The sequence below is a fragment of the Elgaria multicarinata genome, chromosome 2 (genome assembly GCF_023053635.1).
Source record: "Elgaria multicarinata webbii isolate HBS135686 ecotype San Diego chromosome 2, rElgMul1.1.pri, whole genome shotgun sequence".
Lineage (NCBI taxonomy): Eukaryota > Metazoa > Chordata > Lepidosauria > Squamata > Anguidae > Elgaria > Elgaria multicarinata.
Genome location: NC_086172.1, coordinates 37,921,912 through 38,066,090, shown reverse-complemented (window position 1 = coordinate 38,066,090; position 144,179 = coordinate 37,921,912). Strand labels below are relative to the sequence as shown.

The 144,179-nt window shown below is 43.3% G+C and overlaps 1 protein-coding gene across 1 annotated transcript; it reads right to left on the bottom strand.

Annotated features, from left to right (window-relative positions):
• Positions 1 to 80,558: 80,558 nt before the first annotated feature.
• On the bottom strand, positions 80,559 to 142,397 carry LOC134393271 (gastrula zinc finger protein XlCGF8.2DB-like). Its single transcript, XM_063118301.1, has 2 exons — positions 142,311 to 142,397; positions 80,559 to 80,954 (listed from the first exon to the last, which is right to left on the bottom strand). Exons 1-2 carry the CDS (start codon positions 142,395 to 142,397, stop codon positions 80,559 to 80,561), a joined length of 483 nt encoding a protein of 160 aa, XP_062974371.1.
• Between the last annotated feature and the right edge of the window lie 1,782 nt (positions 142,398 to 144,179).

The following is a 144,179-nucleotide window of genomic DNA, read 5'->3' as shown; positions in this document are numbered from 1 at the left end:
AACAGGTAGAAGCACAGGAAACAGAATGGGGCTATTTTCAGTGATGTCCGTCTGCTGACAAAGGGCTGTTTGATCTAGTGGAACCTTCTGTCAGGAGAACAGGAAAAGGGGATTTTAGCTCATTCTCCTGACTCCTGAAACACCATGTGCCACCTCCCATGCTGTTCCAAGAACCCTCTGGAGCAGGTTGGGGGAGGTGCAGGTGGGAGGGAGGGGGGAATCTGTGACAATCATTTTCCTCCCAAATTCCACTGATGGAGGCCTCTGTTGGATCAAAGAGCCTATTTAGGAGTAAGAACATAGAGTTAAATGGGACCTCTCTCCCTCCCCCTTCATGGTTGAGCGGAGAACAGCCCCGCCCTCCTCTTTTGTTAGTGAGACCACCCTTAGAATGGGATGGTCGGATACAACACAATGACAGCAATACATGGGAGGGAGAAGCACATTTATTTCGCAGGGAAGGAAAATAATCCAGACTTTCCCCGCTCCAAAAAGAAATGAAACGTAGAGGGGAAGAGGCAAAATGAGTGCAGAACATGGACAATGTCATGTGAGTACCAGGCTGCAAAACCGCATACCAGGTATGTCGAGTGTGTGCTAAATCCCTGGTGTGATGGAGCTCCTAGTGTTTCTTTCTCAGTGTTGAACTGCACTGATAACTGTTGGGGCATATTACGAATTCCATATAATGCTTTTCCAGCATTATTTCCCACTTTTTATTCTGTATTATCCAAAATACCTCAAAAGATGTCGCTGTGTGCTACAAGGTATAAATGTGCAAAAGGGATATGATGTCACCATGATGGGATTGTATTGATATGACACAAGGTGTACATCTAGGCCTATATGTTTTTGTTTTAATTATACACCCATGAACATATCAAATGCCCCTAAATAGTTTCATACTAGGGGGAGAGGAAATTAATTAAGAGAGGTGGTAGTAGTAGAGCCTCCTATCTCCTGGGAGGGATACCTATTCTCTGCCTTCCCAGAAGGGAAGGGAGATGTTTATCATTCTTTTGTTTATCATGGTTCATCATTCTTTTTCAATGTGGAAGAAAGAAGAATTAGGTGCAGTGCTTCTCACAGCCTGAGCATACCACGTTAAGTCCATAGTAGTACCAAACTCATCTTGAAGAAGTTCTTCTGTGGCGGTGGGGTTGTGGATGCACTCTGGATTTCAGTCAGAACCAGCCAGAACTATGAAGGAGCTATCCAAGGTTCTGAACCTATTTCGGGCTCCTTTAGGTAGGGTGACCATGTGAAAAGGAGGACAGGGCTCCTCTAACTTTAACAGTTGCATAGAAAAGGGAATTTCAGCAGGCGTCATTTGTATATATGGAGAACCTGGTGAAATTCCTTCTTCATCACCACAGTTAAAGCTGCAGGTGCCCTGCCCTCTTTTAAATCTGGTCACTCTAGTATAGCTCCTTCGCCTTTAAGTGTTGTGATGAAGGGGGAATTTCACCAGGTTCTCCATATATACAAATGACATCTGCTGAAATTCCCTTTTCTATGCAGCTGTTAAAGATACAGGAGCCCTGTCCTCCTTTTCATATGGTCACCCTACTTTAGAATTCTGGCTGGTTTTGCCTGAAACCTAAAATGGATTCACAGCCCCACCAAAATTGGAGCCACCAGCCTCCACTGCCCATGGCTTCATTTCATTTCATTTTTTTGGTCACTGTTAGAAGGAATTTGCTGACAGAATCCTTTGCTAGACAGTTGCTGCTACAGCAGTCGAAATCATTAAAAAAATCCTAAAGGGTAGGTAAAATATGCTACTACCTTGCATTATGCTATGAGACGGATACGCTTTAAACAATGCAAGAGCTATGCTGACCAAGGCTGTGCTTTAATGTAAGCCATTATTGATCTGTGTTTTGTTGGCAATTGCCTTGGCGATGAAGGCCATTGAGAATGTGTCAAAGTGACATATACCCTCTGTCACGCATTTGTTCCGTGACCATGTACAATGCTCTCATATCATGTGAAACTTCTTTGAGGCCTGCAGTGCCCAGACAACTCCCAAACTTTCTTCCAAGATTTCCTCTAAAGAATTCAAGAAGGTATTTGCCAATATGACAAATGAAATAAACATGTGCATACCTTCTCAATGTATATGCATATCTGGAGAAACCCAAAGGACTTCCAAAGTTATGTGAAGCTGCTGAGCCTGCACACTGAATTTCTCTCGGCTATGTTCTCTTTCCCCTACACTAAAGAATGCTGTATTCAGAAGGCTCTTTCAAAATAAATAATGTTGGGAAGAGAGTTAATGTATTAATGTCAGGAAGGGGGGGCATAGCATTGCTCTCCCAATGATCTTGTTATATTGCTATGTGTATTTCCTTTTTGTTGCCTGTATTTTAGCTTTATTTCAAAATAAAATTCTATTTTAAAGAAAGTTCTTTTTGTCTTCCAGAGGGTAATAAGGGTTGTATAATGGAAGTTGCATAATGGAAGCAACAAAAATATGTCCAACTTATTTTTCTTTCATTCTTTTTAGCAGGTTGGTGAAGGACACTACCATTAAGATTCTGGAAGACTTCCAAGTGTGGGAATTTAGCTTGTTTAATCATATTCCTAGGAAGCCATAGCAAAGACACTCTTTCTGTGTGTTCTGCAAGTGCATATTTGGCTTTCCTCACTGCTGTTCATATAGATTTTCTTTCTTCCCCCTTTTTGGTTGTCACTGTGTTAGGTTTTGGCTTAGTAGTTTAACTGGAGTATGGTCTTCCGTGCCCCATTATTTACTCCTTCTCTCTCGACCAGCTGTTTCTACAGCTTGGTCTGTTCAGTGATGCAATTTAAATATTTTATTTCTTCCCCAACCTCCGTTCGCTTCCATATTTGTCAACAGCTTTCAGCTGTTATGTCTTCAAAAGCCTTTAAAAGGGCAGGAATTGTGAATCTTAAAATACAAGGCCAGCCTCCAGGGGTAGCATGAACACATCAGCACATCTCCTCGGGCTTTCTACATCTTCATGGAAAGAGGGTAGAGTACACCAATACACTTCTTTCCCATAGCATAGTGTACTTTCTCAATGTCCAAGGCCTTTGTCCAGAGTTACCACAGTCACCCTAATACATCCTCTGACATTTTCTGCATTTGGGCACGGTGTCATCTAGTCTCGGTTATTTGTTCTTCAGTAAATTCCTTGTAGAAATACTGCAATGTGCTCATTGTGTGGGGCTACCTTTGAAGATAGACCAGGATACCTGAGAGAGCACCTTTGCAGATGGAGCTGTAAAGAAATGTTTAAAATAAATAAAATAAAAATGGTATGGACATTATGAGCTTACTTTTGTAGCATTTACTTCAGTTTTTCTAAAACAACATCAGCCTTTATTTATTTATTTGATGTTTGTTATTTCAGAACCCACTCTTCAATTCAGTAGGATTTTCAGAGCAGCTTACAGAATAATTAAAATCACTTAGCAGTAAAACACCACAAACTATTTTAAAAATGCAGTTTGGTGGCCCAGCATTCAAATAGCATAAAATGGAAATAAAATCACAGTCTGAAAGGCTTGTGAAAATTAATAGGGGTTTTATCAGATCCTGAAAAGGTGGCAAACCTTCCTAGGGACATAATTATTTATTTAATTGTTTTGTTCATTCAGGCATTTGTCACCATATTACCGGGAAAAGCACAATGATCATGTCTCAATAAAAGCATCTGGCCTGAGGGGAATGACAAGCCCTATGATGTGGTTTCACACTGGACAGATGCTTGACTGGCCACCAGTGACTGGGATCTGTGAGCTAATAGCACCTGCAATTGTTAATTCTGAATTGTAATTGTGTTGTACCCTTTCTCCCTGTGTGTAATAATACCTGAGGTCTTGGGTCACAAGAACTTTCAAAGGTAGCTGCCTGTAGACTGTCAGGGATGCTTTAGGGTGGATTCCTGCATTGAGCAGGGGGTTGGACTCGATGGCCTTGTAGGCCCCTTCCAACTCTGCTATTCTATGATTCTATGATTCTATGACCTGTGGTCCCCACAAAATTAAAATGAAAGTTGTTTGTTGCTCTATGGAGCACAAAACAGGTCCTATTTAGCTTGCCAACAAAATAATTTTTCCCTTCTGGCACGTCGTAAACTACAGACGCCATTGTTATTATTTATTTATTTAGCACCTCACAGGGTGTGACCCATGGTGGTGGGGGATCCATGGGGGACAAAATGGCCAGCAGTTGCACACTCATGATGTAGATGCTATGAAGCATGGGAGATAAGATGGAATCCTGAAGAACTCCTTAATACAAGGGACATAGGGCTAGACAGTAGTCCCCTGACATCATCTGCCTGAATTGGCCCTCCGGGGAGCAACAGAACCACTGGAGTAAGTGCTTCCAATTTCCAACCCAGAGGACCATGGTTGATGGTACTGAAAACCTCTAAGAGGTCCACGAAGTTCAGCAGGTCTAAGAGAATCACATCCAAAACCCAGAGTACCACCAAAGGCCCTCAATCTAGTTACCAACTGCCTCATCTCTGCTGATGGTGGGGGCTGGAGTTTAAATAAAATGTGCAAGTTTGTGTGGAACCTCTCCAGAGCTTTGTACCGACAGAAAAACATGTATGGATTTTGATACATGTCAGAAATGCTCTCCTCCAAGCTGCATAGGTGATTCATTTTTAATCACGTCCACTAGTATAGCTGAACAGATCTACATCTGGTTAACTGGAAGAAAAACAAGAGTAGAAAAATAAACCTTGATCTGCTACCTTGATTTTTCTCTTCTGGAAGCAAGCAAGCAAAATACTGACATGTGCATGTTATGCTGCGTTTAGCAATACATTTTTTTTGATGGATAGCCTGCCCAGAGAGTTCTGCCCACATCAACTTGTTATGCACCTCAAAAAAAGAGTTTACCTGGCATACAAGGGGTCTTTATAAAGCAGACATATTGACAGCACAGTCCTATGCATGTTTACTCAAAAATAAATCAAACTGTGGTAATGGAGCTTACTTTTAGATAAGTGTACACAGGACTGTAGACATGACGCAGCCGCCATTGCGAAGCCATCGGGGGGGAAACCCCAGAAACTCCACTGAAAAAAAGTCAGGCACTTACCCCAACTTTTTTGTCTGCAGAGGCGTGTCACATCCGATGGCGCCCCCGATTGGTTGCCATCAGCTGGACAGGGAAGGGGGCAGACCTCCAGGAGCTCAGGAGAGCCCCGTGCCCCCTGGTAAATAATAATAATAAAAAGGGGGGGAGGAGGGGAACAGGGCCCATTCCACCACTACCCGATTCCACCCCCATTTTCAAAATCTGTATCTGCACAGTTTCGCAGATACAGATAAAGAAAATGGGTGCGGGGAGGAACGGGCAGCCAGAAAGAGGTCAGAGGAAGGAGAGGTGGTTCAGGCACCCTGCGTCCCTCTTCTCACCCTTCTCTGGCTGCCTCATTTCTCCCCCATTCCTCCTGATGCTCAGCGCAATGGCAGCCCTCTGCTTTGAAAGGTGACATCTATTACCTTTCTGCTAACGCTAGACAGGCGTCCAGCCTCTGGCTGTGCACAGACTTAGTGGCCCATCAGGCCTGGCTTGAGGACTCTAGTCACTGTGGGTCCTCAGTGAGGAGTCCCAGGTTTGGAAAGTCCCTCGTTGCTGGATTCAGGCTCAATGGTGTGGATTCAGATCCAGCAAATCTGTAGGAGTGCTACTTTCCCCTTCTGATTCCTCTCTCTCTCTGAGTCAGTGTCCCAGTCGCTGCTGGAACTGCTATTCCAGCATCCGAGTTGCTGCTGGAATTGAGGGCCTCTTAAGAAAACATCCCTAGCTCTTAGTGAAACAAATGGCCAAGAGGCGAGGTCATCTCCTCACTTGACACTACACAGCAGCATCCTGGTTACGCTATTTACACTTCCACAAGCTGCTTGCATCTCTTGGACCGCTGAGACTGACACAACTTGGAAATGGCTTTGAAGACCTTTTCACCATTCTGTTTCAGATCTCACAGCAAATAAGATACACGAGACAAATTAAAATGACAGGCAATAGATTTTAAAGAGAAAAATCAATTGAATTCTTCCGGAATCCTTTCTCTCTCTCTCTCTCTCTCTCTCTCTCTCTCTCTCTCTCTCTCTCTCTCTCTCTCTCTCCCCCAACCCAGTCCCACAGGAACCACCCTCCCCAGTCATTTCATATGTCATCCATTCCATTATGTGTCTGTCACATTAAATATTTTTTTGTAACAATTAAATGAGTGGTGTTTTTCCACTGACGGGGTTGTTGTTTGAAGACTTGGCTGCTTGGCATTTCTTCTTCTACAGCTGATCTCATTTAGCATCTCCAGCTGTACATTTGTGTTCTAACCAATCCAGCTGGCTGTATAATTTATCCCATGTATATACATGGAAAATGCACATGGATAACTGTTTTCGGTTTAATTAAAGGGATGGGCTGATGTTGGTACTCTGGGAAGGAAGGAAGGAACACACAATTTGCCATGAGGAATGTACACACAGGATTTTCCTTACTTTTTCTTTAAAGAAACAAAAATTGATTTAAGTTTCAAATTGATATGTCACCATTTCTACTTTTCAGTTAAAAATGACTGGTATTAGTTTGCATTGCCCTGTTTCTTTATGCGTAGAATTACAATAGTAATGGGAAAATATGTTTGCTTTAATTTTTAATAATGGAAAACACCAATTGCCACACTTCCATCAATGCTGAGATGTACTGGAATAAGTTAGGTAGGCATGTATGCATTTTTGTATATTATGGAGATTACATCTACAGTAGCTTTTGGCATCAGCATGACTTGTAAGATCAGAGTTTGGCTTTTTGAGCCAATATTTTTATTGGCTTTCATCAAATGTTTATAGCAGGGGTGGGCAATTTATGGTCCCCCAGGTGGCTTGGCCTACAACTCCTATCATCCCTCACTATTGACTATGCTGGCCAGGGTTGATCAGAGTTGTTGGCCAAAACAACTGCAGGGACATAGATGTTTTATTGAGTTGCCTTATGAAGCTGCACTTTAGCTGCTGCCTATGAGCCAATACAGATTACCAAATTAGGAAGGAGGACGAAAGTCCTCCTTACCACTTGAAGGACAATCCAGATGACCAAGCTCCCCCAAGATGAGAGAGGTCATTCCGAAGTATCGTGGTCACCTGTAGTATCTTGCCAAGTGGTAAGGAGGGGGCTTTACCACTCAGTCTGGTAGAATGAGTGTTAAAATGCTGTTCTCTCTTCAGCCAGGATCCAGAACTGAACTTATATATTATAACTGAACATATATGTTATAAGCGAGCGCCTAACATTTTGTGAATGTTGATATTCACATGTAAACATTGACCATCCCAAGCAAATTTTGTTTGTCCAGAATTTGTAATATAATGGTGAATGGTGATAGTCACACTAAAGCAGCTTCCAGCATTTACTTGTATATGTCCAAGAAGAGTGTGCACCTCCACATCTCCCTCTCTCCCTCTCTCTCATTACATTAAGCTTGAATTATGAGCATTAGTGCCAGCATTCACCAAATTTTGGACATTTAAGATGTGCTGTATATAGTTTTGTTATGTTCCTCAGAGAAAGACAACAATAGGACCTGGGGAAGATGAAAAATATACAGTAAAATTCAATTAATACATGATCATCTACACTTAAATTGCATTTAACTCTGTCGGGCCTCAGTGTGACCAGCTTTGGTGGGGGCTCTAATGAATATACAGTGAAACTCATGTCAACCTTTCTGTGTGGATTCTAATCATATGTCAACACATCATTGGGAGCAACACATCTCTGCCAAAAGGAGCCATTTAACCATTCACTCTGCAGCACAGTTTTGATCCATACAGTAGGAAGGCCAAGGAAATAATGACAACATAATAATATGCCTATAAGGAGAGAAAATATGATAACACAAGCCGTCACTCTCCTCCTTCTCCTTGGCTCACAGACACCCTATTTACAGTACAATTAAGAACTCAGCCTCGATGTCAACTAAAGTTCAGTAACCCTCTTTATAAATAGAACTGTCTGCCTATAAAACCAAGCACACCAGCAGACATGTCATCTGCCTGGAGATTGGATCCATGATATTATGCTTAACTTGCCAGAGCTCACTGAACATGCTGCATCTTATTACTTGTACAACCTCAGAAATACCAGTAAAACCTATGGAAATAGATTTGCTGACCAGAGCAAAGCTTCTCTCCACATTCAGATGTAACAACAAACGGTGGTGTAATTTTACATTAGCAACCTCTGGGCAACCCCTTCTTTCCTCCACCGGTGGGGCTGTGAGGAAGAGCTTGGAAGCAGTGCTGAGTTCAGGTTTTAGAGGACCCTTGGGCAAAACACCTTAAGCAGCTCTCCTTCCTCAGTGAACCTACCTTCTCACTACCACTGTCACCAGCTGCTATTGCTCTGCATCCTTTTTCCTATCATTGCTACTGCTTGCTTGACAGAGTTAGTGAGCAAGCAGGCAGGGGCACCTAATCCTACTCACCATCACCTTGTCTGGGTCAAAGTGAGAGGAGGAAGGTGCAACTCCAGGAGGCTCTTCTTCATGGGCCCCTGTTGAGGTGTGGGGCCTTGGCATGTACCCAACCATGACTATCCTCGATACCAGCCCTGACTGGAAGCTTCCACTTCCATTTTTAAGTAATTGCCGTTTAGCGTTATGTCCAAACCTAGACAAAAGTGTGGTTAGTGTTGACGATGGTTTTATGAAACAAGCCAATGCTAGACTGTAAAATACTGAGAGAATAAAAAGGTCTTCACCTGGCATCTGAAAGAATATAGTGTAGGTTAGAGTGACCCTATGAAAAGGAGGACAGGGCTCCTGTATCTTTAACTGTTGCAGAGAAAAGGGAATTTCAGCAGGTGTCATTTGTATATATGGAGAACCTGGGGAAATTCCCTCTTCGTCACAGCAGTTAAAGCTGCAGGAGCTATACTAGAGTGATCAGATTTGAAAGAGGGCAGGGCACCTGCAGCTTTAACTGGTGTGATGAAGAGGGAATTTCAGCAGGTTCTCCATATATACAAATGACATCTGCTGAAATTCCCTTGTCTATACAACTGTTAAAGATACAGGAGCCCTGTCCTCCTTTTCATATGGTCACCCTAGTGTAGGTGCCAGGCAAACCTCCCTAGGGAGCTCATTCCACAGCCGGGGTGCCACAGCAGAGAAGGCCCTCCTCCTAGAAGCCACCTGCCTCACTTCCTTTGGCAAGAAGTTTGGGCTGTTTTACTGGAGCTGTTCCACAAGCATATCGGTGATAGACTAAGGGTTATAATGAATGAGTTTCTTCAGTGATCTTGTAGTATTATTATGTATGACCTTCCTTATGTTGACTTTTGTATTTTTTTTAAAAAAACTTCATTTTAAAATAAAATGAAACTTCATGATTAAAAAAAGAAAAGAAAAAAGAACATCAATCAATGGTGTGTGCGTGTATAAACAGAAAAGTTCATGATGTAGCGGCTGAATGCCACAAGGGGGCAGAACAATCCCCTGACAAAGAACTCACTGTCCTTTAGCAATCTTATTTATAGGAAGTGTTCCGTGGAGGGGGGAGGGGAAGGCAAGGCATGATGCATCCCCTCCCCCCCCCCCCCCCCAGTAATCCTTTGCAATATGGCTTAGCAAAGCAGCGGGTGAAGGAGTTCAACCTCCTTTGAAACTGCATAGAAATTGTGAAAAAAAGAAAAGAAAAAAAGAGCCAGGAGCATGGAAAAAGAATTTCTAGGAAAATAAAATGTTTGAGGAGTCCTAAACAGGCTTGCTACTGCCCATGCCAAATGAGGTTTAAACATTCATCACTGTCTTATACTGAGTCAGACCCCTGGTCCACCCAATCTAGTAGTGTGTCTGCTTTGAGTAGTAGTAGCAAATCCCCAAGGTTCCAGAGAGGGCATTTTCCCAACTCTGCTAGCTGAAATCCTTGAGTGGAAGATGCTGAAGATTGAATCCGAGGCCTTCTGCATGCAAAGGACGTGCTCTGATACTGGGTTAGGGCCATATATCATGTATAGGCTCAGATGCAGTTCATTTTAACGCTTCTTTTCATGGACGCTTCCAAATTTCATACAGGATCTTGTTTAGGAATTAACAGTAAAGCTTTCTTGTAATGCTTTTCAACCCTAGCAAGACCCCACCCCCACACCCCAAAGTAGCTCATATAACAGAACCAAACACCATCAAATAACACATAATCCAAGGCCTTAAAGTCAAAAGCAGCAGAGTTAAAACCATCAGTCATATATTAAAATCCATTAAAATCCAGGCAGACTGAGAATGTTTTCGCTGCCCACCGAAACACCATCAGGGATCGGACTAATCTTGCCTCCTTTGGGAAGGAACTGGGTCCTGCTCCTGAAAAGGCCCTGTCTTGTATTCCCGCTAATTGAACCTCTTTAGGGCCTCCAAAGATGATCTTAGCCTATATGCAGCTTCAGATGGGAGGAGGTGGCTTTTCAGATATCCTGGCTTTACACCATTTGGGGCTTTACAGGGAAGGACCAGCACCTTGAATTGGGTCTGGAAATGAATTGGAAACCAGGGCACTAGAAATATGACTAGTGTCATGTGGTCTAAAAAATGTACATAACATCTGGCTGCCACTTTCTGCACTGGCTGCAGTTCCTGAACACTTTTTAAGGGAAGCTCCATGTAAAAGACATTGTAGTAATCTAATCAGGAGGAGACCATGTATACATATAGCCAGATCCCCCTTTTGACAATCCTATATTTGGGACAATCCCTTCTGCTTCTGACACTTAGAGAAACTGTGACTGGCCGCAGTTCCCATCAGTGTTGATTTTCTCAAGAATTAATGTTTTTAGGATGTTTTTGACTGTTTTATGATGTTTTAACAATGTAGATTATGTTCTTAATTCAGTTTTATGTATTTTGTATTTACTGTTGTTCCCCGCCTCGATCAAAATGGAGAGGCGGGTATGAAATTATTATTATTATTAATTATTATTATTATTGTATAAAATCCAATAATATGCTCCCCCTCCCAATCAGTTCATAGTAAATTGAGATATTGATTTCTTTAGATGTCCTCATGGTCTTGTTGAATTAATGGCTGGCATACTAAGCTTGTCTTGTTGTGTTTATCAAGGACTTGATTAATCAGATCTTTAAGATATTTACAAGTGGTTATTAGTCTTAGAAAGCTTGATGCTTGGAATGACTGGGTATATTATATCAAAAGACATTTGATCGAGGACATTTTGTAGAGAGACAGCACAATATGTAGTTGCTTTTAAAAGGGATTTCTTGGAACTCAACGAATATCAATATCGAAACTGGCATTCAAGAAATTCAGATGCTCAGCCTGTGTTTAAATAATAATTGGAGGCAATATAGCACCTGACCTGGAGCAAATCAATATCACCAAATAAAGATTACGTTTCAATGAGTGAAACACAGTTAAAACTAGGAAATGTAATCAAGTTGAGGGCATGACATTGTTCCAGTTTAAGCATTAAGAGTATCACTGTAAAGCAAGGCCGTAAAGTGCCGGGATACTTAATGAATGACCTGAGGTACTAAGCCAATATACTCTAGAAAGGAAATAGCTTCTATGACCTAATTAATGTTCTCCATTCATACCTCAAGATACAGGTGGAAACCATTCAATTACTGCAAGCAGGCTCAAGCTAGCAATCACTAGAGTGGCTTTTGCCCCTGAAACAAATGTGAATATCGTGGCTGCTCTTACAAAATGGCAGGAAGCAGCACATCTTTTTAGTTAATGCATGAAGGTCCATTTCCTAGGGTGACCATATTTTGGAAACCAAAAAGGAGGACAACATGGCTGCCCTATGGGGGTGTGCCCACCAACATGTCCAGCCTCCAAGGGGGCGTGCTCACCTGCATGTCCAGCCCCCCCAAAAGGGTGTGCCCACCCAAACATGCCCTTGGTCACAGGTCTGATTTCACAGCACACAATTAAGACAAACCTGTTCTACATAATATCTTAATGTTAAAATCTCTGGAATAAAGTATAAGTGAGACATTCAATGTATCTGAAATTAACTTCACTCATTCCTACTTCTGTAGCTTTTGCTGTACGTTGAAGCTTTTGCTATACTGTGTGCTCAGCTACACCAAGCAGGGTATTCCACTATGAAAGCGGTATATAAAAGGCAGGAGCCACACTATTACTTTATAGAGGTATTCAACTGCACTGCAGGAGCTACACTACTGCTTTATAGTGGTACTGAGGTGCACTGACAACTGTTGGGGCCCATGACACATCTACACCAAGCAGGATAAAACACTATGAAAGTGGTATGAAAGGGGTATATGGTATGTGTCATGGGCCCCAACAGTTGTCAGTACACTTCAATACTGCTATAAAGCAGTAGTGTGGCTCCTGGCTTTTCTATACCACTTTCAAAGTGGAATATCCTGCTTGGTGTAGATGAGCCCTGTGTGTGATACAGTCTTCCCTTCCCTCAAATATCTTTTCTGACTGCAAATCCTTCACTGGATGACCATAGTCTAACCTTTCCTAACATTTAACACTGTTTCCCCATCACCTTACTGCATACTGCTATCACTGAACAAATCAAGCAGTTGACAAGTATACAACAACCAAACAACCAAGCATTCAGAAAGAGTATAAACTACTATCAGCCTGCAAACGTTAGCCATGGGACAAAATGGATTAAAGCTTGTCTTAGCTTGTTTCAACTTCAACCAGACATTAACAGTCAAAAACAACCGAGAAAAACACACCTACATTGAAATTGCAATACCTATTGACAAAAATGTTGCAGAAAAGAAAAATATACACGACTGGATATGGAAGTTAAAGAACTATGGCAACAGGAAAAACTTACGATTATTTGTTAGTCACATCAGTCACCAGCATGACATCGTGGTTGTTTTTACAGAAAACCTTCAAAAATTAGGCCTACCAAAATACATGCACGCCAACATCCAGAAAGCAGTCATATTTAAAACATGTTCAATAGTCAGGACATTTCTGAATCAGTAAAAGACAACATGACTTGGCAAAGCCCATCATGTTCATCTAGAAAAACCACCACAAGCAAGAAAAGAGAGTTAGATGATGATGATGATGATGACGATGATAGCAACCCTGTTAATTTTTTAAAAGTTTCTTTAAGAAGGATGAACAATTGTCAGCCACTGTTACAAAATATACGTCATGCCAATTATAGCTTGTTTATACATATATATTAGGATGTGAAAATGTTATACAATTTTGCCTCTATGGGGCAGAGCCCCAGATCTTTTTTTTTAAAAAACCCTAGCAATATCGCTACTTCTGAGAGCTTACTGACACTAGTTTAGTTTTATATCAATTTGGTCGTCATTGTTTCCTCTATAAAAGCTCAGTTAAAATTTAGTCTGGGTCAGTTTGGGAGCCTCAGCCTCCCCCTAGAAGTTCTCTTTCTATTCACAATTACTTCTCTTGGCATCCCTGCAGGAACTAAGATACCGGCACTCGGAGTGGGGGGGGAATAGTGACCAAGCTTTGCTCCTGGATGCTTTGGTGGCATCTGCAGCCAAATGTTCTTTTGTACAGCTTGGGCTGGTGCGCCAACTGCAGCCCTTCCTAGAGAATCATAGACTCATAGAATAGTAGAGCTGGAAGGGGCCTATGAGGCCATCAAGTCGAACCTCCTGCTCAATGCAGGAATCCACCTTAAAGCATCCCTGACAACTGGCTGTCCGGCTGCCTCTTGAATGCCTTGAGTGTTGGAGATTTCCCCCGGCAATGTAATGCACAGTGTTATGGGGTGGCTGAGCCTTGAATGGGCCATTAAGACCCATTAGCTTTACCAGCAGAGGTGAACACTAAGGCTGTGCACGGTCCCCCTGATTCGCCTTGGAGGCCATTTTGGAAAGCAGTGAAAGAAGAAGGAGCTCTCTTGTCTTTTAAAGTTTGTAGCTATTTGAAATTGGGCTGGGGGTGGGCTGGGATGGAGCAGGTAGGTAGGTACACAATGCTCAGACACCCCCCCTTTTTCTCAATGTTCATATTTTACTTTGAGCAAGGCAATGATGAGTGACTGATCACATTGATCCCTGGGGGATTATTCTGAAATAAAGCAGCCCACCCTATGCAACTGTCTCACTCACCAGTGCGCCACTTAATTTATCAGTAGTTGAAGCATGAACGCCTGGCATCCCACTTAAGCCCTCCGTTGTTGCTTGTCCCTGGCTGGAACAGCAGCTTCTTCCCTTGTTGGAGCTACCCTAGTTTAGCAGAGGAGGAAAAGGAAGAGGAAGAGGAAGAGGAGGAAGAAGAAGAAGAAGAAGAAGAAGAAGAAGAAGAAGAAGAAGAAGAATGCTGTCCAAGGTGCTAGAAGTCTCTGCCTTGTTGTGCCCTTGTTCACTGGGCTGAAGTACTGACCGAACATAACCTTTGCCTTCCTAGCTGTAGCTTCCTTCTACCAGAGCCTCTTGCAGCACCTAACTGACCAGCAGGCCGCTTCCCCCAAGGCTACCCAGGTCAGTGGGGAGGGTACTTCTTGTTCACCCATTGCCAGGTGCTCCTGCTCTTTGAGTGGCAGTGCTGCTCCCACTAATTTTTTGAGTTGTTTTATTTAAAATACTCAGGGCAGAAACCCTCCCAAAGTGTCTTACAGCAATAGAATGCATAAAATAAATACAGTTAAACTATTAGTAGTGACAAAAACATAAACACAATAAAATAGCAGTAAAACAACAATAACAGCCAACAATAACAGCCAACAATAAAACCAGAAACAACAACGATAGCAATAATGCGTTCCCAAGGCCTTCTTAAAAGCCTGAAGTGATGGAGCATGGAGGACCTCCAATGGGAGCCTGTTCCAGAGGTGTGGGGCCACGGCAGAGAAGGCCCTCTCACATTTATTTATTTATTTAGAATATTTATATACTGCTCCCCATTGAAAAATTTCGGAGCGGTGTACAAGATAAAATGAAAATAAAAACAGAATAAAACAGTTAAAACAGAATTTAAAAGAAGCAAAAACAGAGATTCAAGGCTGCATATTAAGGAAAGGCTTCTTGGAATAAAGATGTTTTCAGGAGGTGCCGAAAGGAGTACAAGGATGGAGCCTGCCTGACCTCCGGAGGCAGGGAATTCCACAGGAGGGGAGCCACCATGCTGAAGGCTCTTCCCCTGGTGGATTCCAATCGGAGGATGGATCTAGGTGGAACCCCCAGGAACAGGCCCTCGGATGACCTCAGTGACCGGGCAGGTTGGTAAGGGAGAAGGCGCACTCTCAGGTTGTGATCACTCACCTAATTACTCTCATGGGTGAGCAAATGAGAAGGGCCTCTCTTTCTGATCTTAAAGTGCAGGCAGCCTGATACGGGTGCAAGTTGGTCCTTCAAGTAACTTGGTCCCAAACCTGTAGGGAGGGAGAACTAAAGAGCATCTTATGCCATCAGTTCTTATTGAAAAAGAAGGACATGTTTTCAAAAATATAATTTTAAGTTTCTATTACTTCTGCAAGACCCCCGAAATCCAACATTTAAGTAACATCATTTTACTGCTACTACTTACTAAGGCATAGCCCCCCCGCCCCCCGCCCCCCGCCCCCATTTCACAGATGAACACAGGGTCATGCTTGTGATATGGGAGGAATCAGCACCACTTCTGAATCCCAGGAACAAGAGGAAACTTAAAAATACTGAATAAATGGTAAGATTTATTCCAGGAAACAGAGAGGTTTTCCCCTGACTGCAAATATGACGTACCAACTCTCCCCACCACAACCTGTGATTCCGCATATTTTGAGAGCTCAAACTCAATTTGGGGTATCGGAAGCATCTGGGAAGTAGAGCACATGTGTGGCAATCGTGGACAGCACCCTGCTGGCTCCTTTCCAATGATGGGTAACTTATAGTAGGGCATTTTTATTTCGTAAAGTGAATCACTTTCTATACAAAACCCCTTTCCTCAATTCCAGCTGGGATGAAATCGACCTGTTAAATTCTGCCATTGTTTAACATGAAATTATTGGCCTCCCTCTTGGCACTGCTGCCTGCTGAGAGCTGACTCAGGAGGTGTTGTTCCCCTTCTGGTTGTTGAAAAGGACTTTGAACAGCAATAAAATTGGCTCCAGGGCCCAGTCCTCACATTTTCCAACCAGAAGAGGAAAAACAAGGAAGAGAGAAAAAGCCACTCTGTGGTCTGTGCTCTTGGGCTTTGATCTCTGGATGCTACCTGTGGACCATGGACTATAACACACGATACGGAGCTCAGAGAACCACGGTGAGATGTCACTTTGTTGGCTTCGAGAATTTATGAAGCTGTTATTTACTGCATTAGGATTCGAAATGTACGTTGAAGCCAGCCTCGTGCTCACTGACATCCTCCAAATTCCACAATAAGGCAACAAAAAGAGCAAAAAGAACCAACAAAAGAAACAGCAATAATAATAATAATAATAATAATAATAATAATAATAATAATAATAATAATAATCAGCCACAATCATCATATCAGGCAAAGGCTAGAGCAAAGGCATCAGTTTCCAAAGACTTCTTAAAAGCCTGTGATGATGGAACATGGAGCACTGCAGATGGCAACTCATTCCAGAGATGTGGGGCCACTGCAGAGATGGCCCTCTCACATGTGGTCACCCAACTAAGTCCTCTTCCAGGTGGGCAAAGGAGAAGGCCTCTCTTGCTGATCATAACATGTGAGCAGCTTGATAAGAATGAAGGCAGTGTTTTAAGTAATCTCATAAGCATGACATGGGCACCAGCCCTAGAGACAACAGGAACTATGAAGCAAGTTAATTCACTAAAGAAAAATTATGTACGGAACGGAATAGTGATATTTATTTTCGGCTTTTCAAAAGTGCTTGATGATAGTTTGGAAGGACTGAAAGAAACTAGGAGGCAGGAGTACAAAGACAGAGTCTTGTTGCAGCTTATAATATTAAGAGGTCCTGAATGTAAAACCTCTAAGGAAGCAGTTATACATTTAATCCCATAATAGTCAGGTTAGTGCCATCAGCCACATGGCCATCTCCCCTGCAAGGAAAGCACCCAGGCTGCTCCTTGGCTGGCTGGACGGTTTCACTTGGTGAAGCTCCCTCAGAGCCCACGCATTCAGCAGTCTGCAGGGCAACCCATCTTCTTGGAAGAGAGGGACAGGACTTGGGTGGCCACAAAACAGACCTGGCTAAGGAGGCTGACCAAATATGGGGCACCCTTGTGAAATCACAGGCCATACCCCCAAAAAACCCAGTACTGAGAGGACCAATGCCCATGGCTGAGCAAGGTTGCTAAGTAACCATGGCATGTCTTCCATTGTGACACGTCCCCCAGCTGGGAGGCCTTCAGGAGGCCTCTGGGGGAAGCGGTCTTTGTGGGTTGTGAGGAGAGAGAGAGAGAGAGAGAGAGAGAGTTAGCGAGTTAGAGACAGTTGGAGAATTGGAGAGTTATCGATCAGTGGAGAGTTTTGTTATTATTTTCATTATTTATTTATTTATATTTATTTACATTATTATATTTATTTATATTTATTTATTTATATTATTTATTTATATTATTTATTTATATTATATATATATATATATATATATATTATTTATTATCTATTTTATTTATATTATTAGAGTTAGTTAGTGGGAGGGACTGTGAGGGCACCTAAAGAATCCTTTATTTATATTTATTTATTTATATTATTATATTTAATATTATATTTAATATTATATTTATTCATATTTATTTATTCATTCATATTTATTATTTAATTATTTATTTATATTATTAGAATTAGTTAGTGGGAGGGACAGTGAGGGCATCTAAAGAAACACTGAATCCTTAAAAATGTGAGTAACATTTTTTATATGTTTTATATTCTGCTTCTCACACTAAATGTGATGGTTCAGAAACCTAGGGGGACTCTCACTTTTCTTTCATGGCCAGGTTAAGATTATAGAGATAGATAGAAGAGAGAGAGAGAGAGAGAGAGAAAGAAAGAGAGAGATATATAGATAGATGATTGTAAGTGTTTGAGGTAAAGGGGCTTTCCTTGGCTCTGTTTCAGAACTCCTGCGGCTGATGCAGGATGGTGCTGGGATCCTATTTATGAATAACCAGTATGTTGTAATGATTGGAGTGTTGGACTGGGTTCGAGTCCCCACTCAGATATGAAACACACTGGGTGACTTTGGCCAGTCACTGACTCAAAACCAATCATGTTAAAGGAATCTTTATTTCCAGGCAGCAATAGAGATTGCTTCTTACATGGTCATAGAATCATAGAATAGTAGAGTTGGAAGGGGCCTATAAGGCTATCGAGTCCAACCCCCTGCTCAGTGCAGGAATCCTCCCTAAAGCATCCCTGAGAGATTACTGTCCAGCTGCCTCTTGAAAGCCTCTAGGGTGGGAGAGGCCACGACCTCCCTAGGTAACTGGTTCCATTGTCGTACTGCTCTAACAGTCAGGAAGTTTTTCCTGATGTCCAGCTGGAATCTGACTTCCTGTACATTGAGCCCATTAGTCTGTGTCCTGCACTCTGGGGTGATTGAGAAGAGATCCTAGCCCTCCTCTGTGTGATAATCTTTCAGGTATTCGAAGAGTGCTCCTAACCCCCCTAAAAAGCCCAGGCAAGGAGCTTGGAAGAGGCAGAAACGAGCTGCAAGGCTCAGGGGGCATGCCCTCAAGGGACCTCTGCCCCCTCCATACTGTAGACTGAAACCAAAAAGCTATTTGAAAAGGTTTTTAAGTCAGATGGTGGCCAGATGTCAGAAACCTCCTTCCCCAAACACACACAGAGCTGTTTGCTCAGGTTTTTGCACGCTACTTGCCCGCTGTTTAAGCTTGCAGTCAATACTGGCCCAAAGTCACCCAGTGCATTTCTTGGCTGAGTGGTGACTCGAACCGAGATCTCCTGAGACCCAGTCCAACACTCTAACCATTACATCACACTGATTTGTCATAACTAATCAAATTGATTTCAATGGGTATACACTAAGTATGACAGAGTCTGGCTCCAGCCAATAAGGAACCTCAAATAAAACTTTTTTTAAAAAAGTCTTAGAAACCTCATGAAAGAGAGAAAATATAATGGAAAATTCTTTCTGAAGTAGTTATACAAATGCAGCATGAGGGGAAAGATTAGCAAGCTTTCTTTGTTTAAATAAAAAGCACACTCTGCACATGCTCAGTGAAGAACACGCACACACTTTGCCCATTCTTCAACAGATCCTCATCAAGTCAACAATAAACCTCCCTGCCGCAGACAATTTCTTATGTAAGCACAATCCCCCCCACTATGAACGTGGAACGAAGTTCTCCCCCCTACACACACACACACACGAAAATGGGGAAAAACAGAGCTGCCTCTTTCACAGGAGGCAAAAAGTTTCATGGAAGTGTGTGTTTTGGGGGTGGGGTATTTTCAGAGCAGCACTAAAAACACAACCATAAACAATGCAAGCCCCTTTCATGGACCTAGAAGCAGATGCCATGGGGGACGCGGTGCGTGGGTGTCTTTCTGATACTTCTTTCCTGTTGTGTCTCTGTTCCTGACAGTGGGGAATTCTCCGACAATTTCTGAGTAGGTGTCACCACTGGCAAGGATTGCAGAACAGCTTCTTTCTCTTCCCCCCCCCCCATGGTTTTGTTTGTTTTGTGTTTCTGCCCTGCTGCTGCAAGTGGCAAGAGCATCAACTGTGTTGGCAGCCTGGCCCCATTTTGCATCCTCCACAATGCCCCACATTCTGACAGGGGCTTCCGTTTTTCTGCCTCATTCTCAGGGCATGTTATAATTCATTTTGAATGTGTGTCGGTGTTGTCTTTGACTCTGAGGTGGCTGAGGGCACTGCCCGTATTTTCCTTTCTCCCCATAGCAGGAGCTGGGAAGCAGCAGTGGGAGGGGGCTGTGGGACCCATGTCCACTGTAGGAATAGACTGCTTGCCTCTGGTCTGATCCTAGTGCTGCGTGGACCATTTCTCCCATGAAGATTTCAAACATTCCCATTCAATTTGATAGAAAGGAAATTGCTTTTGGGGAGGGGGAAATTCAAGAAGACATTTCAGTGAGATTCGCATGGATTTGGTAAAGAGTTCTTGTGCTTCCCTTACTTATGAGATGGCCGAGGAGTGTGTGTTTGGGAATGTCATGTTTTTCATTTCCCAGTCACCTCTCTGACAGCCTGTAGCCTCCTTGGCTTCCCACACTTCCTGCCCTGGGGAAAGCATCATGAATTGATTCCTCCCACAAGGCGTTTTCAGATCAGGAAGTGCAGGCAGCCTGGGGAACTGCAGAGCAATGCTGAGATGTGCAAAAGAAAGAAAAATACAGGCAGTAAGACGACACCAACACACATTCAAAATGAATTATAAAATGTCTTGAGAATGAAGCAGAAAACTGGAAGCCACTGTAAGAATAATGTTAGGTGTGTGGCGTCTTGTGGAGGATGCAAGATGGGGGCCAGGCAGCCAACACAATTGACGCTGTTGCCACTCGCAGTAGTAGTGCAGAAAAAGCAAAACAAAACAAAAATAGGAAAAAAAGAATGAAGCTGTTCTACAACTCTTGGTAATGCTCAACTGTGAGCAATTGTTGGAGAATTTCTCCTCCCCCTGGAGAAATTAGGTGAAATTGTCCCAGTTTCTCTGCCCACAAATATCTGGTCTCCCTGGCCCCGCACAGCTCTTCTTACATTCTTATATGCCCCCCTGAGTGGGGTGTGTGTCATTGTTTAAAACAAAGATCTGCATCTATGAATGCATTTATGAATAAAAATGGTAAAGGAACTTCCCCACTGGCAAGAACAGAGGCACAAAAGGGGGCAAGTATTAGAAAGATACTCCCCACCCACCCTGCATGCAAGTGGCATCTGCTTCTAGGCCAATGAAAGAGGCCTGATTGTTACCCCATTCATACTGACATAGGATTAGCGTCTGATGAATGGAATCTTGGACAGACCTTTTACTCCCAGGATTTTCATTCAGAAGCATCAATTCCATGTTGAGCACAGAGTTGAGCCAACAGTTCTTTTCAAACCAATTCCGCTTGACCAGGGCGTGTGCAGCCTTAAGGAGGGGGTTCCTTTTATGTCTCCCCTCCTGTATTCATGGCCCTTGGTGGGCTAACTTGGCTGTGGTGGTAGCAGTGGGCACCTGAGTCTATCCACCCTTTCAATGTCCCACAATTCCTCAGAGGAACATGAGCTCGGATAGGATTTGGATTAGGGATTTGAGGCAGGGGTAGGAAAAAAGAACTCCAGATATTTGGGACTTCAACTCAAAGCATTCTTGACCATTAGCTGTGCTGGAAGGGGCTTCTGGGAGTTGAAGTTCAAAATACCCGGACTTCTGCCTTCTGTCTGGGCCACTTGTCTTACAATGAAGCTGCATGGGGAATACGGTCTGCAGGAGAGGCCCTTTCGGAGGGTGGCATTAACCACGGAGGCCCATTTGCCGGCCACACGTGGAAATGTTTTCTCCTGCGCTGTTCCCGCATCAAGGAATGGGTTCTCTCAAGAACTCTATTGGCCCCTGCTCCCTGGGCCTTGGTAAGGGCAAAAACACTGGCATACTTCTAAGAATCAACAGCCTGGAAACAGGACAAAAGATGAACAAAAGACACCCAACACATGAAAGAGAATGAGCAGCATTACTTGCAGGACAAGAGCTGGGAAGAATAAATGTTTAGTTATGGGACTAGAAACCTACACCAAGCAGGACATAACAATTTGATAACGTTTTGAAAACAGTATATGTAGTCGGTCCTGGGCCTGAACAGTTGTCAAAACCATTATAAACTGTTTTAAAGCTGTAGTGTAGATCCTGCTCCGGTTTAGTGTTTTGTGAGTCAAGCTGGGTGGGAGGAAGAACTTCCCCTTGGAGAGAGAGAGTCCTAGATGCAAAACGGCCATCATTCTAAACGGTCAAAAACTCTCTCCCCAAGATGCTTGTGCCACCAAATGCAGGTCAGTCATGGAGATTTTCGGTGGCCGCAGCTGACTGCATTGTATGGCGCGAGAAGGAACTGCATGCCCCCTCCCTCACTTTCCCCCTTCTCTCTGCGGAAGCTGCGAACTGCCTTCTGGCCTGCCAAGGTCCAGCCAGCCAAGGCAGAGAGGAGCAGGTCCGCCAGGAGGTGTGCATCACCTGTAGCACCCCCAAGGCCCTTCTGGTGGCCCTGCTGCCGGAAGTCCAGAGTCCATCCGCTGGGGCTGAAACCTCTGAAGCAGAGGAAGGCCCTGGACCCGAGCTCCCTGCTCCGGAGGCTGGAGGCCCTGGCGGAGGACCGGAAGGCCGCATCAGAGGGTTCAGGTGAGGTGACGCCCACAGCTCAGGGGAAGGGCTGGTGGAAGGAGGAGGCAGGTCTGTGGTCCAAGGCCTGAGAGGGAGGCAGCAGCCTGCCTTTGGAAGAGGGAAGGACTTACTCATTCCTCCTGCCATCTGCCCTGACTTTTCCCTCTTTACATCCACAGTCACAATGGCTTCAAGCACCTGCTTGCCTCCTGCCTTGACAGAGGAAGAACTGGCCAAACGGCATGAAATAGTGAAATGTTTCGTAGAAGATGTTCAGGCTGGAGAAAAGGTACAGCTACCCCCTTCCTCGCCACCCTTAACACAAAACCCTGGATTTCCAGATCCCCCTGCACAGGTGCCGCCCACCTTGAGCCTCGGACCAGGCCCACTGCTCTTTGCTCCAGGGGGAATCCAGGAAGGCAGTTCCTGGGTTCTTTGAGAGCTTCTCCTACACATGGCAGCATGGAGGAGCTGATTTTCCCCATGGAAAAGCAGCCCATAGCCTTTAGAAGGGACGCCCTGACATGAAGGCCCAGAAGTGTCTTTCCATGATTAACAGCCTGATTCTTCCAATTTTCTAGGATTTTGAGAGCCTGGAGAAGCTCACTTTTCTCCAGGCCTTCATCTCCACTGCATCGGCCACCCGGAGGAGCAGGGGGTGGGCGCTGGAGCTCCCCTGCTCCAAAGACGACTTAATGAAGGCAATAGCGGTGAGTGAGATGTAGCCCCTGCAATCCAGTGGGAAGGGTGGGTGAGGAGCCCTGAAGCTCCAACCTGGGGCTTGAGAGGGCTTTGACTGTAATCTTTTCCCTTTTCCCTGTTGCCCTCTCCCAGGTGGCCATGGAGACCCAGCCCGGGGCATCTCTCCCGTCCGGCATTCTGGTTTGCGCCCTGAAGGCGATCTACTGTCTGAGGTATTACAGTGGCTTACAGGACCTGTCCTGGCTGGGGAATGGTGGGAGGTTTAGGCCTTTTCTCTTCCCCACCATCCCCATTCTCTTTCGAGGTTGCTCTTGCTTACAAACTGGAGCCAAGGCAGAGATTTCCAGGTTGGATCACTGGAGGTGGCTGGGAAAGTCCCGTGATCCGATCTCCTCCTTCCAGAGGAGGAAATCCACATTGCGTGGTGACCAGATACAGCCCTTGGCCCAGCCTGGACACCTGCCCTTCCCTCTCTACCTAGAACTGATTACTTTCCCTTTTCTCCTACCAGCCGAACCGGACCTGCTTTTCCCCAGGACCTGGAGTCCGAGGTCTTACGGTTGGCTCTCCATGAGATCTTCAGGAACTCCAGGAGTGGAGCAGTCCCTCAGCATCAGGTAAATCCTGGCCAGATGCACTGGTCTTGGAGCAAAGACCATGTTCTGGGCCTGTGGTGCATGATCCCTTCTCGAACTGCAGTTGCAGCGATCAGCTTTGTGATCTGGGGGGCAGAGGTCTGTGCCTCAGGGAAGGAGGGAAAGGGCTGAGTCCATGGAACCATTTCCCGAAGGAGGGTTCCTTGGAGAAGCGGAGGTACATGGCTTTCTTTGGCCTCGGGGACAGAGGGAAGCAAAGCTTCCAGGCCTGCAGGCACATCTGACACTCTCATCTCTCTTTCCCCCCTTGCCCCTTCTTTGACCGAAATAAAGAGGGGGAGAGGGGTGGATGGCCAAAACATGGTTGGCCTGGAGGGAGACGACCTTCTTGCTCCAGGGATCTTTTGTGTGGTCTGAGCTTATTCAAGCCATTTTGCAGCAAGGTGCACTTTCCCCCACCTATTATTATTATTATTATTATTTATTTATATAGCACCATCGATGTACATGGTGCTGTACAGATAACACAGTAAATAGCAAGACCCTGCCGCATAGGCTTACAATCTAAGCCTCTGTTAAAGACACAGTGTTGCTCCATTGACTTTGTTGGGGGGGATGAGTAACTCATGGGCACACTGCGGGGTCTCGGTGGGCCCCTGTGCATCCATGGGTGCCACATTGCTGACTCCTGCCAGAGCCTAATTTGCTACCTTGGCAGGGGAGATCCTTCAGTCACTACGCCCTGGTCTAATGCTCTCTTTCTCTCTTTCCTTTCAGCACCTCTGCAAGCCATATGGGTACGAAATGGTAGAATTCATGCTGAGGGGTTTGCTCAGTGGAGAGCCAACCATGGGCCATGTGGTATTTTTATTAGAGGTGAGTGGGGATGCAGGGGAATTTTGGTTTTGCTCACAAGACATGTGAGGACACCCAGTCGGGAGCCCCAAGTGTGAGTGGGAAGATCCTGCATGGATTCTGAGCTGCTGCTTCCCTCCACAGCACATGCACTACTGGATAAGGTCCAGGGATGTTTTGGAGAGGTGGAGGGCCCTTGTTGCAGCAACGGACCTCCTCGGGTTTGCCCTCCACCTCCGTGAATTAGCCGTGAGTATCCCCACCTGCTGGCATGGCAGCAGCCCTGAACTGGGACTGTAGGAGACGCCACAGAAGTGGACCCGAGCTGCTCTTGGAGGGAAAGGGAGCTCTTTTCTCCATATAATGAGCAGGGGTGGGGAGGAACCTAATCAGGGCCACTGTCAGGGGGGCAAAGGGTTACAGCCCTTCTATCCCAGTGCCAGGGTCCCATGGGAGTCCCCCTGAGGGCCTGTCGTACATGCAGTTTTCCAGGATGGAGGCCCATTGAGGGATGAGAGAGAGATCTATCTTGTTTTCTTTTCCTCTAGATGCCTGGAGAGGACCCGGTCCTTCTCCGGCTTTTGGGGGAAGTGAAGGAGCTCCTCCTTGATGGCAGGGAGGAGCTCCGGAAGCAAGCTGAAGAAGCCCTTCCCCTGTACGAGGAGCTGCTCCGTCTCCAGAGGGGTAAGTTGGCTGGAAAGAGTGAAGATGGGGAAGAATGCAGAGGAAGCACAGCCTTCCCTGCCCCAAGAGAATTCAGGAATGTCTGCCCCAGCACCCTGAATCCTTCAGTTTTGGGGTCAGAGATTCCCCAATAAGACCAAACGACCTCTTTCACTAATCCCACTACTACGTCAGTACTAAAAACACTCCAAATTAGTGGAGCTTTTAAATGTGACCTCTACAGTGGCCCCTGCCTTCATGTTTTAAAGCTACTCTCACTTTTCTGCTTTTCCATCCAGATGCCGTCATAATTGAGGACCTGGACTAAGATCTCTTTCCAGGTCCTCAATTATATTATCAGCATTAAGAAAGCCAACACTACGGCCAGGCAAGACAGCCAGGAGATTCAAAGGGTCTTCCAGATAAAGGAAAGTGCAGAAGGTGAAGTGGAACGCTACAAGGCGAAAGTAGTGGCCAAAGGTTTTCTGCAGAAGTTTGGAGAAGACTTCGATGGAACCTTTGCCCATGTTGTGAAGTACAGAACCATCAGGACATTCCACCAGGCAAGACAGCCAGAAGATACAAATGGGTCCTCAAGATTAAAAATAAATGCAGAAGATGAAGTGGAGCGTTTTCTGCAGACATATGGAGAAGTATGGAATTAGAGCACCGGCAGAATATCCCCAAGTCTAGGAGCATCCAGAAAGATGTAAGCAAGGAACAGAGACATAAAGACGGCCTTTCTGTGTGGAGATGTAACAGAAGAACTGTTTATGGAACAACCTCCAGATTTTACAAAGCGCAAGCAAGCAGATCTTGGGTGCAAATTCAAGAAAGGACTTCATGGACAGAAACAGGTGGCAAGATCATTTTACAGGTCCTCAATTATGCTACCACCATCAAGAAAGCCAATACTACCGCCAGGCAAGACAGCCAGAAGATACAAATGGGTCCTGAAGATTAAAAAAAAATGCAGACCAGACATGACAAGCAGCTCACCCAGAGAAGGAGATTTCTGCCTTTGAAAAGAGTGGCTGGATACTGAAAGGGTCTGTGGACGTTAAACAAAGATCGCCAGCTAGTAGCAGCAATCCAGAACTGGTAGGCTACATGGATGCAGCTTGGGCTGGCAACAGCTCCGACCACAAATCCACACCTGGAAACTTGTTCATGGATGGGGACTGGCCGGTCTCTGGGGCCAGCCAAAAACAGACGGCAGTAGCTCTTTCATCTGCAGAATCCAAATACATAGCAGCAGCAGAAGCATGCAGAGAATGAATGCGGCTGAAAGAGCTGCTGATACACCTTGGACTTGATGAACAAAAACGAATTCAGATTAGTGAAGAAAAACAGAGCTGTATCAAACTTTCTCAAACTGAGAAAATTGGAGTAAATTTCCATTTAGTGTACAATTTCGAAGAACACGGGATTACTGAGATGTATTACAGTCGAACTGCAGAGATGAGAGCGGGCATCTTAACTCAGCCACTACCAAGAGAACGCTTTGAGAGTTTGTCGCTCGAGATGAGGCTTCATGGCTTTTGTAGTCGACGTTCAGAAGGGAATATTTGCAACCTCGCCTGCAAGTTACAGGAAGGGGAGAGTTTGCCATTTAGCTAGTTAATGCATGGGCATCGCTAGCCACAGGAACTCTATAGCCTATGCTTAGCTTCCTGTTTCCTCCTTTTCGTTCCTCACCTCCCCACCCCCCCTGCCTTCCCCCATTGGTATAGGCACATGCTTCCTCCATCTCCTGCCAGTGTTGTAGAAAAGGACTGAACAAACTCTGCTTTGAACCCCTAAACGTTTCCTGCATATTGTAAATGCAAGAATACTCATAAGTAAAATATTTTCTAACTTTACCAAAAGAAGAGTCTTTTGTTTGTTTTTCTACAATAGATTTGTGTGTGCCTGTGGGCTGGTAAAACTCTCTGCTTCGCTTTTGTTTTATCTCTGGTAGATGCCTCTAAATGGGAGTGGCAGCGCTATAGAAAACCCATCCTTTTCCTTCTGCTCCTGGGGGAGAGATGAGGGAGGCAGCTGTGAACCATGGGGAGAAAAACAGCCACCTCTGAACTGTGTTTCAGCCAGGCTGCTGTGGCCCCTTGGAGTGCAGCAAGACTAGAACTCACAGCATGGATTAGCTAGATTACTCTTTCTCTCTTGTTTCTGCTTTCTGTCATTTTAGTTTTTGGCTGCCTACTTGCTATGTATCAAGTCCAAATTATTTGATTGCCGTACAGAATTTATCCCATCTATTCTGAATTGCTAATTTTTGTTTTATTTGGTTTAATTGATACATTTTGAAACTATTTTTTCCCCAAGTGTTACGTATTTCGTAAATGCGTTATGGCCTGGGTCCATCTCTTGGCACAAACAAATCCTGGCAAGTGAACACAAAATGCCAGAATCTGTGCAAACTCTTATGATTAGCAAATCAAGGTGCACAGAAGAGCTTTTTCGCTCTCGTGGCAAGAACTGAATGGGTGCTGTTGGTAATTAGCTCTGGTCTCAATATGTAGTTCCATGATCAGTCCAAGCTAATAACTACGACCATGTCAGAGGTCTGAACAGCTGGGTTCCCCTCGTGCAATCCCTAGGGTTCAGAAGAGTGGGCAAAGGGCGTGAACGGTTCCTGGCATGAGCCATCCTAGGCTATCAAAGACCGGCACTCCAGAAACAGACCTAAATACAGAGATGCAGAGATTAAGCCCCACCTTTAAATCTTCCTTGCTACGTTGGCACCACATGGTTCAAGGCCTATGAAATCCAAGATTCAGGCTTTAGGTTCCAGAGTAAGAAGAGGCAGAGAGATTTTGATGGTCACAGCTTCCATTTCATGATCTCTAACCCAGAGGTGGATGAGAGCCATCAGCGGGGAGTGAAGGCACAGCCCTCCACAGAAGAGGAGGGTTTGGTTGACAAGGGTCTGGTTGTAAGAAAATGCACTGTCTAGTGAAAGCTTGTGCACTCAGTGTGGCAAAAACCTTCATCAGCAGTCAGGGCCTGCATGGGTAGGGTGACCATATTTTGGAAACCAAAAAGGAGGACAACATGGTCGCCATGTTAAAACTATTTAAAAAAAATAATTTTAAAACCTCAAACTTTTTCAAAAATCCTAAAACTCAATAGATGGACAGATCTGTTTCAAATTTGGCATAGCTAAAGTCCTTGTTAAGAGCAATCATGGTGCCAAGTTTCATCTCCTTATCTTTAAAAATAACATATATATTTTTTTAAAAAAATTAAATCCTCAAATTTTAAAAAATTCCTAAAAAATCAATGGATGAACGGATCTGTTTCAAATTTGGTTTGACTAAAGCCCTTCCTAAGAGCTACCATCGTGCCAAATTTCATGTCTTTATCTTAAAAAATGACGGAGTTATAAGCATTTTTGTTAATTCCCATTAGAGCTGCTCTTTGGGGGAAAATCTGGATTTCCCCTCCCCCTCCCGGATTTGTCATCAAAAACCCGGGCAAATCTGGGCAAATCCGGTCATATGGTCACCCTACATTTCCATTCAACTAGTTGCTTGGGGTTCCTTCATTAGTTTGTTATGTTCTGTATCTTCGTGCTGCTTCTAAGAAAACTATTTCAACATCAATCCCCACTCCCCCATCAATTGCAATATTTCCATAACACATTACATGGGATGTGGAAGCTGAAATAATAGATTTCAGATACTGTAAGCATCCAATATCTCGGACAGCAATACAGTCATAAGGAACATAGGAAGCTGGCCTATATGAGTCGTCAATTAGCCCGTCTAGCTTAGCATTATGTAAATGAACCAGGAATGAGGGAGAAATTTGTTTGGTTCACACTTTAATGCGAACTTATCTAATTTCACACTTTTGAACCAATCCATGAACTGAAATTCAGCTATCCTTTGAAATTTGCACTTGGCCAGGTCTGAGGGCTATTTTCACTCAATACAATAAATATATACAAATAAAATGGCATCCAGAGCTGCTATGAAGCACCAAAAGGGTCAAAACTAGCTTGCAAATTTTAATCCTTTGGGCACTCCATAGCAACTCTGAATGCATTTTTGAGTGCAATTCTGGAACATAAAATTTGGTCCCTAAAGAGGGATATCCCTTGAGAGGGATATCCCTTGAGAGGGATATCGCCTTGGAGGACGAGAGCCAGTTAATTATGCTGCAGCCAGAACTAGGTAGAGAGCTGGAAGATTCCTGGGACAACATCAAACAGTTATAGGAGCCAGAAGAGCAGCCTGGCACCTCGGGCATTTCTGGAATTCCACAGCTGCCAGAGGCAGAGCAGGATGTAATAAATCCTGTGCAGCAAAGGCTGGAGCAGAAGAAAGGGAGAACTCACCCAGAGCATGCAGGGTGTTTAAATACTCCACCTGGCACTAATGGGCAGCTGAGCCTGATTAACAGCCAGCTATAAAACAGCCTTGCTCCAGTTATGCAGTGCTGAAGACAAACCATCACCTCCTTGACATTCTCCATTGGCAACGCCCTGACTACCAGACCTTTAGCTCAGCCCTGGACGACCCTCTCTTGAACAACCTTGACTAGCTTGGTGTTTGGCTCCATGACTTTCTGGCTCCTGACTTTTGGATTGGACTTTGATGATGCCTCTGTTCCTCATCCTGCTGGTGGAGCTCTCTGATACGAACTTGGACTGGATTGACTGGGTTTTGGTCTCTGACTAGACCCTTAAGCCCTAGGAAACAGGACAGGTGGCCTGTTGATAACATGTTGCATATCCCTGCTCTAGGATTTCAGACAGGTTTTTTCACCAGCCCCATCTGGAGATGCTGAGGATTAAATCTGGGACTTTCTGCATTCAAACCATGTGCTCACTCACTGAGCTCCAGCTTCCTATTGTGTGAAGAAGCCAATCAATTAATAGTGTATACGTCTGCATTTGTGTGTAGTGGGGCAGAGGAGGGATTAGTTTTCTCTGAATAGAAAACCTGTGAAGAAAGTATATCATTTCCCTGATAATTTAATCGGTTTGATGATTTGTGACCCGGTGAGATGGTAACCATCTGAAAAAGATCTCCCCTTCTCCAAGTTGCAGAAGCAATGAAGAAAAATATGCCTCACCAGCTCTATTAAGGGGACTTAATGGCAAATATGTACAGATAAAATAAAAGAATCTAGTTTAAGAGGAAATTGAAAACAAATAGCAAAAAACTAAATGTGCAAGTAAAACTGTTCTATTTATACCTAACAGGTAGTTTGAAAGTAACAGATGTTATGGTGATAGAAACAGCATAATCAGGACCCTCTTCGCAACTGATGTGTCTGCACAGGGCTGAATAGATCCAGTTGAAAGAAATTGTTATTTTGTGTTTGCTCATTTTTATACACACAGTTGAAGTGAGGTATATTGATCTTGTGCTTACAATCCTTTCAAGATCAGTTTGCATCTTGTTATATGAAGTATAAAGCTTCTTCTCATATTAAGGCTGTGTTGTCATGGGCATTTCTTGCAAGTAGTTCCACGGAACTCAGTGGGACTTCTGAGTAAACATGTGTAAGTTTGCAGTGTAAGTGTACAATCCAGCCAAAGTTAAACAACTGTTCAGTCCTCCCATTTCAAAGGCACTGCTCACCTATAAACAACAAATGGGTTTTAAAAGTGCTAAAAGGTAAACCCCTCCAGCATCAAACAATATGGGCCTGTTCAGACCACAAACTAAACCACTGTGGATTGCTCAAAAACTTGATCCTCAGTAGGTTAGTGTGTCATGTGGTGGGTGTCCACACACCTCCTACCATGCTGGGTGAGAACTACCCACCTGTTGCAAGAGGGTTAGTGGGCATCCATGGTGGTTCCCATGTCATCTGATGGGAACTCCGTGGGGTTTTGGCCTCATTCTGATGATTTTTTTTAAAAATGGTGGCAACTATAGAGTCTGGCAGCAAGAGTGATTGGCACTTCTGATGACGCTCTTGCCAACTATCTCCATGGTTGGTGGCCATTTTTTTTAAAGAAAATGGAGTCACTGCCAGGTGCCTGTAAATGGTGGCAACTACAGAGTCTGCCAGTAAGAGCGACCGCCACTTCTGCTGACACTCTTGCCAACTATCTCTGTGGTCAGCAGCACATTTTGTTTTGTTTTTGAATGGAGCTGCTGTTGGGTGCCTGTTCGGGGCGCAGAGGATGTGCGCTTACATCACACAGAGGTATGTTATAGAACTACAGAGGGTGGATAGCCTTACCACAGGGTGTGGCATGCTTCTGCGATTGTGTAATGGGCCCACTTGTTGTGGTTCTGTAACCCACCCACCCCATAGTTCCCCAATCTACCCACTCCATCCATCTGAACAGGGCCTAAAGAGTGCATGAAGCCATGCGGCTAGATAATTGTAATGGCCTTACAGTGGGGGAGGACTTTCATTGCCCATATGTGTTACTTCATGAAACACACAGCTAACATTTATTTCCCCCCCCCACCATTCCATGCTTTACAAGTTCTGAAATGTTACAAGAACGAACACACGGAACACAATTTGCCCGCCTTAATTAAGAAATGAATTCTCTGATTATGTACAGTTTTGTATTTTAAACTTACTAAAATAACTGCACAGGAATAAAATGTTTAAAAAAATCAGAAAGGAAGGATGCTACAGCAAGTAGCGTCAGTACCAGTGGGCCCCAGAGTGCTGATGCTGAGCCTGTTCCCCAGTTTCTGCATCACCTGCCATTCTCTGGTGGTGGCCTTTTGGTCCCTCCCCCTCAACTGCAGGGCTCGAGATTTCAGCCCTACTAGCACCACTGGCTGCATTGTGTAAACTCACAGCTCTTCACAGAAACGTTTTAAGGAAACTCCATGCACAACCTCTGAAGTTCAAAACCTACCCTGAATTTCTTGTGAATATTGATGAGATTATTTAGTTGTGCTGCCTCCTGTTAGAAAGGCAATTAGAAGAGAAAAACAAAAATGGCAAACAGAATGAGCATTTACCATGCACACAGGCTATCTTAGAACAATAACGGGAGACTACACCTTTCTTTAGGGAAGGAAAGAAAACAGTTTCACTCACAAATCTTCTTGTATATACAATGCAGATACAGCACAGAGTTTCAAAAGAAGTTTGTTCAGTCCATTTTGTGTTATATTGCACTAGCAAGAGAGCAAACACATGTGTACCCCCAGCAATGCTGGAAATCTGGGGGAGGGGGGAAAGGGGAGGAGCAAAAGGATGAAATCACAGGAAACCACATTGTAGGCGATAAAGATCCTAAGGCTAGCTGTTGTCAAAATTCCCATGAGCTAACTAACTACAACACTGTCCCCTTCCAGTAAGTTGCAGATGAGGCTGCAATATTCCCAACAAATATAGACCTCTTCATAAACTTGGAGAAATTTTGCTGCACTATGCATACAGACAGACAAACAAACACATACACACACTGGCCTGTAGTGGTTTAGTTAAGGAGACTCTGAGGAGTTCAAGGAGCACACAGGCAAGAGTAATCATCAGAAATGTAAATGAGCCTGCAATACCTGTAGGAAGCTAATTACAGGTCCAAAAAAAATTCTATGTAGTAATTAATTAATTCCATTAGATCTCTGGAACAAGATGTAGAAAATACTTTTTTCATTCATGTGAGAAGAAAGATGCCAGGTGAGTCAGACCGATATTTGAATTTCAAAAAGTATATGACAAAAGGTACCAATTATAACCTAAATATAGCTCTGTGTGTGTGTGTGTGTATGCATGCGTGCACACAATGGAAATGCAAGCACGTGTAGCTGTAGCTTACACAGGTTGAAAGAACACAGCCTTGGTGGAACTAAGAAGATAGTTTACTTAATATTTATTTTAGGCACAAATGTATATTCATCGCATCAACTGTGCGCGCGCACGCACACACACACACGCGCACGGGTCATTCTTTAACCATGCTACACATTGAGGCCAGTCTAATTTTGAGAGAATCAAAGGATAATTTTGTGTCCTTTTCTCTCAAACTATGATATATTCTTGGCCCCTGTTCTGAGAGCCCATTATAAGTAGGACCTGCATGATGCTGCTAAGCCTGTAACTTAATTTAGGGTGACCATATGGAAAGGAGGACAGAGCTCCTGTATCTTTAACAGTTGTACAGAAAAGGGAATTTCTGCAGGTGTCATTTGTAGGCATGCAACACCTGGTGAAATTCCCTCTTCATCACAGCAGTTAATGCTGCAGGAGCCCTGCCATCTTTTGTATCTGATCACTCTAGTATAGCTCCTGCAGCTTTAACTGTTTTGATGGAGGAGGAATTCTACCAGGCTGCATGCATACCAAGGGCACCTGCTGAAATTCCCATTTCTATACAAGTGTTAAAGATACAGGAGCCCTGTCCTCCTTTCCATATGGTCACCCTACTTAACTATTCTGTCCACCATCGCTGCCTATTATGTGACCAGATACAAAAGAGGGCAGAGCTCCTGCAGCTTTAACTGTTGTGATGATGAGGGAATTTCACCAGGTGCATGCATACAAAAGACACTTGCTGAAGTTCCCTTTTCAGTGCAACTGTTTATTTTATTTTATTTTATTTATTACATACAGGAGCCCTGTCCTCCTTTTCGTATGGCCACCCTAACTGTGATTCTATATCAAACGTACTTGGGAGTAAGCCCTATTGAATTCAATGGGACTTAGTTCTCTCAAGTGTCTCATAGCATCTAGGGTGACTGATCCCACCACATTGCGTCTACTACTCTGCTTGCTGGAGTTGATAGGAGCAGCAGTCCAAAACATCTGGAGGGCATCAGGTTGGGGAAGGCTCTCATCACCTGTATTGTTGATTTGCCTGCTTGTTACCAGCACAGCTTGGATTCTCATACTTTTGAATCAACTCCAAAGATAAAATTACTGTCATTTACTGTGCAAATGGTTTTAATCAGGATTTTTATTACTTTCTCCTGTTAGCTAATCAAAGTACCGATTGAAAGTGCCTCTTCTTATAGAAGTTATTGTTATATGCTAATCACAGACATATAAAGGTATTCCACAGCAAAAGTTTTAGGCTCGAGTCTCATGCGCACTTACCAGAATAGGTATAAGCCCAACTAAACATTAATGGGGTTTACTTTGGAGTTAACTACGAGGTGCAAAACTTACTTGGGAGTAAATCTCATTGAACTCAGTGAAATTGTATTGGATTGTACCGTAAGAATAAACCAGGATTGAGGAACATCCAGTTGTTGTTGGTTGGACTCCAGCTCCATCAGCCCCAGCTAGCATAGCCAATAGACAAGGATGATGAGATTTGTAGTCAGTGAAGACTGAGGGAGGAAACCTCCAAGTGCCTGAACAAAAAGTACTGCGAATTGGATTATTGTGAAGACATTTATTCCAAGCCTGGCACATTTCGGGTTATAAAATCCCTTTTCAGGGGCACTCTACAATAAAAACAAATATAAACTGTGAATAACACTTAATAAAACCATCAAAACTCATTAAAAAAACACCTTTTGTACATAGCTTCCATCTTCAGTAAAAGTAGCGCAACAAAACACAATGGAAAGATAATAAACAGTATTTGCATTAATCAAAACTTACGCAGAAGTCTTTTGAATACATAACCTTCTTAATGATAAACACACACACACACTGTAATGCAATAAAACATGCTAAAGAGCCAGAAAAAAATTAGAAGAATTTGAAAAGAAATTATTGGGAAACAAAAACAAACACACTTTAAAAATCCCCTGAAATCTACAAAGACTTTCTTAACAAGGAAACAATTAAGAAACACAAAGAATACAAAAACAACCAAAAACATTTGTAGTTAGTCACAGGTTCCCTTCCCCTGGAACATGCATCTAAAACCTAACGGGTGTGTGGAACAACATTTTCCCCCCTTTTCAAAGGGGTCTGATCACAAAAAACAAAATTTATTATGTAGATGAGAAAAAGGAGACAAAGGAAAAAATGAACGAAGGGACAAGTCACTTGAATAGATCAACAGGCCTAAGGGAGTGCTTCACTTCTGATCGCCACCACCAACACACCATCAAAATCCATGTGAGTGTTCCCTGGATTGTGGCTGATATCTTCATTAATAAGAAAAAGAAACTGCCTAAAAGCTCTAAATTCACAAAATGGCAACCAGATACTATCAAGCTGATTTTGCTCTTTTCCAAGTCAATCCGTTTATGTGCTGATTGCTATGACTCACTACATTTCATTTCTTCAGGCTGCTACTGTTTCTAATCATCCTTTACCTCATACTTAACCATGGGGTAATTTTGAGAAGGGACATTGGTACTGCAATAATACAATCAGGCTGCAATCCTATATACACACTTACCTGGGAGTAAGTCCCATTGAAGTCTGTAGGGCATATTTCTGAGTCAACATGTAAAGGATTGCACTGTAAAGCCAAGATGCTCCATGTTATTTATCATACTTGGGGCTCAACACAGAGAAAATAAATCAAACTTCATTTATTCACTCAGTCAGCCTGTCAATTTTATTGCACATAATAAAATATTATGTCCTTCTCCGTGAGCTCCTGCCAAAGGAAGTAAGGCAGGTGGCTACCAGGAGGGGAGCCTTCTTTGCTGTGGCACCCCGCCTGTGGAATGAGCTCCTTAAGGAGTTTCGCCTGGCATCTACACTATATTCTTTCAGATGCCCGGTAAAAACCTTTTTATTCTCTGAGTATTTTAACAGTATAAATTTAATTTTAAATTTGCTGTTTTAAATTTGTATTTCTGCACTGCTGGTGATTTTATCCTGGTTGTGCTTTTATATTGTATTTTATATCATGTTTTTATACTGTTTGTTTAATACTTTGAATGGTTTTAATGTTTGTGAACCGCCCAGACAGCTTAGGATATTGGGCGATATAAAAATGCAATAAAAATAAATAAATAAATAAATATAATATTTTATTATGTGACCAGATACAAAAAAGGTCAGGGCTCCTGCAGCTTTAACTGTTGTGATGAAGAGGGAATTTCAACAAGGTGCTGCATGTGTACAAAGGACACCTGCTGAAATTCCCTTTTCAATGCAACGCTTAAAGATACAGGAGCCCTGTCCTCCTTTCCATCTGGTCACCCTAACTGTGGTTCTATATCAAACTTACTTGGGAGCAAGCCCTATTGAATTCAATGGGACTTAGTTCTTAGGAGAAATGGATAGGGTTGCGCTTTAAAATTTGTTGCTTATGGAACTAATGAGCCATTGAAGGAAATGCTTCACATTCCTAGGGATGAATTGCTGTATATATTTCTAGGTTCTGTCAGTTGTACATATCTGTTCATAAGTATTCAGGGAAGGTGTAGATGCTCAGTGGCAGAGCACCTGCCTTGCATGCAGAAGGTCCCAGATTCAATTTCTGGCTTCTCCAGGTAGGACTGGAAAAAACCCTGCATGAAACCTTGGAAAGCTGCTGCCAGTCAGTGTTGACAGTACTGAGCTAGATGGGCCAAAGGTTTGACTCCATATAGGAGAGCTTCCTATGTTCCTATTCTATTTCTTCATTGATCTGGGATTTTAAAAAACCCACACACAAAATTCCATTTAACTACGTATTTCTGAATCTATTTTCTCACAAAATGCATAGTCCTAAATGTGTTTTATTTTAAAATATGCATTTTAGTACAAGAACTGCATTGCAAAATTGGGGCAAGCATGAAATCCATAGGATGATTACGGCCTGATCTGCATGTTAGTTTGGGTGGTGCAGATCCGGTCAGTTTGTGTCAGGATTTGCAAAGACTGAATTCTCCAAGCATCCCTACATATTCCAGGATTTATTGGCAGATTTTTTTTTCTCAAAGAACACACATACATACACAAATCCTATTACCCTGAAATGCAGCCCATAGTATCTTCTTTCTTTTTAGGCTGGGGGCATTTCTGCTTTCCACTTCAGTGATGTACTAATCTCCCCTAATGTCTCCCAAAGACCTTTGCTTCCAGCTGTAATAGGTTTTATATCTGAGTTTTAACTCTGAGGTGTGGTGGGCATGTAGACAGGGTGCAATGAATAAACAAAGAGTTAGCAGCCTTTTGTCAGTCTAAAATACCCCCTCACATTTGCGGGTGATAAAATAACAATAATTACAGTGAAGGCTGAAGCTTGCCACTGAAAACCAGCAATTTTAAAAAGATGGGGCTCCCAACTTTGTCAGCTACTAAGACCTACTTCCTTTTATTTCCTACTCTTCTCCAATTTTCTTTTCCCATGTGAGGTAGGTGGACCAAGTTGATCTTGATAGCAAATCCATAGGATTTAATATTTCACTTTTCAAAAAATAGTTGCTTGTAGGTTTCGGGAAGCACTTCTCCTTATGCACGGCTGGTGCCAGACTATTTTGCGCTCTAGGCAAGGTGAGCTACTTTCACCCCCGCCCCCCCTCAAAAAATGCCAACTTTGATTTTTAAGAACATATGTTTCCTGGAAAAAAATAAGCACAAAACTTGAAACTGCTAAATTTATTTTAAAGTGCAAGAAATACGTCACACCAATTATAGCAAACAAATTGGAAAGGAATGTCTATGGGTCTAAAATGCATTATTTAATAGGAATATCACCTCCAAATTATCCCCCCAACTCACACACGCACACGCGCACACACACACACACTCAGCATCATTCACTCCAAACAAACACACGCATGAACACATGCATTCACTCAAAGATCCCATGCACCCCATTCACCCATACATTCTCTCTCTCTCTCTCTTCCGGGTGCGTTCCGGAAGTGCGAACATGGAGCTGCCCCACCCCAGCGTCCCTGGCTTCGCTTCGACTGGGCAGGCACGGGGCACCATCTCGCCCGTCCAGGCCCAGCTGAATCCTTGGGCCGGGATGGCTCACAGCCTACGCACATGAGTGCTGCGCTGTGCCCGGCGCCCCTCTTAGCTTGGCGCTCTAGGTGGCCGCCTGAGTGGCCTCTATGGTAGCACCGGCCCTGTCCTTATGATGTAAAGCAAGCCTTTATGGTTGTAACAGCTATTTATATGGACACCAAATTACTCGTTTTCAGTTGCATCGCAAAAATAAACACAGCACAGAACACCACAACTGGGAGATCTAAGCGTTCCACAATACAGGGCCTTTGCATTGCATTGGATTAAAACCTCCGTATTCTTTTTATTTGCTTTTGTATCCCTGTCCTGCCTTTTATGTGAGATGTTTTACTAGAATGCCAGAAATACAATGAAGATAATCCCCTAGTTTGCGTCTAGAACTCTGTTTGCATCTGTATTCTCCCATACAAGATAATGCATGCAAATCATTGGATATTGTACTACAACCATCAGCAAAACAAAGATGTGAGGAAGAATAATGAAATGAAAATGAACCAGCGTTAACTCCACACTTTCCAAATATCCTGCAGGGAACAGCTTAATCTTAAAATTGTAACGTCAACAAAACGCTGTCCCCTTGTGGTCAATCATTTTTTCCCATTTCTCTTGAGTATTCCAGAAGGTCAGATAGAGAACTTTGTCCTTTGTTCATCCAAACACTCATTTTCCATTTTTAAAAAGATGCCATCTGACTAAGCTAGAGGAGTTATAGGTTGGTAGCTGAGGGTTTGAAAAAAATACTAAAGCCATAGTTTACTCAATCTTTTGTGTTGAGGGGAAGAATTGAGGGGATAAAAACCTTAAATTAACCATATGCTTTTGCATTGGCTGCATGAAGGGGCTTGCTCATTTCTCAAAAGTATTTAATGTCAGACAGTATTGAGAACAGGGCTGTGAGACAAGGTTATCATTCCTTCTAATGGTGAATTCAGGTGGTGAGGGCCAACAACAATATAGCCAAAATGGAGCCACTAGTGGAAGGTATCAGTAGGCTCAGGGGGCGGAGGGTGGACGAAGTTTGCAGAAGTACTCAAAATCTTTTTAAAAACCCCAAAGGGAGCACCCTATACACTGAAACAGCCCACCCAGTGAAGACTGAACATGAGCGGGGGGTTGGACTTGATGGCCTTATAGGCCCCTTCCAACTCTACTATTCTATGATTCTTGGTTCAGGAACCACAGAATGTAGAGTGACAGCCGGAAAGAAAAACAGAGCATTGAGGGTGGGAGTGGAATACTTTGCTTGGTGGGATTGGCTGGAACCCTGGATAGGAGAACTCCTTTTAGGAGGAAGGATACATGGCACCATTTTGTTGTAGGTCCTGCTTGCAACTTTGAGAATGCATTTTTGGTCAAACCTTCGTTGAATGTAACCTTATCTAGGAAATTAATATATAAACATAGTTATAAGGAACCTGATTTTTGGGGGGGCGGGGGGGAGGAGAGAAACATACTCTTTTTTGAATTATTCAAAATATATGAAGTATCAAAATATTTGAAATGTATAAGGATGGGTATTTTTTTTTAGCCATCTCTTACTTGAGTTATATGTGGAAATACATGTTTTCCATTAAATATATAAACTAAGAGTGCAATCCTCTGGTACCTAGGATTTGTCTGTGGGGTCAAAGGATACTGGGAATCCCCCCTCTCTGAAGTTTTAGACAGTACTCCAAACTCGAAAGGAGGAGTCAAAGATCTGCCCCCTCGCAACTAGAGGGAAAGGAACTGTTCTTGCTGCCTCCAAGGTCAGAAAACAACATTGGAGAGGGAAAAGGAGGCATTTTGGTAGGTGTGGAGGGGAGGAGACCGGACAGGCCAGGATAGGAGTTATCCTGAGACCTCTCCGGCCTCCTTTCCTTTCTCTCCGAGTTGTTGCCTAGCAAAATATACAAGGTGGGAGAATGGGAAGGCGAAGCTCACCACCACTCCTCCTGTCCTGCATAGGCTGATTGGAAGCCTCTGAGTTTGGGGGCGTGATTGATAGGCTTGCACCTAAAACTGTAATCCTAAATGCACTTTCTTGGGAGTAAGTCACACTGAACTCAGTAGAGCCTATTTCTGAGTAGTTAGAATGTATAGGATTGTGTGATGGTCTGCCTTCACCTGTGTCATCTTGGCTTCACCTGAGGTGCCCACAAGCTACCTGACAGGACTATCTATGCTACTAGCACCCAGGACCTACTTCAATCCCCCCTGTGCTGATGACGTGTGTGAGGATTTAGGCCTACTGTTGCTGCTGCTCCTGTCTCACCTTTATTTTTCAGGCTCTAGAGCTCCCCGGCCCAGCAACCTAGTCCTCAGTTTCCATTCTGCTGCCACCATTAATTATTTTCTCCACAGTCACTCCTCCACAGACCACACCAGTCATTTTCAGTAATTGGAATTTATTAACATAAGTGCGTGTACATAATAAACTTATTGGTTTCCTCAGTTCAAATGCATATGGTTACAAGGTTCTAAGCACATTGGTTTCTGTCAGTTTTTTCTTACAAGGTTCCACTACAGAATACTACTATCATCCACTTCCCTCATATAATCCTACACTTCTCTCTGCCCCACGTCTACCCTTCACTTCACAGGATCATACCCCACACTGTATCTCATTCACTTAACTGCCTTGCCATCAGCTCAGACTCTATATAAAGCACTACATTTCTCCAGCTCCTCCCACTCTCACACAGCCAATCCAAGCACTTCCCCTTCACCATCCAATCAGCACTCAGGCATTCAACTCCCCCCCCCACCCCACCCCGGTCTTCTATTTTCATACTCAACCTGTGCATAGAAATTGTAAGTACATTGAGGCTTACTCACTTCCAGGAACTTTATGCCTAATATAAACCATTAACCTTGCATATATTTACATTTACTGAACAATAGGCACCTGAACACCACAGATTGCACTATAAGAAGGGTACTGCATAGACACATAACTGAAGCTTAATTGAAGCATTAGCTAATCAACAAATCTGAGTACAACTATTAGGAACCAACTTGAAGATTACCGGCTTAAAAAACACAAAAGCCTTAGGGCACAATCCTATCATGACTCCTGTCAGGTTCCAAACTTGGAGGCGGACTAGAATTCTGTGGAGAGCGGGAGGAGCACTCAAAGGCAATCTCTGCTTGCCAGCCTCTCTGCATTTCTGTTAGACACGCGATAATGCACATAGATTCCTAGCGAGGATTAACCCTGTTGGATGTAACAAGAAATTCAGGTTAGTTTTAAAACAGAAGTAGACCCATCTGTTCTTGTGACTGCAGCAGAAGAAGAAAAGGAGAGAGAGCATGTGAGCTCAGGATGTACAGATTTTGTTAAACCCATTCTGTTTCTATGTTGCTGATTGTCAGGCATTATTCATTCCATCACTCACTCATTGACGGAATTGGATTTTTTTAATGAGAATGTTGTTCTACTTTTACTAATTCACATTACCCGTAATGCTCACTTGTGCTAATGCATTAATTAGTTAATGCAGATTAGTTAACTATGACCAATAGTTCATGCGAATTAGTGCTAATTCCCCACAAAAAGTGAAAAATGGTTCCACAAGTCCATGGAATCTGCATAACTCGGAAAAAGCTGGTCTGCTGTGGAATCCACTGGTTGGATTTATAGAAATCCTGATTCATTTGAATCCAATTTGGGTTTCTTGGACATCCCTAGTGTGAGTTCAAAGGTGTAACAGTAAACCATAGTTTAGCATCATATCTAGGGTGATCATATGGAAAGGAAGACAGGGCTCCTGTATCTTTAACAGACGTATTGAAAAAGGAATTTCAACAGGTGTTATTTTTATGCATGCATAACCTGGTGGAATTCCCTCTTCATCACTATTTATTTATTTATTTATTTATATTTATTACATTTATATACCGCCCCACAGCCGAAGCTCTCTGGGTGGTTCACAACAACCAAAAATGGCAAACATTAAAAAGTATAAAAAATTTAACAAAAACATCAGAAACATAAAAACAACAGTATCCATTTAAAAACAACAATTCTGGGGGCCATTAAAAACAAACTTAATGTTTGTTAAAGCTGCAGGAGTCCAGCCCTCTTTCGTATCTGGTCACACTAGGCAGGGCTCCTGCAGCTTTAACTGTTGTGATGAAGAGGAAATTTCACCAGGTTCTCCATATATACAAATGACACCCGCTGAAATTCCCCTTTCAATACAGCTGTTAAAGACACAGGAGCCCTGTCCTCCTTTCCTTATGGTCACCCTAATCATACCCAAACCAGGCCTTACAATTTAGGCTTGTTAATCTACCAACCTGTGGCCCTTTGGATGTTGTTGGACCACACCATTGCATAGCCAGTGTTGGGAGATGATGGGAGTTGTAGTCCAATGACATCTGGGGATCATAGGTTACCCGCCCCTGATCTACACCAACAGACAGAAGCTTTGCAGGGTTTCAGACACGGGGTTAATTCCAGCCCTACATGGAGCTGCCACAGATCGAACCTTGGAGCCTTCTTCATGCAACGCATGTGCTCTAACGCTGAGTTATGTCCCTTCCGCAAGCACAAAGAGCACTGCTATTGTGCTTAGCATGTACATCCTGTCAAGCCTGTCCAGCTAAGCAAAGATTCCTCTGAGTTTCACTTTAGGATTTAGTGCAGGGGTGTTGGACCTCAGCCGTATGGGCCACATCCAACCTTCTGGAGTTCCCCAGATGGCCACACACACCCTGGCACACCCTTTCCCCATACTCCTGATTGTCTGGTGGTTTCCTGGCTTTTGTGTAGCCCCGCCCTCTTCTAAAATGTCTCTTCCAAGGCTTAGTACTGGCAGCAAGAGCTTTGTGCTTAAATAGGCTGTTATTTTTGGTGTATTGGCCTTTCCCCTTGGGTCTTACACACCACTGGAATGCAACCTCCAAGAGCTTCTCTGAAACAGAATTTGGCTCAGACTGAAAAAAAGTTTGAACATCCAACAGCCCCATCTTGCCCAGGCCTTCATGCATGGTTCTTCAGTCCTCTTTCTCCTGGAAAGGGATATGCACTGGAGGTTTGGGAGATTTGTGGCCTATCTACACCAAGCAGGATATTGCACTATGAAAGCGGTATATAAAAGACAGGAGCCACACCAAGCAGGATAAAGCGGTATATGGTATGTGTCAATGGGCCCCACAGTTGTCAGTGCACTTCAATACACTATAAATCAGTAGTGTGGCTCCTGCCTCTTATATACCACTTTCATAGTGCAATATCCTGCTTGGTGTAGATTAGGCCCAGGTCATCTTTTGCCTGTGAAGTCCACAATGCCTTTCCATTCTTAACATGAGTTTTGACATGCATCCTGTGACCATGGCAATCAGCTCAATGCTTCTTTGTCTGCTTAATTCTGAGTCCATCTCCACCATTTATTTCTGCAGTTATGAGATTTAACGCTTAAATGAGTGTGTGCGTGGGGAAACCACGAGACCACCAGGATTGTACTAAGATCCCCCAGGCTATAAAATAGCATTGCCCATAGCTTGCAGGCTGTCTGGTCCACTTCCTTCTATTCTCTGTTCTACCACACAGAAAAGTGGGAAGAGATTTAACAGCATTAGAATGACGGAAATCAGTTTTCAGCCATGCATAACAGCTTGCTGCTAAGCACAGGGGAAAATCCCCCCCAGACTGAACTTTTATTTGTGTGGGGTGTGTGTTGTAATTCTTCAATTCATTCCCTAAGTAGCACTTAGCAATATATATCGAGTCATTTGTGGCTTGCATGTCACATCTGGTTTTCATGTTTGTATATAAATCCATTTTCTAAACACTGATACTGGGATTGTCCATTTTTTAAAAAAAGAAGAAATAAATAAATAAAGATCTGAGAATGGCCTTTTAAAAATTGAGTACATGTGCCTTCAGCACGTTATTTCAGATTGTCAGTGAATGCAGGGCGATGTCCAAGGTTCAATCAACAAGTTCTCAGTCATACTGACTGACAGAATAATTCAGTATCGTGACAAGGAGCTAGCGATGGGCTATGTATAATCACTGTTTCTGGAATGGTTTTATGGACTTCCTTCTAGAATGCATTTTTGAAGCATCTGTGCATATCTGCAAGGAACAAATTTACTTTGCCGGGATTATGCATATTTACTTTTAGAACAAACAGTCTGAGCCAGAAACTTTCATTTTCAGATAGTATGATACATTGCCCGGTTCTATGGAAATATACTTAGCAGTAAGTCCCACTGATTGCAATGGGACTTCCTCCCTAGTAACTATGCATAAGATTGCAGCCTTGAGCTACAATCCTGTGCACACTTACCTTGGTGGAAGGGCCATTCAGCTCAGTGAAACTTACTTCTGAGTAGACATGCACTGAATTGGGCTGCAGTTCTCTTTGGAGTTCAGTTCAAGTAACTTGCAAACCTAGAGGCATGGGGAAGAGGAACAAGTCCTACAAATAGCCTACACTGAAGGCTGGAGTGGTCAAAGTTGACACAGATGGACCATGCCTTAACTTCTTGCCACTGGTTCCAGCCCTCCTATGACCCCTTTCCAGCTGGAGGGCTGAATTCAGTTTTGGAGAAGTTCTTGGAGGGCTGCAGTCCAGTGGTAGGTGGGGCTGAAGCCAAAAAGGGGTGGAACCAAGGGGAGGACCAGAAACATGCACAAGATATTATTATTATTATTATTATTATTATTATTATTATTATTATTATTACTATTATTGTTAGTATCCTGCCTTTTGCCCAATACTGGACCTCAAGGCGGTCTTATCAAAGTTTAAAATATACATTGTAAAACCTAGGAAAAGAAACGTTTTTAAAAAAACACCATTTAAAATACACAACAAAATTATAAATTATTAACATAGATGGAGGACCAAATTACTCTCCAAAGGCCTGCTGGAACAAACAAGTTTTAGCCTGCTTCCGAAAGCCCATCAAGGAGGGAGCCAGTCTAGCTTCCCCGGGAAGAGAGTTCCAAAGCACTGGAGCAGCCACTGAGAAGGCCCTGTCCCATGTTCTCACCAAGCGCACCTGTGAAGAAGGTGGGACTGAAAGAAGGGCTTCTCCAAAAGATCTTAAAGCACAGGCAGGCTCATAAGGGAGAATACGGTCTTTTGGATAACCTGGACAAAAAAAGATACAAAAGTATCAGGATAGTGTAGCAGCATATAGCAATCACTGCCAGTAACTAAGGCCTTAGCTAGACCTAAGGTTTATCCCAGGATCGTCCCAGTTCATGTAAATGAGACACAGGATATCCCGGGAGCAGGCAGGGACGACCCTGGGATAAACCTTAGGTCTAGCTAAGGCCTAAGCCTTAGGCCTCTAGCTAAGCCTCTAGCTAAGGCTTAAGCCTGAGGCATCTTAGAGGGAGGGGGGAACTGCAGGAAAGCCAGAAAACTACCAAAGAGTGGATGGGGAAAGGGATGTGGCCATTTGAGGAACTCTGGAGGGTTAGAGTAGGACCCAAGGAAGACCACATTTGGCCCCTGGGCCTGACATTTCCCACTCCTGCCCAACCCTATGAAAAAGATGTCTTGACTCTAACTAGCACTGTGTGAATGTTCTCAGATAAAATACGCAAAAGCCAAATTTGATGTGTATAACACACAGCAAACCAGTGACAGCTTTGGGTAGCTGCTGGTAGCAAAGAACAGGTCTGGCTCCAGGCTTGAGAAGGCCCTGGGCAAAGTGACCTCTTGGGGCATGTAAGGGTAGCAGCACTGGGCAGCGCAGTGCTCTGAGGAGGGTTCAAGCAGTGCTGGGACGCTGGCTCTAGGCACCATTTAAATTTTCCCAAATGGCCCTGGAAGAGCAGACCAGATGCCAGATCGAGGGATGTATGGGGCATTTGTTTCAGTTCGTTTTTGATCAGGATTTACCCAGTTCACACTTCCTGAGCCGAACATGGACTCGAACACAATGTGAAGTTGAATTCTGTACATTTCCAAGCTTGCAGGGTGATTTGTGGACCTCCAAACTGTATTCTCTGTACATTTGAAAAATGTGCATGAAAACATGCATACTTTTGAAAAAATATGCATAAACACATTTTAATCAGTGGGAGAAGAATGTGTACATTTCTGAGGGCTCATCTACACCAAGCAGGATATTCCACTATGAAAGCGGTATATAAAAGGCAGGAGCCACACTTCTGTTTTATAGAGGTATTGAAGTGCACTGACAACTGTTGGGGCCCATTGACACAGACCATATACTGCTTTCATAACACTTTCATACTGTCATATCCTGCTTGGTGGAGAATGTGTCATGGTCCCCAACAGTTGTTAATGCACTTCAGTTCCACTATAAAGCAGTAGTGTGGCTCCTGCCTTTTATATACCGCTTTCATCGTGGAATATCCTGCTTGGTGTAGATGAGCCCTGAGATACCCACAATTGATGCGTAGGTTTGGAAAATTATGCAAACGTTTTTCTGCTAAAAGGAAACAATAACAAAGATGGCAATCTGACATAGAGATGTTGGAGGAATTTGTCCAGGGGGTGAAGTTCGCGAGCTTTCAGTGGCATGGCTCCTAGGGCCTTGCTAGACCTATCTGATAATCTGGTGGGGAATCGGGGTGAGGCCGTGCTGCAGCTAGCGCGGGCCGTTGCCCCTAGCTAGACGTTAGACACAATGGGGAAAGGAAAGTCCTGTCGCATCGGCCATTTTTTTAAAAAAATAAAGGGGCCATGTGCGCAGGAGCGTACCAACGAAAAGGTAAGTTTTTTAAAAAAGAGTTCCCTGCTCCCCCCTGCCCCTGATTCCCCCCCACAATGTCTGATGCCCCCCCGCTTGCCCGCCCGCTCGCCCCCTCTCTTGCTCGCCTGCCTGCCCCCTCACCCCCTCGCTCGCCCCCTCGCTCGCCCACTCACCCACCATGTCCACCCCCCGCTCACCATGTCCACTCCCTCGCTCACCATGTCCACCCCCCCGCTCACCATGTCCGATGCCCCCTCCGCCCCCCCAGCCCGATGGGCACAGTGGCTTCTCCCGGCTACTTGCGAGTAAGCAAGCAGCCGGGAAAAGCCACGGAACTAGCTAGACCTTCCGCAGCCCCAGGCTCAGCCTGGGGCTGCAGAAAAACCGGGCCACAAGCGGATCCGGTTATCCTGGGTCAAGGGAGGGTTTAGCCCGGCCTGACCCTGGGATCCCCTGTGCGTTGTCTGCATGCACAGCAGGGAGCCCAGGCCTCGCACCGGGCTAAACCCTCGTCTAGCAACGACCCTAGACTCCAGCTGGCATATCTGCATCCTGGCTGAAGTCAATCTGTATTGCATCAGGCCACTACACAGTTTTTCAGGTTGTTCCCCTCCCCTCAAATCACCACTTACACATATTGCTGCCATAACGTGCTTAATTTGCACAAGTTGTAGTCGTAATTTTCTTAATGTTAGTAAATTGCATCCTTAATTTGCGAAAAACGCTGCCTTAATTTGTACAAATTTCAGCTGCAATCTGCTTAATTTCTCTAACTTGTCATTTACTTAATTGGCACAAATTGCAGCTATAATATGCTTTATTTGTGCAAAATGTGACTGCAAATTGCACAACTTAAGCATATTAAGTCTCGAATTTGTGCAAATTAAGCAAACTGCAGCTTAAACAAATGGTAATTTTAAAAAAGAGAAAGTTCCTGGATTTTGGGAAAAAGACAGCGGCTTGGCTCATAAATGGAAGTCCCCAAAGAGCTGGATTTCTCCACGACGGCCATCCCTAATCTGACATGGACACGAGATCTAAAAAGCTTCAGGATTGAATTTGGACAACTTCATCCAGCTCAAGTTTTGCTTGTTCTCATCTGCCTAGGCAGATTTTCATGCCCGCCCGGCAAAAAAGATGGGATGGGTGGGTTCATATCAGCAAAGTTCTGACCCGGAGACAAGAGAACGTATTTTTGCCTTCTATTTAAAGGCCTTAGCTAGACCGGGCTTTATCACAGGGCAAACCCCGGGATCATCCCTGTGTATCCACATGACGTACAGGGGATCCCGGGATCAGGGAGGGATGATCCCTTCCTTGCCCCGGGATCTCACCCTCCCCTTTGGGGCTGCTTTTTCCACAGTCCTGGGCTGAGCCTGAGACCGCAGAACATGTGGCCCGTTGCCACGGTTTGACCCGGCTCCGTGCGATTACTCACACGGAGCCGGTAGCTGCGCATAGGATGCAGCGCTCCTCAGGAGCGCTGCGCCCATCGGGGTTAGTGTGCGGGTGGCGGCGGGAAAAGTAGTTTAAATTAAAAAAAAACCTTAGCTTTAGCGCATGACTGTTCGTGTGCTCTTTACTCTTTAAAAATTAAAAAATGGCGAGCGTGATGCCTCTCTTCCTGAGGTCGTCATGCCTCACATGTAAACGGAGGAGGGATCTCGCATCAATCACAACACGAGATCTTCCCTCCTCCGTCGTGGACTATAAGGTAGCTCTAGCTAAGGCCAAAGTAAATGCCTTGTTGTTTTTAAAAACCCGCTTCACCTCTGTTTGATGGAATGCTGTATTTTTTCACCCAATCTGAAGCTACCTTTGAGAGGGACATGATCGAGACCTGCAGCGCAGTTACAAATTATATATTAGATACAAAATAATAATAATAATAATAATAATAATAATAATAATAATAATAATAATAATAGATTTCTTACCTGCCTCTCCACTTGGATCGAGGCGGGGAACAACAGCGAATAAAACACGGATGTCTCTTGCCTTTCAATGTTTGGTGATCCCAAATTACAGTTCATGTCACAGGTTGATAAAGTCCTTTGAAGTCAGAGACAATACCCAAGAATAAAGTCTCCCTCTCCTTTAATTGAAATGCATTTGCATATATTTCTAGCAATACACTCCTCACTTTGATACCTTCAGCGCAGTTCACTGATCTTCTCCCAGCTGGGAAAGCTAAACATCTTGCATATATTGGAAATAACTATCATTTAATATTGTGGTGATTTTTTTCTTTTTTCTTTCTTTTTTTTTAAAATTGCTTTCATAAAAGCATGGTACAATTTAAATGAGAAGTTCACACTCTGGGGTTCTTCATATCGTACAGCAATCAAGTGCGAAAGGATTTTAGATCATGTGAATCATAATCGCCCCAGGGAAGACTGAAAGGGACATATCTTTGTCTTGCCATCTTTGAATGTAGGCCCACAATACAGTGCAACCACATTTCTTCATTCTTGTACCTGGGTGATAAAAGTGGCTTATTTGATACAATTTTGTAAATCAGGGCTGTTGAATTGTATTTCAAGGGTTGAATTGCATTTCATAGAAGCTCTCGGGGCCAGATGCAAAAGGGGTGGATGTGGCGTTACCCCACAATTGAGTGTCTTGTATATATCTAGTTTAGTTTGTCTGTTGAGTATGGAGGGATGGGTGAGTGGGTATGGTTTGTGATGTAATAGATAGAGTGGGGGAAGGAGTATATAAAGAGTGACTGAGGTGAGGAGAGATAGGTTGTTGTTGGGAGTGGAGATTGGAATTGTTTGTGGAGTGAGAGGAGATTAATTGCTAGGGATTTTGGATTGGTGAGGAGAGAGAGAGAGAGGTGGTTGGTGTGTGGGGAGTTTGGATTAGGCAGGATTGGAAGCATTATAGTTCCATTTAAAGCTTTTAACATGACAATAAAATTATTATTTTGTTATCTACCAATTACCACGTGTCAGTTTGGTATTATTTATCTGCCTCACAGTTATCAAACACCCTCACCAGAATATACCCACAGTACATTTAAAAACAGATCCTACATTTAACCTGTTTCCCTCATAGCTAGGGGGAAGTTTTTATTTAACCCTCCCTCAGGTTTTCAAGTGGTGATGCTTGGCTGAGAAGAGTTCATGTGGCAGGCCTAGTATAGGTGTAACGTTGCAGTGGAGCCAAAAAACAATAACCCCTAGCATATTGTAGAATAAAGCTTTTATTGCCAGTAACTAAGCTTTAGACACTGGATGGCTTCTTCATTGCTACACAAGAAAACTTTTTTTGTTTTCAAACAAATATGACAACAAAGAAATAAGAAAGCCAACAGATATTGTGTTATGTGTGACTGATGCACACTTTTTTTTTGAGCGTTCAGAATCCTTGTCGTACAGCCAGGAAGCCATATTGGCTTGGTTTCCCCCGCGCACACACATATTGACCAAAATTCAGGCTCCACTATGTTGATGTGACTTCTTCGGCCTAAAGGTTGTCAAAACCTATCAGAAGCGCTTGTGTCTTGCGTCCGTCTTCCTTTGCCGGTTTTCTTGTTTTTCACATTTGATATTTACTGCCATCGTAACATCTATTGAGTTGTTGTTCCTGCTGCCAGTGACAGCGCCACTATAATTAGCCCTGCTATTCTTCTTGATTTTGCGATGTTTGAAAGGGAAGCAAAGATAAGGGGGCAGTGAGGCTTTGTGATTTCAGTCCGGAGCGCCAGAATAATCAGCATGTAAACGAATGTGTTCTTCTCAGTGATCGCAGTTATGAGTACCCATGTGTTAACCAATGGGAAAATAACACACGCATTGCAGCCAGGCTATAATAATCCCTGTATGATGAATTTCAGTAGTAAATTTGCCAAGACGGGTAGATTCTAAGCATGATGCTCAGGCCAACTTCATTGGCCACAAATGGTGGGCAGTACATGATTGTGCTTAGTGATGACTTTGTGAACAGCAACATATCTGAGAGTAGCGGTTTAACCAAATTGGCAGGCGTTTGCTCGAGTCCACAGAAAAGCTTTCGGAGCAGCCTCTCAGACTATTTGCGTTTATTTATTGATTTGAAAAACACTACATCCTGCCTCTCCTCTTATTTGAGAGGACTTCCAAAAATAGAAAAGTAATAGGCCACAATGCCATCAGTTTGCAAAATGGAAGCCTAAAGCATTCTAACATAATGAGTAAGACCTACAACAAAATGATGCACATTGTATTTTCACCCCCTAATTGCATTGCTCCTGTTCAGGGTTATTATTATTATTTATTATTATTTATTTATATAGCACCATCAATGTACATGCCCTCTGTTAGCAACCCATTCTACCACCCCTTTTCTGATTTTCTTTTGGAACATACACTAAACATTACGTGGCTCACTGAACATGCTTAGTCCTTTTTGGACTGTTTTGGTTTGTTTTTGTCCCTGTATGTTTTCGGTATTTTAAAAAAGTTTTTTTTTTTTTTTAGTAGTTCCACCAAACTTGGAGTTCCCCTAAGCATGCTAATACCCCTGTGAAGGGTGGAAAGGGGTTGACCCAACTCCCAGAAGAGTAGGCAAGGACAAAAGATTGTATGGGTTGAACACCAACCCAGCAAGGTAGGCTGCCGACACCCCTTACGTCCACCACAACTTGAGCCAGGGGACTATCAGGACACTCAAACTACTACACCCTTTTTCCAAGCACCAAGCCTGAAACATTAAACAGTAGCAGTTAACCAAGCCAAAGACTCTGGATCTAGACTTGAGGCTTACTTGGAAGCAAGAATACACAACTCCAAAAATAGAGATTAAGTTTATTTACATAGGGGAAGGGGGAAAGGAATAAACAAGTATGCAAGAATCGGAGTAAATTTTGGAAACAATACTCCAGGCAAAAATAACAAAGAAATGCTGAAATTTGCCCTATACATTACCTAAGTGTAGGATAGGACCCAACCTGGGATCCAAAGGCTCACAAGCTCAAAAGCAAGTTGAAACATTTGGACACAGACAAATGGTCAGCTCGAAGCCCGGTCTTTTTACGCTCAAACTCCTAACAACTCAAAGAAGACCTTAGTTAGCCAATCACAGGCCTATTGAAACAGTTTTCCCAAACCCCATAAGGAGGGTGGAAGTTTTCAGAGGAACGCAGCTGAGATCATTCAACCCAATTAACAGAAACTTACAGACACAAAGGTGATTGCAACATGATGTGCTACTTCGGCCTGGCTAAATGGATTTAGAAACACAGAGTGTGTCTAACTGTGTACAAAAAGAAAATGGAGGTCTTCACAACCTCCCTCTGGTTTCTCAAAGGTCCTGTTTTGACTCCATTTGCTATCAGCGTGCACCATCAGAGTTCACTATTAGCAGGAATGATAAGATTCGTATCTATATATTCTATGACATGATGCATCATCAACATTGTGTATATTTTATTAATTACTAGATGTATATTTCCTCTTTATAAAAATAACATTTAAATATGTTATGGTGTTGATTTACTATTATGTTGTTATTTAATTTTATGGGTTGTATTCAATGTTAGTCTAACTTAAGTCTCACTCATTTCGATGGGTCTACTCTTGAGTTGGACTAACATTAGCTACAACCCTATGTAATTAAAACTGTATAGTAAGAAAACGGTAAAAAGCCTTAAAAGTCAATACACAGCACGAGATGATAAAATTAGAGACTCAGAGTCAAAAGCAGAATAGATAAAACACCATGATTTAACTTCTAAAAGTCGACTGAAAATGGCAGCAGTCATCACAAGTTGAGTCTTCTGCAATGACATTTGAGGGCATATCTGCCTTCAACAAAGATTGATCTCTGGGAGAAGATCTATGTGAAGCTTAGGGGGAGTCTACACCAGCCGTTTATTGCAGGATTGTATCGTAGTCATCGCTAATGGGGTATATGATGTTTACCTGCTCTTGCGGTGATCTCGGCTCCTCCTCTCAGTTTTCCTGGAATATGCCTGACTGTTTTTGTTGCAGTTTTTCTGGCTCTCTTGCTTCCATTGCGAAGAACATTTGTGGTGGGCCCCCCTTTGCGAGGTCGTTGCTGTTTGCTGTGAGTTCCAGGCTCAGTGAACAGCCAATCATCTATGAGGGGCTTGTGCATGGGTATCGGAGGTGTGTGGGAGTGGATCTGTCTGCCATTGCCACATGGTTGGATGCGTATCTGCGTGTTGTGAAACTGAGTGTTATTTTTAAAAACAAACATATCTCTGTGCAGGACCGCATATTCGGCAGAGTTCCTTTCCCTTAAATGTGTTGCTGCACGTCTGTGCTCATGCGCATGCCTGAGAAGTCATTAAAAAAAATCTCAGTTCCATAGCCATGTCATCTGCCCAGCACCGCCCACTTCTACCGATCCACATGCACATGCAGTGTAACGGGGCACATGTGCTCCCACAACGGCACTCCTGTAATTGTGATACACATCAGTGCCGTGTGCCCCATGAGCCCCAATTGGGGAAGCGGGGAACATTCAGAAGCTTCCCTCTTCCTTTGTGAAAGGGCTGCAAGTGTAGATTAGCCCTTCGGCTGGTTTTCAAAGATCCACAGATCTGTGATACACCTGCCAGGCTCTGTCAGCAGGGGCTGCATCATTCACCCCACCATCAAGGAAAAACTCCTTAGAGCTTTCCCCATGGTTGACCTAACACTTGATCTGTGTGTCCCCTCCTGGCACTATGTGTGACCCAGAGTGACTGGATTATGGCATACATGAGGGTCAATTAAAATGTAAGCCTATGCGGCAGGGTCTTGCTATTTACTGTTTTACTCTGTACAGCACCATGTACATTGATGGTGCTATATAAATAAATAAATAAATAAATAAATAAATAAATAAATAATAATTCACGCATAGCTAGGGTGACCATATTTCGGAAACCAAAAAGGAGGACAACATGGTCGCCCCCAAGGGGGCGTGTCCAGCACCAAGGGGGCGTGCCCACCCGAACATAGCCTTGGTCACATGTCTGATTTTACAGCACACATTTAAGACAAATCTGTTCTACATAACATCTTAATGTTAAAATCACTGAAATAAAGAACAAGTGAGAGATTCAATGTATCTGAAATTAACTTCACTCACTCCTACTTTTGTAGGTTTTGCTGTACTTTGAAGCTTTTGCTATACTCTGTTACATTCTCCCCTTCCCTCAAATATCTTTTCTGCCTGTATCTTCACTCATTGCAAGCTGCTGTTGTTGTTAACAGGGTTTGCTACTGGCCCCAGATCTGTTTCAAATTTGGTATGGCTAAAGCTCTACCTAAAAGCTATCATGGTGCCAACTTTCAGCTCTTTATCTTTAAAAATGACAGTTTAAAAAATAATAATGTTAAAACCTCATTTTTAAAAAAATCCTAAACAATCAATGGATGAACGGATCTGTTTCAAATTTGGTGTGGCTAAAGCTCTACCTAAATCCTATCATGGTACAAAGTTTCATCTCTTTAACTTTAAAAATGACGATTTTAAAAATAATAATTTTAAAACCTCAATTTTTAAAAAATTCCTAAAAAATCAATGGATCAACGGATCTGTTTCAAATTTGGTGTGGCTAAAGCTCTACCTAAATCCTTCCTAAGAGCTACCATTGTGCCAAGTTTCATGTCTTTATCTTAAAAAATGACGGAGTTATAAGCATTTTTGTTAATTCCCATTACAGCTGCTCTTTAAAAAAAAATCTGGATTCCCCCTCCCCCTCCCGGATTTGCCATCAAAAACCCAGACAAATCCAGGCAAAACCGGTCATATGGTCACCCTACGCATAGCCAAGTGTGTACATACTATGTTCCTTGACCTTGTACAGGTGCTCCACAACACCTAGGAAATGTAGTGTGGACTTGGGGCAGCTTGCACAGAGGTATCCTCTACCTATATGATCTGCCAACTTCTTTCAACATGCAGTGTGGGTGGAGGAATTCCATTATCCTAGCTCAACTGCTTATGAACGTGCACACATGAGGCCTTGATTCATATGAAAGTTAAATCCTAATAGACATGCATACAATGTTTCCATGTGTGGGGAATGCACAAACTCAAGTCTTGCTCCTTGCACTCCATCGCCACTGTATGCAAAATACATTCACTTGAAGTACGGAGTTATTGGGCCTGTTCAGACACCACGCTACCCTATGGAATGGTTCACACAACACGCTAAGTCATAGTTCACATGACATGCTAAGCCATAATGTTTAGCCCAAGATGCTTAACCGCTGTGGCTGAATGTGCCATCTGAACAGGGTTGTTGTGGGTTGAATGTTTGTAGGCAATAATCTACTCCACACAACCCATATACATTAGTGGAAATAGTTTTACTGGGCATTGCAGTTTTTACTATTATATTGTATTGTTTCTTTTATTATGTATGCCACTTTGGAAGGGTTCCATTCTTAAAGGCAGCCTAAAAGTAATTTTAAATAAAATAAAACGTTGTGGCATTGCTCCTTTCCCTGCCACTGACTAACACAACTGCTTTAGAACTTGCAAGAAGTATGCTTGTTAACTTGATGTCTGAAATACGTCTTGCACTTTCCTATTTAATAAGATATCAAAACCCTTGAGATTTCTGTGCAAGACAAATTTGTCGGCTCTTAAACTGCATTAACTTTCAACTCTGGCATGCCCTACCAAATCCCTTAAGCAACAATTAGTGGTATCAATATTTGATATGTAGCTTATAATTCCCATGCATATTGCAAAATGAAGAGAGCATATTTTATACATTTGAAGTTGAACCCACCAAGTGAAAGTTCTTCACGGATAAAAAGAAGTTCACTGTAAAACGAAAGGGACAGTTACGGCTGCTTGATGGAATAGACCACTCTTCTACAACCTGGTGCCCTCCACTACAATATCCAGCATTCCTAACCATTGGCTATGCTGGCTGGGGCTGATGGGAGTTGAAGTCCAAAACACCCAGAGTGCACAAGGTTGGGGAAAGCTAGAATAGACAATGCAAAATGGGTCCTGTGTTACAAAGGTAAGTGGCCTTCAGAAAGTGCTTCGTGCTAGATGCTTTGCTAGCAAACTGTTTGTCAAATTTTACTAAACTATGAGCAGCATCATTGCAACACAAGCGCAAATATAAATGATATTGCGCTAGTGTAAGGGAACTCTAGTGTCATGGCAATAACATTAGCTAGTGTGATGGCATTCCCCAGAAGACCCTTTGAGCTGCCTAGCGCTATTGGTGTTGAGCTAGAGGTCCCTCATGCCAGCATTGGATACTGTCCTGTAGGAACAGTTTTCACCATGTTGTATGTGGTGCTGAAATTTGGGGCCAATGCAAACCTTTCGTTGGTGCCCAGTAGTTTCAGAAGAGATCTTTTCTTCTGGGCCCCTAGCAGGGGAGGAAAGAGTTAATTCTTCCATTTCCCTATTTGTTGCTCTCCCAATATTGATCACACCCTCCCCACCAGATGACACTATTTCCATTTTTAGAAGCATGCACATTAAACGGCACCATGCACTCAATATTATTTATATTTATATCCCGCCCTACCTCTCAGGGGGCCCAGGGCATCTAACCACCCATATAAAAACAATACAACACAAGAACACTGTTAAAAATCTTAAGTCTGAGGTTAAAGATACATAGTAAAATACAGCAAAACCATTGCAACAACACCCAAGCAACAACATTTACCCTTATTCAGGCTGTCGTTCTGTGGGAAGTAAAAGTATTGGGAAATAAGGGAATTTCTGTAGAGTGACTGCATGGAGCTTTCAGAATCGCATGTGAGAATACAAAGAGGACAATGAGAGGAAAAGGGTCATTGAGAACTGCGGCACTTCATGCAAGCAATGCAGCCGATATGTGAAAGTCTGGCGCCTGGAAACCTTTGTGATGCATGAACAGCCGCTGGTAAAGCTTCTTAGACATGGTAAACAGCACTTTCAGAGGCTTACAGATGTAATGATCACAGCCCGCTGTGATCAATTTGCACGACACTTTGCAGATAAAATCGATCTTCTCCATGCCGCCTTGGATGCCATCGTTGACACAGGTCTGGTGGATGCAACTTTGGCTTCTGCTTGTCCTGCTACAATGGATAATTTTCAATTTGTACAGCCTGACGATGTGGACAGGATCCTTGGAGCAGTGAGGCTTGTTACTTGTGTTGTGTGCTAGATCCTTATAAAAGCAGCTGAGTGTGTGAGGGGTGGGCGGTGGGGACTGGCTGAGTGGATAAGGTAATGGTGAATGCCTCCTTATGGTGAGCATAATTCCATCTTTGCCTAAAGGAGGCAGTGGTTAGACCTTTGTTTATAACAACAACAACACCCTCCCTGAACTCCACTGTGTTGGATAATTTCTGGCCGATGTCCAATCTTCCATTCTTGTGGAAGGTGCTGGAGCATGAGGTGGCTTCTCAGCTTCAGGGATTTCTGGATGTCTCTGCTAGTTCTTCTGAACCTTTCAGCAGCTTTTGATACCATTGACCATGGTATCCTTCTGGGTAGGGCTGTGCCCTGCCTCAGGCCTGAGCCCCAAATCTGAGCCAAGGTGGGCTGATTCAGCCTGCCTCTGCCTGAATCCAGATCCAAATGGATCTTTATGGCTACTGTAGTTTCTAGCCTTAGATCTAGGAAAAACTACAGAGCCTCCCATCTTCATTCAAAATAGTGGATCTAATCGAGAACGTGCAGCAAAGATAAGTCCTGGGGGGGGGCAGCAGTTCTGGGGGCGAAGGGGGAGAAGGAGGAAGGGAGGGGGCAAGTGGGGAATTGAATGGACTCCTAGTTGGCCTTGTGGTGGGTCGGGTTGGCAGCTCATCACTGTCCTAAATTGGACCAAAGCACCCCAAAGTGCACTTACTATTTTCTTTTTTAAATTAACACATTTTCTTACTGGCTGGTGGGATTGCTATGAATTAGGTTTCTGTTGGTGCTGAATATTGTGGGCTCAATAGAGTTGTTTGGTATTTTCGGGGCACCTCTGCCTTGTACTCAATCTTTGGGGCAGATTATTTGTCCTTTGCCACACCTCCTATGGCAGCCATTTTGCGGTGGTGCCCAGGACTGTTTCTGAAATTGCCAAATGTGCCCATGGTCTAAAAAGATTGCCTACCTTTTAAAAAAAAAAATCTATATCATAGAGGATGATCATTGACTGTGTTATGTATACACTCAGTGACCAACCTGGGTTTGTTGCCGGATAATGTATGAAATGGCCTGAACCGATTTCCAAGGTGAGACCCCAGAGGCAAAGGTTTAAATTAAAGTAAGGATGTCACAACCAAACCATTAATAGCTTGAAAGTGGAGGTTTAAAATTCCTTTGGTGCTCACTTTGTTTAAGGTCATATGTTCACAAATGTCAGAAATAATCCTGTGCTTTAACACCACACTCCAGGCATTGTTTAAAGTTCACATTGAAAAGGATCATGTGCCAGTTTAAACAAGTACTGAGTGACTTCTAAAACTATAAGACAGGTCAATAAATAGGAAGGACACCTAGGAAAGAAAACCTATTTAGTCTCTCCTTTCATCGAAATGTAGTTTTTCCTGCACATATGCCTATGTTATGCCTCCAGGAGGCAACACATGTCTTATTTTATTAGAGTACATTCCACTTTTATTGTACTGTATCTCTTTGGAAGGCAGGCTCCCATTCTGCCAGAGAAGAGCCAAAAGAGAATACCTGACAGCCAGGAAATGCTGAAGTACAGGTGCTCATCATGACAGTCCCCATAGCCACGCCCCAAGGAAAGGCCAAACATTCAGGCCCCTGAGTTCAGCCACATCAACAGGATAGTTCTAGCAGCATTAGCTCTACCAGGAGAAAGTCTAAAGGGTCTTAAATACCCCTCAAGACCAAGCCAGCCCCAAATACTTTGCAATACAACAGGGAACAATATATTGTTCTTGGGGAAAATAGTCCCCCTCCCCCACATCAGGTATTGTGAGAACTGCGGTCAAGCTCAGGGGTAACAGGGAATTCTAGGAGGGTGGCAGCAGCAGATGACATCAACATCCCTGTTAATAAAAAAAAGTGCCAGCACTTCAACCCTGCGAGCCCAAAGTCCGCGACACCACTGCTGACAGAAGTTCCACACAACTCTCCTCCACATGCAGTGTGCAAACAGAGGGTCCATTCAAAAGACAACTTAAACCATGGCTTTAACCACGGTGATTAAGCCAGAAAGCCAGGCTGTGTTCAGAAGACACCTTAAACCACAGCTTTAACCATGGTGAATAAGGCTTTTTGCTTTATTCACCATGGTTAAAGACGCAGTTTAAGGTGTCTTCTGAACACGGTCTGGCTTTCTGGCTTAACCACTGTGGTTAAAGCCATGGTTTAAGGTGTCTTCTGAACAGGGCCAGTGTGGGGCAGATAGGACAACTGCTATGAGCCCAACATGGGTGGGAGCGCAAAAACAAATACTAAGTTGACAGTTATTAAAAAAATGTTAAACTACATAATTGTTTCTTTTCAGCATAGAATAATGAAGCATGTTTTGAAGATGTAGCTGGAAAGCCAGAGGCTCATTGAGAGGACAAACGGGCAAGGTAGATCGGCACCATCGTAGTTTCCTAATGGCCCGTGCTTGAAGCCTAACACAGTAATGCATATTCTGTCATTACCTAGGAGTGTGTAATAGTTCTCCCTACCACCACACACACTTCTTTCCATTCAATTGCAGCATTAAACTCTTATTAGTTCCGTTGTTCATTTGTTAAAAGTACATTCATTTGTTAATGTTGCAATTGTTTCACTACTTCCATTGGTTGTCACTAGGTGGCAGCAGAGCTGATTTTCAATAACCATTTTTAGTAGCTGCCATTTTGTTTTCCTGCAACGCCTCAAAGGTTGCATTGTTATAAATAAATAAGTTGTTTCAGGGCATTTTAGGAAAATGTAATGGCATCTGTCAGGAGTACCTCTGCTGTTGCTGACACTTATTTATTTATTTATTACATTTTTATACCGCCCAACAGCCGAAGCTCTCTGGAGAAAGGCATGGCACTCCCTCCCCAAATTGTATAACTGGGTTCAAATTTGAACAGCTAAAACATATCCATTTGTTAGAAAATCCAGTAGCTTCAGAACTAATGAAAATTATATTGAATGAACACCAGTCAGTTTAATTTTTTTATTCATTCTGAAAGAAACATAAGCAATAGTCCTAACCACTAATAGGGCTAGAGAGAAAGGAGAAGAATTGTAAATGTGTTAGCTGTTTATATTGTTTTAAATTCTGTATGTGAGAGATTTTATATTATGTTTATATTATCTTGTATTATGATGTGAACCACCCAGAGAGCTTTGGCTATTAGATGGTTTAGAAATGAAATAAGTAATGAATAAAATCAATAACAATAACAACAACATTAGACATATTTGAGACATATGACAGAAAGCAAGTTCAGCAGTTTTTTTGGTGCAACAGCTTCTGAGCAAGACAGTCCCATCTGAGCAGGGAGAGGTCAAATTTCAGCAGCAGCCACCCTTAAAGGCCCAAAGCCATTATTAATTCTGGCCAGTGCCAGTGCCAGTATCACTGCTTCAGCACGCTGTTTTCCCTTTTTTGCCACTTATTTTATTTATTTATTTATTTATTTATTACATTTTTATACCGCCCAATAGCCGAAGCTCTCTGGGCGGTTCACAAAAATTAAAACCACAAAAAACATCCAACAGGTTAAAAACACAATTACGAAATACAGTATAAAAAGCGCAACCAGGATAAAACCACACAGCAAAGTTGATTATAAGATTAAACTGCAGAGTTAAAATAGTAAAATTTAAATTTAAGTTAAAATTAAGTGTTAAAATACTGAGTGAATAAAAAGGTCTTCAGCTGGCGACGAAAGCAGTACAGTGTAGGCGCCAGGCGGACCTCTCTGGGGAGCTCGTTCCACAACCGGGGTGCCACAGCGGAGAAAGCCTTCAGTTCCCCTGGGCTGCTTTCACACTAATGGTGCTGAGAGAAACTGCTTTTCTTCAATTAATGGAAAGTGAATTAAAAATGGAGGTTTCACACAGCATAATAATACAGTGCTAGATTGACCAGCAATGTCCTTCCCACGTTCAAGATCCTTCTTTACTCACAAGGAAATGTTCCCAGCAATTCATGTTTTAATTCAGAAGTTTCTTTCTTGGACCTTTTTATTGCTTCTTGATGAGCGTGGGTGGAGGATTAGTGATGGACACCCTATTAACTGCCCTTCAATTAACGGCACTTAATTGTCTCAGTATCAGTTTCTGTTCCTTCAGTGGGGAAGGGGGACTTTAATTACTGATTTCCATGCACTAGCATCATTTCATTAAAAGAAGAAAGAAAGTTAAAAAAAAAATCAGATCAAAGTAGTGATTAAAAGTCCCTGTGGAAATTGTCTGCTGCAATTAATTAATAAAACATCCAAGACTTGCAAACAGGAAACTTCTAAATAATGGTACAGGAGCCTTTTAAAACCTTTAAAATAGTGTGTCACCTGTCTATATTGAACAGGCTTGGGCTGAAATTGAATTTTATTGTCCCCCTCATGAAAGAGAGCCATGAATCAGAGCAGAATTTCTTTTTGATGTCAGCGCAGAAAATGCTGGCTTGTACTGTTGTGACCACAGCACTGTGTGTAAAAACTGTGTGGATGAAGGATGGCAATTCCAAAGAAGAGGGCTTCTGTGGGCAAAAAAATAGAGGCAGATACCTACACTTGCTTCTGTTGGGTGGTATCAGACCCCTGCCATAACGAACTAAGAAAAATCCTTTTCGTTACTGAGAAAGCATCCCAGGGACCATAGAAAACAGCAGATTTCCCTTCCTGGGAAATGGCCTTGGGTGGGGAAATCCAAATGGGAATTTCCCCATTCTCACCCCATTCAAGTGCAGCGAAAAGCACAACAGTGGCTTGTCTTCTGAGGAGGCAACAGAATTCTTCAAAGAGATTGGGGAGAGTGAAAATGGGGCGTTCCAGTGGGTGAAGAGGGTAGGCTGATGGAGAGACTTGGATCTGCAGGATTCACCAGTCTCTCCATCTCCTGCTGCTGCTGCCAGGTGAGGGAGGGAGTTAGATGTGCTCAGAGGCCCATCTAGCTCTAAATAAAGAGAACAGAAGAACTGGAGGCTGTAAAAGACTCTGCCATGCATCCCCCTCTGCCTTGCTCTGACCGGTACAGCGTAGAATAGACAGAGAGCCCCAAGACCGGATCTGTCTGTGTGCATGTTTTTGACAAACTGGAGTGTCGATGCCTTCGGATGGAGTTCTAAGTTGAAGCTTCATCACACCAGGGTTATACTGTGCAATCACTGTGAATTGCGTGCAAAGGACTCCAGAGTTTTCCAGTTTTTAATCTGCTTTGACTGTGAAGTACTCCCATGCATCCTGCTTTAATTGTGCTTCATATATAAAAGAACCCACCTATTTTGCTACCTCTTTAGGAGCGAATCTTTTGTTGTTCTCCGAGCGGCCACTGGGGGCGCAGGAGGATGATTTGATATGTTTAAAGTACAAATTAAACAAATCCTTACATCTGCGTAAGTTTTAAAGATAATGACATCAAAACTGGCACAGTAATAGATATTAAGGAGGGCTTTAAGCATACCAAATTTGAATCGGATTGGGTCGTCTGTTGAATTTTAAATGATTTTTTACATTTCTCCCCCTTAAACCCTTTCCTGGTATTGCAAAGGATCTTAGGAGCACTGCTGCCTGGGGTGTGATTTAGCTAACAACAACAACAGCGACAACAACGACAGCTTTATGTTATGGGGATAATTCGAGGGAAACGGGTACGTGGGATGAAGCCCTTGGTTTGCACAAATTAGGCTGCTCAAGTGGTCCATGAGCTCCACTCCAAATTTCACGCCATTCAAATCGATCCAAAGGGAGAGGCGGATAAGAAATAAATAAATAAATACAGTTGTTGTTGTTGTTGTTGTTGTAAGGGAAAGTCTAGCAGAAACAACTGAATTACGCCGTTGTCCTTTTGGATCCCACATCTGGAAACAAATCAGCAACAAAGACAACAACAGGAACTGTAACTATGCTAAGCAATATTACTGTCCCCCCCCATATCTCCAGGTCCCCCTGTGGGAAGATTTACATAAAATAATAAGGTAATCAAACGACAAAAGAAAGAACACAGGAGCTCACACATTCTTTTGTATGATTTCCTTCCGCCGGCAGGAGCCGAGTAACAATTGTGGTCACTACAGACTACTTTAGAATGGAAGCAATTCACCCCTCTTGGGTAAAGTACCTTTTGTTGGAGCAAAATTCTTATGTAGGGGTCCTTGAAGGGAAAGTGTGGCCTTAGACTGGAGTGTAGAATTTCTTTAGCCGTAACTACTCTCAGCGCAGACAATTCAAAGCAGGCACCATTCGTTATGTAGCATCTTTTTCAGTCTTTCGTTCCCTTTCCTGGCTGCTGCCCCCTATTACTGCGTGCATTTAGCAATACAAACACAATGCAGTCTTCTCTCCCATAGTGTTGGAATCTGTGTAATTGGGCGGAAAACTCTGATAATGAGACTTCATTACCGTGAGGGAGATGTTGCATGGTGCATCCTGGATCAGCAAAATTTGCGTCAGGAACGTTTCAAGGGCTCTTTGTACTCGCAAATAGGGCAGATAGTTATACAGCATATTCCTTAAGAGATTTTAGTGTGTCAAACACACACACACACACACACACACACACACACACACACAAATCCCCGAACAAAACAAAAAGGGCTTTATGTGCTTTGTTGGGAGAAGGAGAGGACGAAGAACCTGCTGGGTGGACTTGTTGCAGAAGGACAAAGCTTAAGGGGGCCTGTTTGTTTTAGGATTCTTGGCAATTTGAAAATATTGGGGCACTGCTCTTGGGGCCCTCTATACAGTAGGTAGGTTATTTACGTATTGCCAATTGAGATGCTGAGAGCACCTGACTGGGTCCGGGAGTCCTGCGTCCCCCCTGTCTCCTGCCCCTTGGAACTAGTTGGGTGCTCCTGACGGGACCGCGGACCCCTCTCTGAGTGCTTGCAAAGCCCCGGCGATCACTTGGCAGCTGCCAGCTGGCCAAAATCATGCACTTCCCTTTCCTGTGTCAATGGCGTGCGCCACTGACGCAACGGGGGAAATTGTGCCATTTCCAGAGCCTCCATAAACTGCGCACTCCCCCTATGCCAGTGGCAGCCTTAAAGGCCCCATTGACTCGAGGCTAAAGGCGCGAAATGAGGCTCAGGCAGCTGCAGCAGCGGGGTGAGTGCCCCCCTGAGGCAAGCGCAAGTGAGTTTGCCCTCCCCTAACACATCACCCCAAGAAAGGACAATGGAGGACACCATTTGCATGACATTTGCATATGAAGATCTATGTGCATTGGTGGAAATTTAGGAAACAATACGTACAATTTAAATAGAAATACACTGTTGTGGAGGAGACCGGATAGGTGAGCTGCTCAGTCTGCTGTCCAGGAGCTAACAGCTGATGGGCTACTTCAAGGCCCCTGCACTCCCTTCTGGTGGTTCTTTGACTTTAAAGCAGACTTGGACTGGTCAGGTCATGAAATAGAGGACACCTTCAAATAGGGGACTGTCCTCTATCAGCTCTCCAAAATAGAGGGCTGTCCTCTATCTGGAGGTGTTCTGTTCTCTGATCCCTCAAGTGTTGTTTCAAAGAACCTTTGATTCTGGATTGTGAAAGCAACTTCTGGACTACTGTAACAGAATTCTGGACTACTGTAACATGCTCTTCACGGGACTGCTTTGGATGATGGTTTGGGAACGTCAGCTGGTGCAGAACGTAGCTGCCAGGTTGCTTGCAAGGGCTAGGTGATCAGAACACCCAATACCAGTTCTGTACTGGCTGTGCTATTGGCCAGTGCATTTCCAAGTTTAATTCAAAGTGCTGGTTGTTACCTTTAATACACTCCAGGTACAATCCTATTCATATTTAGAAAGAAAAAAATGTCCTACAACTCCCAGTATGTCCCAGCCAGTGATGGGCATTGTAGGACTTTTTTTCTATCTAAACATGAATAGGATTGTGCCCTAAATGTCTTGGGACCAGGTTATTTGAAGGAACAACTACACCCATAAAATCCTGCCCTGTCATTAACATCGATCTTTGAGGCCCTGCTCATCTGTCCACCAGCAAGGTCCGTGAAGCTGACAGGCACAAGATACAGGGCCTTCTTGGTGGTGGCTCCATCACTGTGGAAGTCCTTTACATGCTCATCCCACTCGTTGCATGTTTTTAAATAGGTTTTAAAGACATGGGTGTTCACTCTCCTTTTAGCTGATTAATTTAAAGTTGGACCAGGCTTTTAAAGGGGGAATTTAAAAGTTTTTTTGGCTGCTTTTTATTATTTTATGGTTAGTTTTAGACAGTATTGTTGAATTATGGTCATTAATATTGATCTTGTGCCTTTGTTTATCTGTTCACTGAGTATTTTACATTGTAAACTGCCTGAGGGCTGTGTAGCCCATAAGGTGGAATATAAATAATACATAACTTTGGGATGCTACTTTTTCTATACAATCCACTGACAGATATCTTGCAGATTCAATTATAAATACGCATATTCTATTTTTAAATACTGTTTCATGTTTTTAAAGTAATAGGAATTGTATTTCTCCCCATCGAAATATTAAATCTATCAATCAAAAAAACAAAAACGATAAAGACATCGCGGTCTCAAAATGGCTCCAATGCATTCCATGTGCACCTCACAGTGAGATTTGTTAGTATCTCTCTTTAATGGGGCTGAACACCACAGAAGACATAAATAATGCACAGCTGCTAACCATCATAATTAGGATGCCTGCTGAGAAATGGCTGCAACACACCAGTAGGATGGCAATGACGAACTATGTCTAGGCACAATCTCAGGGGACTGGGGACCAAGATGCACACAGTTCTCCATCTCCCATTCACTGCATCAAATTGCATTGGTCGAAAGTCATCAATGCCTTTTGATTCATAACCGAAGATGAAATGTGGTTGTGCGATTTCTGTCAAATTCCCAGCAGTCATTATGAAATCTGCCATGGCAACCATGTATTCAGCTTGGGGCAGATGTGGGGGGGGGGGAGGGGGGATGGCAAGGATACCGAACTAATATGTAGGCACTATTTGCAGGAGGCTTCCCTGGTGAGCCAAAGATACATCAACTGTGACAGCTGGGGATTGGAAACGTACATTCTTTTGATGTCCAAGGCATTTTTGTGTTGGATACCAAATTCCTTAGACTTGCAAGGATGGCATCTGGCCAGCAACTAATTCACTGTATACCCTTCACAGCTAGTTTGACTTTGCCACCATTTTAAAACTTTAGACCCCATATCCATTGGAGGCCAGGGGCTCCAACATCAGTGGGGCAGAGAATCTGCTCTGGGTTTCAGTCAGAACCCTAAAGGAGCTATTCCCAGTGCTTGGTAGCTCTTTTAGAGCTCTGACTGGTTCTGACTGGGACCTGGAGTGGATTCACCATCCAGCTGACATCGGAAACCATCAGCCGCCACTGCCCAAACCGGCTTTCAATGTAGACAAGTGCTGTAAGTATAGACTCAATTGTCAGTAGTGGATTATGACTAGTTTTTCAGTGAGCTAGTCTTCAGTGAACTAGAATTTCTTTTCAGTGACGAAATTCCAGGTACAAGTAAATGTTTGAGAAGGAGTCTACATTATTTGAATCCAGATTCTTCCATTCAGTACAAGTACAAAAGTCATTCTTATTTATCACTCAATGAAGCTTGAAAGCATAGATGTAAGTTTGTGGCTACTGGAGGCAAGGGCCTTTTCTATAAACCCAAGTCTGATCCCAATGCATTGGAGTTGGACTTCCATCTGATTAACATTCCATTTATCAAGTGTACACCTGGACTTGGACCTCACCCCTGATGAGATCTCCCATAAAGAAGTGGGGCAGGAGGATACTTTAGTGGCTCCTCGCACACATTTCATTTCATTTCATTTATTGCATTTTTATACCGCCCAATAGCCGAAGCTCTCTGGGCGGTTTACAAAAATTAGAACTACAACAATATTTAACAATATACTAATCAACAACATCACAATAATACTCAAAAATATACTAAATACAAGTTCACAGCAAAACAAACCAGATAAAAGGATAAAAAGAAAAGAAAGCTTGGTTGGAACAGCGTTTCTCCTCCTGAAGCAGCGCCTCCCTTCAGCTCCAGCCTTGCTTTTAAAGCCTCCAGGTGGTGGGGGGGAGGGGAGCAGGTGGAATAGCTGCTCCCCTACATGAAATGTAGATTTCATGTTGGTGAAATCTACATCAGAATCAGATGAGTTCAGATTTCTGTGAATCTGATCCATGGATACCGTAGTGGACCAGCTTTTCCCAAGTTGCACAAATTCTGCACACTTGTGGACCATTTTTACTTGCCAGAAGTTTGCATGAATTTAGTCATAGAAAAATACATAACATTAAAAAAGCACAAAATGCACATTTCCCCCATAGACTAAAGCTTGAAAATGCACATTTTGGGGACATTTGTGCCTTTTGGGGGGAGATTTGTGAATTTGCACATGCAAATTTGCGCAAATGTAAATTTGTGTAAATTTGGGAAATTGGAAAAAAAATCTGATTCCATCAATGAGCAGACAAGAGAAAGAGAAGCACCTGACAATCTGCAAAACACAGATGGAACAGATTTTATGAAATCTATACATCCCTAGTCATGTATAGAGAATGACTGAGAAAGAAGCCCCTTGTAAGTAGAAGCTCCTTGTACTTCCATGGGGGTCCTGTCTCATACATTCTGTATGCATGACCATGGCAAGGGGAGGGGTCTTGCAGGCATGATCTATTTTATAATCATGTATATTTTATACTATCTATAAAGTAGTATGACTCCTGTCTCTTATATACTGCTTTCGTATCATTTTCATAGTGCAACATCCTGCTTGTTGTAGATTAGGCCTTGGTTTGCACATCAGTGTAAGTCAATGAAGCCTAAGCAATTTTTTTATATATGTAGGATGCTGCCTTATTTTGAGTCAGGCCACAGGTCCATCTAGCCCAGTGTTGTCGACACTGACTGGCAGCAGGTCTCCAGGGTTTCAGGGAAGAAATTTTCCAGCCCTAGCTGGAGATATTGGGGATTGAACCTAAGGCCTCCTACATGCAAAGCATATGTTCTGCCACTGAGCGAGCTATGGACCTTATATAAAAGAATGTTGAAGATAAATCTCACATTTATTCTTACAAGTCACATTCATTCAGATTGAAACAGACTGTGATACAGGCTGAGAATGTCCCTGGTGTATTTATTATGACCTGTGCTCTGAGTTTGAACAGGCAGGTCGTTGAGAGGTATTCTTTGAAAACTTTCTGAAGGCCATTTCTGATGGAGTGCAAGCCACCCAAAGCTAAGCAGTCAGGCCTGCCTGGTACTGATATGGATTCCCCCCCCCCCCAGATGATTAAACTGAGCAATGTGAGAAGTAGCATTCAAGGATTACAACTGCTGGGTGGATTTCTGCCTCATGGTAACAAGTGGTGGTTATGTAGGGTGGCCTCTTATGAATCACTGACAATGAGGAAATGCATCATCCAAAAAGAGGACAATAATTTGCATTAAATTTGCAAGTGCTAATTTATATGTGAACTTGAAAATTCAGAAATAATTATTATATTTTAAACAGAAGTATAGCACATTTTACCATAGGGTGGAAGACTGTGATCAGGTGACCCATGTGCCTTGCTCAGTCTACTGTCCAGGTGCTGCTGATAGGCAGCTCAAGGCCCAGCTCTTCCTTCTGAAGGCTCAAGACTGAATTGGGCTGCCTCGGCCCTAGATGCCCACCCTCCAGGGGAGCCGCTCTGGCCTGCCATGGATCTACTGTTGTAAACTGTGGTGGCCGGAAAAGGCCATTTTTGGCCCCCATAGTTTACAAAAGTAGATCTACAGCAGGCAAGAGCAGTGCTTATGGTGGCTTGTGTCAGGTAAGTCCTATGGGTGGGAGGCAGCAGCTCGTCAGGTTTGTGGGGGGTGAGTGGGAGTGGAGGGGAGTCCTGTGGAGTCCCGATTGGCCTCGTGGTTGGGAAACAGCAACAGCTGACCTGCTTGGGATTCAGAACTGAATCTGAAGTGGGCTGGGGTGGTTCTGAGGTGCCCCAAGTTGAATTGGGGTAGATTTGGAAGCTCCAAATCATCCTCCCAGGTGAATGGGTGGGGTGGGGGGAGGCTGCACACAGCCCTAGTGTTTGGGGCTGGGTTTTGTTTTTGCATATTTTTCTACAATGAAGGTTAGGGAAAGAGCCTGCAAGTCCACAGGTTCTGCTGGTCCACTGCGTAATCAATGGGTCGGATTCATAAAAATATGAACTCATTTGGTTCTGTTGTGGATTTCTCCGGCATCCCTACCTGGTATCCACTGTGAGACCAAATGTGAATTCTGGGATTCTCTTCTTAATGTTTACCATATCCTAAGAGCAGTTTGTAGACAGTGGCTAAGTGCAGCGAGGGCTTGCAGGGACACAGTTCTTGATTAATGTCATCTGCTACCTCATAAGAATATAAAAAGAGCCCTGCTGGGTCAGACCAAGGGTCCATCTAGTCCAATACTCTGTTCACACAGGTTGTCAACCAGCTGTTGGCCAGGGACCAACAAAGCGGGTCATGGTGCAACAGCACCCTCCCACCCATGTTCCCCAGCAACTGGTGCATGTAGGCTTACTGCCTCAGATACTGGAGGTAGCACATAGCCATCAGGAGCTTAGCTGGAATCCTCATAGTAGATAGGTTGTGGAGGGTGGGTGGGAAATGAATTTTCTCAGTAACAATATATATTTGTGAGATATCCTTGCTGTAATCCAAAGTATTTTGGGGTAGCCTGGACTTGAATGGGCGATTTGTGAACCACCCAGGGAGCTTCAGCTATTGGGCGGTATAAAAATGCAATGCATAAATAAAAAAATTAGAGCTAATGGTCTTATAAAAGACTTGCTCCTGGAGCAGATGAAAACCGCTAGAATCAACTCAGCTGTTTGCATTTTTGGCCTCTCCTTGGGGGCATGGCTATGGAGACTGTCATGATGAGTGCCTACAACTTGAAATATACCATTACAACACCACCCAAGACATTTTGCTGCCTGAGCTGTGTGTTGTGTCCCCCCCCCCCCACACACACATACTAGTCAAGGTGCATAGCTCCCAAGGCTGACCATTTTTGGACCTGAAGCAGAAGATCCTGCAAGCAGTTCTCCCCTTCTCTGACAGTAAAAATACAACAATCCATCCAATAGCCAATCAAGTAAGCCAAAATATTCTCTCTTTTCATGGTATCCCAAATTAGCTGTCTGAGGCAGCTGCCTAATAGCAGGGCCGGCTCTGGTTGCAGTGGTGTAGTTGACCCAGGCCCAAAGGGATGCAGCACCAGCACTTTTTATTAGCAGGGACGCTGATTTCATCTGTCCCCCCCCACTCTGAATTCTCTGTTCCCTCTAAGCTTAGCTGCAATCCTCACAATAGCTGGAGGGGTGAGTGGGTGGGAGAATGCATTTTCCCAACAATAACATATCGTTCCTTGTTGTTTTACAGAGTATTTTGGAGCAACTTGATCTTGAAAGGGCAATTAAGGCTTATCAGCTGTACAGAAGTCCAGCTCCTGGTAGAGGTGAAATTTGCTACCACTCATTTGTTGATATGGATCAACATGACTGCCTGCAATTTTGGACTCTCCTAGGCTATGGAGGATGTCCTGATGAGTGCCTGCACTTCAGCATTTAACACCACACCTGTGCCTAGTTGGTAGACCTACTGTAGAACAAAGTGTGAGCTGGCTGAAGGTCCCAGGAACCCACCAGTTGAAGACCACTGTCATAGAATGTAGATGACAAAACAGAGAGATATATGACCTTCATGTCAAAAAGTAAAGACAAACCAAACATTCACAGAAGATGTCAATTAATTAAGCAAAATGTGGCACGCTTATTCCAAACAATGAAATCAAAATCAAACGTAAGGAACTTTGAATTTGATTTATGAGCCTAAAAAAGGCTGTGCTCACTGTGTAGGAAACTGTCTTTCTAACAACTATCATTGAGCTCTAAACAGCCTAGTAGGTGTGTAAGACTGGCAGAAATCTCAGTTACACCTCTGGTAAAAAACTGAGCACATGATTGCTGTGTTATATCTGTATATCTACTAGGGAGCTATAAATATTTTCCAGCCTGCTGCAATGTGCTTGTAAGACTGAATGTGAGTGTAGTGTTATGGGAAGTTGGTAGATTGCACAGGAATGGGAAAACATTCAAAGCCACTTCCAAAAGAAAACTGAACAAATTAACATTCAGGATACTAATTCCTCTTAGAGCATAATATTTATGCATTGGTGTTGCTGAGAAATCTAAAGCAAACGACAGGGAACCTCAGGACCACAAGCCAATTCCTGTTCCTGGCCAGGAATTAATTTAGCCCTTTTGGGGTATTGATCTCATCCTATTCCCTGTTCTGCCAGCAGTAGTACTCGGAAGTAGATTTTCTGTGGAACATGGACAAGTTTCATTTCAGAAATCTGAAGGATTCTGCGTTGAGGAATTAAAGGTGTTCCCAGAAGAGGTTGGTTGAGGTTTTTCAAAGTGGCTACAACCAGGCTGAATCTTCAGAGGTGTGTAATTGTTTTTTAAATGATATAATTTGGGAGATGCCTTATCTCGGTGCTACAGCCTATGCAGTAAACATGGAGGTTTGGATCTTTTTTTACAGAGTACAGTCCTCTGTTTGAAGGGCTGCTGGAGGACCATCCTCTATTTTGAAGTCCTCTCTTTGATGGACTGCCCAGAACAAGTCCAGTTTAAAGATAAAGAACCATCAGAAGGAAGAGCTGGGACTGGAAGTCGCCCATCAACAGCACCTGGGCAGCAGACTGAGCATACTGGTAACCTGCTCACATTCTTCCACTCTATAGTGAGATGTGCCATATATCTATAACAACAACAACACTAGCGTTGTCTAAATTTGCATCTATACATATAAATGAGATATGCAAATTGCTTTGCACATCTCTGTTGTCGTCTTTTTTGGTGATTCGTAAGTGACCACACTACTCATGTCTAACTTACACCCCACTGATCTCAATGGGTCTACTCTCACTATGACTAAGTCCAGATCCATCCCAGGGTATCTTAGAGGCGTGGAACAAATATTGGACCTTCTGGGTCAGGGGAGCTGCTGATCATGACTCCCGTTTAGTCATGAAACCACAAGCCAAACTAGACGTGATGTTTGTCATGTAGATTGGCATTGCATTGTTGATTTTTGTTAAACGAATAATCACCGTGGGGAGAGGGGGAGCCAAATTGGGACTGTGGTGTGCAGGGAGGTGGGATTTAACTCTTTGACCTCATTGCTGTCCTAAGTGGAGTCTCGCTCTCACACACACCTCCTGACTGCTATTTGCAATGTGAGGAATGCCTCCGTTTCACTCTGTGGTAGCTTTGTTGAAATCATCCAGCAAAAGGTTGTCCGTACAGCCATGAGTATTTGGAAGTAATAAAATGTTCATTTGTTTTTCAAATCCTAGTGATGACTTATGGTGAGACTTATTAGGTCATTACAAGTGGACTCTCCAGTTACTGATGTCAGCGGCAAACCATTCTTCAACGTTTCACAGATGAAATGAGGGACATGTTTGTAATGCCCCTATTCTCGTAGCAAGGACATCCCCTTGAATCTGCTGCGACTTCCATTAGTATACAGTGCTGAAGATTCTTTACTGCCCACTATTTTCTGTATTCATTTACTCTGCACAAGTTCGCCCTTCACAGATTAATAAGCCACTTGGGTGATTGGATCTTTTGGGACAGTGATTTAGGTGGAGTGAGGCATTGCCTCAGGCCGACAATTTGGGGTGTCATGAAAGGGCAACAAACAGTTATTTAATTTAACTGTATTGCTAAGGAAGGGGACAGGCACTACCAAATTAACTTGAGCAGCCTTGGGTATTATGTACCTTGACTAGGATGGCTATTTACACATCACCAAAAAAGAGGTCAAAGGGGACGACAACACAGATTTGCATAAAATTTAATATGCTAATTGATATGTATAGATGCTAATTTTCTATAATTATTAATTTGCTATAATAATTGCTATAATTCATAGTGATACAGTACTTGTCAGTGTAGTGGGGAAGACTGTGACCAGGTGACTTTGTGTACCTGCTCAGTCTGCTGCTTACTATTGATGGGCCATTTCAAGGCCTCTTCAAGCTCTCCCTTCTGATGGTACTTTATCTTTAAATGGGAATTGGACTGGACTGCCCTACAAACAGGGGATGCCTTCATTTAGAGGACTATTTTCTGACCGCCCTTCAAATAAAGGTCTGTCCTTTGTAAAGAAAGATACTTGGCCACCCCAACTTTGACTTGGGGAGAGGCGCCTCTTGCATCTTAGCCTCAGACAGCAACTTTTGCTTTTCAGCTTCAGGCCTTGTAGCAGAGAGATGTGTCAGAGAGAGGTGCCCCTGCCCCTGGTAAATGGGGATTGTTGAAGTAAAAGGCTCCATTAGACCCTATGCTAATCTCCTCTTACATGAACACCAGGGCCAGCATGGCTGGCTGAGGCATGCTGGGAGTTGTGCAACTTTTTTCTATCGAAACATGCATAGGATTGTGCTCTTAATCAGTTTGCATCTAGATAGTGATGAGGAATGTCCTTTAATCATAAGGTTGTTGAATCAGTCAGAGCTAAGCTAAGATTGGTTAGCAACCCTTCCCTCGATATTCATAAAGAATCCAAGTACAATGCTGCTTCTCATCCAACTTCTGATGGTCCTGAATGGTCCATGTTCTATATGGTCCTTACATGCAGCTAGCCCTCATGAATTCAAACTGATTACTACTACTACTACTAATAATAATAATAATAAGTAGTAGTAGAAGAAGAAGAAACAGACAGTACTCAAACAATCACTCAGCTTCTTTGAGAAACCGAGATCCTCTGCTTCCTCCACTGTTCTACGGAGATCATTTCAGAACTAAAAGGCTTTCCAGACCTTAGTTATTAATAGATAGCTGGTATTGATTTGCTCTTGTACCCCAAGTTTGAATTTAATCAAGCTTTCGCCCTCTTCCAAACCTTTATTCTGATTAACAGCATCATCCTTCTACAGGAGTGACATTTTTCTCTTTGAAGAGCCCAGACTTCTTCACAGAAGCAGGAATATAAAGATGTATGCCCTGATTGATTGACCGCACACAGCTACACTTTTATGGCACCTGCTTGAGCTTCCCTGCCAGCAAACCTGGAATTCATGGACACTTCTGACTGCCACCCCCAAGACAGATGGCACGACACAGCAGGTGCCTGAGCCACTCACAGACATTTTACGGATGAAATGGATGTAAGAGCAAAGCATTCATTTTCTTTCGAGATGGCCTGTGCCATGAAAATGACGCCAAGTGCTAAAACATAAATAAATGAGCTACAAAGAGTGTGATCTAAATACGTCATGCCCACTGTCGGTGTGGAATCTCCACGAAGATGCCATGGAGGTCTTCTGGCTGCAACTCAGCATCTCTGGCGGATGATGCCATTGCATCTCCCTATGTCTGAGGGAGAGACACTGAGGATGACTCTATTGGCCTGGCTGTGACCGTTTGCCATTTGGCTTCTCTTTCCCAGGGCCATTTCCTCAGAAGTCATTCCAGTCAGTCACTTAAAGAACAATTACCAATGTTGTGTAGATTTAATAATCAATATTTGAGTTTGCTTGTTTTCCTCTTCCTTTCTCTTTTGTATTGTACTACATTGTGAGTCTGCAGGCAGGGCTTGTACTATTTAGATGACATCATCATCATCATCATCATCATCATCACCACCACCACCTGCCTGCTAATTCCAGGTAACAGGGGCTACTGAGTGATAAGAGAAATTGGCTCTGCCTATGCTCACAGGCACCTTATTATTCCTCGGCATAATTTGCAATTATAACAAAAAACAAAAAAGAGAAAGGGGGCATAAAACAAAACCAACAATGGGTGTGGGGGGAAGCAAAAAAACGTACAAAAATAGCACAAGCACAAGAACCAGTCCCAACACTAATAATAAAAGAAAAGGAAAGTCAATCCTTTTATTTAAGCAGTCCATATACCTAAATAAGCATCCAGACAAAGTGTATGACTTCAGGATATACATTTAAATGCCGCAAGAGCAGTAAGATCTTTCCACTGTTGAATGATGGGGGTGGGTGTATATCCTTCCAAACTCTCTTTGCAGCTCTAAGGTCTCTCTAAGTCCACTTTTGCTGTCCATCTGTTAATCCCCTCACTATAGGAATAATGGGAAATGTGTGTCTGTCCGTCTGTCATCATTATGGCCCCAAGCCCATGGAGCCTAGACATCAACTTGACATGCTTACTGTTGAGATTTGTTTATGTATCAGTTAATTGGGGAAGTATTCCAGAATTATATACAGAATTATATAGCTGCCCCCATCCCCCTGCTGTGGGGCTGCCCTCTTCCCCTTGCGGTGCCCCCATCAGGGGAATGGGTGGACCTTCCAACAGGGGGCTAAAGGAGTGCCTCCTGGAAGGGCCCTGGGGAGTGGTGTCAGAGGACTTCACTCAAACAGGGCGGGAACAATGTGTCCAACGCTGACAGCTGGAAGGCTTCATAGTATTCAACTATTGGCTATCCCTTTCAGATGACAAATGTCCATCATGCCTTTATGACAGGTACTCAGAGACATATGGATGAAGAAGAAAGAAAAGCTTTGAATAAACTCTATTGTCTTATTTCGGGCCCTCCTTGAGAATGCCCACTGACCACAGCAGGGACTATAGAATGTCAGGGCAGTAGATCCCGGTGATGACAATTTGGGGTATTTGTTTTAGAAGAATGGATCCATAAAATAGGAGCAGGGAAGGTGTTGCCACATGGGCGGAGGTGTTCCATAAGATATACAGGACCCCAGGAAGATCGTAACAGCTGGGGATGCTTTCACAAGGCTATTGTAATACACCAGTGTTGAGAAGAAACATCTTGTGGAGATCCTCCCACTTCAAATATGGTCAGGAGGACTGGGAAGCTCCTGCACCCTGACCTCAGCAGCGAGGGCTGCCTGTAGCCTGTTAGAAACTTGACAATAATGCTAACCAGTTTTTTGGATGGTAGAAGGGGAGTAGTGGCGGCCTAAATCCAACTCTGGTCCTTTTTCTGTACAGATTGGAGCTACCTGTGGATGGCCCCAGCAGTATGTACGGCTCATCATCCAGATAGGATACATTATGCAGTATACCTGTATAGTCAGGACCAAAGGGAAGTGTTAGGGACCATTGTACTAACTGTGGTGGGTTCCAGCAATCACTCTGACATGTAGTTTCAAGCAGCAAGTGATTTTTACCTTCCTTCCTCACCAGCAGATCCCCAAAAGAGCTTTTGGGAAATGGAGTTCTAAGATGTTCTTAGACTCCACAAACCCATTACACCTCCATGAGCGAGCCCATAGTATTTAAAGCAGGAATGGGGAAATTGTGGCCCTCCAGATGTTGTTGTACCATGGGCCATGCTGGCTGGGGCTGATGGAAGTTATAACCCAACAAAATCTTGAGGTCCACTAGCTCCCCACCCTTGCTTTTAAAGAAATGCACTTTTAAAATTGTACGGATTTCATAATAATGCCAAGAAAAGCCATAACATTCCATCCCCTTGAGTGTTTTTGTTTTGCATAGCTTATTTCTGTAATTTGGTGTCATCCTATGACTGGAAAAGTCATCACAGAAGCAACGGGCTTGGAATTTGAAGGAGGGGGTGGCAGAGAAAGCAGTTTGTTCATATTACTGATTCTGAGAGAGACTCTCTGAGTCTGGATAAGGAATGATGGCATTCATGTGTACTGTTTGTTGGGGAAAATGACTAATGAGACACATAATGTACCACTAATTGACCTCCTTGAGTTTGGGGTTATTTTGTTGATATGAACAACTATTTTTAATTTGTGTATCTCTAACCTCTGCCCTCTTCTACCCACTCGGTGTCCCTGATTAGGAACACAGTGGTGACTTACTTGCTTACCCCATGATTATCCCACTTCCCTTTTGCAGTTTTAATTAGAATGTTTTAGACATTAGTTTTACAAATGTCGACTCCTGGCTACCTGCGCACACAATGAGTGAGATCTTCTTAATCCTCTGGCTTTTAAGGAGAGAAGTAGTGGATAATGTTTTGAGTGAGGTTTAGCGCCAATTTATTACTATTATTTTAAATTAAAGTCGTCGTTCCCCCCCCCCAAGATCTTGGAAGAATAATTTCCCCAAATCAGTGGGGGAATGGGATTAATCCAAGGCACTTCAAGTGATAGCTGGCTGAAAGAAATAGAAGCTTTCATGATGAGAAGGCACAAAAGGAGCAAAGCCTGTTGTCAGGATGAAAAGAATACAAGGTCAGGCAGATAAGCACTTATTCATTACACAAGAGAGGACCTTCAGTGTAAGTTTCAAAAATCAGGAGAGTGCTTGAGAATCCCCGAGATGCTCACTAAAAAAAAGAAAAGGTGTGTGCATATAACAGGACTAGTGGGAGGGCACAGAAATCCTCTGGGTGAATATATGAACAGATCAAGAGTATTTGATTCCCAAGACTTCAATGATAGGTATGGCGGAGCTGGACAAGTGTGAGATACTTAGTGTGCCCCTACGCAGGTGAAACAAATCAGAGTTAACGAGTCGTAATAGTTCTCAGTTATGCAGCATTCAGCTACTTCAAAGCATTTCTAAATATTAACCGTAATTGTGTCAAAAGGGTAAGACGTAAGGCAAGCTCAACAGCTAAGGCTATTTGCCTAGACGTCGATGTCAGAGGCGTACTCAAATCAATTGTCATGGAATCAGAGTTTTAAACTATTTAGGTCAATTACAGTAAGACCTCTGTAAGTCAACCCCTCACATAACGTAGTTAAAAACCGCTACAGTCAATTGCCAGGCTGGTTATTAGTATTTCCCAGTTTGATGCAATTAAAATACCAAAATGACGGTCGCCTGGGGGCTTAGAGCTAATCAAATGAGTACATAAGAAGAACCTTGCTGGATCCCATAAAGGGTCCATCTAGTCTAGGATTTTGTCCCTAACAGCGGAGAGCCAGGTGTTTCTGGGAAGCTCGTGAGGGAAACACCTTTGCCCTGTTCTTTGTCCCACCCACCCACTATGCAAAGGTATGCTGCCTCTGAATATGGAGGCTCCATTCTGTTATCATGGCTCTTAGCGGCTTATACACATATTCTCCATGGATATGTCTAACCATTTTTAAAGTCCAACAAAGACAGTTGCCATCACCAGAAAAATTCTGCAAGTGGGGGGTCTCTGAGGCAGACTACACATTAGGCTAATCATGTTGCATGTAGCTGAGGTTTATCTCTTTCCTTTTATTCTCATGTAAGTGCATGGCCCTGATTCAGATTTGGACCACCATGCTCTGGAGGGGGAGGATTAAACCTTCCACCCTTCCCCTTTTACCTCAAAATTCAACTCTCCTGGGGTGGGGTGGGGGGTGACAAGAGAATAAGAAGTCTTCATTGGAAGCGATGGAAACTCTCCCCCCCATTTTCATCTCCCCCTCAGCCCACCGGGGTGTGGGTGGAATTTCAGTGGGGGAAAAGATAGCGGGGAGGTTCAATCATCCCGTACCAAAATGTAGTGGTCCCAGGGCTTCATCCCACATACCTGTTTCCCTCGAATTATCCATAGTGTAAAGCTGTCATTGTTGTTGGTGCTAGCTAAATCATACCCCGGGCGGCAGTGCTCCTAAGGTCCTTTGCATACCAGGAAAGGGTTTGAGGGGGGAAATGTAAAAAAAATCAATGGATGACCTAATCTGATTCAAATTTGGTATGCTAAAGCCCTCCTTAATATCTATTACTCTGCCAGTTTTGATGTCTTTATCTTTAAAACCTACGCAGATCTAAGCATTTGTTTAATTTGTACTTTAAACATATCAAATCATCCTCCTGCGCCTCCAGTGACCGCTGGGAGAACAATAAAAGATTTGCTCCTAAAGAGGTAGTAAAATAGGTTGGTTCTTTTATATATGAAGCACAATTAAAGCAGGATGCATGGGAGTACTTCACAGTCAAAGCAGATTATAAGCTGGAAAACTTCGGAGTCCTTTGCACATAATTCACAGTGATTGCACAGTATAACCCTGGTGTGATGAAGCTACCAGTGTGAATTGGAGCCGCACACGCTTACACAAGAGTAAATAAAACCATTATGTACGCTCCCTTGGGTTCTTTGGAGGAAAAAAGGCGGGATATAAATGTAATAAATAATAATAATAATCAGGCTCAGCTACATGCTATGCAATTAGCATAACATGTTGCTTGGCCCTCTGCCAAAAATAACCTCAGAGCAATTTCAAAACCATGAAGATGTGACTCTATGTAATTTTCACTTCCGTTTGTAAAAAGGTGGCCTTTTTTTCAATGGTAATTCTAGATATAAATTTACCTGGTACCACAAGCAACAGGGACTTGCATTTTTCTGTTACTGGTCATAGGTGATATCTGCATATCATGCCTCCATGCAAGTGTTCCGGTGGATCAGGGGCAGCCCCTACTTTCTGTAATACTTGCTGATAAAAGACTGTGAACCTGTTCAGACGACACACTAAGCCATGGTGGTTAAGCATTTTGAGCTAAACATGATGGCTTAGCATGTTCTGTGAACCATTCCTAAACATGGTGGCTATATAACCATGGTTTAAAAATATCTACCGGCAGCCATCCGGGTTTACAAAGCTAAAATAGTGTCTCAGACTCTGTTTGGAGCTCCAATATGGTTTCCACACTTCAAAAGTTCTCTTGAAGGAGTGCAACATCTCTACCTCAGGCTTATATTCGGAGTCCCTAGATGTGTTTCCGGTGCTGCCCTCAACTTGGAGGCTGGACTAAGTACACTAAAATGCCAAGCTTGGATATTCACCATACACTACTGGCTCCGCTGTCACCTAACGCTCACTTCCAACTCCTTGGTTACCAAAGGCCTGTTAGAACCCTCCGAATCTCACTGGTCTAGGGCAGTGGTGCAAAAAGTAACCTCAATAGGGCTATCCCCTTTTTTCCTGCTATCTCTGGACTTGGACAGCGCTAAACAGATCACCAAACAGAGACTACTGGATATAGACCACCAAGAGCTCCGGGGAACTGCCTGGGGACCATGTTCCCCCCAATCATTGGGTCTCCCAGTCCCTTCTTGCAAAGACGGAATGCCATACCTGGGTTGGTTAACCATTCCCAAATACAGGAAGGCATTCACCCTAGCAAGATTTAACGTCCTCCCCTCCAAGTTGCTGGAGGGCAGATATAAGAAAATTCCATCCAAAAACAGATACTGCCCATGTAATAACATCGAGGTGGAATCCATTCTGCACCTGCTCTTCCATTGCAATTTTTACCAACAGGCAAGGAAAGACCCATTATGTCCTATTATGCAACGTCTCCCTGGACGCTCCCCTGAGTCACTCCTGATTAGTCTACTTCAGGGCTCCAGTAAATCTACCACTGAACAGGTGGCCAAATTCCTGAATTTGGCCATCTGCACCAGATCTCTTATGGATGTTGATTGCACTTAAATCCACAGATTAGCCATTTTATTATCTATACATCCCTCCCTTTTTCACTATGCTAGGCCCCAATAACCCAATTCTGTTCCCTTTTCAGAAACCAACAAATAACAATCTAGTATCTTTAGTGGTTTTGTAACACTCCCTCTTCTTTCTTTATCCCTACTTTGTACTGTTTTATATAATGGTGTATCTTCTTGTTTTACATTGGTCTGTTGACTGTAAATAAAGAAATACAAATACAAACACACTCACTAACCACTTGCTGCAAAAGGGTTAGTGGCCTAACCATGGCTTAGTGCATTGTCTGAACAGGCCCCTGTTTCTGTTTTGTCTGCCTTTTGGTTTTTGGAAGAAAATCCCCAAACTGAATTCCAAGTAAGTGCAGATATAACTGCAGCTATGCTCAGTTATCCTTGGGGTCAGCAACAGGTGTCTCAGTACTGATCCCGCTGATCCCTCGTGTGGACTTCTTCATGCCTCTGGCACCACTGGTTCTCTCAGTAGCTTTCCCCACAGTTCCTGCACTTGAATAGTTTCTTGCCCCTGTGGGTTTTCTGATGAGACTGGAGGCTGCACTTGGTAGTGAACTTTCTCCCACACTCGACACAGGAAAAGGGCTTCTCGCCTGTGTGAGTCCCCATATGTTTTGTGAGGGTTTTCTTGTAGCAGAAGCTGCTCCCGCTCTCGGTACATTTATGGGGCCATTCGCCAGTGTGGATCCTCTGGTGGTACGTTAGGGCTGACTTGCGCCAGAAACTCTTGTCACAATCTCCACACTGGTAGAGCCGTTCTTTTGAGTGGAACTTCAGCAAGTGGTACCTCAGGTTGGCGCTGCTGGTGTGGCGTTTCCCGCCTTTGGCGCAGGCGAACGGTTTCTCCCCCGTGGGAATGACCTGGGCCACAGCTAGACCTAAGGTTTATCCCTGGATCATCCAGGGGTCAAACCTGATCATCTAGGTGACACACAGGGGATCCAGTGCTCAGGCAGGGGTGAACCCTGGATGATCCCAGGATAAACCTTAGGTCTAGCTGTGGCCCTGGTGTCCCTTCAAGCCCAGGGATGTTGTTTGGACATGATTTTTAACTGAGAACAACTGATTCGTACTTCCTGGACGAAGATATGGATCAGAACGAACTTGTCCTTTAACATTTGCGCTTCTCTGAATTCTGTGATACATTTCTTAGACCATAAAAATGTAAATAACAGTATTTTTAGGTGAAAAGGCATACAAAAATGCACAGTTTATAGTAAAATGTGTACAAAAATGCATACTTTGTAAAACAATTCATTAAAATGTGGATTTTCATGGGTTGTTTTTTTTAAAAAATGAAGATTGATATGGAAAGAGGATAGAATAGACTTACAAATGAACACATGCAAAACTTACACAGAACAGAATAGACTGATTCATCCTTCCCTAAATGTACATATGTGCCCCTCTTGTCATCTCTGAAATGTTGGATGGCTGAGTGACTACTTTATAAATTGACCTAGGTAATAAAAATGTAAAGGCACATATTGCTTCAGAAAAGGGGCCTGTTTGTATCAAGCTGAGAATAGTTCTACAGTTTTTGAGGTGTAAAAACAAAACAAAACAAAAAAGATAGAAAATAATGACAAAGAGTGCTCTTGAATAAATGCCTTGTATAACGAGCCTTCAAAAGAAGCTGCTCTGGGAAGGGATTGCAGTGCTGGGGGCAGTGGCGGCACCAGAAAAAAAATTCGGGGGGGGGGGCACAGAAGGGGCAAAGTATATTTCTAGGGGGTAATCCGCATGTCGTTCTCAGGGCGCTTCCCTCCGCCCCCAGTGCACCCCAAAAACGATTGTGTAACTCGCCTGTAAAAGAGCCGAGGAAGAAGCGTCCTTGCCGCTGCCACCCAACTCCCTCCTCGCCGGCTGGGACGGAGAGCTCGGGGGAAGAAGGCGGGGTGGAGAGCTTCTTCCGCTCTCCACCCCGCCTTCTTCTGCCGAGCTCTCTGAGCCGGCTGGCGAGGAGGGAGTTGGGTGGCGGCGGCGAGGATGCTTCTTCCTCGGCTCTTTTACAGGTGAGTTACATGATCGTTTTCGGGGTGCACTGGGGGCGGATGGAAGAGCCCTGAGAACGACGTGCGGATTCCCCCTAGGTGAAATGAGAGATCCATTAGAGTTGTGACCGAAACCCAGAGCAGAATTACTACCCCAGTGACATCGGAGCCATCAGCCATCACTGCCCCCACCCTTTAGCCAAAAAAAAGCTCCCAGAGTGGCCTTGCAAAGCTAAGGAGCTGACTATCCCTGCCCTCAAGCTTAGGCCTCAGCTAGACCTAGTGGTCTAGTGGGACGGAGTGGTGAAGATCTCGTGATATTTTTATTGCGAGATCTCCCCCTCTGTTTACACGTGGTGTGCGATGACCTTGGAGGGCGAGGACGTCACGCCCGCCATTTTGGGTTTTCTTCTTAAAGAAGAAGAGCGCACGAACACTCATGGACAGAAAGGTAGTTTTTTTAATAATTTAAACTTAATTTTCCCCTCCCCCACCCCATTCCCTATGGGAGCAGAGCTCCTGAGCAGCTCTGCGCTCCATGTACGTGTCCTGGCGCCTTGTGAGGAACCGCGAGGAACCGGGACAACCTACAATGCCCACCCACACGTTCCGTGGTCTCGGGATCATCCCGAGAACGTGGAAAAAACGGACTCAAAGATGAGAGTGAGATCCCAGGGCAAGGGAGGGATCATCCCTCTCTGATCCTGGGATCCCCTGTCCATCATGTGGACGCACAGGGACAATCCCGGGGATCGCCCCGGGATTTTGCCCCATCTGGCTAAGGCCTTACAATCTAAATTAAGTTGTGACACACAAGGAATAATTAAAAATTGTAAAGTAAAGAAAAGTAAAGCTTATTTGAATAAATGATGAGAATTTACTTCTTCTTTCTCTCTCATTCACTGGGCAGTTGGATGGAATGTGTTTTTCTATAAATTGTTGTTAGCATTATGTCTTGAAATGAATTGTTACTTATCTATTATTGAAATCTATGTCAATGCTGATGCTGTTTTTTACGTATTGCTGATTTGTATATTGTCTTTGATTGACAGGTGGCATACTCATTAAAGTCTAACGCAATCTGAAATGCATTTCTTCTTTACATAACATGATTCAATGCACCGATTCGCATGACACGGCATTCCATTCTGGGTTAATTAACCCTTGAGGAGCTGCAGCAATGTGCCAGCCCTCATTATGAATATGCAACCCCCAACTGAGGATTGTGGAGGATTGTGGATGGTGGAGGTTATTTGAGTGCTAAACAGCTCTCCCATAACACATGGGCTGTCATGTTCTGCAAACCAGGACAATATATCAAATGACTCGGCCCTTCAACTTAGCTGAATTTGCCCTCATCCCCTACTGAAATCTAACATTATTTTATTTATTGCTATTATTTATGTTATTACATAAGTTGCTCAGAGAGGTGTAAATGATTCTTTCTCCCATTTTATCCTCATAACAACCCTATGAGAAAGGTGAGATTGAGACTGGTCCAGAGTTATCCAGTGAGCTTCATGCCTGAATGGAGATTTGAACCAGGATCTCTGGCCAGATCTACACCAAACAGCATATGACACTTTGAAAATGGTTTGAAAACTGTATATGGAGTGTGTCCTGGGCCCTAGCAGTTGTCACTGCTGTTAAAAACTGTTTTAAAGCAGTAGTGTAGATCCTGCCCTAGTTTGACAGCCTAAACTGCTATACCACTCTGGCTCTTCCTTTTCTTTAAAGTGGCTTCCCCTTTGCCTTTACATGAAATCTAGTTAGAAATGAAGATGTAAATGTATAAATGATCAAATCTGGGTGCTTTGGAGGAATATTCTTGGAAAGTAAATAGCTTATTTTCACATGCTTGTTCAGCAGTTGACCGCAACATGAAGAGGTAATTGGGGAATGAGTGGTGGATCTAATGCTGCAGAAGAACTTTCACATATTATGGAAGTGGTTCACATTAAACTTGAAATCGTCAAGTGTTGAACAATAAAGTGAGATACATGCATGATCCCTAAGGCTTAAGCATCAGACCTTGGAAAAACCAGCCCTCAAGAGCAACAAGTGGAGTTTACAGAGGTGCTGATTACCTACACAAATGCAGAAACAATTATATTCTTACCTGTACTTATTCATATACTGCTATGATAACAACAATGTTTCCTGCATCACAATGTGAAACATCAAAGGGGGACAAAGGAGCTGTTCACACAACACAGTAACCCATTCTCAGTTGTTGAGTGTGGGCTGTTGTTGAACAGTGGGTTGTTTGTCGAATCGTGGGTTGGCGTGTTGCCTGAACCCAAGACATTTTCCAGCGGGTGGCTTGTTAACTATGCAGTGTGATTTGTTAGCAACCTCAACAACAAACCATAGGTTCTCAAGGTGGCTTGTTTGAGAAAAATCAGCCACACTGCATTATTAACAAGCCACACTACAGGAAATGTCCTGGGTTGAGACAATATGCTAACTCACAGTTCAACAGCAACTTACACTCAACCATTGAGTGTGGTTTAGTGTTGTGTGAACCCAGTCAAAGACAATATGGACTCACTTTATACAGTAACTAAACTTCATTACAGCTTTCCATAACCTGGGTGACTATTTATTTATTATTTATTAAAACATTTGTATCCTGCCCTATTATCACTGGGATCTCAGGGTGGCATATAGATAAAATCAAAACAATATAAACATAAATAATTTACACAGCTAAAAATGTATTAAATTGTTAACAAATTAAAATCAGTAGAATTTTTTAAAAAGCAATAAAACAATTAAATCAATTAAAACTATGTGTAACCATGGGGATATTAGTCCTTGAAGGCATTGATAAAAAGCCATGTTTTAAATTGGCATTGAAATGAAGCCAGTGTCAGCACCAGTCAGGCCTCCAAGGGAGGGGCATTCCACAACCGAGGTGCCACCATAGAGAAAGCACTCTCCCATGTCCCACCATAATGTAGGTCTCACATTGGTGGGACGCAGAGGAGGGCTCCTCCAACAGATCACAAAACTCAGGCAGGCATATAGGGAGAGGCAATCCCTCAAGTACCAAGGTCCCAAGCTGTTTAGGGCTTTGAATGTCATTGCCAATACCTTGAATTCTGACCGGAAGTGTATAGGCAGTCGATGCAATTCTTTTAAGACCGGTGTTATATGGTCTTTATAAGATGTTCTGGTGAGCAGTCTAGCTGCTGCATTTTGCACCAGCTGCAACTTTGGAGTCATCTTCAAGGGCAGCCCCATTGCAGTAGTCTAATCGGGAAGTTACCAGTGCATGGATTACTGTGGCTAGGTTGTTCCTGTCCAAGAAAGGCCATAGCTGGTGGATCAGACGAAGCTGACTGGACAAGGGTGTATCTAGGAATACTCCCAAGAAACGCACCTGCTCCTTCAGAGGGAGTGCAACCACATCCAGAACAGATCGTTTACTCAATCCCTGGACTTGGGAACCACCAATCCACAAAGCTTCCATCAGCTTCAGACTATAATTCCTAGCATCCCCCAGCCAGCATGGGAGTTGCAATCCAAAACATCTGGAGGGCATCAGGTTGGGACTGCTTTATTAGATGACGATGTAGCTTACTTGGAAGGAGATGAGATGGGAGTTTGCCTCCAGCTGTTATTAAACCTTGGGAATAGAAGTATAGTCTGGGTATCTATTGTATTTTGTTGATGCTCTTTGAAAAACACACATTTGTTCTGACACCTGTCACATCAAGAACAAATTAAAGATTTTTCAAAAGCAAAAATGTTTAAAGATTTTAAAAAGAGCACAAGGTTTCCCACTGAGGGTGGGAATTTTTTTTTTCCAGATGAATAGGTATTCAGGCAGGACAGATTTTTTCCTTAACAATGATTCCTAGTAGTTCTTCTTGCACTGCAGCTGAAGTATTTCAATAAGGCCACTCAAAAGGCTCAAATAAAATATATTGTTAGGATTTTTCTATTTGGAGGGCCAGCTGTGTAAAGAAACAGATTGAACGACCAAAAATGTGAAAGATGTTGAATTCAGCCAAGAAGAATCAAATAGGTCCAATCAACTAAAACCATCACCATCTTGTTATCCCTCCCTCTCTGCACTTCCCCAAATTCAAGGTGGACCCTTAGAATTCAGTCTCTATAATAGTCTTCAGTAAAATGAAACAAGCACGGGTTTCTTCTTCTTTTTTTCTTAAAAAAAAAAAATTCTTCAGGAAAGTGCACAAAGAGGCTCCATTTGATATAATCCCCAGGAGCTCTTTTTCATAAGGGCCACCAACTTCATAGAGAGAACCAATTTTTCATACATAATGGAAGGTACTCAAATCAGATAATAAAGAATAGAAATGGTGCCAAATGCCAAACCAACCTCTAATTTAACTTCTAAGATGTGAACTGTTATGGAATTGAATGGCCTTTTGATTCTCATCGGTATAATTTTCCCAACATGCATAGGGTGGAGAAGATGGAAATGACCAAAGGGCTGTCTTGTTCTCCACACTGTTTCCCCACAGTGGCCAACCAGAGGCGTATAGGAAGCCCACAAGCCGGATGTGAGTTCAATATTCCTTTCCTCCTGTTGTTTCCCAGAAACTGGCATACGAGGCATACTGCCTCTGATACCGGAGGTAATATATTGCCATCAAAATGAGCAGCAATTGAATTTGTCTAATCTCCAGCCATCTAAACTGGAGGACATCGCTACATCTTGTAGTAGAGAAGTCCTTAGTCTAAGTATGCACTTTGAAAAGAAGTATTTTCTTTTGTCTGTCTTGAATCTCCCACCATTCAGCTTCATTGGAAGGCCCCCGGTTCTAGTATTATGAGAGAGGCCTATTCTCTTTGTCTACACCATACATAATTTTATGCACCTCTGTCATGTCCCCACCCTGCCTTACTTGGCTTTTTTCTGAGGTAAAGAGCTCCAAACATTGTAACTCAAGCTGTGCACAAATGGCCTCTCAACATTCTCCACTCAATTTGTGGGCAGAGAAATTGGGGGAACAGCTTAACTGAATTTCTCCAAGGGGTGGGGAAATTCTCCAACAGTTTCTCACATGCAGGGCTAAGCATTGGCAGGGTTTGTAGCATGTTTCTACTTTCCTGAGAGGTTTCTTTGGGGTGGGGTTGGGGAAGTGACAACAGCAGTAACTGTGTTGGCAGCCTGGCTCCCATTTTATACCCTCCACAATGTCCCATACCTAGGGTTGTTCCAGAGCATTGTGGGGAAAGACAGGAAAGGTATGGTATCCACTTGAGGCACAGGTGAACTCAGTGGCAAAGAGCACCTTTTATCAGCTTAGGTTGTTATACCAACTACGCCCTTATCTGGACAGAAATAGCCTAGCTACAGTTATCCATGCTCTGATAACCTCTCATTTGGATTACTGAAATGCATTATACGTGGGGCTGCCTTTGAAAACGGTCCAGAAGCTTCAGCTGGTACAAAACAGGGCAGCCTGTTTACTAACAGGGACTGGCCGGCAAGATCACATTACGCCAGTCCTTTTACAACTTCATTGGCTGCCAGTCGAGGTTCGGGCCCGATTCAAAGTGCTGGTATTGACATTTAAAGCCCTAAACGGTTTGGGGCCAGGTTATTTGAAGGAACGCCTCCTCCCATATGTACTTGCCTGGACCTTAAGATAATCCACAGGGGCCCTTCTCCGTGAGCCCCTGCCAAAGGAAGTGAGGCAGGTGGCTACTAGGAGGAGGGCTTTCTCCGCTGTGGCACCCCGGTTGTGGAACGAGCTCCCCAGAGAGGTCCGCCTGGCGCCTACACTGTACTCCTTTCATCGCCAGCTGAAGACCTTTTTATTCTCTCAGTATTTTAACACTTAATTTTAACTTAAATTTAAATTTTACTGTTTTAACTCTGTATTTTAATTTTATATCAATTTTTCTGCATGGTTTTTATCCTGGTTGTGCTTTTTATACTGTATTTTGTATTTGTGCTTTTAACCTGTTGGTTGTTTTATTATGGTTTTAATTTTTGTGAACCACCCAGAGAGCTTTGGCTATTGGGCGGTATAAAAATGTAATAAATAAATAAATAAATAAATAAATAAATAAGGTGGCTACCATATAAAATTAATTAATTTTTGTAAACCGCCCAGAGAGCTTTAGCTATTGAGTAGTATAGAAATTAACTAAATAAATTAGATGTGGGAAGCTGAGGAAGGTACAGGATGTTGGAGAGGTGACTGTACAATGAAAGAGAGGATGCTTATGCATTAGGGCTGTGCACGGACCCCTGAACCGCTTCATGGTCTGATCCGGAACTTCCGGATTGGGCCTGAACTGCTTCGGGTCAATCCGCTTGTCCCCCACTCTGCTCTGCAGAGTGAGATTCGGCTCCACTGCCATCGCCGTATGGATGGCAGCACCAGTGCCGGCACCAGGTAAGCCAACCCCCCTGCCCCCTTACCTGCCTCCATTGCGAGCTTCAATTGAGGCCCCGGTTGAAGCAGGAAGAGAAGGCCGTGGCCTCTTCTGGCTTCAAGCCGAGGCCTCAATTGAAGCCCGTGATGGACCGCAACGGAAGCAGGTAAGCCCCCCTCCCCCACCCCCTTACCTGCCTCCATCGCGGGCTTCAACTGAGGGCTAGTTGAAGCTGTCCTGAGGAAGCAGCTTTGCAACCAGCCACTTTTTAACTTATCTACATGGGCTGTGTGCCCAGACTGGGAAGACCGCCAGGTACCAGCAAACACACCAAATGAAGAGATAACACTTAATTTGTATTTCTCACACAGTTCAAAACATAAAGAAACAGAACAGTCTTTCTGTGCTTACGCCGAAGTCAAAGCCAGTCCATCAATCCATCCAGTTGTCATAAAGGGTCCGGGAGAGAGGGTCACGACAGTCCACACAGCCAGTCCGAGTTCCAAAGGGCAGGAGAGAGTCACAGAGTCCAAGAAGTCCGTAGTCCAACCGGTATAGCAGAAGCACGACAAGGCCAAGGTTTCAAGGTCCAGAGCTTTCTCAGGCAAACCAGATTAAGTCTGACAAGATCCTGGCCTGCGCACTGTTACTTAAATACCCAAGCCCAGAATCACAGCTGTTCCCTGTTTATCTGGCGTTTAGTAGCAATACGCTTGGATCTGCGTAACGCCTCCTTCTCCGCCCTTTGTTGTTTGAACGATGGCACCGGTAAGATGTTTGTTTGCTCTTCCTCTAAGGCTGAGCTGGAGGAAGCCTCTGCTGGCTGCTGCCCAGCCATGCTGGGACTGGGTCCAGCCTGCGGCTTCCTCCCCAGACTCCTCATCACAAGATATCTCACAGTTCCTAACAGAAGCCTGCAACGGAGGCAGGTAAGCCCCCTCCCCCGTGCCCCCTTACCTGGCTCCGCCGCCACTGCCGCATGGACAGTGGCAGAGGTGGAGCCAGGTAAGCCCCAACTCCCCTGCCCCCTTACCTGTGTCCATCGCGGTCTGTCACGGGCTTCAATTGAGTAGGGTGACCATATGAAAAGGAGGACAGGGCTACTGTATCTTTTACAGTTGTACTGAAAAGGAAATTTCAGCAAGAGTTATTTGTATATATGGAGAACCTGTTGAAATTTCCTCTTCCTCACAATAGTTAAAGCTGCAGGTGCCCTGCCCTCTTTTAAATCTGGTCACTCTAGTATAGCTCCTGCAGCTTTAACTGTTGTGATGAAGAGGGAACTTCACCAGGTGGCCCATATATACAAACGACACCTGCTGAAATTCCCTTTTTTATGCAACTGTTAAGGATACAGGAGCTCTGTCCTCCTTTTCATATGGTCACCCTACAATTGAGGCCCTGGCTTCAAGCCGGAAGAGAAGGCCGCGGCCTCTTTTGGCTTGAAATTGGGGCCTCAATTGAAGCTCACAACGAGCATAGGTAAGCTCCCCTCCCCCCTGCCCCCTTGCCTGGCTCCATCACCGTCGCCACACGGATTGCGCCGCTGCCACCAGGTGAGACCCCCTCCCCCCCACTTACCTGTGTCTGGAGCTCCGGATCGAGGCGAACCGCTTCGCCTTGATCTGCAGCCCCCCCCGACCCAACTCGTCTCCGCCTTTGTCGGAGGTGAATCAGGCCGCTCCGCTATCGTTTCTCCAAAGTGAAGTGAAGTGAAGCAGAGCACAGCCCTATTATGCATATTCCACAGCCACCTCATTTGTAAAGTAACTACAATAACTACAAAAAAAAATCTACAAAAAAAAAATCCTTCTCCTTTGAATTACTTTTCAGGGGGGAAATATTTTCTATCAAATTGAAAGAAAATAGTCGAAAAATGTGGGAGAAATTTTCAGCACAGCACAAGTTCTAACCTTTCCTCATTGTGGAGCTGCTCCAGCCCCCTGATCATTTTGGTTGCCCTTTTGTACACTTTTTCTAGCTCTACAAACATCTGGCCAAGCGGCCTAAAACATGGCGTGGCAACGGCACGAAAGCCTTACGTTCTAGGTTGAATGGATTCACTGATAAAAGGCTGAAATAACTGCTTTGTGTTCAGTGACACCTGGGTGCTGAAGTGCAGGAACAGTTATCAACGCCTTGTTTGTCTTATCAAGTTCGTGGGGGCACCCAACTAACCAGTGACGGAAAAATAACAGCGTGGTAGCGAAAATATTTGCCTGACCCAGCCTTTGTCCTTTGTAGAATATTGCAATAAGCAGATAAGTAGCCCGACAGGATACATCTGCACTGGAAAAAGTGCAGAAAAGGACAACTAAAATGATCAAGGGTCAGGAGCATCTCTCCTCTGAGAGAAGGTTACAACAGCTGGGATTGTTCAGCTTGAGAAGAAAGTAGGGTAAGGGGAGACATGATAGAGGTGCACAAAATTATGCATGATGTAGAGAATGTGGATAGGGAGACATTTTTCTCCCTCTCTCATAATACTAGAAAACGGGGTCATCCCAGGAAGCTGATGGATGGGAAATTCAGGACAGATAAAGGGAAGGACTTCTTCACACAGTGCAGAGTTAAATTATGGGATTCATTTCCACAAGACCTTCCACAGCTCTTCTTCTATTATGTTCTTATGACTTTATTTGGAAATTAGTTTCACTGTGTTCAATGGACTTTCTCTCAAATAAGTGTGCATATGAATGTAGCTTTAACAGCAGCTTGAATTTGACAGGTGAATATTTAATGGCCAAACTTTTCCTGGCATGAAGATGCGGTGGGTGGATGGGTTGGGGACTGCAGGTCCCTGCGTTGACTCATTTGAAAAAGATCCAAAAGCAATAGTAGTGCAATAACTGTCTTACGGTGCTTCCAGACGGACGGCTCATTGGGCTACTAATAAAAAGGCAGCTTGTGTAATTAATCTGATTGTCTTAACAAGGTGCCAAACCAGTTTACATTAAGAAAAGAAACCAAACCAAACACCACCAAATAACAAAAATGTAAACAAATGCTGTAAAATCAACCTTCAATCATATATTAAAAATCATCCAAAGCGCAGCAGAATAAGCAGGATCTACACTACTGCTTTATAAAAGTATTGAAGTACACTGACAACTGTTGGGGACCAGAACACATTCCATATACTGTATATAGGGTGGCCATATGGAAAGGAGGACAGGGCTCCTGTATCTTTAATAGTTGTATGTTGTTGTTTTTTCGTTCAGTCGCTTCCGACTCTTCGTGACTTCATGGACCAGCCCATGCCAGAGCTTTCTGTCAGCCGTCACCACCCCTAGGGAATTTCAGCAGGTGTCATTTGTCTGCCTGCAGCACCTGGTGAGATTCACTCTTCATCACAACAGTTAAAGCTGCAGAAGCCCTGCCCACTTTTGTATCTGGTCAATCTAGTTTAGCCCCTGCAGCTTTCACTGTTGTCATGAAGAGGGAATTTCACCAGGTGCTGCATGCATACAAATGACACCTGCTGAAATTCCATTTTCTATACAACTGTTGAAGATACAGGAGTCCTGTCCTCCATTTCATATGGTCACCTTACATACTATTTCCAAACCATATTCATAGTGTTATATAGAATCATAGAATCATAGAATAGCAGAGTTGGAAGGGGCCTACAAGGCCATCGAGTCCAACCCCCTGCTCAATGCAGGAATCCACCCTAAAGCATCCCTGACAGATGCTTGTCCAGCTGCCTCTTGAAGGCCTCTAGTGTGGGAGAGCCCACAACCTCCCTAGGTAACTGATTCCATTGTCACACTGCTCTAACAGTCAGGAAGTTTTTCCTGGAATCTGGCTTCCTTTAACTTGAGTCCATTATTCCGTGTCCTGCACTCTGGGAGGATCGAGAAGAGATCCTGGCCCTCCTCTGTGTGACAACCTTTCAAGTATTTGAAGAGTGCTATCATGTCTCCCCTCAATCTTCTCTTCTCCAGGCTAAACATGCCCAGTTCTTTCAGTCTCTCTTCATAGGGCTTTGTTTCCAGACCCCTGATCATCCTGGTTGCCCACCTCTGAACACGCTCCAGGTTGTCTACGTCCTTCTTGAATTGTGGAGCCCAGAACTGGACGCAATACTCTAGATGAGGCCTAACCAAGGCCGAATAGAGAGGAACCAGTACCTCACGTGATTTGGAAGCTATACTTCTATTAATGCAGCCCAAAATAGCATTTGCCTTTCTTGCAGCCATATTGCACTGTTGGCTCATATTCAGCTTGCGATCCACAACAATTCCAAGATCCTTCTCATTTGTAGTATTGCTTAGCCAAGTATCCCCCATCTTGTAACTGTGCCTTTGGTTTCTATTTCCTAAATGTAGAACTTGGCATTTATCCCTATTAAATTTCATCCTGTTGTTTTCAGCCCAGCACTCCAGCCTATCAAGATCACTTTGAAGTTCGTTTCTGTCTTCCAGGGTATTAGCTATCCCACCCAATTTTGTGTCATCTGCAAATTTGATCAGCGTTCCCTGCATCTCCTCGTCCAAATCATTAATAAAAATGTTGAAGAGCACTGGGCCCAGGACTGAGCCCTGCGGTACCCCACTCGTTACCTCTCCCCAGTTTGAGAGGGTTCCATTGATAAGTACTCTTTGAGTCCGATTCTGTAGCCAACTGTGAATCCACCGAATAGTTGTTCCATCTAGCCCACTTTTAGCTAGTTTGTTAATCAGAATGTCATGTGGTACTTTGTCAAAAGCTTTGCTGAAGTCAAGATATATGACGTTCCCAGCGTTCCCAGCATTCCTGCTTGTTGTAGATCTAGCCTAAGAATGTTTTCACTGTCAACCTAAATGCCATCAGGGTGGGGCTGGTCTTGCCTTCTTTGGGAGGGAACTCCATAACTGGGTTTGGCTTCTGAAAAGGCCTGTGTTGTGTTCCCACCAACTAAATCTCATTTGGTGGTGGTGGGACACATAACAGGGCCTCTGAAGGTGATCTCAGCCTAAGGGTATATTCTTGCATTAAGCGGGAAGATGTGGGTTTTCAAAGAACGAAGAATTATTTGGATAACTTGCACACAAGTCATCTGGCAAGATTCTCTAATGAAAGCAGAGATACCTTTCTCTGGGTAAATGAAACAGTGAAGAGCAAAAGTTGCTCAGCTTCCCATGAATTATTTCCCGAGTGGAAAGTGAGCAAGAGAGCGAGAGAGAAATTAATCCTCTTTGCTGAACAGAACATAATAAAATAAAATAAAATCCTAGTAATTCTGTAAATGGCATTTACTGCTTTGACTGACATGTTTTGATGTTTCTCAATAAATACAGCAGCAAAAGGGGAACGAAATGCTTTGCATTTGTGCAGAAGGTTTCACAGTTACCACCTCAAAGTGTAGTGATGATGGGCTCTGTGTTTGCTTTGTGTTCAGGCTGCCTCCCAAAGAGCTCAGGCTTGGGTCTTCAGGGGAATGAATGTGTAATTGAAATGATGACTTCATGCAAGAGGCTGCAGCCAATATGCCAGCTCCCTTCAGATCAAGTGAAAGGAGGCAAATGCTCCGTGGCTCTTTCCTGGCCTTCCAAGGAACGTATAGTTTTACACAACATGTGATGTGGCCTAAAGGTGTGTTTCCTCTCTACCCCTGCTGCTGATAGCCAATGACTTAAGGCCAAAGCAAAAACACACATGCACACACACATGACACACAGTGTCATGACAGCATGTTGAATTCATGTAAAACGTGCATTATTGGGTGTGTAACAGAGAATGTTGTGTGGGGAGCAGGGGAGGGCAATCCTGAAAAATCAGCAAGTGGTTGTGTTAACCTTGTGTGCTGGGGGTGTAAGATGACAGACAGAGAGAGAGAGAGAGAAAGGGAGAGTTGGGGGACTGATCCTGAGAGAGAGAGAGAGAGAGAGAGAGAGAGAGAGAGAGAGAGAGTTGGGGGAGTGATCCTGAGAGAGAGACAGTTGTAGTTTTGTGTTTTGAGGTTCAGAGATCCCACCTTTACGTTTAGGTTCTTGGGCAAGTTGCTTGCTTTGAATCTCACCTCACCTGTTTGGCTTTCCGCGAAATGGCTCTTTTGTGACTGCCTGTGCGCTCCATGGCAGCTATTTTGTGAATAGGCAATTCCCATGGTAGCCATTTTGTGATAGCACCCGTGACAATTTTTCAAAATTCCAAATGTGCCTAATGGCCCAAATAGGTTTGAGACCAGTCATTATAGGTGTAAGGAGAAAGAGACATAGAAGAGTGGCAGATCCAAGGGCTGAATTCAAGAGCTGAATTCAGTTTTAGAGAAGGCCTTGGGTGCCACATGCCAGTGATGGGCAGGGCCAAAGGCAAAGGGGTCATGGCTCCAAATACCAGCAGATTGTAGCTTAAAGCTCTTACTGGCAGTAGCTGAGCCTTAGGAGAGGCATTGCAACCTTTTGGAAAGGGGGAAAACAGCACAAATGCTGTTGTGCGGAAGGCAGTGGGACCAGGGGAAGGGAGTGTTGCTATCTGGGGAAGATTGGGACCCCATGAGGGATGGATTTGGTCCCAGGTCTGAGGATCCCCACCCCTGACTTAGACCTTAAGGGCCAAATTAAATGTTTCTCTAATCCAACATAGTGGCGCTATGCATGATCTTTTTATTTACCTTTGTGTAAGGAGACGCTGCCTCCACTTCAACTTGGAATGGGGCAGATTCTCTTCAACTGCCAGGGCCCAGAACGTATCCCTGTCTGGACAAGCTGTGGGGTGAATGCAGGCAGAATCCAGCATGCCATTTTCTGCCCTGGGCCCAGAAAGACCCTTGGCCAGAAATGTTGTGGAGAGGGGGAAGGGAATGATTCCACAACTGCCAGAACATAAATACAGGTAGGCAAATGTGTATGGAAATATATTGGGAAGGGGGAGAAAGTTGCCCCATACAGGTGAGAAGGCTAGAGCAGCCTTGCCCAAACTGGCCCTGTTGGTGGGAATGATGGGAGTTGGACTACATCTGGAGGACACCAGTTTGGGGAAGGTTGGCGTAGAAGGTTACTTTTTAAATGGAAGGTGAAAATTCAGGGTAGGGGGTCTGGAATATCCCTTAGGGGGCAGGCCTCCATAGCCTTTTCCCTGTCTCTGTAGTCCAGGGTCCAAGATGCGGAGGTTTCACATAATTGTACATAGCCTGCATTTCAAACTGAGTACCTTTTTGACCAAACACATGAAACCCCATGTTTGCTACCTCGAAAATGATTAAATCTGGCAAATAAAAGAAACAAATAAACAAAAACAAATGTGTTACTTGCTACATGAGTCATTATCTAGCATCTGAATAATCACATTGCCATTCAGAAAGTGCTGCAATTAAGCAGTCTTTGCAAAGCAGACCCAGCCACACGCCAGAGTATTTGCATCCTTTAGCGCCTGATACCTCTCATGATCACTAAAGGCTAGCAACATTCTCTTCTCAGAAGAGTTTGAACATCGATGTTTTCCAGTCACTTGACCAAAGGAAATGTCCATATTTCATTTTCACTTACAATCGCTTGCCAATGAATATATTTATGTTGGTGTAATGGCTCTAGCCAGTCGTCGGAAAACTCTATAAAACGTAAACTGGTTAGAAAACCTGTTGGGACTGATGATTGTATTAAAAGAGCCTTGCAATTGTGTTGTTAAATTGTTGATGAGATGTGGGGGGGGGGCTAGAGATGGATGTCTACCATGCCCATTATCGCCCACACCCTGAATGGCAGGCAGCCCTTTCTCCACCTACAGGGGAAAGAGGGATGCAGGGGAGATGATCCTTTGATTCCTGGCTCCCGTGATTCCTGGCTCCCATGAATCATGGGCCATGATTCCTGGCTCCCATGTTTCCTGGCTCCCGTGTTTCCTGGCTCCCATGATTCCTGGCTCCCATGATTGTTGCCCTGCATTGAAATGGCTGGGCGACGTCCTGGAAATGAAGAGGGACGTAATGCCTGTCACTGCTGCCATTTTTTAAAAAGGAATAGGAGCAGGAGCGTACCTGTGTTCCAGTGAAACATTTTTTTTTAAAAAAAAGCACAGACCCTGCCCCCCAATGTCCGTGGACTGCCCCCGGCTTGGATCCTTCCCTCTGCTGACTCCCACTATTTGAGGGGAGTATGGAAGAAGCCAGGATGGGTGCCTACACCTCCCGCGGTCTCAGGAAGAACCCCAGACCGTGGAAAGAATTGGTTTTCCCAGGGTTTTTTTTATCCCTGGGAAAACCTGTGCCCATCCCCCTGCCCGCAGGAGTCCCTGTGCATCATTTGGATGTGTAGGGACTCAGCTGTGACCAGCCTGGATGATTGGGCTGGTGTAGAAACGGCCAGACAGAAAGGGAGCAATAAGGGAGGCTGATGGGTATAATTTCAGTGGGTTGGAGATTCCATTCTGGTTTTTAGCTACCACCAGCCAGATGTCTAAAGGAGCTAAACAAGGACTGGACCCATTTTGAGGATAGGCTTCAGCACCTTGGATAGCTCCTTTAGACTTCTAGCCGGTTGTAACGAAAATCCAGAATGGAAACTCCGCTGCACTGACATTGGAGCCACCAGCCTTCCATGGGGTTTAAAACTTCTCCTGTGCAGCAATTAGGCTCATAACAAAGGCTTTATTGGATGAGTTCCAGTTGTTGAGGCCTGTTGATGTGGCCGAGGTGCTTGAACTAAAGTGGCCACGTGTCCCTGGATGAAGGGATGCCAGACGACTGTCCTCCATTTGAATGGCAGTCCAGTCCAAGATCAGTTTAAAGATGAAGAGCCATCAAGAGAAATAGCTGGGCCTTGAGCTACCCATCAAATGCACCTGGTCAGCAGGCTATGGTAAGATGTACTTTATTTCTAGAAATAAAGATGTACTTTATTTCTATTTAAGTACAGAGAGCTCCGGCTAGTGGGCGGTATAGAAATGCAATAGATAAATAAATAAATAAATAAATAAAAATTTCTAAATTTGCATGCATGCCTATAAATTAGCATAAACAAATCTTATGCAAATTGTGTTCCTCTTTTGTCCTCTCTTTTGGTGATGTGAGTCCTCATTTTTGGTGATTCATATGTCACCATCCTACTGGCCTACTATGTGTAGACTTGCTCCCTTGCTGCTCTTCACACTGAGTAGAGAGGGGCTGATCCAGGAGGTAGGAAATGCCTCTTTGAGAGAGGCACTGGTCCCAGCGGTCTTAAAAGAAGTGGTGGTCCCATAAGTCCTGGGGAAACCTGCCTTGCATCCAAAAGCTCTCAAAAATGGCTGGGCGGTTGCTAACATCAGCCTTAGCTAGATCGGGCTTTATCACGGGGCGAACCCTGGGATCGTCCCTGTGTGTCCACATGACACACAGGGGATCCTGGGATCAGGGAGGGATTATCCCTCCCCTGCCCTGGGATAGAGCCCTCCCCTTTGGGCCTGATTTTTCCGTGGTCTCAGGCTGAGCCCAAGACCACCGAACCTATGGTCCATTGCCACGGTTTGACCTGGCTCCGTGCAATTCCTCGTGCAGAGCCGGGAGCTGTGCACATCGGGGTAAGGGTGGGGTGAGTGGGGAAATTAAGTTAAATTTAAAAAAACCTACCTTCAGTGCATGAGCGTTCGTGCGTTCCGTCTTCTTTAAAAATAATTTTAAAAAGGCGGGCGCGATGCCTCTCTTCCTGAGATCGTCATGCCTCACGTGTAAACAGAGAAGGAATCTCGCGTTAATCGCAACGCGAGATCTTCCCTCCTCCATTGTGGACTATCAGGTAGGTCTAGCTAAGGCCACCCCCTTCCTGGCAAATTCCACATTCCTTCTTACTCTAAAATGTGTGACACAAGGCAGAAATTTGGTTAAGCGCAGTAAACTGTAAGGACAGTAAACATGATTTTTCTCCATAGAGAAAGATATTTAAGAGAATTATTTATTTATTTAAAGGATTTGTAGTCTGACTTTCAGGTTAAATTATCTTCCCGTGGATGAAGATGTTAGATGAGGAGGCACGTGAGTTCCTGAGAGCGAACTTGTGTAAACCTGGGAGCCTTTTCTTCTTCTTTCCCCTTTAGTAGCATGTAGTTGTTATAGGGAGCTTAATGTGTTACCGTCGGACTGGAATGTTGGCTTTGTCATGAGCCTTAGTTCTAAAGCTTTTAGGCTTTTGAGTTATTGTTCCTATTTCTGAATCACTGAGAGACTTTGTAAGCGGTTAGAGGACTTTTTGGAATTAGATCTGGGTTCTTTGCCAGTTCATAGTGAGCTTTGGCATACGAAGCTATGCTATATTGAGCAAAACCATTGTTTCCCTGAGCCTAGTATCGTCTCCTCTGCACAGAAATGCCAGACAGGGTTTCCCCCAGTGGAGGCTCTGATTTCGGTTGGGGGTGTGAAGCTATTCTGGGTTCTAGTCAGAACCAGCCAGGACTTTAAAGGGACTATCCAAGGTGCTGGACTCCATCTCAAATGGATTCAGTATCTTGGATAGCTCCTTTGGAGTTCTGTCTGGTTCTGATTGAAACCCAGAATGGATTCACAGCCCCAATGAAATTGGAGCAATTAGCCTCCACTGCTTCCCCTACACCCCCTTCCCCCAAATCTTGCTGCCCGCGTTATGCGTGGTGCAGTCCTGTTAGAGATGGGTGAACAAGCGATGTTCGATTCACCAAGGTTCTTTGAAAACAAGCTTGCCCCCCGCCACACCCGATTTATGTTTGCGAACGCTGCTTGTTTTGCACGAACGGGAAAATCATGCAAAATGAACAGCAATCGAATGTGAAAGTTGCAGAAAAATTCCCCAATCTGTGCCAATACCAAAGTTATGCAAATTTCTCCCATAGACTTAAGTGGGGCTCATTTGGAAATTTGTGCACTTAGAAAATGCTACAAATTGTATTGGGACAGTTGTGCAAATCGAATGTGACACATTCTTGTGCTCATGGCATGAGGTTGCAAACAGCACAGGTTTGTATGTTTTGCGGGGGGAAACAAAATTCTTGTACATCCTTAAATATTGTGTATGTTTACTCAGAAGTAAGACTCACTGTGTTCAATGGCGCTTACTTCCAGGCAAATGTACGTAACATTACAGCCTCAAAAGGAGATGCTAGTAGTTAAATAGAGAGCCAGTGTGGTGTAGTGACTAGAGTGTTGGACTGGGAGTTGGGAGATCCGGTTCTAGTCCCCACTCGGCCATGGAAGCCCACTGGGTGACTTTGGGCCAGTCACAGGTTCTCAGCCCAGCCTACCCCACAGGGTTGTTGTTGTGAGGATAAAATGGAGAGAAGGAGGGATTATGTACACCACCTTAGGGTTCCTTCGAGGAAAAAAGGCAGGATATAAATGCAAATAATAATAATAATAATAATAATAATAATAATAATAATAATAATAATATCTGGGCTCATCTACATGCAAAGTTCATGCTTTGTGAAGTACACACAGTCATGCAGTATAGAGCAGATTATATTGAATGTGTAGAGGGTGTTAGCTTTGAAGTGCTACGGTAGAAGTGTAGTCTTGAGAATCATAGCATTAAAAAACCCCTCAACTTTTGTTAATTGTTTTTTACAGACAGTTGAAGAGATGCAACAGGATTCACATCATAGCAGCTCCTTGTTCAAGAAGCAAGATTGCCCTCTAGCCTTTGAATTGGAATGAAAGAGGGATATTTTGAAACAGAGATTACACCTAGGTGAGAATTTAATTTCAGTTTGTTTTTGATAAGAGCGTACTAAAATTTGCAAAGTTCTTCATATTTGGGATAAAAACAAGCTGAAATTTTAGAAAGCCGGATGTGTGAGAAACCAAAAACTAATGGATTTGCCCTTCCGGATAGAAGACTTTGGCCATTTCTACACTTGCCTTTTCCCCCGGGATTGTCCCTGGATCATCCCTGTGCATCCAAATGACACACAGGGGATCCTGGGAGCAGGCAGGGATGATCCCTCCGTTTTCATGGGATAATACTTAGGTGTAGAAAGGGCCCTTGAGTGCTTAGTTCTTGAAAGTCTGTGTTTTAATCCCTGTGTATTCAACCTAGTGTTGGGGCAAAACCCCACCTGGGCCCATGCTTCACTGCTCTCGAGCCTTCACAAGTAGTCCGGCATGGTTCTGCCCCGACTTGAGCCCTTTATATGCAACTTCCCCAGCCTTGGGGAAACTGCATTTCTCTCCCACCCACCCATTCCCGTGATGAGGGCCTTTAAAGCCCTATTAACCACTCTAACGGTGATGGCATTCCTTGCTGTTACGCAGTTCAATTTACCAACTCATGATTCTAATACCTCATAGTATCCCATGTACAGACAATATCATGAATATTAGGAGATGTTAGTAAGCTATTTGTTCTTCTAAGTATTATGATTAGTCTCATAGACATATAGAAATGCTTAAAAATAAACTTGTTGATGTATTGATTTTTTATTTGTTAATTTCAGAAGGTTAAAGATAACTTTCCCTGGGAGAGGGAGGGTGGGGGGCGGTCCTTGAAATGCGTCTTGAATAAAGGTAACACTAGCCAGCTGTTCTAGGGTGGTTTTTTCCTTGTGTAGTTTTGGGAAGCTGTTTGATCCCTTTTGTTTCAAAGATTTTCCTTCTCCCAAACTGAAGAATCAAATTTCAAAATGTGCATTTGAAAATGTGTATAATGCCAAGAGGGATTTAATAAGCCTGATTTTGAATGTATTTTTTTGCTGCTGTTGAAGAAATTGGCAGAAGTATTTCTTGAGCTGGAAGCAAATCGTGTAACAGATCTATAGCATAAAATATTCAATGGTAGGTTAGCTAATGTTTTACTTCCCTTGCTGGCCCTCATGGATATGACTCCCTCCTAGAACACTTGGTTGGTTCTACATCTCCATCCACCCCCACCCCCACTTTTGTCTCTGAACCAGGCCCGCCCTCACCACCTGGCATGTTGGGGCAAATGTCTGGGGTGGGCAGGCCCTGGAGGTCTCACTGGGACTGATGCCAGTCACTGTTATCCATTTTAAAGGCAACATATAGCAAAGCACTATCCAAGCAAAATGTACAAATAAATAAATCAATGACAGAAAATGGTCCCTGCTTGGCCACCACCTGGTAAGTTTACTGTGGGCAGGGGACACACCGAGGCGGTGTGTAGGCCCTTGGAGATCCCCTGAAGCCTGGTGCCAGCATTCCTCTCAGTTTCTTTTCAGACTCTGAACCAAGATCTTTGTTTTCCATTAATTCTCTGGGTTAGCCCCTTAGGGCATCATCAGGTGAGTGTTTCATTGCAGGCTTGCTACTGCCCACTTACAGGTGTTTGTGTGTCCTTTAGATGACTTTGTCAGCCTCCCACACACCTCCCACTTGTTCTGCTTGTTTTTCTGGTGCAAAATAGACCCCTTTTAATCCGACTTTAAAAACAAACAAACCCAGAATGTGCCACAAACTCCTGATGTGTGCAGGAAAAGTGGCACAATAAAAACGGCCCCTGAATGGGTCACGTGGTCTTTGTTTACTTCCTCTTTCTTCTCTCAGAGGAAAAAGGAAGTAATGAAGGACAGAAGCGTGGGTGGAGAAGTGACGGTAAGGAAACACGATCTTCCCTCTGAGACCTCTTGGGACCTAAAAAAGAAAGGAAAAGAAAAGAAGAAAAAGAACTCCATTGGTGCCAATGCAGACCTTTTCCTTTTTTCTTTAGCCCTGTGTGTGTGTGTGTGTGTGTGTGTGTGTGTGTGAGGCAAAGTTTAGAAAAGTGGCTTGTGTTGCGGGTGCGGGGGAGGTTTAAACTTTCCCTACATGAGTGTTGGGGAGGAGGTTTAAATCTCCCCTATCTCCTCGTCCATATTGGGCCAGCTGCACACGACGTATTTAACGTAATGTTTCATTTGTGCATAATAATCTCTTGTCACCCATCTCTCTTTCTTTTCCCCTTTCTGCCTCCCTCTTCTATCTCCCTCTGTCAACATTTATTTTGACTGTAAGATCCTTGAGGAAGAGACTTGTCTCCTATGGCTTTGGGTTTTAATCTGTAAAACAGGACGTACATCATGACACGAGATGAATAACTTCAGATGAAGCTACCTTGGAAGCAAGGGCCCAAATGCAATCACCTAGGAGTAAGTCTCATTCAACACAGTGGGACTTATTTCTGAGTAAACACGCACGGTTGAATAGTTATGCATGCTAAAACCCCATCATAATCTGTGGCGCTGAAGCATGCCTATCTCTGCTGGATGGTGGCCATGGTCTGCCCCTGACCTTCATAGCCCTAATGACAATAGTGCTCAGTCTGTAGAAGAAACCTTCCAATTCAGACAAATGATTTCCTGTTATTAAAGACAAATGCACATCAATGCAGTTCCTTTAGTCTCGTCTGCCTCCTTATTGAAGTGCTTAGATTTAGAGATGTTTCCTTAATTAACAACATTAAGGAAATGGTAATCTGAGGACATGCCCCGAAGGTTCACATCAGGCTGTTGGAGCAGAGGAAAGTTTGAAACTACGGTTTAAATGGTTGAGTCACTCTGCAGATTAAAGCTACGTTTGATGCCAGTCCTCATTGTATGCCAGTCGTCTTAGGTTATGGATGGACCTAAACATTACAGGGGCTAGTTTATGAAAACTTGGTTTCTATGTATGACATACTTTATACTGAAAATAACTGTTTTGCTCTTTTGTGGTCAAACATCATCTGTCTCTTTCAGCTCTCTGACAGGCAGGAGTGACACAGGACAAGAACTTCAAAAAGATACTGTCTATCAAAAGCTTATCGGATCCTGTCTATCAGGACCGCATTGATCTCCAACAAGTGCCAAGCTTGTAGAGAAAGGGGGCATTTTGCATAGCAGTAGTTCAGATCATAAACTCTCTCTCTCTACCCCCCCTCTCTCACACACACAAGTGTGTGTGTGTATGTGTGTGTGTTCTGGTTCCATCAGTTCATTGAGAGGAAAACATGGATACAAATGGGAAAACATTCAACCTCCCAGGACATACTTAAAGTGGCCATTCTTGAAAGAAAGAAGTTCGAATGGAGAGACCAGCATGAAACCTGCTGAATTCCAACTTTTCCAGAAATTCAAATCAATTGCCTCTGGACTGAATCAAGATCATGGCTTTTTATCTACACAGCAGACATATCATAACCCACTCTCTCCTAGCTACAGCAACACTCTCCAACCTGCTACATGGAGAATTGCATTTGCTTTGAAATTTGCATTAACAGATTGCGTCCTTCATCTCCACCCCCATCCCCTCAGTGCAGAAGCCTTGTTCCTCCATCCCTAATTGTATGACTATCGGGGTAAAATAAATGCATTTCTGCAAAGTAGCTTAATGCCGCGATTTCCAAACAGCCAATTAGCATCCTGAGTTACTAAAGCAGCTAATTCTTTTTTATTCATTTTCGAATATGAGGAGAATAGAACCATGTCCAAATTATTGCTACACACAATGGGTAAGTATCACTTGAAGCATAATTTTTCTATTTCTCCTGAAGTGTTATCCTTCTTATACGAAGAGCTTTATTGAGAACACTGTAGTTAAGAATCACAACCTTTTATCAAAATCCACTTTCTATTGTGAAATCTTTTTCACTCTCCTGATACAGATAATACAAAGCATATTTTTAGCATTTCGCTCTGAATTTTTATTTATTACTAGCTGTACCCTGCCACGCGTTGCTGTGGCTCAGTCTGGTTAAATTGAAAAGAAAGAAAAGACAAAGCGGATGTTTCTAATATGTTTAATTTCACAATGCTTGTGGATATACAATATTTTTAGTTGTTCCATTGTCTGTGTAGATATAGAGATTGTCTGGTTTGCCGACTCTAGAACACGCAACATATAAGTCCATGTGAGAAGCAATCTGTGTCTAGATCTAAACCGCACAATTCTAAAGATTGGCTCTGAGCTTTGTTGATGGTGATTGCAAACGCCAATCGAATTGGGAATTGCAATCTCTTAAATTGAAATGGCATATCTGTTGGAATCATAGGAATGCAAGGAATGAGGACATCTTCACCTTTGAAAGGTCCTGTCAAGATTGTTCCTTCTATGACGTTGCTCAGTAATTTTTTTACTGCAAGCTGCGTGCCATTGCAAAGTTTTGTGAGAGAACATGCAAATAGGAGAGGAGGCAGAGGCAGTGGATTGGCCTACTGTTTGGTTTTTTAAAAAGGATATTTTTACGGTGAGGAGGTTAGTGGAAACTCCTGTCAGTTACCTTTCTTCAGAACGTGTAACTGTCACAGGTGTGACATCTATATTCACTCAGCCAATTGTGAGAGAACATGCAAATAGGAGAGGAGGCAGAGGCAGTGGATTGGCCTGCTGTTTGGTTTTTTAAAAAGGATGTTTTTACGGTGAGGAGGTTAGTGGAAACTCCTGGCAGTTACCTTTCTTCAGAACGTGTAACTGTCACAGGTGTGACATCTATATTTACTCTGCCAATTGTGAGAGAACATGCAAATAGGAGAGGAGGCAGAGGCAGTGGATTGGCCTACTGTTTGGTTTTTTAAAAAGGATGTTTTTACGGTGATGAGGTTAGTGGAAACTCCTGGCAGAGGCAGAGGCAGCGGATTGGCCTACTGGTTGGTGATGTCACAATGATCAGCAGGACTGGTTTTGAGGAGGCCTATTTCTTCGATTTTAAGACAAACCTTTGACCCCATAGAGAACATAGTTACATAACAACGCTCACGTATTCGAACGCAACGCTGTGTCAAAATTTCAAAGCAATCGGTGAAGAACTTTCGGAGATGTAACGACAGTAACGAACGGTCTTTTTCATTTTTATTTATATAGATTTATTTATTTATTACGTTTTTATACCGCCCAATAGCCGAAGCTCTCTGGGCGGTTCACAAAAATTAAAAACATAATAAAACAACCAACAGGTTAAAAGCACAAATACAAAATGCAGTATAAAAGCATTGAATATAGTGCCATCCACAGGGGGCCTATCTACACACACTAAACTTCTATCAGGCCCAAACCACTTAAATTTTCATGGCTTTAGAGTGGGAACAAGGATTAATTTTACCTGCCCTGGCAACAGTTCTCCACTGGCACTGGTTGCCAGTTGTTTTCCAGGCTGAATTCAAGGTGTTGGTTGTAACTTTTAAAGCTCTAAAGAGCTTAGGTGACTGGCTATGGGAGGAATTGCCTATCTCAGTATGAACCTTCTCGATTATTGAGATAAACATGAGAGGCCCTTTTGAAGACACCCTCGCTTTCAAAGGCCTGCTTGTTGGGCATACCACAAAGGGCTTTCTCCTGTGTGGCTCCTAACCTCTGGAACACGCTCCCTCTGGACTTGAGGCTGGTCACCCCACCTTGCATTCAGGAAGGGGGTCAGGGTCCATCTTTTAAGCTTGGCTTTTAAAATGGTTGCTATGGTTTTTAAAGTCATTTCTAAGGTTTTACCAAGTGTGCATTTGATGATGGGTTGTTGTTGTTTTTATTGTCTATGGTTTTTAAAGTTTTTAAGGTTTTACCATTTGTGAACTGGATGACGGATTTTATTGCCTGTGGTTTTTAAAGTTGTTTTCAAGTTTTTTCCATGTGTGTGCTGGATGACGGTTTTTACTTTCTATGGTGTTTAAGATTCTTAAGCTTTTACCACGTGAGCATTAGATAACATCAGCCCTACATGGGTGGTTTCCTCTCCTGAGCCCTGTTTTCTCAGGAGAAGCTTTGCTTTTCTGTTTCACTGAAAGCAGGGTGGCCTGCTTTATAGAGGACAGCCTTTTAGTTGAAGGGCTGTCTCATCCAAGTCCAGTTTAAAGGTAAAAATCCTGAAGAATGGAGACCCTTGAAAGGGCCTTGGGAAGTTGCCCATAAAACCAGTTAGCATCTGGAAAGGTACATGGGTTATCTGGTCACGCTCTTCCCCACTATGTTGAGAGGTACTGTACTTTAATTAAAATTATAATGAATTTCACCCTATATTTGCATCTGTATATATAAATTAGCATATGAAAAATATATATCAAATAGGTGCCCTCTTTTATCCTCTTCGTTTGATGCTGCATTCTCATTTTTGGCAATGCGTAAGTGGCCACTGAAAATGATCTCCATGAAGCCAGAGCCAAGCTGTGACTAGTTCGGAATAGAGTTGCTTGTAATGAAGGAATACAAGTGGTTACTCCTCAACCACATTAAAGCAGTATCCATTACTGCTGGGATGTAAGGGAATGGTAATTTCCAGTGATTCCTTGCTGAAAAGGAAGCCCTATATGGATTGGGACCAGGCTACCTGAAAGACCGCCTTCTCTCATATGAGCCTGCCCAGATCTTAAAATCCTCAGGAGAGGCCCTTCTTTCAAGACCACTTCCTTTAGAGGTGCATTTGGGGGTGAACTGAGACAGGGCCTCCTCGGTGACTGCTCCCTGGCTGTGGTATTCCCAGCCAAATGAGCCTAGGTTTGCTTCCTAGCTGTTATCTTTCTGCCGGCAGGCAAAGACTGCTTTATTCAAGTGGGCTTTTGGTGTGTAAGTCGGACTGTTGGGCTGGAGGCTGTTTTTATTCTGTTATTGTTATGATTTTTAATTGTTTTAATTGTATTTAATTATGTTTTGTTATTTTTATCAGCTTTTATTAGGGATTGTAAGCTGCCTTGAGTGCTATTCTTGGTAGAAAGGTGGGGTGCAAGTCAAATAAATGAAAATAAATAAATTCATTTGAACTCGAAAAGCATTGGGAAGTGTAATTCCCATGTATCCCAGTGGTAATGGAAGCTCCTGATCACATGTATCCAGGCTAAGGATGGTGCCTCTGTCGTCACCAGCCAGCTCTCCCCATTACGAGTTTTCCCTGTTCCCAAAGGTAAATTTCCTTGGGAAAGCAAGGTGGATTGGCAGGAAGTCCACCAGGTTTGATCTTTCCCAGCTTTAGCGGAAAATAATCAGCTGTGGTGCTTTCTCTATGAATTATCCAAGTGCTGGATCCAGCTTCATATTGGACCCATTGTGCTGATGGTAATGGACTTCCCTGCCCCCTCCTTCCCACAGTAGCTTGTCCAGCCCCCTGAAAAGGTTACACAGAGAGGCAGGTGACCCTTCTGAATGGGGTGAGCTTTGGTGTGTGTGTGGATCCCACAAAATAAGGTGGAGGGGCCTTCTGTAAGTGGAGCCCATATCATGGAAGCTCCCTTCCTCTTGCTAAACGCAGTTCCTGGATTCAACCTGATCATCCTTGGTGGTGCTGGAATAAAGTTAATTAGGAGGCTGAATGCTGGGACCTCACTCATCACTAGCTATGATATCAGTGGGACAATGCCTGTTTTTCTGGGTATAAATACAATCAATTTATAATTTATAATATGTATTTCTTAGCTCCTCCTTCGGGGAATATCCACTCTGTCCAGGAAAGCACATTCTTAAAACAATGCATCCAGTTTTTCAGGCACTTTTTTTTCTGTTTTCTTATTTGTTCATCTCTCTGTATGGCTGTTTCCATGACAATTGAACTTTACCAGGCTTGGAGTCAAAGCGTCTACCCAGTGGATAGCTAGCCACCAACACCTACTCCATATATCAGGAGTGTCACACCGCTTTCAGCCCAAGGGCTGAATTTAATTTTGGGAAAAGCTCTCAGAGACCACATTACAGTGTTGGGCGGGGCCAAAGGGATGGGGGTGGGGGGAAATACCAGCATATTGTAGCTTGAAGCTCTTCCTGCTAGTAGCTAAGCTGTAGGAGAGGCATTAAAAAATTTTAGAATGTGGGGAAAAGCAGGCAAACTACCAAATGATTGGTGGTGAGGGCATGGTCATCTGGAGAACCCAAGAGTTCAGAATGGGACTTCAGGCCAGGTTGTATTCCATAAATGGCTTATTCAAAGAATCTTGGGAAATGTAGTTTTGTGAGGTGCTGAGAATGTTCTCGAGATCTCTCTCAGAGTTATAGTTTCTAGGATCCCTCAGGAAGAAGGAATGACTGCTTCAGCAGTGCAATCCTCCACATGTCTGCTCAGAAGTAAGGCCTGTTGAAGTCAATGGCATTTACTTTCAGGACTGCAGCCTAACTCATTTTAATTGTGAAGTGTGCATACACCTTTTTTTTTAAGCTGGTGTAAAGCTACATGTACTGGAACAATTGCTCTAGACAGATGCCAATAGTTATATCTATTAGTTATTCCTGCATTGAGCAGGGGGTTGGACTCGATGGACTTGTAGGCCTCTTCCAACTCTACTATTCTATGATTCTATGACAATGGACAAACTTAGGCTGTAGCTAGACCTAAAGTTTAACCCAGGATCATCCTGGGTTCATCCCTGCCTGAGCGCTGGATACCCTGTGTGGCACTTAGATGAACAGGTTTGACCCCAGGACAATCCTGGGATAAACCTTAGGTCTAGCTACGGCCTTAGTCTGCACCAAGGTAGTGTACACAACATCCCATATTGTGACAATATGCTTTTGTGCCTGTTAGTATCGTAACCAGTTAATTCCTGGCTCATCAAGTGTGCTTTCCCATCACTTATTACTTGGGGATTACAAGATATCCCTTGTTTCTTTGAACATTTAGAGAAAGGATGGGCTAAAAATCTAACACAATGACATTAAATTAAATCAAATTAGTAAAGCCATCTCTTATTTTAAAGAATTGGGCATTACAGTGGCGTAGAACTCTCTGGAATAAACTTGATGGATAGCAAGTGCCATTTTTTAAAATTTGAAAAAAAAAAGAAAAAGATGCTGATCACAAAATCAAAGAGCAACATTTTATTCCAGCCTGCACAAAGCACCCATGATTTTCTTCTTTTGGATCATTTCCACTAAGCTGGTATTTTACGGCACACAATGTTAGATGAATTATTAAAGGGCTGCAAACACTTCAAGTCACAGCTCATTCAATTAGAAGCTGTCTTTCTTTAAGTGACATGTCGGAAAAATGCTCGGAACATCATTGGCAGTTGCCGAGAAGCAAATCTGATATTAAGTGTCACCCATTTCCTGCTGTGCTTTTTCTTCAGTCTTAACAACCAGGTGAAGTGGACAATGCCGAAGAAATATGGACCTATATAAAATGACGTTTAAGGTTTAACAGCATGAATAGCATAACAGTCACTGGAAGAGTTCATGCATATATATATATATATATATATATATATATATATATATATATATTTATACTTTATACAACATAATGAATAGAAATGTATATAAAAGAGAAATGAAAGGAAAAAAGAATAAAATCAGTGTGGTAACATATTTAATAATACGTCATGCAAGGTTTATAGAATGGCTTACAATATGTTCCTGTGTTCCATTATTAATATTTTAAAATGCTTAACAATTCCCATTTACTAGCTAGTGACTTATATTATGTGTGGCTCACAGACAGAACCCCTTGGTCTGAACAGCTGCCTCACTTCTGCCTTCTCCCCTCACAGTCACATTTGATGGGATAATTTTTCAGTCACTCCTATATTTCATATCTTTGCATGCCATAATATTAGCATAGTTCCAGATCCTTGCAAAAAGAGTCTAGCAGCCTGGAGTTCTCACCAGTCAGCCAATATTTTTTTTAATATTTTTTTTTTTAGAAAATATGCCCTTTGGTGTACAGTTAGGCTATTATAAGGCCTATTTCTCCAAGCACAATAAATTCTCTTTCATTTCCAAGGGATTACTGAATCTACAGTCCTTTTCAGAATTAAATGTATTGTTGGCAAATAGGCACCCCCTTCCTCTCTCTAATTCTGTTTCTAATGCCCTTCCTTCATAGAAACCCTATTGTCAACCAACTGAATGCACTAGAAGTTTATTGGCTCAACATTTGTCTAACAGAAGAAAATGAACTCAAATGAAACAGAGGACAAAAGAGAACAGTGATTTGCATAATAGTTGCATATGTTAATTTATAGGCATGGGTGCAAATTTAGAAGTAATTGAGAGCCAGTGTGGTGTAGTGGCTAGAGTGTTGGACTGGAATGGACAACCATTCTGATGGTTCTTTATCTTTAAATTAGAACTGGGCAGATCAGTTGGTCCTTCAAATAGAGGACTGTCATGTGGTAGAGGACACCTACCACATGGTAGAGGACACCTACCACTGTAAAAGAGGACACCTGGCCATCCTAACTGAGGCATTGGTCTAGTACAAGGGTGGGTAACTTATGGCCTACAACTATGCTTTGGCCTACAACTCCCTCCTTCCTCACCATTGGCTATGCTGGCTAGGACAGATGGAAGTTTCAGGAAAAAACATCTAGAGGGCCACAAGTTGCCCACCCATGGTCTAGGATATTCTGCCCACTAAGGAAGTCAGATGAGAGGAATGTGAGAAGAGATGGTGTATTTGGGAGCAGAAGATGGATTGTACATAGTTGGCTTGTGAAGGTGCTTAGGGCATCATGAGTTGATGGGGAGCTGTCCAGTGTCTTTCATTTAATTAGTGAAGACACCTGGACAGGCCTGGTCAACTGTTAAGGATTATAATCTATGCATGTAACCAGAATTATCAGTAACACCTATGAGAATGCCGATTCATACCATGCCTAGATAAACCCTTGGTCTCTGGAATCTCACTGGCAGATGCAGTTGCTGTAGTGCATGCCCTGAACCCTGGTCAGGGAGACCGTCCATTGCTGCAGAATTCAGGGACTTCTCAGTGACAGAGGGAGCATGTAAGACAATAAATCTTCTTTGCTGTACTTTTCCTGTGTCTGTGTGCAATTGCTGCAGTCAGATCCACACCTGTAAAACATGTTCACTTGCGCTCCCAAGACAGATGGAACAACAGGAGCAATAGCAGGCCCTGCCTCCATGCCTGAATTGTTTAGAGCAGTGGTCTTCAACCAGTGGATCACAACCCAAAAGTGGGTTGCGAGATCAGTCCAGGTGGTCATGGCAAAGCTGTTTCCGCCATGATGGGCAATTGTGGAATTGTGAAAGTGGGTCCCATGTTGCAGGTTGATAGTCCAAGGTGGGTCTCGGGTCTGGACCAGTTGAAGGACACTGGCATAGGGAGAGAAATGGAGGAAGTGGGGCCAGACCAAGCCTCCCATTCAATAGAAATTTCACAGGTTTTCCTTAAATTTGCTGCTCAACCACTACCTACTGTTAATGGTGGAGGAACAGCAGCAGCAGCAGGAGGCATCAGTGAGCAGGTGGGCTTTTGAATTAGGCAGTCTGGTCATTGAATTGAGTCTGGTCATTGGAAAGCCAATTACACACACACACACACACACACTGGCTGAGAAATTAATTCAGTTTGCGATTTGATACAATCCTACTTAATTCCTACTCCCCAAACTTCTAGAGTGTAGAATCTACAGGAGCCCAAACACAACTGGACTCGAAAATCTGCACTTTTCTGAATGCCACGAGCAAGTGCATTGCTAAAAAAAAAAGTGCACAAAGAAACATATATTGGGGAAAATGCACACAAGATTTGCATATTAAGGGAAAATGCACACAAAACTACTGTATATTACAGGCAGATATACATACATCTGAAAAAGTGCACACACAAATGCATATATTATAAATGTGCGTGACTATATATATAAATAAAAGTCTGTGGACTTTTAAAGACAAAAATTGCAAATTGCTAGGGGAAAGGGCCAGTAACTGTGGAAATCCAGTGAGCTGAGCAAAAGCAAACTTCACAGATTTGCCCTTCCATAGCACCCCACCTCCCAGAATGCATCAATCAGAGAGAGCTTCTTTGACCCAGGCCAGTGACCTGCCCACAGTGGCTGCATGGCTTTGTTCTGCAACAATTCCATAGCGACGGAGTATACAAAAGCGAGAACTTAATTGGAATTAGGTAAGGGCCTCTCCTGGATCCTGCTTGGTGAAAACCAAACCAAGGGAAAACGAAACAGAACAAAACCAACTCTTTTTCTTCTAAGAATCTGTCTTTGAATACCTTCTACATGTTTCAGTATGGGAATATTTCCAAATTTCCAATTGATCACAACAGACACTCCCAAGATATAACCTGTTCCTTAAATTATAATTGTATAAAGGGAACTAGCTGGGAAAAACACTTCTTTAGCATATTGTGTCTTCTAATCAGTCTTGGGCAAGTTTATTTATTTATTTATTTATTTATTTATTTATTGCATTTATATCCCGCCTTTTTCCCCGTCCAAGGAACCCAAGGCAGTGTACATAATCATCCTCCTCTCCATTTTATCCTCACAACAACAACAACCCTGTGAGGTAGGTTGGGCTGAGAGTCTGTGACTGGCCCAAAGTCACCCAGTGAGCTTCCATGGCCAAGTGGGGACTAGAACCCGGATCTCCCGACTCCAAGTCCAACACTTTAGCCACTGCACCACACTGGCTCTCTCTTGTCCTTAGTGACTGGCTATGCTTCCCATGGCAGCCATTTTGTGATGGTGCCCAGGACAGTTTCTCAAATTGTCAAATGTGCTCACTGCCCCCCAAAAGTTGCCCACCCCTGGTATAAACACATACTAATGACCGACGGAGGCATCCCAATGTTTTAGCAATACTGGCTTTGAGAGTGAAACACATAGGGCCTGTTCAGACAACACGCTAAGCCATGGTTAGGCTGCTAACCCTTTTGCAGCAAATGATTAGTGAGTGTGTTTAAACTGTGGTTCTGTAGCCACTATGGTTAGGAATGGTTTACATGACATGCTAATCCATAATGTTTAGCTCGAAATGCTTAACATGGCTTAGTATGTCGTCTAAATATGATCATAGTAAGAGTCATGTTTCTTCTCTCTAAGGTGCATTGGCAGAAGGCTTCAAACTTCCTCAACTTAACACCACCTCGTGACTTGGGCCACAGCTAGACCTAAGGTTTATCCTGGGATCATCCAGGGTTCGCCCCTGCCTGAGCACTGGATCCCCTGTGTGTCACCTAGGTGAACAGGTTTGACCCCTGGATGATCCAGGGATAAACCTTAGGTCTAGCTACGGCCAATGTATCATTCCTGACAGGTTCGTTGGGCTGGATCCACCAGACAGGCACTCTGCAATAACCGAGTAGATCAACATTACGCACCACTCAAAAGGCCTTTCCCACCGCTTTGAATGGGACTTGCGACTGTTAAGTGAGCTTGCGCCTTCGTTTACTTTTTAATATTGTTCCCACACAATTATTCCGATGAGCAGGTGAGAGGCTGAGCTTTGCAAGCCGCTTCATCAATCGCGATCAATGCCTTGTTTTGTGTGCTAAACATGCTTTGAAAAATGGTAAAACAAACAAACAAGCCAACAGGTCTAACAACAAGAGGAGGCACAGCAGGCATCCGAGTCAGAAGCAACAGAATTTCAAGGAGGTTCTAGCCACAGTCAAGTGCTGAAGTGCAGGATCATTAAAGGAACACTTCATTTTGTGACGCTTTGCTGCCGAGGTCGGAGTGCTAACAAACATCAATGAAAACATTTCCTTCTGGTTACAGTTCCATTGCCCCCTACCCTGCACCTGCAGTGTCCTCTCTGAAGTGCGCTGGTCATTACAGATTCCCTTCGTTTATTCCCCCACTTCAATGCACAGAGCATCATTTCATCCTGGTAATGTTCATCAGCATGTCATTGTTCTGTCTTTAGTATGGCAAGTTTATCGCACACTTTTAAAGAGACTTAGGTTAGCACACACGCAAAATGTCAGCACCTAATCTCTTAAGAAGGTCTAGCGTGCGGAGGCTTTAAGATATCAGGGTATTGTTTTCTAATTGGTCATGTAACAAGGCTTTACGTTTTTCACTGATGATAAAAGTGTTCATGCACATTGCACCCCCTTTTTTGTTCAGTCCTAGTTTCACCAGATACTATTTCAGCTTATTTATGACATACTATTATTGTTAAACTAAGTTACTGTATTACTTGGCAAGTATTAAGTTGTATGGCAATCTAAAAAATTATATCCTCCTTATTTCTCAGTTCATTACTGTCTTCCGGCCATTTATTAATCACCAAAATCATCTTCTGTTCAATTAGTAACCTATCCTATATATCAGCCTTCCAGATATATAGTGCCCTCCAGATGTTTTGGACTGCAACTCCCATCTGCCCTAGCCAACATGACCTGTGGTCAGGGATAATGGGAGCTGTTGTCAAAAACATCAGGAGCACACCTGGTTGGAGAAGGCTGATATGTGTGTGTGTGTGTGAGTGTGCACCTTATAGTAAGTTACTTCAGTTCTCCTAATGTAAGTAATGAGTGAAGTGGAACTGTGGGGCACTAAGTGTTAGGGCATGCCCGATTATCATTTTCTTGCATGCATGGGTTAGCACACTAATGGGAGTATGGTAAGAAATACACATATTTTCCATAGAGACATTCTGCTGAGGAACATAGACAGGATGTGTTGATGGCCATGAGCTTAGATTAGGCAAAACCATGGAAAGAAGGCCAGTCAGTGAGTGTTGTTGTTGTTGTTGTTGTTGTTGTTGTTGTTGTTGTTATTATTATTATTATTATTATTATTATTATTATTATTATTATTATTATTATTTATATACCGCCCCATAGCTGAAGCTCTCTGGGCAGTCATGCTAGCTGAATGGAAACTCCTTGGTCAGAGACAGTATACTTTGGAATACCAGAGCAAGTAGCCCTGGGGTGTTCCCCGACTGATAGCTGAGCACTTGCTGAGCACAGACTCAAGTAAGTCTATCCCTACTGTGAATAAGCTCTTACACAGCCTTCCTCAACCTGGGGCGCTCCAGATATGTTGGACTGCATCTCCCAGAATGCCCCAGCCATTCTGGCTGGGGCATTCTGGGAGTTGTAGTCCAACATATCTGGAGCGCCCCAGGTTGAGGAAGGCTGTCTTAGCATAAAGAGGGTTGAGGTTATGAGATTAATCTCAGGACAAGAAGTGAGGAAAAAGCTTCACGCCATATCAGAACTTGCTGCTGAAATCAGGGGTTATCCATCTTCCCACTTCACAACTGATTTTAAAACATTTCTGACAGCAGTATTACGTGGCAGAGAATCTTAAGACTAAATGGAGTGTGTATGTGAGTGATGGAGAAAGAGAGAGAGAGAGAGAGAGAGAATGTATGTATCCTTCAATGTCAGAGAATTTAAAGACAAATTTATTAAATACCCTTGGAAAGACAACTGAAAAGACAAGAGCATTACTCCCTAGTGATTTTATTAATTGAATTGTCTGTATTTACAAAGACAAGAAATGAAACGAAGTCTTGCTCTTTAAGTGACAATTCTGTTTGCACAGCAGAACAAACCAATATTACCGAAGTGTTTATCTTTGCATTGCTAATGTAAGGAAAAGTGTAAAGAAAGAGCAGAGGAGGAAAGTGTTTATAGTTGTTACATTCAGACCCAGCTGAATGCTAACAAGCTCTTTGGGCCAGAGTTTTAAACATTTTTTGTGGGGAGGGGGAACATAGTTTTATGGAGAAACTAGAATCATAGTAGCACTTGCTGGAAATGTAGTTAGAATTGTGCACCACGTTAAGGCTATACATGTACTGAGCTATCCGTGTACTCAAACAATGAGCGTAGCAGCACTTTCCTTTGCATATCTACTCAAAAGTAAACCACATGGAGTTCAATACTAAGTATTATTTGTTTATTTATTATGTTTATATCCTGCCTTTTCACTAAAACTAGTGCTCTAGGTTGCTACCAATAAAATAAAATGTTAGAAGATTAGAACACATCTCAATAAAAACAGTAATACAAGCACATCTATAGGAAGAGGGAAGAAACTAGGACTGTGCCCAGACCTCCCCAACTGGCTTCGGAGGCCAGTTCAGAGCTTTCGACCTGCTTCAGACTCCAGATCAGAAGCAAGGTTTGGAAATCCAAATTATTCAGATTTTTATATTTTCCCATTGACTTGCACTGCAAAGCAGAAACAGCCATTACCTTTTTAGTTTTTGTGATAAATACATGAGATTTGGAGACCTGGCAGCCCCTATGGACATGCCAAATTTCAGACAGTGGCATTTGTACTAGTCACAGCTAAAAAAACACTTTTTTCCAGGAAATCTGTCAAAACAAAGAGCTATTTTTGTGTGTGCTTCCATATAAGTGCATGGAATTTGGGGATGTGGCAACCCCTATGGAGAGGACTGAACTTGCCAAATGTCAGACAGTTAGGTCCAGTGGCTTATGTGCTAGCCATGCATAATGTAAAAAACTAAAACAAAAGGTAAAAAAACAACAACAACACTGACAGCTACACAGGGGATAAAAGATCCTAATCAGAAGGTGTTTAAGGTGACAATTAGGAGGTCACTATCCCTAATCCCTGGTGAAGGTTTTTTTGAAGTGTCAATAGAAAGCCAAATATGGTACATGTCTTCACACTAAATAATTCTAGTGATGATCTTTTTTGGGGGGTTTGATATTATTAGAAACAATGATGATGATGATGATGATGATGATGATGATGATGATGATGATGATAACAACAACATATACAGAGTGCCACTCAATGCCCCTCATAATGGGCATCTACATTTGCAAATGGGTACTGCATGCATGAATCCCCAGTGTTCCCCAAATCTTTTCATAAAGGTTTAAATGCCACTACCTCACCTGGTGATTTGGGAAGGTGATTTGAGATTTTAATATTTTTGAAACGGCTTCATGCGCGTTAAATCACAGAGGGCAAATGCATGTTTTGCATCTTTCTGAGCATATTCTTTCCCATTCAGCTGGGGCTATGCACACAGTACATTGTACCATAGAATCCTAAGACCGTTCAGGGAATTTACATTGCGTGATATCAGGCCCTGTGTCAGGGGTCGGCATGAGCGGGCAGTTGTGGAGGGCCCAGTGATGGCATCCGGGGTATCAGCAAAAGGGAGGTCCGTTGGCAACACTTTGCTTAGGGCCTGTTGGAGGCTGGCCAAGTATTCTTGTGTGATATAAATGCTGTTTTCCTCATTCCATGAATCCAAGTGTATGTGTACAAATGATCTCATACAGATAATCCCAATAGTAATGAGATAATGTATTTGTAATATAACCGAGATAGCCAGTGCAGTCTAGTCTTTAGGGCACTGGACTGGACTCAGGATCCTGATTCTAGTCTCCAGTCAGCCATGAAGCTCACTGGGTGACTTTGAGTAAGTTACTGACTCTCAGCCTAAATTACCTCACAAGGTTGTTCTGAAGATCAAATGGAAAGGAGGATTATGCATGGTTTGGGCTCCTAGGAAGAAAGGTAGGATACAAATGTAACAGATAGATTGATTGATAGATACTTGATTATGATTAGCTACTTAGCTTGGACTAGTTGTTACGTGTCTGCATTTATCTTTGACACACGAGTGTTTGTACGACAAAAAGCGTTGAAAAACAAACTTTATTTTCTTTTTCTTTTTTTAAAGTAGATTTTTCTGTATATTGGGAGGAGAGGTCGTATACATGGCTGCCTACTTTCTGCCCTGCCAAAGCGTTAGAAGCCGGCCTTTCTGTATGCAGGACTGTACATGTCAGTCAGCTTTCGTATCCTGCTTTTTAGGGAATGGCAGAAGTAACTGAAAATAGACCAGCAAGTGGAGCACAGGAGCCTGGTGCCTCTGCAGCACCCCACAAAAAGCACTGAAAAGTTGAGTTCACATCACGTGCAACACGTGCCTGAAAAGAGGGGAGGCCCAAAGTGCCCCAATGCTTTTAAATAGCCCTATATTAATTGTGCCCTTCTTCTGTGTGGAATAGAGATTTTATATAGCTATCCCCTTCCTCCCACACACACTTTAACGTTGTTAATTGGATGTGCAAATATTGATGTGGAAGAACATTTGGTTGTAAGGCAGCTGAGAAGATCTGTAGGCCAGAGAGAAAAGATTAGTCAGGCTTTCTGCCCCCACCAAATCTGCAGGGCGCAATGCTTGCCTCTGATTAAACAAGCTGTGAGCCACCACCACTGCAATACACTGAGTCAGACGGTGTTGGTGATGAATGCCTCCACGGGTGCAGAGATGCAAAGAAAGGCAGTGATTTCTGTATCCACATGTGCTGCATTCAGTCCTTACAAACAGTTGGTGGCAGAACTTCCTTCCCCAACAAGACAAAGAAGGAACCCGGGAACAAACCGTGGGTCCTTTCCCTGGCTTGTCACGAGGAGAGACAAGCTAGAGTTCCTGGTTTGCACATAACCCTAACCAAGCCCTGGACGGAAGCTCTGTGGTTTGTGGAGGCAGTCGTGCTTGTAGCACTTTTTTGTGTGGCAGCGGGGGGTGGGGAGGGTTATTGTGATGTGCGAACTGGGCCTCTCCTTTATGTGGTTAAAAAGATGCCGGTTCTGCTAGTGTGTTCTATTTTTAGTATTTTGCCGATAACAGGTTGCAATAAAAATGGCAAATCTGATGCTGAGAAGCTGTCTTATACCAAGTCAGACCACTCCAACACCCATCAGCCCCAGCTAGCATGGGTAATAGTCAGGGATGATGGGAGTTGAAGTCCAACACATCTGGAGGACACCAGGTTTGGGAAAGGTTGATGGGCAGGATTGTGCTATTAATAGCATTATAACTCTGTGCAGCCTTGATTTCAGCTTCCCCCTTTCTTCATTCTGCTTATTCTTCCAATATGATATATCCAACAACAATGTTTTATTGGTTCTCTAATTATAATACTTACAGAGCCAGGATGAATTTGACAGAGGGAAGGGAAGGCCCAATGCGCCCCAATGCTGTTTAATGTCTCAATATCAATTGTGTCCTCCTGTGTGGTATAGAGATTTTATAATCTCATGCACACACTTTGACTCTGTAAATTGGATGTGCAAACACTGATGTGGAAGAACATTCAGTTGTAAGGCAGCTGAAAGGAAAATGGCAATAAATATAATTATGAAATAAAAATAAACTCTTTCTCTCATTAATTGAACAATGGGTTAATACTAGTGAAGTGCAAATGATTGCTACCCGGGTACCTGCTAGTATTTCTGTTCATAAAATTAATGAAATACTAACTTCCAAATAGCCCTGCAGTTTCAGTCAGAACTAGCTAGAACTCTAAAGGAACTGCCCAACGTGCTGAATCTATTTTAGCGGTAGGGTTCAGCACCTTGAATAGATCCTTTAAAGTTCTGGCTGGTTCTGGCAGAAAATCAGAATGGATTCACAGCCCCACTGCAATTGGAGTTACCTCCACTGGTGGGACTTTCTCTCTATTAAGTGTGTTTAGGGTTTCATCTAGGGTGTTGAGGAAAAAGAGGGAAAAAGCTATACGAAAAGGCTATAAGAAAAAGAGGCTAGCTCTGGTGCTAAGAGATGTCAAAAGAAATTTCTTTATCCGAAATATAAAAATTTAAAAATGTTCAATAAATTACTTTTTGAAGTAATTATAAATTTAAAACTTTTTAGATATTCTTTACAAAACCGTTTTGTAAAAAATTTCTAGAAGGTTTTAAATTTATAATTACTTCAAAAAGTAATTTATTTCGTTGTACAGCTCCTGACAAAGGATCTCCAGATCCGAAATGCTGAGTGTTGTACAGGTTTGATTGAAAGTTGATTGAACATTTTTTAATTTTTATATTTCGGATAAAAATAAAGAAATTTCTTTTGACATTTCTTAGCACCAGAGCTAGTAGCCTCTTTTTCTTATAGCCTTCATCTAGGGTGACCGTATGAAAAGGGGGACAGGGCTCTTGTATCTTTAACAGTTGAATAGAACAGGGAATTTCAGCAGGTGCCATTTGTATGCATGCAGCACCTGGTGGACGTCCCTCTTCATCACAACAGTTAAAGCTGCAGGTGCCCTGCCCTCTTTTAAATCTGGTCACTCTAGTATAGCTCCTGCAGCTTTAACTGTTGTGATGAAGAGGGAATTCCACCAGGTTCTCCATATATACAAATGACACTGCTGAAATTCCCTTTTCTATGCAACTGTTAAAGATACAGGAGCCCTGTCCTCCTTTTCATATGGTCACCCTACTTCATCCTTAAGGTTAATCATCAAACCCTGAAAGATCATGCTTGTGCTCTCTCTCTCTCTCTCTCTCTCTCTCTCTCTCTCTCTCTCTCAACAGAGATTATTCCAAGAACAGCATTCATCTCACCTTATTTGTCTCTTTTCATTCACTGGAATCGACAGGGCAATAGCACTCGATAGCAAACTACTCTTAAATTAATGCAAAAAGGAAACATCAATGAAATCCTTCATTGTCTCAGAAATACCTCTATTTCGTTTCATTTCCCATGCTTATAGTACACAGGCAGTTCCTCCCCCCGCCCCCTGCTCTCCCCACAACAGATCCCAGAAACAATGCATTACAGTTAACTATTTTATGAGCTTCAGGAATTTTTATGTAGGCTGGCACACTACAGAGCAGAGAAACGAGCCGGGTCGTTCTTTTTTTATTATTTAATGACACCATGAGATTTTCTGTTATGGTGAATAAGGATTAGCATCTCTAGAATGTAAGATATGAAGTGTCTTCTTGTAAAAGCAATGGAGAATAAGCTTTATGGAAAATGCAAGCCCTTGGGTAGTTATCTCCTTCTGACCTACTCAAAAGCCACGAATAAAAGCCAACGGAACACAGATATATAATTAGAGGTATGAGGATGTGTGTGGGTTTGTGTGAGAAAGTAAAGGGGAAATACCGACCTTTGTATAATGAAGACATGGAGGTGGAGGTGGCAGGAAAGGAACGAGTTCGTGCTCTTTGTCCATGGCCTTGATATTCAACCGAAGGCATGAATAGAAGGCCTGAGTGGAGCCTAACAGTTTCTCTAAATGAGCAATTTATCACATGCTCATGATTGGTTACTCATGGAAGCTTGTGGGTCTATTACATGTCTTCATCAACAGCCAGGACGTCTCCTGCATTATCCCCTAGAAATTGCACATTAAAACCCCCCAGAGATAATGTGGTATTATCTGGGATATCGCGGGATCTCTCTGCCACTAGATGGCACTGTCTAAAGGCCTTTCTGAGAAGGGAATTGCAATGGTGGGAATACTGTGCGGATTAAAGCCACAGTAAGGATGCAGGATTTCCCCTATTTTTTCCTGTGTGTAGAGAAGGTCTAAGGCTCCAATCCTATGTATGTTTAGACAGAAAAAAATCCTCCAACTCTCAGCATGCCCCCATTTGATGTGGTCTAACAGCCTGGGACTTGCTGGCAGTTGTAGGACTCTTTTTTGCCTAAACATATATAGGACTGCACTTTCAAAACCTAAAAGTTATTAGTGGAGGCTGGTTGCTCTGATTTTTTAGTCAGAACCAGCCAGAACGCTGAAGAAGCTTTCCAAGGTGCTGAACCCATTTTGGGGATAGGGTTCAGATAGACACTTTAGATAGCTCCTTTAGAAGTCTGGCTGGTTCTGACTGAACCCCAGAATGGATTCACAGCTCCACCAAATTCATGTGCTTCTCTCCACCCAACTGGGAACCTGGAAAATGTACAATCCTCAATTATGTGTGGAGGCAGGGAATAGGAGAGCGGAAGCACTGATTCCACCCCCCTACTTCAAGTGTGGACCGAATACCTGACCAGGGCTAGAATCCTAGTTCAGGGTCTGCAGGCTTCAGGTTTGATAACCAGGACTTGGTTCTGTTCCTCATTTGCTGTGGTCTAACAGCCTTGGACTTGACCATCTCATCCTCCTCCAACCCTTGAGGTGGAGCTATTACTCAACGTTCGGGCCAAGCCAGAACACGCAAGTCCTTCATATTTCACTTCCATCCACTGAAGTTAAATTCCTTTTTTAATGTGACAGTGGGAATATGATAAAAGGAAGCACACCTCACTCTCACCCACTGCTTCTTTAAATGATTTGAAAGTGCCTGGCAGGCCAAAACAGACATTAATTTAGCTTTGTTTATAGTTCATTTTGTTCATTTTGACTCTACAGTAGATGCAAGGCCCTTGATCCAGCTCTTAAAAAAACCCTACCCCCACAAGCTAGGGTCCCATTCTGAATTTAGGGCCCTGTGCCTACTCTAGAATAAAAATGAACACAAGATGCAGCTTCTAGATATAGTTTTGAAGCATGTCTGTTTGGCTCTGAGGTAGCTGGTCCTGCAGTACTAATCTTTGTGGTGTCACAAGCCACACGCTGGAAAAATGGATGCCTTAGTGGCCTGGAGGCCCTGTGGCCAGGGGCTAAGAGACAGCATGGCTATGACACTGTGGAAACATTTACCTGGCTTGGCTGTTGGTGACACTGTCCAGAAATAACATCATCCATAGGCGTTACGGAGACACAGGCTGACCTGGAAGCAGGAAGTGAACTTTGATACAGAATAGGGGTTGGGAGAGATGGGCCAGCGCAGGAGGGCAAGTCCGGGCAGGGGAGACTTAAAAAAGAAAGTGTGGAGGATGAAAGAATAGGGAATGGCTCCTTCCTGCTGCTATCATATACAATAATCCCAGGTATAAGCAGCTAAGCACTGGGAAGCTAAGATCCAAAAATGACAAAAAGACCATTTTCTTTCCTATTTTTCTGCTACATGTCCTTTTGGTGGTGCTGTGTTATAATGAAATAATGATATTACAAAAGAGGAAATTGCGCTTTCCTTTGATTCTACAAATAATACCTCATTTTCCCTGCTCGAAAATGCTCACTGAACGTACTATTTAAAAACAGATGAGAAACAGAAGGGTCATAATGACGTCTAAAGAATCCATAAACCAATATGAGTAGAGAATGATGAACGTACAATAAATGCCTTGTGCAGAAAAGCTCATAGGCTACAAGAGTTAAGGGAAGGAAGAACATTCCTCTTCAATCTACTTGTGTGGAAGAACGTTCCTCTTCAATGTACCCCTGGCCTCCTTGTTTTGTCCAGACTATTATGGACCCTATCAAGCTGAGTCCTGCCCTAATTCAGGGTCATCTCATCATCCCATTATCAGTAAGGCATGCACAATTGCTTGGGTGCCCCCTCCTCCTCTCTCCCAATCCCCTTTCCTTTTGTGTCATGTCTTTTAGATTGTAAGCCTGTGGGCAGGGACTGTCAAGAAATACTTTTGTAAGCCGCCGTGAGAGCCTTTTTTGGCTGAATGGCGACATAAAAATGCTTAAATAAATAAATAAATAAATAATAAAAGCTTCACATCCTGTAACTCCCTCCAGGAATCCGTGACAGACTGAACTATGGAATCCTTCACTTGGTTAAATGCCTTTGTAAAGCTTCAGTCAGACTGATTATGAGATCCATTGGAAATAATCTGTGAAGAGATTTATGATTTATTTTGATGCCACATTACAGCCCAATAATAATAATAATAATAATAATAATAATAATAATAATAATTGCAGTTTTTATTTTCAAATAAAACAGAAAAAAGAGCAGTTCACTTGCCGCTGAAGGCTATAGTCAAAACATTGTTCTTCTCTTATTTGCAGAAAATAACTCTTGTAAAATATTGATGTACAATCTACTCATTCTTTCTTTCTCCCCCCCCACTTTTTTGTCATTATTTATAGTCACCATCCAGTAGTGTTCCGTTTCCCCAAGCTTGACAACCACCATCTGTCACCCTCCTCTGTGATTCTAAAATAATGTAGTAGACAAATGAATAATACAGTTAGCCCTGCACAGAATAACAACAGTAAAGGACTACTGTACATCTTGCTTGGCTGGGTCTACAGCTTCCGTGACCAGGAGGACAGACTGCAATACCGCTTTACAAATGTATCTCAATGCTTAGGGATAGTGTTATGTGTGAATCCTTTCTACCCTTCCTACCAATTATCCCTACCTTTGCATACCAAGTGGGTAACGATAATAAAATACAACTATGATATAAAAATAGATACCAAAACAGTGAAAACAACAATAAATAGGAGCAGACCGAAAAAGAGCAAGTAGAAATAATAATAATAAAAAACCAAAACAGCAACTAAAAAGAAACCATTTGCTCAGGAAACAAATCACCTCAGAAGGCCATTACTGGCTGGCAGAAGATGAACAGAGAAGGCCGGCTCCAGGATATTGAGGGCCCTTGGGTAAGGGGCACCCTCAATGAGCCACCTCCCTCAAAGAGTCTACCTTCTCCCCACCATTGTCACCACTGGTTACTTTTTCTCATCTGTGCTTGCTTGACAGGCAGAGACCCAGTGAGCAAGTAGGCCATGGTGTCTACTGCTCCTCCTTCTCACAGCCACTGTTCTCTGGGCCAGAGTGAGAGATAGGTGAACAAGCAGGTTGCCATGGAGAAGAGGAGGGCCAAGTGAGGTCCTCTGTTAGGATGACCTTATGAAAAGGAGGACAGGGCTCCAGCATCTTTAACACTTACATAGAAAAAGGAATTTCAGCAGGTGTCATTTGTACACATGCAGCACCTGGTGGAATTCCCTCTTCATCACAACAGTTAAGGCTGCAGAAGCTATACTAGAGTGACCAGGTACAAAAGAGGGCAGGGCTCCTGCAGCTTTAACTGTTGTGATGAAGAGGGACGTCCACAAGGTGCTGCATGCATACAAATGGCACTGGCTGAAATTCCCTTTTCTATTCAACTGTTAAAGATACAGGAGTCCTGTCCTCCTTTCCATAGGGTCACCCTACCTTAGCAGATGCCCAACCTTGCATGTCCTTGACACTGGCCCTGAACAGAGAGGGTGCTAAATGGGCTTACCTACTGTAGAAAGGGACTTCCAAAGCCTTTTTCTAACCCTCCTTTCTTCTTTTCTTTAAAATTGTATTCATTTTTCCCAAGTAGGAACTTGTAATGCACATTGGTAGAAACTGTGAGGAAATTCCCTAGTCTTATGGAAAGTGTCTGTGCTTTCCTTGAAACTCCCTGGAGTTTTTACTCATCTGGGAACCTCCAACTCCATGACAAAACATTATTTTAGGCAAGATCCAGTGGTAACTCTAGGTGTGGTTATTAAAAGAAATTCATCTTTCCCCTTTGTGAAAAGGGATTAGTGCAGCCATCTACTAGAATTTAAATGGATTGTGTGTGTGAATTTGGAAGGGAGACAACTGTGTGCCTGGAGCGAGGGAAGCAGGTGTTGGATTTGATAATCCTGTGTGACTTCCAGCCGAATTATTTTATGGTCCAAAATCAACTGTGTTGATTACAACAGAACCTATTTCCAAGTAAATCATCCCGGAAATAAGATGCATTGTATTGGGTCAGATTTTTGAAATTTCAGAAACTGCTTTCTTTTCATTATTCCTAGAGTTAGCAGAGCTGTTTGGGTCACATGTTTGAAATTTGGATTTCTATTTATGAATACGGATGGACATTGCACCAATTCATGAGAACCAGATAAGTGAACCATGGTGTGTCTACCTGACGTACATCCAGCACCTTACAGATGAATTGCTTTATTGGGGCATAACCTTTCATGGATATGAAGCCACTTTGTGAGATGTGTAAAGAGTTATTCTTAGTTGACAGATATACAAATACAGTATAGAGGGGGGGATGTAAACAATGGCACCAATAGGCTATAAAATGCAAGGGGTAGCAATAATTCTGTGATAGTTCTATGTAGAGAACAAACATATACAAGATAAGAGTAACATATTCAAAACAACAGTCACTGTGATAATACTGTATTTACAGCTATGCTATAATTTAACACATGTGGTGGTGGTGGGGAAAACCCAGAGTCTTATTTTATTACAAATCCTTTAGTAAAGCAAACATGCCACAATTTGAAGGGCAACCAGGAGGGCAACCAGGAGGGCAACAAGGATGATCAGGGGTCTGGAAACAAAGCCCTATGAAGAGAGACTGAAAGAACTGGGCATGTTTAGTCTGGAGAAGAGAAGATTGAGGGGAGACATGATAGCACTCTTCAAATACTTAAAAGATTGTCACACAGAGGAGGGACAGGATCTCTTCTTGATCCTCCCAGAGTGCAGGACACGGAATAACGGGCTCAAGTTAAAGGAATCCAGATTTCGGCTGGACATCAGGAAAAACTTCCTGACTGTTAGAGCAGTACGACAATGGAATCAGTTACCCAGGGAGGTTGTGGGCTCTCCCACACTAGAGGCCTTCAAGAGGCAGCTGGACAACCATCTGTCAGGGATGCTTTAGGGTGGATTCCTGCATTGAGCAGGGGGTTGGACTCGATGGCCTTGTAGGCCCCTTCCAACTCTGCTATTCTATGATTCTATGAAGGTCTATTATTGGAACATATGGTTAATCCAAAGGGATTGGTTTCAAAAAATTATTCACAAATTATTGAAATAGATATGAATATGTCAGATGGGCTGAAAATAGTATGGGAAGATGATACTGAGATATCAATAGAGCCAAAGGTATGGGATAAAGTATGGGTGATGCAACTAAGAAAAACTGCATCAATAACTCTCAGGGAGAATACGCTGAAATTGTTACACAGATGATATATCACACCAGTACGTTTAGGCAAGAATACCCAACACAAACGATACAAAATTTTGGAGAAACTGCAACCAGCAAGGGTTATATATTTATATGTGGGGACATGTCCTATTGTGTCACAGTTTTGGAACATTTTATTTTCAGAAATGGCAAATATTTCACAGCAAACCATACATGTGACACCAGTGTTGGCTTTACTAAAAAATAGGGGAAGACCAAAATGCAAAAGTGACGTCTAAGGATTTAACTGAGTTCATGCTGAGGGCTGCCCGAAGAATCATAGCCAAAAGTTGGAAAACTGCGGAATTTCTAACATTGAAATCATGCTATATGGAATTATGGCAAATAGCCATGGCAGAAAAATGACATATGAACTGAAACTAGCAAAACCCAAAACATCTGACTTTTATAAAACATGGCAGGAGGTTATTCTGTAATCAGGGACATACACAGCCGAATTTGTCAAAGCCTTTCGTCAGATTATGGAAAAGGGACTAAATATAAGTTTGACATACAGAAGGATTATAAAGAAAACTTCTATGAAGGCCCTGGAATCCATGTATGTCTTGGATTGTAAAATAAAGCAGAAAAATATGGATAGAGTTTAAGTGTGCTACCCTCTGCCAATAATTCAATTTAAATTCAATGTATTTCTCCCCCCTCCCCATTTCTTTTTATTCTGGATTTTTTTCTCTCCCTCCCCCCACAATTGATTTTATTCTGGAAAATTAATAAAATCTTTTTAAAAAGCAAAAAGAAACCCAGAGCCTAGGGGGTTGTCTATATGCAAGGAAAGCCCCAGTTTGGGTGCATGGTAGCACTGTATTGATTGTATGATGCAGCAGCCAGGATGCACCCACCCTGGGGCTTTCCTGCAAAGCTGTGAAGAAAAAAGGTCGGGGATTTATTCCGACTTTTTTCCCCAGAATGAGGCCAGTATGGTGCATTGCCATTTATCCTTGCTCCAGAGTTGCAGTGGTTGCCAGGCAGATGGTGACCCCTGATTGGTCACCATCTGCCCCGGCAGAGGGCAGGTGGGGGGGGGGGCGCTGGAAACCCTGCAATTTTGTTGCAGCATTGGGATTCACTGCTGCCTCCCTGAAGCAGCAAAAGCATGAGGTTTTGCATATTGCCGCAGCAACCCACCGCTGTACAGGCAGCCACTTGAATAAGACTGAATTGAATAGAATCAAATTTATTTAATTTATTTATTTTATTACATTTATATACCGCCCCATAGCCGAAGCTCTCTGGGTGGTTTACAGAAGTTAAAAACAGTGAACATTAAAAACCAAGTATACAAAATTTAAAACTATCAAGAACATAAAAAGAACAATATCCTTTTAAAACAATTATTCTGGGGTCAAGTAAGGGCAAACAAACTTAGCATATGTGGTTAACTGCCTGGGAAAAGAGAAAAGCCTTGACCTGGCGCCGAAAAGATAACAATGTTGGTGCCAGGCGAGCCTCATCAGAGAGATCATTCCATAATTGGGGGGCCACCACTGAAAAGGCCCTCCTCCCTTGTTGCCATCCTCTGAGCTTCCCTCTGAGTAGGCACTCGGAGGAGGACCTTAGATGTTGAGCGCAGTGTACAGGTAGGTTCATGTCGGGAGAGGCGTTCCATCAGGTATTGTGGTCCCAAGCCGTGTAAGGCTTTATAGGTTAAAACCAGCACATTGAATTGCTGGTTTTCTGATACATTTTCTGATAAATTGTAGTTCAGCAGTTCCACACTGGAGCCTCCCTTTGAAATTCTTTTGGTTGAGGTATAGCAACATTAAGGTCAACAGCAGAGCATTCTGGAAGATTATCATGATTCAGAGAAGTGAACAAAAACCACAGTTCAAGGATACTGTTTACAAAATGATTTCACTCTGGTTTAAGTCTCCTTCACTTAGTTCTGTTGAGCATGTTTCGCTGACCTGGCCAAAAAAAAAAAGGTTCTTTAGTCATTTGCTAACGTCAGTCTTCAGCTAACAGCATGAAGCTTTCAGGCACTCAAACTAGATATAAATGCACTCTGTCATTAGTTTGAGGATTTGAAAGCTTCTTAAGGGCACTGTAGTTTGTTAGGTTTTCACTAAAATGTTCCAGGGAGATACAAGGCTTTCACCTTTGAGATGATGTGGGGTGGAGAACCAGAGAGCCAAAACTGTCTTTGGTGTAGGACCGTACACATAATTCATGTTAGTGCATGCAGTTCCTCTTCTAGCTAGGGATTCACATGTGGCCAAATCTGGCTAGATTGGGGTGACTCTCGTTCACACACTCCATTTGAACACTTATTATTACTTATACGTTATTACAGAATACCACCTTCATGCCCTAACATGTGTGAAGGGGCAAAGCATGTTGAATGAGCCTGAGGGGTCATGATGGTCCCAACCCTGCCTTCCTGCAGCTCATCCTGGAGGGGGGAGCTTTCATGTGTGGAGGCTTCCCTGGGTCCTGGAACCCCACACAACAATTAAGGTTGCAGGGTCTGAGCAAGCTTCTGTGCACTGAAGTCTATGCCCAAAGGCTTCTTTGCCTCAGACATCGACTATAATGTGTTAATAGTTGAGGACCCCTGCTGGACCTGTATTTACTTATTTATTTATTATATTTTTATACTGCCCAATAGCCGAAGCTCTCTGGCGGTTCACAAAAATTAAAACCATAATAAAACAACCAACAGGTTAAAAGCACAAATACAAAATACAGTATAAAAAAGCACAACCAGGATAAAACCACGCAGCAAAATTGATATAAGGGTAAAATACAGAGTTAAAACAGTAAAATTTAAATTTAAGTTAAATTAGGTGTTAAAATACTGAGAAAATAAAAAGGTCTTCAGCTGGCGACGAAAGCAGTACAGTGTAGGCGCCAGGCGGACCTCTCTGGGGAGCTCATTCCACAACCGGGGTGCCACAGCGGAGAAAGCCCTCCTCCTAGTAGCCACCTACCTCACTTCCTTTGGCAGGGGCTCACGGAGAAGGGCCTCTGTAGATGATCTTAAGGTCCGGGCAGGTACAAAAGTATTTTGGACTTTTGACTTTGGCCATGCTTCAGAGCTTTCTCTTGGAGCTCCGATTCTTGATGGGTAACATTCTGCTTTGACCCTTATCTTTTTACTTGACTGCCCTCTTGCTGGACCCATTCAACTGTGCTCACCTTTGCCTGTTTACGGACTTGTTATCAGAATTGCCCTTTCGTTTGCCCTAATTCTGAGCTGATCCAGCCATAGCAGGCAAGGGGACTATTGTCATTAATGTTATTTGTTTCACAACAACGCTTTGAGTTAGAGCAGGAGGAGAGGCAATAATTTCCTTCGGAATAAGCAGAGTGATTTGTAACTAAAGTCATTTATTACTTCATAATGAGCATCTGTGATTGCATTAAAAGCAATATATTTGGATCCAAAAAGATTGGGGCAAGTGAGTGGGGAGAATTTAGCTTTGCCCCTTGCCTTGGTTACTGTTTACTATCAATGTCCTTAAATTGTTGTTTCTGATCTTCCTTGCCCACAAACTTCTATATTTGTTCTTGTTTTACAGTTGAATTATTGTACTCTGAAGTGTCAGGTAAGTCTACACTCATGGGAACTGAAGCATAAAGTGACATTTTAAATTACATTTTTTTTATTTGCCATCTCTAAATTACAGTATTGGCAAGAAATCAAACACCATACTTTCATCACAAAGAAAGTGATTCAAAAGAAATAATCAGACAACACCCTGACCAAAATACAAGGCATTCAAAAACATATTTCCATAATTATTGCATTGTCTTCCCTTGTGTGTATCATGATGTTCCTTCATTGTGGCCTGAAAGCTAGCATCTGGTAATGGTGCCTATTGATTACACTTATTTTATTAAATGTTAAATCAGCATTACACATTTGACCTTATTGATTGTTCAATGTAAATGATTTAAATCTAATCTCAGGGAAAAAACAAACAAAAAACATGACATGATTCTCTAATTATCTGTGCGGTTCAGACAGATTGACCTATTTTCATTTCTTTTGACCAGAAGAGAAATATTATATGGAAATAAAACACATACTTATTGTGGTGCAGATGATTTAACAACCAAAAACAACCAAAGAAAAACAAAGTTTCAATTGAAGTCAGTGTTACCCCCATGGGGGGATAGCAGGGGGGAAATCTGTGGTGGCTCTGATCCAAATAAGGGTGCACATGCTTACACTAGAGTAAAAAAAAAAGACAACCTTCAGCTGCACGATTAGCGTAACATGTAATTTGGCTCTGAGATCAGGGCTTGATCTACACTACTGCTTTGTAGTGGTATTGAAGTGCACTGATAACTATTGGACCCATTCCATGAGCTCCGTCAGACGAGTGTTTTATTACATGCTCGTTGCTGGGCACTCACCGATTTTCGCAGGTCCCTCTCACAATGGCCTAATCTACACTGAGCAGGATATTGCACTATGAAAGTGGTAGGAAAGGAATATATAAAAGGCAGGAGCCACACCAAGCAGGATAGAGCAGTATGAAAGCGGTATATGGTATGTGTCAATGGCCTCCAAGTCAGTGCACTTCCATACCGCTATAAAGCAGTAGTTTGGCTCCTGCCTTTTATATACTGCTTTCATACCGCTTTCATAGTGGAATATCCTGCTTGGTGTAGATTAGGCCAATGTCGTCTGCCTCCTGCCCCTTCTAGCCTTCTTCGCGCTACCAAAAACCACCCCAGTAAGTCCGACTTATTTTTAAAGACTGAAGTTGCTGCTATCTCCTGCTGTGTGCAGGAGAAGCAGCGGGATCGAAGCAGGGCCACATACACATTGTTTACTTCCCCTTTCAAAAGAGTGACAATCATGCAGGTGGAAAAGCGACGGCAAGCAAACACGATTTGATGACATTCCATATTCCACTTTCATAGGCCTTAGCTAGACCTAAGGTTTATCCCAGGATTGGCCCGGGGTCATCCCTGTTCATGTAAATGACACACAGGGGATCCCGGGAGCAGGTAGGGACGACCCCGGGACGATCCCAGGATAAACCTTAGATCTAGCTAAGGCCATAGTGTTATTTCCTGTTTTTTATTCCACATTATCCAAAATCCCGCAACAAATGTCATGGTGTCCAACAAGGAATAAATGCATAAGAGGGATATAGCCTTGTCATGATGAGATTGTAATGATTTGATACAAGGTGTAGATCTGGCCCAGGTGACCAGTGTGCCTGCTCAATCTGCTGTCCAGGTTTATGGATTCACTGTTGATGGATCACTTCAAGGCCTTCCTGGTCCTCCTTTCTGCCTCTAGTTAAGTATGCATAGTGGTACGAGAGGTCCTGATTTGTGGATTGGAAGCTGCAGTAGCAATGGAACCATCCAGGCCTTGGCATACTCAACAGTTGGTCCCCTTAGTTAGTGCTAGGCTTGCCCAAAGTTCTCTAACCCTTCTCCCAAACAATGAGATAATTGTTGAGTAGGGATGTACAGATTTTTTAAAATCCATTCCATCTGCATCTCACAGATTGTCTGGTTCATTTCGTTCCACTGTCTGCTTATTGATGGAACCGGTGTGTGTGTGTGTGTTCCAATTTCCTGAATTTGCACAAAATTGCACTTGCTCAAATCCTCATATTCAAATCCCCACCTCCACCCACAAAATGGCTCTCTGCCTCGCAAGCAAGCAGGAAAATAGTGAGGAGGAGGAGGAGCAAGTGACAATGCTGGCGAGAAGCCAGACTTACTGAGACCAAGGGGCACATTGAGGGTGTCTTGCCCAAAGGCCCTCTAAGCCTGTAGAGGTATTTCTAGAGTTTATTGGTATCTCTAGAATCAATGTACGCTGTTCTAAACTAATTTATCTTTGGGACTTGGCTCCCCATATGGGAACTAGAATCTCTTCTTCCTTCCTTTCTGTTTCCCCTTAACTGCTGTCACAAGAACAACTGTCCTCACAGAGGGAATTTGAACAACTTTGTACTGCAGCAGTACTTATGCAAAAAGTGACAGACTCTGGGAAGCAGCCATTAACAGTACAGTGTGCAGCAGCAATTATTTTGACAAAAAAGAAAAGCGACAAAATGAAGAACGCTCCCTATTAGTGCTTGAATTCCAATATGGGCACATCCTTAATGCTGTCAAAGAGGCGTATGTGCTTTGCCTCATATTTGTGGCTTTGGTGTTAATGTTATTTTACAACATACACTTAACTTGTGTTAACATTAAAAACATGAGGATTAAAGCCAACAACAGGAGACACAACTCTACCTCCTCCTCCTCCTCCTTTTTCTTCTTCTTTAAAAACAGTCTCTGGCCATTTCTTTGGGTGTTACTTCCTCTTGCAAGAAAACTGTCTTGGCTGCAAGCTAGGGATCCCCTTCAGGTATAGCACAAGGGTAGAGCACATACTTTGCATAGAAAGATAGGACCAGTCCTATCATTAGGCAGAATGAGGTGGCTGCCTCAAGCATGTGTCATGTAAGCACATCTTACATGACACATCTATAGTTGTTGATGCTCTTATATTTTTAATGCTGGGGGTGGGGTACAGGTGTTTGTGGGGATTTTGTACCTCTGGTACCAAAAAACCACACCTGGCCTTTGGTCCTATGCACATTGACTTGCAAGAAAAGTCAGGGCTGGCCCTCCCATGAGGCAATGTGAATCCTCTACCTCAGGCAGTGGCATGGGGGGATGGCAAATTGTGCACTCCTCCCCCCCCCCATCAGGAACACCCTCACTGCTGCCTTACCCTAGTGAGGCAGCACTACCACAGGTGCTTCAGCAAGAGCTGGCCACCCACCTATTTGCCACAGTGGGAGAGCAGGGCCAACAGGGCTCTCTGGATCTACTGCGGTGCTTTCAGGCCTGTACAAAATGTCTGAGGTTTGATCTCCAGCATCTCCTGGTTGGGCTGTGAAAGACCCGTGTCTCAAACCTTGGAGAAGTGCTGCCAGTCAGTGACCCTGTTCAGCTGACATGCTAAGCCACGGTCTAAGCACTTTGAGCTAAACATGATGGCTTAGCATGTTGTGTGATCCATGACTTAACGTGTCATGCGAACCATTTCTAACCATGGTGGCTACATAACCACTGTTTAAACTAGGGTGACCATATGAAAAGGAGGACAGGGCTCCTGTATCTTTAACTGTTGCATAGAAAAGGGAATTTCAGCAGGCGTCATTTGTATATATGGGGAACCTGGTGAAATTTCCTCTTGATCACAACAGTTAAAGCTGCAGGTGCCCTGCCCTCTTTTAAATCTGGTCACTCTAGTATAGCTCCTGCAGCTTTAACTGCTGTGACGAAGAGGGAATTTCACCAGGTTCCCCATATATACAAATGACATCTGCTGAAATTCCCTTTTCTATGCAACAGTTAAAGATGCAGGAGCCCTGTCCTCCTTTTCATATGGTCACCCTATTTAAACACACTCACTAGCCATTAGCTGCAAAAGGCTTAGAGGCCTAACCATGGCTTAGCCTGGCCCAGTGCTGACAAAACAGAGCTAGATGGATCAATGGGATTTTCTTGCTTTTTCCATTTTGACTGTTGCATTGGAGGCTGTTCCCAGCATTCCCATTGGAAGCAACTTCATGGGCAGCACCTTTGTTTCCCAAAGACAGGACTAGTGCTGACTTCAGGGTGTTGTTTTTTTCACGGAGGAGGCAGCTGCTTGGGCCAGTTTCCTTCAGTGCCCCCCCCTCTCTGAAGGGTCCCCTTCTCACCACCACCACCGCCATCACTGCTCCTTTGCTCTTCCTCTATGTCCCATCAGGCTGCACTGCCCAGAGGAAGAGGGCCAGGTGAGTCGAGGCACCTCCTCGTTCTTTCCACTGCTTACGTCTCCCTTTCTTTATTTCTCTCTCTTTCTTTTTTACACTCCTAGCCTGTTCACAGCAATTAAAACCATAAAATACAATAGGAGAAAAAACGATGTAAAAGTTTAAAACTACAGTATAAAATAAAAATAAAAACCAAATAAAAACCAGCAGTGGTGCAAAGATTTAAAATCCAGTAACAGATGGGCTGTTTACTTTGTTTGGAGAGCCCAGGTGAAGAGGCAAAGGCAGCAAGGAGGGGCAGTAGGGCTGGCAGCTGTGCCTGGGGGTTAGCCGTGGGAAAGCCTGCTAGAAGGGCGGCTTTGGCAGATGCCCAATAAAGCTGACTCTTGCTGCCACCCCGCCTTCTTCCGCCGAGCTCTCTGCCCCGGGTGGCTTTTTCACTGGCAGCAGGAGGCCGGCGGGGAGGTGGGCGGCGGCGGCGGCAAGGATGCGGCCGGATTTCCCAGCCGCCTCCTGCTCCCTCCGCCTCTTCCTCCGCCTCTTCCAGGGCAGGATCTACACAATCGTTTTCGGGGCGCACTGGAGGCGCACGCAAGCGCCTTCAGTACGCTGTGTAGATCTGCCCTGAGTCAGACCCTTGGTCCTACTGGCAAAAACTCCCCAGGGTTTCAGGCAGGAGTTTCACCAGCCCTAACTGGAGATGCCAGGAATCGAACCTGGGACTTCCTGCATACAAAGCAGCTGCTCTACCACTGATCTATGACCCTACCCAATCCTGCTCTCCTGTGGGATGTCTAGGAGACATTGCCTAACGTGCCAGGCCATACACAAAGGGCCTGTTCAGACAACTCGCTAGGCCATGGTTAGGCCGCTAACCCTTTTGCAGTAAATGCTTATTGAGCATAGGTGTGCGCAGCACATTTGATTAGGGTGTGCACCCCGGGATTTTTTTAAAAAATATTTTTTTAAAGGTGAACATTTATTGAATACTCAGTCATAAATGACATTATTATTATTTATTTATTTATTAAACACTGTAGACACTGATGCCCTGCTCCTGACTTGCCTGCCTGTGGGAGGGCCATTGCAGATAGGGGGGTGGGAATGAGGAGACGCTCCTCAAGCCCTAGCTTTGTGGTGACACTGCCCAGAGGAGGAGATTACGAGATGATATTAGCCTTTGGGGACCCTCCTCCTGGCCTCTTTGAAGCAGGGCTCCCGGCAGAGCGATTCCTTTTTGCCCTTGCTGCCAGGAGCAACGGCGCACTGTCGGGCGCAGTGGCAGCAGAGCAGCCAGAGGGCTGTTCCCACTGTGTGGGTGACATTTTGGTGCATGTGCCTCTGTTGGCATGAGGCCGGTCAGTGCAGCCACTCCTAGAGGCTGGAGGGGCATGGCTCCTGGCAGAGAGGCTCCTAGCAAAGCAGTTCCTTTTCACTTCTGCTACTGGGAGCAACGGCACTCTCTGGGAGGCAGCAGTTCTTTGGCACGGTGGCGAAGCAACTGGAGAACCATTCCTGCTGCGTCTGGATCCCTACTCAATGGCCCCTCAATTTGGCGCATATTGCTTGAGACATTAGGGTGTGCCTGGGCAAACCCTGCACACCCCTTGCACACCCCTATGTTAGTGAGCATATTTAAGCTGTGGTTATGAAGCCACCATGGTTAGGAATTGTGGTAAGAGCCCTCAGATTGAGCTCTCTCTCTCTCTCGGATCTTGTCTAGCCTCCGTAACCAAATAACAAATAGACACAGGGTAAGATCAAAGCCTTGGCTTTATTTCCGCAGCGAAAAGACTGCCTGCTTCAAATTCAGGAGCAGCAGCAGCCCCGAATGCTTCTCACCCAGGACTTTTATACTGTGTGGCAAACAAGTTACATCATATTTGGTTATACAGTGGCATGCTTGGGTATATTTCCACAAGAAGCTCATAGACTAACATTGCAGCCACTGCCCTTAGCAGAAACTCATGGTGTATTGTCTGTTGACTGAGCAAGCCGGGTTTTTCCAGATAACGCGCTTACCTCTTGACCCCAACTGTATATGTGGTCTCTTCACTTAGGCTGCATGTTTGCCTTACTGCTTGTCTTCTGATAGAGAACAGTTAACTGTTAGTTAACTATTATTTATATCAGAATAGTTCACATGACGCGGCGCTAAGTCATGGTTAAGCCATAATGTTTAGCTCAAAATGCTTAACCACCATGGCTTAGCATGCTGTCTGAACAGGGTCAGTGTCCAGGAATGCTTCATGAATGCATACCAATTGTTTTGGCATCAGATAATTAAGCAGGCCATTGAAATGGATCCAACCACTGCCAGATCTACCTTGCCAAAATAGGTGAGAGGCCCACTGGCTCTACATGTTCGTTATGGAAATATGAAGGGTCACCATAGTAATCAAATCGTAATTGATACTACAGCAGGGGCTTCCAGGAACCAAACTGCAGATGCTTCTTTCTAAGTTTGCAATCCTTACTTTGGTGTAACTCCCACCAAACACAACTTACTTCTAAGTAGTTATGCCTAGGATTGCACTGCACATCTGTGTTAGTTTATGCCTCCTGTCTTGATTTTCTTACTCAACTACATTTTTGTCAGAGTCTTGAACAGCAGAAGAATTTTGTTTAAAAAGAACGTCTCAGTAATCCATAGGATTGGAGTGTTTGATTTATTTAAAGACTGGCCCAGGCAGAGCGGGTGGAGAGGGTGTGTAGGTGAGAGAGCAATTAAAATTACATATAAATCCAAGCTAAAGTTTTAAAGAAATTATGCACATATTAATCTCAATGCCAGATGACAACAAATTAAAAGACATATAAAAATCCATCAGTGCTGGACAAATTAAAAAATGATAGAAAAATCAACCCTTTTCTGCAAAATGAAACATCTGGAGTCCTTTCGGGCGTAAATTCATTACAAATCTAATTTAGTTGCTGTCATCGCTGCGTGCTTTGTTTTCCATAAGACTTCTTGTCTTACACTTTCTCCTCTTATACCATTCAAAATATCATTTATTTTCTATATTAAATAATGTTCGGAAGGGTAGAGGTATGGTAAGGGATCGCTATATGAATGTACAAGTATTTAGTCAATACATGGAATATATTGTTCTGAGAAACTTTGCATCCCCAGCCTGTGGTATTCCAGTTGGAAAAGAAAAAGTGGAACATGGCTTGTATCCAATATTAGTCCTACTTAGAGTAGATACACTGAAATGAATGGGACTTACGTTAGCCATGACTAATGTAAGTCCCATTCATTTCAATGTGCTTAATCTAAGTAGGACAAAGATTGGATACAAGCCATGGTTACCTGACTTTTTCTCTCTCTCTTATCCTGATAGTTGACAATTGTACTGGAGAGAATTTTGTTTCATGAAGAGAGCAAAATCTCTTACTCCTCATAGCGGGGTGCATGGATCCCCATCCTTTTTGGGTCAGTGGGCACATTTGGAATTTTGAGAGTGTGCTGTTTGTACTCTCACAAAATGGCTGCCCTGGTGTCTGTGGTTGGTCACAAAACATTCATTTCCCAGAAGGCAAACTGGTGAGACTCAGGCCTTAGCTAGACCTAAGGTTTATCCCGGGGTCATCCCGGGGTCGTCCCTGCCTGCTCCCGGGATATCCTGTGCATCATTTACATGAACAGGGATGACCCCGGGATAAACCTTAAGTCTAGCTAAGGCCTAAAAGAAAAGTAACTTGCTCAAGAACCTTAATATAAGGCAAAGGAAACTCCAAAACACAAAGCCACTATTCTGAACCCAAACAAAGATGGTGCTGGAAAGCAGAACTTCAGTATGCAGCATGACAGCCTCTCAGTAAAATAAAATAAAATAAAATAAAATGAAATCTTAAGAAGTAAAATAAAAATCAGGAGGGGCTGGGAGCCTGATGGGGAGCCTGAGAGGTGTCCATGGGCGCCACATTGGAGACCCCTTAAAGAAATTAGCCAAACGAGATTCAGCCCCCAAATTACTTGCAATGGGACAGCAGGGACAACAGAGAGATTTTGCCCTGAAGTGAAACCATGAGAGTTCATGGATTTCTTCAAGAGGCAACAGTATTGCATCATTGTTCTTGGAGTTGTGTATGCCAGCCTTCGCCAACCTGGTGCCCTTCAGATGTGTTGGATTGCAACTCCCACAATCCACAGACAGCACAGCTAATGAATCATGATGTTTGGGAATGATAGGAGTTGTAAATCTGAAGGGCACGGAGTTGGGGAAGGCTAGTCTATTCAAAAGGAAAATCTGTGTTGAGAATTTAACTTATTGCAGTTACTTCTTTAATCCCTAAACTTCTTTTTAGAAAAAAAATATGGCAGTGCATGTGTGTGTGTGTGACGCTCACAGCATTTTCCCTTGAATTTTCTACATTGACTTCCTATTTCCATGAGCTGTTATGCTTTGCAAACCCTTAGACCATTTTCTTTTCGTTTCCTGTTGAGTGTGATACTTTGTGTCTCTGGGAAGTTTCCTAGACAATTCTGTTCTGCCATCCTTCAGCTACTTAGACTTGATGTTTAAACTAGGTGGCTTAAAATAGATTTTGCATTCCTCTGGCAAAGGACTGTGGTCTTCTCCATGTCTTTACAAGGTATCGGTATGTTGATGGATGAGCACTGGCAAACAACAAATAATAGTGATCATTAATAATATATTGGGCCCTCACTGCAAAACTGCTTTTAAAAAATAAATTCCAGAAGCTTCCCCCCACTTTAAACTCCAGAAACTTCAAACAAGCAAATTCCAGCAATAACAAATGTTCACAATGGAAATGGGGGACACTGAGAGTGTAGCAATGAAATATTTAGAAATCATACCTCCCAAACATAAAATATACATATGTTGAAACCTCTGCTAATGGCTTAGATGCTAGCTGCTGGCTTCTACATTCCTGTGGCCAGTCAAATCTTGGTCCCCGAGAGAGCATTTCAGTGTGGATGACTAAACTACTCTGCATGCTCCATATTACAATGGAAGAAAAAGAAACATGAGCTGTCCATTAACTAATTTTGGTGACTGTTTAAAACTGATTTATGACTCCCTCTGCCCCCGTCCTTTCTCTGGGCACATCTGCTTCTTTGCCTGTCCTTGTGGATAAGCACAGTTACCTGTCGGAGTCAATGGGTTGCAGCCATTCAAAGTAGGATCATGCAGACGGAGTTCTGTGGAGCATTGCTCTTTTGCTGCCTTTTGCATGACAACGTGCTCCTACCAACCTGCCCTCTTTTATGCAACTATTCAAGGTGGAAGCACACCTTCAGCACTCCGATAGATTGCCAAAGTCCACGACTCCCACATCATTCCTCCAGGGAGAGGCTCCCCGATCCCAAACCCCATCTATCTCTGTATCTTTCTCCATTCATCTCTGCTCAAACTGGAGTCTATTGTTCTCTTTACATCCAGATAACAAGATCAAGGGCAGGCAAAACATAGATCAGAATCTACTGGTAGATTTCTGGGTGATTTGCAGTAGATCGGCAAGGCTTTCTGGCTTCCAGTTATTTAAATAACTGGCAACAACAGTGTGACTCTTCCCACCTAAATTAGGCTGTTGAAATGCAAAACGTTTGGGGTAACCCAAAGTGGACTTAAGTGTGAAAAGGCTATGTTCAGTTCTTTTCTGGTACTGAAAATAAATTCTTGGGCTCAATGTGTGCTCAGTATTCTTTAATTCTGTCTTTTGCGCTTGGCTCTGGTTGGTAGAACTTGGGGGGGGGGGTTTCCCGTATAAAAAATAAATGAAGCAGATCTGTCAACCGTAAAGTTTGCCCACCCCTACCTAGATCACAACTGGGATGGGGGTAGGGCAGGGAGAAGTAATTCCCTTCCTTTTGGCATTTCCTAGCATTCAGAAGACCAGCCTTTAGGAGCAATGGTCAATATCCCTAGCAAAAGGAAAGTACTTGGCAATTTTGCAAGGACTGTTAAGGCAGTCTCCTGCAGAACATTTGGCTTCATTTACCCTTTCTATCCAACTTCCCATTTCAGAACAATACTTCATCACGGAGAATATACCAGCAAGGTAAGCAAAGAAACCTTTCTCATTTCTGGGCTGGTTTGGATGATCACTGCAGCCCACCATGGCTTACTAAAGCCACAGTGAGTTCTGCATGTGTGGGTGGCCATTTTGAATATTCAGTCTCTGATAGGGGGTTGCCACAGTTTGTGTCATCCAAACCCAGGCTCCAGAGGTTGTTTGAAGATTAAACAACCTCCAAATAACCCTGCAACAGACTATGGATTAGATGAGGGTTCTTTAGCCTTCAAACCACCCCTGCCACCCAAGTTTGGACATCGGCAACCAGGTGCCCTGGGCTTCTGTGGAATGCAAGGAACAGCCAGGATTAAAATTCACACATTGTTAATGAGGTAAGAATGGGGTTCCTAGATGACCAGAAGAAAACCAGTCTAGCCAGCTCTTGTGCTTTTAATTGGAGTTTGACCTGCAGAAATCAGCAGGTGAAGCATGGGAAGAAGCATCGTCACTTGTGAATGTTTGCAGATCAGGCTGCAGTTCAAAGCATGGAAACCGGGGTGGGTGGGTGTTAAACATGGGCTACCCTAGTTTGAAGGACCCAAGCTTCAAGCCTAAATCTACTCGACCAAGTCCCACTGAAACCACATTTGCCCTACTGTGGTTTGGGGTGAGCTGCAAGTAGGGGTGTCAGAGAAGACCGTAAGATTCAAATGAGTTTATTTCTATGAATCTGACACACAGATTCCACAGCAAACCCACTTTTCCTCAGTCATATGGATTCCACAGACTTGCAAACATTTTTTTAAAAAGACTTTCAGGAATTGTACGCTAATTTAATTGTACAAAAATACAAACAACAACAACCCGCCAACCCAAAATGTGCATTTCCTGCCATAGGTTGAAGTGTGAAAATTTGGATGGGGGATCGTGGGAGCGGGGAGGGACGTGTACAAGTGTGCGCTTGTCAATACAAGTCCGGGAAATTTAGGAAAATCAGATTCAAACAATGAAAGGACAATGGAACAAAAGCCCCCTGACAATTCATGAAACACAGATGGAACGTGATCTGTAAGTGATCTGTACGTGATCTGAGCTGCAGGGTTCCATTCTCTGGGCACAGACAAGCGCAAATTGGAACCACTGGAGCAGCAGGGTAAGAAATGCCACCACTGCATATTCTTAGGCTGCAATTCTGTTGGACTGATGCTCGGTAGATAGAAGCCTCTGGGGTTGGAGGCTTTCAAGTATCCCAAGTCTCACCAGGGTCTCTAGTCTCCCTTCCTCTATTTTCTGCTAGATGGGTCCTTGAGCGCATCCATGCTTTTGGAACTATACTGGACCTGTGTTAATGTAATGGATTCCCCCCCCCTTTTAATCTGTTACAGTTTTTTTAAAAAAATTAAACATGTTTTTAATTTTACTATAGGTTTAATTCTATTTTAACTTTTGTAATTTATATTTATATGTTTTAATTGTACACGTTTTAATCTTGTAAACCGCCTTGAGTCCCAGTACTGGGGAAAAGGTGGGGAATAATAATAATAATAATAATAATAATAATAATAACAACAACAACAACAATAATACATCGTCTAGCTGATGCAAGTGTGTTGGGACAGGAGCTGAGGGGCTTACAGATCTGCTTCTCCCCTCCTGAGGTTGCAACACTGACCACAGGACAGGAAATTATTGCTGATCTTTCGTAGGTGGCCAGTACGGGTGGGAAAGTCTTTACAGACTTGGGGTGAGAATCCCCCACATCTTCTGGCCACTCAGACACCATCTAGGGACCATAGGATTGCTCTCTTGATGTCTCTGAGCTCTTAAAGAGACAGTTAACATTTCTGGGTTACCATCCTCTAACAACCCCCGAATGGCTACAGAAATGCTTCGCTAAACAGAGATGGCACCTGAGGCAGAAAATCCAAATGACATATACCGTGGCGGTAAAATTATAACAAATGAAAACTGCACTCTTATTCACACTTACCTGGGATGAAGCCACGTTGAACACAGTGGGGCTTACTTCAGAAGAATGTGCATCGGCTGTGCGCTGTAAATCCTCAATTTGGCTCATTCTGCCAAATGGTACCACTGGACCCTGTTAAACTACTTAACGTAACCTAATCTATTCTTAGGAAGGCCAGTTGTGGCACTGTATGAATTCATCCGTTAGCTTTTCTGATGAGATGCCCAACAATTATGCTAATCCTGAGAATGATTAGCTGAATAAAGAAATTAGTTTACAGATAGCAACTCACATTTAAGAGGCTATAATCCTGACGCTACCTGACCCCAGCTATGAATACCAATGGAACTGCTCATAAATGTATTTTAACAATAGTATCTGTGACTTAACAAATAGTCATTACTGCATTCCAGAGTCACTTTCTCACTAATAGTGAACCGGATCATTAATACTTGATATATACTTACACACACACACAGAGAGAGAGAGAGAGAGAGAGAGAGAGACATACATATATACTATTATTATTATTATTATTATTATTATTATTATTATTTATTTATATAGCACCATCGATGTACATGGTGCTGTACAGATAACACAGTAAATAGCAAGACCCTGCCGCATAGGCTTACAATCTAATAAAGTTGTAGTAAACAATAAGGAGGGAAAGAGAATGCAAACAGGCACAGGGAAGTGTAAACAGGCACCGGGAAGGGTGAAGCTAACAGTATAGAGTCAGAACAAACTCAAAGTTTAAAAGCTATAGGGAAAAGAAAAGTTTTTAGCTGTGTTTTAAAAGCTGTGATTGAGTCCTTTTCATGAAACCCAGGTGAGGCAGTGGCTGTTGTGAACCAGTGCCTGGGCACGGTAATGGACTGGATGAGGGCTAACAAACTGAGACTCAATCCAGACAAGAAGGAGGTACTGTTAGCAGGTGGTTCATTTGTCCGGCGAGGTGATGTTTACCATGTTCTTGCACTCTCCCTAAAGGATCGGGTCTGTAGTTTGGGGGTGCTCATGGATCCAGAACTGTCACTTGAGGCACAGGTGAACTCAGTGGCAAAGAGCACCTTTTATCAGCTTAGGCTGATATACCAACTGCGCCCTTATCTGGACAGAGATAGCCTAGCTATAGTTATCCATGCTCTGATAACCTCTCGCTTGGATTACTGCAATGCTTTATACATGGGGTTGCCTTTGAAAATGGTCTGGAAACTTCAGCTGGTACAAAACAGGGCAGCCCATTTACTAACAGGGATTGGCCAACGAGACCACATCACACCAGTCTATTCATAACTTCATTGGCTGCCAGTGGAGGTCCGGGCCTGATTCAAAGTGCTGGTACTAACATTCAAAGCCCTAAACGGCTTGGGGCCAGGTTATCTGAAGGAACGCCTCCTCCCATATGTACCTGCCTGGACCTTAAGATCATCCACAGGGGTCCTTCTCCCTGAGCCCCTGCCAAAGGAAGTGAGGCAGGTGGCTACTAGAAGGAGGGCTTTCTGTGCTGTGGCACCCCGGCTGTGGAATGAGCTCCCTAGGGAGGTTCGCTTGGCGCCTACACTGTATTCTTTTAGACGCCAGGTGAAGACCTTTTTTATTTTCTCAGTATTTTAATACCTAATTTAACTTACATTTTAATTTTGCTGTTTTAATTCCATATTTTAACCTATATCAATTTCCGCTGTGTGGTTTTATCCTGGTTGTGTTTTTTATATTGTATTTTGTATTTGTGTTTTTAGACTGTTGGTTGTTTTATTATGTTTTTTATGGTTTTAATTTGTCAACCGCCCAGAGAGCTTCGGCTATTGGGTGGTATAAAAATGTAATAAATAATAAATAAATAAATATAGTGTACTAATACTAAACAGAGAGAAACTGATGTGT

Bases quoted from the DNA above. Each gene is read 5' to 3' on its own strand.
- LOC134393271 (XM_063118301.1), bottom strand. From the start codon at position 142,397: ATGAGCCAAATTGAGGATTTACAGCGCACAGCCGATGCACATTCTTCT. The intron at 80,955-142,310 runs GTAAGTGTGAAT...GCTGTGGCCCAG, and splicing joins TCAACGTGGCTTCATCCCAG to GTCATTCCCACGGGGGAGAA.